The sequence below is a fragment of the Schistocerca americana genome, chromosome 10, assembly GCF_021461395.2.
Source record: "Schistocerca americana isolate TAMUIC-IGC-003095 chromosome 10, iqSchAmer2.1, whole genome shotgun sequence".
Taxonomy (NCBI): domain Eukaryota; kingdom Metazoa; phylum Arthropoda; class Insecta; order Orthoptera; family Acrididae; genus Schistocerca; species Schistocerca americana.
In genome coordinates, this window is record NC_060128.1 from 194,207,817 (window position 1) to 194,351,995 (window position 144,179).

Consider the following 144,179-nt stretch of genomic DNA (forward strand, 5'->3'; position numbering starts at 1 on the left):
ACACACACAAACACGCGCGCACACGCGAAAGGGAAACACTGTAACACCACATCTGTAATGATATTTTGGTGTCCTCAGAATAAAATATGATAGCCACCTCCATGTACAATAGAACAGATACATCTATACATTTCAGCTTTATATTAATTAGGTCACCAGCACAGATTCTGCTGCTCAGAAAGTTTCTTCCTTCAACTGATGATTATTGACAGATTCCCTTACATAAAATGCATTTGTAGCTTAATGCTGCAATTATACATAGTTCAAATACTCATTAGAATAATGCTTCTAAATAATAAATATGTTAGAATTTATCCTACTAGTCAAACTTCCTGGACACACAAAGCATGTGACGCTCAATTCCTCCTCTGAATATGCATTATTGTTTATATATTTTTTTATAATTAGGCTTACAATCATAATAAATGTGTTTAACAGTGAAGTTTGCCTTGGATACCACTGCCTTAAATTGCTTCAAAAATGCTACTGGGTGTACAGAACCATCTGGTTTGAAATTTAAAAATTCCTTCTGGTGAGCTACAATATTGACCAAAGATCTGATGATTGTATCTATAGACACAATGTTCTTTTGTACTTTTAGTTCAAGTAATTCCTCTAGAAGCTCCTCCAAACTAACCATAGTATTTGCGATAATACTTACTTCACAACATTCTTTATTTTATTCTAGTGCCTCTACCTGATCTTATATCAATGAGATTTGGGAATGTATACTTCCAAATGTCTGTGCTGACTGTCAGTACCAGTTTGAATTACCGCAATTGACAGTTTAGCATCTGCGTGTGCTCGTAGGCTGAATAAGGGAAGTAGGCTTGAGTCAGCTTGATGTAACAGTTTATTAACGAAGCCCTGCGGCCAGAACAGACAACAATACACTGCAATCAATACCTTGTGCGAAGGCGTGAGTAAAGTTCAGTATGGTAAATTATTCCGTATCTAACACTTGGATTCGTGCATTACGTCAAGGAGTAGAACGTGGAACAGAAAACTACAATCAAAGAGTAAATCACAGAACAAATGTCGCTTGTGTATAGCGTCTCTGGTGTTCAGCGGGGAAGTTTCGTGCACTGTACTTGCAAACACCCGTGCATGTCGTGGCGCTGGAAGATGACAGAAGGCGCCACGTCAGCCCCCATGGTGGAAGCGGAGCGTCATTATAAATAGCGTGCAGGAAAATTGACATGTCACCCGTATCTTGAGGTGCGTGGTGGTGGGTCGACTGTGGCCTTCGGCTGCATCTGTGTCAGTGATGACATTGATGGAGTGATTGCTGAGTGAGGCAGAAGTTGTGGTAGGTCAGGTGTCGTTGCTTCCAGAAAGACATATGCAGGTTTCATGCAGTCTGTGGAGACTGTAGTCAGTTTCCCATTGATCAAGATGTCCACAGTCTTGCTTCCTCTGGTTACGACAAAGTGTGGGCCGGAATACGATGGTTTTAGTAAGGGTTTAATACCATCCTTTTATAACATGGCGTGTGTGCAGGAGGAGAGGTCACAATGGACAAAAGTCATGAATATGCTCTCGAATAAACCAAAAGGAGTGATTATGGCTGTCTTTGGAATGTCACATTCAGCTACAGGTATCTGTGTGTAGGCCTTTGCACAGTCTAACACAGCGAACACTACTGAACCACTCAATGTGTAATTGTAATGGTGCAACAAGGGTACAGAATAACGATTGGGTATTGTCCGGGCGTTCAGGGCTCTATAATCACCGCACGGCCTCCATGCACCTTCCTTCTTTGGCACTAGATGTAATGGTGAGGACCAAGGGCTGTTGGAATGCCAGATTACACCTTCTCGCAACATACACTCAAATTCTGCCTTTGCTATTTTGAGGCAACCTGGGGCTAAACGTCGTGGCCTGCAAGAGGTAAGGGGTCCATCAGTAGTCTGAGTGCAATGGACGGTATCATGTCTTACCTCCTTAGGTGCCCCGGGTGGTCACATCAGGGCTGGAAATCCTCACATTAGCTCCGCGTAATAGCCATCCACTACCTGGATTACCTTGGCTGTATGGACAGCAGCATCTCAATGGAATCTGAAAGTTGTTAGGCCGATGGTGTTGTCGACCAGACGAGAGTTCCTCATGTCAGGCAATAGGTTGTTGGGCAAGGAAGTTGGCGTCCGCGACCGTAAAGTCCCACGCGAAAGCACGCCGCAACCCGAGGTAGAGTTCCAAGTGCATCGTGCCATACGTCGTAATCCGGGAGTTATTAGCAGCTGTGAGGCAAATGGGTGTAGACGGTCACTTCTGATGTAGCATGGTTCGAGGGAAGATTGACAAATCTGAACCAGTGCCTACTGAGTACTTCCAGGTGGAACATCGGTCACCTACAAACAGGCGCCTGGATGTCGGACAGCAACTGGAGGAGCCGCTCACTTCTGATCGCCGCTGATCGCAGAGCGTCATCCACTTACATGCTTGCTCGCCAAACATGCAATGGTACCAGCAGACTGTTTGTTCTGTCCCTGTCGTAGACGAGGCTGTCGATGATCGGCTGCACGAGTGACGGCGGAATCAGTGTCGGCTCCTGTTGTCCGTGTCGCGGCAGTGTAACAGCTCACTGATTTGCCGTGATAACAAGTCCACTTTGTTGGCGAGAACATAATAATTTGCGCGTGAAACAGTTGTCGCCGCGCAGGCGCACGCCGCGGTGGTGGGGCTAACTATTGACAGTGTCATTGTCTCTTGGATCTAAGTGGCTAATTCAGCCACTGCATCTAAAGATGCATCAGTCTGCAACACCACGACTGCCTTCACTGGTGGCGGTAACCGGCTGCTCCAGATTGTGCGCAGTAAGCTGTCCGGGACAGTACCTGCGTCTACCTTACTCCGCAGGTGACGTAGGTACTGTGAAGGTTTCCTGCCACCGATGTGCTCTTGGGTAAGCACCTGCCGGATTTGTTCTTCTTGCGAAGTGGACACCTGCCAAATTAGTTCTGCTTTCAATCAGTGATAGCTGTTCGTTCCCGGCAGGCCAATTATGATGTCTTGAAACTCGGCGGTGTACTGGTGATCTAGTTGCCTGACCACCAGCGCGAATTTTGTGGCGTTGACCGTGATACCCACGTATAAAAAAATTGCTTGAACTTGCGCAAACCACAGGGATGGATTGTGCGGCCAGAAGGGCGGTAGTCGCACCACTAGGTGCGCCACACAAGTATCTGTCAGCTCCGGTGGATTCGCCATCTCAGTTTCTTGCACGGACTTCTCATTAATTCAGCGGGCATGCAGGAGATCATGTCAGGGTCACCACCTTGTCGTTGCCGGTTTGAATTACCACGATCGACGGTTTAGCATCTACGTATGCTTGTAGGCTGAATAAGGGAAGTAGGCTTGACACAGCTTAATGTAACAATTTATTAACGAAGTCCTGCAGGCAGAACAGAGAATAATACACTGCAGTCAATAACTCGTGCAAAGGCATGAGAAAAGTTCAGTACAGTAAATTATTCCGTGTCTAACAAATGCATTCACACTTTACGTCAAGGAGTAGAACGTGAAACAGAAAACCACAATCAAAGAGTAAATCACAGAACAAATGTCGCTTGTGTGTAGCGTCTTTGGCGTTCAGTGGGGAAGTTTCGCGGCACTGTACTTGTAAACACCCCATGCGTGTCACGGCGCCGGACAGTGACAGAAGATGCCACACTGACGATTTCTCCTACCCAGTCTGTAATTTGTTAGGCAAATTTAATATTAGTATTTCCGTATTAGAAATTTTATCTGCTTTCATAGGTATCTCCTCTAATGTTCACCCACAGTTTGTGATACTGGTTTTCACATCTTTAATACTAATACATAATTCCTGTGTGGTTGTTTTAACACTGTCTGGCAATTCTTCTAACTTAGCAGTTAATACCACTAGATTTCCTCCCATTTTGCACATAGTGGCAGGCATACAGTAATAACAACAGCATACTCAATAAATAGCACTGAAACACAATTATGCAATTTTTGATACCAGTGCTTGACTCTAGAAGAAAGTACAGAAACAATTCCACACACTTAAAAAACAGGACAGGGCCTTTTACTGCTCACCTATTCTGGCACAAAGGAAGCTGTACTCCTCTGCCGATATGTCGCACGCTGGCACGTGTAGTTATCGCGTAGTCAGCTGACTGGCTGCCACACTGTGAAACAAAGTAGCGCAGCCGTAGCGTCGGGCAGCTGCCACAGGGATCGCCGCTGCGCTCGTAGCCCCGATATCAGCACTCGGAATAGTTCTGTATTGTCGGTGTACTGCTTCTCAACTCGCGTGCCATAAGTTTTTAGCTCGAGTCAACGAATATAGCTTCCTGTTGACCTCATTGCTGTGGTGAACAATTTCCTTTTCTGCAGTTCTGTGTGGCAATTGAAATTCCTTTGCTTTTCACCAAACGAAAATTTTTTATTCTTAAGTACTTCAGTTACTTCATTTGATTCTAAAGCATGTGCTCAAATATACTTCTTTCACTGTTTTCCTCTATTGCTCTAGACATTGTTGCATTTCCTTTCCCCACATTTCGGAAATTATTCTTATTTGTGATAAAACTCTCTTCTCTTTGTCGCTCTTATCTGTCCTCTGCGCTTGAGGTGCAAAACTTCACTGTTACCTTCCAATTGATCTGTCATCCTGATGTTGTCCTGAATAATTTTTGCCTTAATTATTTTATAGTGTGACAGCCTTTCTTGAATTATCTCGATGCAGTGGGCTTGCTGTGCGGTGCCACTAATTCTTGCTATGAGACTACTTCTCCATCTGCAGAGGGTCGAGAGCTGGAAGGGAGTTTCAAAGTATTCGACCTACTAAATTACACGAACTTCTTCAATAACTCTTCTGTATTTTGTTGCTCCAATATAACAATTACACGGTTGGGTCAACACATCTCTTATAAATCAGTACCTCACATCATCATGTCAATACAGACTCCTAGAATGAACAAAATAGAGCCTCCAAACAGTTCGAATAGGATAGAAGCTGAAGTAATGAATTAAAATTTGTGCCAAGACTAGGACTTGAACCAGGGACTCCCACTTGCTAGGCTGTTGTGTTATCCACTTTTCTTTTCTTTTTTTTAATTTTTTCGGTATTGTTATGTTCGTTTGGTCTGGGCAGACGTCACACAACATCCGTTCAAGTTGCTCGTCGATTCTTCTACTTAGTTCTTCTTTTATTACAGAGGACAATTGGCCCTCTGAAATCCACTAGACCACCCGGGCATTGTGGCTAGCAAGGCTGCACAGACTGTCCTAGTCCAGTGCCATCCCTAACACAAATTTAGTCTCACACCTGAGTCCACAGAAGGAATTTTACTAGGATAATGAGTGCAGCCTTGCTAGCCACAGTGCCTGGGCAGTCTACTGGATAACACACCTGCCGAGTGAGCAGGAAACACGTGTTAAAGTCACGACCCGGGCACAAATTTTAATTCGTCACTTCGGCATCTATCCTTATCAAAGATACAGTTGAGATTCACTATGTCTCCAGAGAGATATATATTTGAGCCAGAGTAGAATAGACTGACATTTCCCTTCAGCTTCTTTCAACTGTTCTTAGGGCACTGTCACTGACAGCAGCACCTCTCGTCCTCTGCCTTCTGAGCCGCTGCCGAGCCGCACTGCCGAAGCGTAAAAGCGGCCCTTCACGGCGGGTCGTGACACTCGATTGCAGTCACGCCCCAACTGTCGAAAGTTCTCGACATACTAACTGCTTAACAATGTTTTCACATGAACATTTTTCATCTGATTGTGAGGAAGTGGCGGAACGTGTTTTTCTGAATAATGAACATGTCACACCACAAATGCTGCAGATGTCACTGAAAACAGATGACGAGAAGTTATCTGTCGAACCTGTTAGCAGTCAGATGTCACATATAGTTCCTGTAACATTAGTGTCAAATGTGTGGGCGCGTGTCGTATTGGCAGTATTCCGTTGCTGCAACTGATTGTAATACAATACGCAATATACGTGTTCCGAGAAGAAGTACTGTCTTTTATTTTGTTCAAATTTGTAGTCATTTCAAAATTTACAGGTCTTCAGCAGAAGACTCGACTGCAGAAGAAACAAAGTCCATCTTGCGGCACGTCCACAGTTGATCGAGATGAAAAACACGTAAAATCTTAAATGTGGTTCTTGCGCTGACAAAAGAACTTACTGATTTAAAGAAAAGAATAACCAAAAAGGTACAAAAATTTGAACAACACGCAATGGAATTTGTATAAAAAATCAGAAATAAATAATAAAATATCTAAACTAACATCAGCCATTTTAACTTTAACCCTCTTGTCACACGTGACACACATGTGTGCATTCAGCTTTTTCAGTGCAATTCCACGGGACACGCTGTTATCGTGTCAGACATAATATCTGGGCCGTTTGTATGTTGGAGGTCGCTACTTCCCTACTGAATCTTTCTCTGTTGCTCTGGAAGATCAGAAGTTGCTATTTTCCTATCTAAACTTTGTCTGTTGCTCTGGATTGTGGGAGTCATGTTTTACACATTCTCAAGTTTTACTGCCACTCTTACACATATACCTTCCTGCACCCGCAGTTTTGCAACTGTTTTTGCAAGCTTGTGTATGTAACCTTGCTTCAAGATGTACCAAACTCAGAAAAATTATCAGTAAGCTTGTCCTGTATGTGTGACACTGAATGCGGTTTTCACATTTCCCACACTGTGTGAGTTAAATATCAATTGAAATAGTATATAAATTCAGTTTTTGGCGTTCTTGTTACATTCCTTTATTACAGTTATAACTATTATCATTATTGTTTAAAATTGGTCTGCAATTCTCAATAGAAAAATTGGAAAATTGACCACAGTTGGAGATGGGGATGTAACGGGCCTACTGTTGTTCAAGCAGTTTGGGAGTGGACTGAGGAGGCTAAAAGTTTTTGTGGTTGCCGTTACCTCTATACGCTGTTTCACTGGATCGTTCTATCTTGAGACCACAGACTTCGTTCTCGAAGGTGTCGAGTCAGTGCCAGATGGAAATCTCAAACACCAGTCACTATGAAATAAATTCAAATGCTGCTCCTTTATCATGTACCGTATTTACGCAAATCTGGTGCACACTTTTTTTTTACCGTATGAAGTACTCAAAATTGGGTGCACATAAGATTCAATGGCGCATTAGATTCGAGTAGAAACTTGAATCGTTCACAGATATTACTTACCTATGTGATCTGAAGTAGCAAAATATTTATGAAACTCCAGAAAGAAAATATAGGTATGGTATCTGTGAATTAAAGAAAGGAAGACGTAAATCGGGTAAGAGGGTAAGAGGTTATCGAGTTAAAAAAGCTGGTATATATTTCCAGTTCTGAATTCTGTCCGCAGGCAGCGGAACAAAATCCATTACTGCCATGAGAGGAAATTTTCTTCAGTAGTCGGTTCAAATAGAACCTGTCTTTTCTTCCTCCGTTGAAATTTATGTACTTGAATCGTATCATCTTCATCTTTTCCTAGGTGTGGTGTGTAGTCTTCTGGAGCCTTGGCTTGGCTCTGCCGCGATTGGTCCGTTTGCTTTTAAATTTCGGAGGGGGCGCTGCATTCTTAATAACTGAACCTAAAATATTATCTGTGGCTGAAATTTTATTCTGACCCAAGTGCAATAACGATCTTGTATTTTACAATTTGTTGAGTGGTATTATTATTTAGATTTAGTACTGGCCGTCACATTTACTAAGTCAAAGATTTACGAAGGCCAGTGGGCGTCATTAGCAGTTCCTGCCTAGATGGGCGTTATATTTTGAACCATGTGTTTCAATGTTTAGTAATTTTTATTTTATGTGTTATAGAGAGTTGCTGTCATGCCCTATGTGGACGATTCGCCACGTTGGTGAAGTTTCTAGTTGTTCTGCTTGTCTGTGCCATATTGCTAAAGCAGGCAGTCCTAGCACAGCTGATTGTACATTTTTCCTAACGGTGAGGAGCACGGACTGGTTTTAAGTGCTAACTCACTAACTTCAATCATTCTCAAATATTTATTACGACTGATATTCAGGCCCTTCAGACCGAGTGGCGACGTCACTACCCCTTTTTGGTTATTAATTTTATCTTGTTAGCTTTTTTCACTAAAAAAACCTTTGGTATATGAATTTGTCTTTTGGTCTTTACTGCTCCTTTGGACAAAGTAAATTAACTGTTAGTTTTGCATTCTTGTAGCATTATCAAAACAGCATTTGTGGTTATATTTGATTGGCCCTTCTGGCCGAATGAGTAAAGTAATTCCTTTCAGTAACTTATTGTATTGGTCAATAATTAATCAAAAGTGTTGGGTCCTTCAGACCGTGATTATCTCCTTATTTTGAATCTTAAGGTTGTCATTCTGAGATTACAGTTGTTGTGAATGCTCAGCGGCCCTTATACTATATAGGGAAACATTCCACGTGAGAAACAAAGATGCTGTAACTTACCAAACGAAAGCGTTGGTGTGTTGATAGAGACAATAAAAAACACACAAACACACAAATTTCAAGCTTTCGCAACCCAAGGTTGCTTTATCAGGAAAGAGGGAAGGAGAGGGAAAGACGAAAGGGTGTGGGTTTTAAGGGAGAGGGTAAGGAGCCATTCCAATCCCGGGAGCGGAAAGACTTACACTAGGGGGGAAAAAAAGGACAGGTATACACTCGCACACACGCGTATCCGTCCACACATATACAGACACAGGCAGACATATGTAAATGCCAACTGTGTGATGAAGTGCGAAATAAAAGGTGCAGACATAGGATTCTGGATCCAAACACATCAAGAAAGAAAGCCGGACAGGGAACTGAAAGTGATCTGACCAATTATTGTGGCAGTTTGACAATGGCGAACGGTTTGGGCATGATGATGAGCACTCTGATTGGAAGAAACCATCTCCAACGCGTCAAGTGTCAACTATCAAGTAATTTTAATCAGACTATAGTCAGACACAGGCAATGAGCGTGCTGTCAGTGTCGGAATGGGGGAAGGCGTGCGATCTGTCTGAGATGGACCGAGGGTAGATTGTGATGGCCCGGTGGCTCGGCACGAGCATTATTGAAACTGCACGACTTTTTGGCTGTTCGACAAGTGATGTGAGAGTACCTTCAACACGTGGCGAAGCCGAGGGGAAACCACGTCCAATCGTCGTGGCGTTGGGCGGCCACCCCTCATTACAGATGTCGGATGTCTTGGGCTGGGCGAACTAGCAAAACTGGATAGCAGTGAACTCTGGTGGAACTAACATCAGACTATAACGCAGGGCAGAGTACAATTGTGACTGAATACACAGTGTACTGAACACTCATAACGATGGGCCTTCACAACTGACTACCGATGCACGTGCCGGCGTTAAAACCACGACATCGGTAACTGCGACTGAAATGGGCACGTGACCACTGGCATTGGACGTTGGCGCAGTGACAGAGTATTGTACGGTCTGATGGATCGTGATACCTTCTTCGTCATGCCGATGAGAGGGCACGAATCTGTCGTCTTCCAGGGGAACAACTCCTTGACACCTCTACTGCAGGATGGAGACAAGCTGGCGGTGGCTCTGTTATGCTCTGGGGAACATTCAAGAGGGCATCTATGGGTGCAGTGGAGCTCGTGCAAAGCACCATGACGGCCAAGGAGTACCATACACTGGTTTCAGACCACGTACATCCATTCATGATGATCACGTTTTCCAACAACAATGGCATTTTGCAACAAGATGATGCACTGCGTAACCAGGCCAGGAGTGTGATGCAGTGGTTCGAGGAACACAGTGGCAAGTTCCAAATGATGTGCTGGCCTCCCAGTAACCCAGTTCTGAACCCAATAGAACACATCCGCGGAATTTACGGGATTTACGTGACTTTAGTGTGCAGATATATTGCCAACTCCCTCGTGCGACCTACCAAGGCCCTACTGCTTCCATGCCACGATGCACTGCCGTTGTTATCTGTGCCCAAGGTGGACATACCGGCTATTAGATAGGTCGTCATAATGTTCTGGCTGATCATGTACATGCAATGATAACAATAACTGACACCTGTTCTATGGCTGTAAACATACAGTTATCATACTTCATTGTACAAAATTTTCTTAGGCTACTTTCCCTGGGATGGGTGTAGAAAACAACCAAAACAAGCCATCGTTCTTTAACAATATAATGAAAATTGCGCTTTATGCCTTAAAAGGTTTTTATATTAAAAAAAGTTTATTCAGTAAATTACGTTAGGACCGCCGTCTCCTCCGTGACAGTGTCAGACTTCACTGAAACTGGTCAATACTGGAAACTATGCAATCTAATAAACTGGAGTGGTAGCTTCGATGGAAGGCACGTCGGATTTAAAGCTCCTGCTAAATCTGATTCAATTACAGTTCATACCTTTGTTAAATGTTTCAGATGGAGATGGGATATTCTTATCAATTAACATTGGAGAGTGTGGCTGCAGCAGCGTTGGAAGCGTGTAAAACGAATGTCATTTCCGTAAAGCATTTGTGGGATTTCGGTAGTGGTGAGTACACGGAATAATATTCAGGTACTGTTGCCGCACATTACACACTTAACGAGCGAGGTGGAGCAGTGGTTAGCACACTGGACTCGCATTCGGGAGGACGACGGTTCAAACCCGCGTCCGGCCACCCTGATTTAGGTTTTCCGTGATTTCTCTAAATCGCTTCAGGCAAATGCCGGGATACATGGGGCACGGCCCCATCCTTACCTAATCCTCGCTGTTTGGTCCCATCCCTCGAATCAATTAACCAACCATTATACACTTTATTGATATGAATACACACACGCAGTAATAACAGCACAATAATAACAGCACAATTTGGACCATAGCACGTGATTAATTATGTCTCCACTATAAGATTCCATTGTTGCGTAAACTGAGTGGCATTCCGGTATGTTGATAATTTTTACTTGTGGACCGTCTGACAGGAACTGAATAAAACACAATTTTAGTGCCATACGCGTTTCGCTTTTATTTTCTGCAAGGCATCATCAGTGGCCTGGAATATGTACATATGTTAGCTATTTAATTTACATTTTTGTCACTGTGCCTGGTTGGTATTTCCTATTAAGTAGTAATGTTTTGAACTGTACTTACAGGTTGCGTGGACAATTTCTTACATATTACGCTCCTGTAGCATTTTTGGTGTTGTTCTTCTTCTTATGAATGCCAATTTGTGGTTTTTTTCCCATTCCACAGCACTATGAACTGAACGCTTGTTTCGATGCAATGTTTTGGTTTCTGTTGTCGACTGTCAAATGTTTTTGCCAAAGATCGAATGTTATTGCCAAACTGGCCGTAATAACGGCCTTGATACGCCAGGGCATTGAGTCAAACAGAGCTTGGATGGCGTGTGTGGGCTGACGAGAATCCGCACGCAATTGTGCAATCACGTCATCAACACAGATTTTCTGTGAACGTTTGGGCAGGCATTGTTGGTGATGTCTTGATTGGGCCCCATGTTCTTCCACCTACGCTCAATGGAGCACGTTATCATGATTTCATACGGGATACTCTACTTGTGCTGCTAGAACATGTGCCTTTACAAGTACGACGCAACATGTAGTTCATGTACGATGGAGCTCCTGCACATTTCAGTCGAAGTGTTCGTACGCTTCTCAACAACAGATTCGGTGACCGATGGATTAGTAGAGGCCGACCAATTCCGTGGCCTCCACGCTCTCCTGACCTCAACCCTCTTGACTTTCCTTTATGGGGGCGTTTGAAAGCTCTTGTCTACGCAACCCCGGTACCAAAGGTAGAGACTCTTCGTGCTCATATTGTGGACGGCTGTGATACAATACGCCATACTCCAGGGCTGCATCAGCGCATCAGGGATTCCATGCGACGGAGGGTGGATGCATGTATCCTCACTAACGGAGGACATTTTGAACATTTCTTGTAACAAAGTGTTTGAAGTCACGCTGGTACGTTCTGTTGCTGTGTGTTTCCATTCCATGATTAATGTGATTTGAAGAGAAGTAATAAAATGAGCTCTAACATGGAAAGTAAGCGTTTCCGGACACATGTCCACATAACATATTTTCTTTCATTGTGTGTGAGGAATGTTTCCTGAAAATTTGGCCGTACCTTTTTGTAACACCCTGTATATTACAGCGCTACTTGAAGGGTGTACATCCTCCGTTATTCAGATTATGCACCTGAAAGATATGACACAACAAACAATAACTAGTTACTACGGCATAAACAGACGAGCTAATTACTACAAACTACATACAGTACTTGTCATATGTTACTTACGGAAGAACACTGTATTCATTCACAAACGTATTTCATTCGGCGCATTAACGACGGAAAAATCACTACATGTATCCGCGAGGTTCGCGGCAGCCTCATGACGGAAAACAACTCTTTCCGATTGACTTCTATAAGGCTCGTGCTGGACGCCTTCACTCTTCCAGGTTCACACCTATGATATGACGAAGAGGCAACCGGGACAACATAACTCTCTCCACGTGCATTCTGTCCCATGCCTCGCTGTAAACAAACGTCGCGCAGTTGGCTATCTGTGATCCCTCGTGAGGAATTCGCAGCACTCTTACTCGGAGTTGTTTTCATGTGACAAGGCTTAAAAGTTTAATACTTTACTAACTCACGGCGTCTGATGATGAAAAATGCTCTATTTACAATTACCTATCGATCCCTCCAATTTTGAGTCGATTGCTCGTCATAACCTTTAGGGGTGATTTTCTCAAAATTGCGGCGTGTTGACCCAAAATATCTTAGAGTTCTTCGTTTTAGGTTGTACACAAGCGCCCTGCCAAATTTGAGCCGAATCGATTGGCCGTGTCTGAGGCCTTCCCGTTGTGAGTCAGTTTTGCTTTTTGAAGAAAAGCTCCGCATACTAACTACCTGTATGTCAACAGTGTTAGAGGCTTTAAGAGACCTGGTGGTCACCAGATCTTAAGCACACGATGAAAGATTTGTGAACTTCCCATTATTGAGCTTAATAAGAAGCTTGTGGCTCTTCATTTAAGATTAGACCCGACATCTAAACTGTGCAGTTATCCTAGCCTTATTGCACAACAGGAATTGGTTACATCACAAGCTGAAAGTCTGGCTCACTGCTTACATTTCGTGCACGGGAATCATTCCCCTGTTAAAGACGCGCGTGAGTTCTGTGGAAAAAGATTTGAAATGGCGCACATCGTTATGCAGTCCATGTTTCATTCCGTTGCTAACTTTAATCTTGTCAAATCAGTGCAGCAGAAGCTGTTTCTGATTAATAAGACACATGCAAAAGAAAGATTTCACCCTTCGCACTTGTAAAAATGTGGGAGGTGTTATCAAGAATAAACGCAAATCCGTTTACTTTATGGTTTTATTATTGTTCCGACCGTCTCACTCCACTGGGTAGAGGGTCACATAAAAACTACGGAGCTTTCCAAAAACATTACAATAGTTGTACAACCTCTCAAATTATTTACTGCTAAGACGCAATTTGGTAGATATTAACCTTTAACTCACGAGGTGTATTATCTTAGTCCGCGTAAAAAATTTCTGACTCCGAGGTCAGTTCTGGCTGAACGTTTCTGCACCGCCCTCCCCCTGTCCTCCTCAAATCGGCAACCCTACAATGATTCCTTGTCGCTTGCAGCATCGCCTTCTTTGTCGCTGACACTTGTTGGGGCCTCCTAGACCGCACCTCATAAACCACGTACTTGTTTACAAAATGTGTTCGCAGGATCGCGTCACTGTCAATGGTCCTAAGTTTGATTCAACTGTCAGTCGGTAGATAGAGAAAGATGCCAGTATTAGATCAAGGAGCAGACGAAAAAGACGATGAGTTTACAAGACCAAGTGATCACAGTTCTGCTAACGGAGCCTCATTCAGCAGAAGAACTTAAGGACGATTCTAATGGGGACCTTTCTGTTCCTCCAGTAATGTACATAAAGGTGTTAGTTAAAGCCAAATGTGTTCTGAGTGGTGACAAAGAAGAATGTAGACTCCTGCACTGAATGGCAATTTTGCAGACTTTCTTTCTGAACCTATGGAGGCTAGTTTTTACGAACAAGTTTAAATCCTGGCAGTTAGTTTTACGTGAAAATGTACTTGCTACAGAAATACCATAATTTTTTAGAACGTAAAATTCAGTTCTCTGACGTTTCGTTTACAAGCACTATTCAAAAAATTGTAAAAAATTATGTGATTTTGTGCGATAAAAAGGAAAATACTATAGGCTTTGTTTAGTGCAATAAATTCAAAAAGGAGTATTTAAGCAACTCTTAAATAATTGTAGAAATAAATGTTATATAAGTTAAATTACAAATTTCAAGTGACTGGGGCATTTAATCTCACTTTAAACTGTAGTGTCTGAGACCCCACCTCGTAATATACGTTACAGAAAAGTTACCTCGTGAGTTAAGGGTTAAACTGTCACAATATTTACACTGTTTATAGAATGCGGTTTTTGGTGAAGCTGGAGGGAAGTTGGCCAGTGAGGAAGGCGGGAGAGGGGGCGGGGGGTAACAAACCATCTCTCAAGGGGTGGAGAGGGGAGGGGAGGCTGCAGCGGATTTTACAGGACAGATGCAGACGGTGGGCACGGGAGGGGTTTTTCTTTTTTTACGTAAGCCGTGGGGGTTGTGGCGGGGAGGGGGGGGGGGGGAGGAAAAGAGGGAAGGCACCGTGGTCCATGAGTCGCCTCTTCCATGCCGCTCCCGAGACCACAGATATTCGATAACTAATCGAGGACCGTTTTAACAAAACTCAACAAACGCCATTTACAGAATTTTACAAAAGATGTATTCTTTAGCTGTACTCAGTTTGACTGATTCGAACAATTTGAAAAATTTAATACTGGTCATCCATGTAGATAGGGGTCGATAGGGAAAAACCGAAGTTCATCTTTAACCTTCTTCATTGAGGAAAAACAAGTTATAAATTACAAATTTTTACAAAACCCAACGTATTCATGTTTGCACGCGCGTTTCTTTTCTTAGCTCTACTATTACTTTCACATTCTTATTCGTACCTTTGCCAAGGAGTGAGTGAATTTTAAAACATAGAAGCTCTTTTTATGCAGAGACTGATGACCTACACCTCTTGTGTAAGACACTTCGCATTTGGAGAAGCCCTTTTTGAGTTATAGGCGTAGGACCACGAGCATAACTCACTTTCCCGCAAAACTGATAAAAATTGGAGATTTTTGACAATCGATTGTGGCTAAACAGGTGAACCGCTAATAGATCTTGGGTAGAGAACTCTATGCGAAATTTTATGCTCTTTCATTCCGATTTTGGAAATTTTTGGTGGGATGTATCGTTATCGAGTTAATAAAAGAAAAAGCGTAGGAGTTCAAAATTATCGTGGCTTTTCGGCCCTGAAAAGTTTAGCACAAGCAAGAAATCGTGGCAGACTCATTTATTTTGGATGCCTAACTTCCATTAGAATTATTTCCATCTTGCGCATATTTATTGACCAGGAAAAGTCTAATGTACTTATACTAAGCGTAGTAAGAAATCATCCTGTAAAATCTTTGTTTTGTTTACATACAGGCTAGCTCTAAAACGAATAAGATTATTGAAACACAAATATCCTGCTTCAGATGTTGTTTCACTACAGTTACATATTGAGATCTTCATTTGATGGTGCAACTGCGCACTTCTCTCTCTTTTGACGTTGACGACTCATGCTTTATCTTTTACTTTTCACCTCGTGAACTGTTTCAGAATCTCCCGAATGTTCTAACATCTTATTAATGATGTCTGAACAGGGGTATATTGCAGTAGCTACTTGTCTCGTAGTAAAACAGTGACTCAACACGGGAGATAATTAAGTGGGACAATACGTATTGTTGCCCAAGAGACACTTAGCAAAGAGTCCGTTTTTCTCGCAGGATGTTGTGCGGTTGCGTGACAATTAGCATGTGCGAGTGTAAAGGCTATTAAACTTAACATCTAAATTTTGTGTTCTAAATTTCAAGGAGTTTTGCTATTTGGGGAGCAAACTAACTGATGATGGTCGAAGTAGAGAGGGTATAAAATGTAGACTGTCAATGGCAAGGAAAGCGTTTCTGAAGAAGAGGAATTTGTTAACGTCGAGTATAGATTTAAGTGTGAGGAAGTCGTTTTTGAAAGTATTTGTGTGGAGTGTAGGCATGTATAGAAGTGAAACGTGGACGATAAATAGTTTGGACAAGAAGAGAATAGCTGCTTTCGAAATGTGGTGCTACAGAAGAATGCTGAAGATAAGGTGGGTAGATCACATAACTAATGAGGAGGTATTGAATAGAATTGGGGAGAAGAGGAGTTTGTGGCACAACTTGACTAGAAGAAGGGATCGGCTGGTAGGACATGTTCTGAGGCATCAAGGGATCACCAATTTAGTGTTGGAGGGCAGCGTGGAGGGTAAAAATCGTAGAGGGAGACCAAGAGGTGAATACACTAAGCAGATTCAGAAGGGTGTAGGTTGCAGTAGGTACTGGGAGATGGAGCTTGCACAGTGTAAGGTAGCAGATTTTGTACCTTACATGATGCTAAATCAGTATTAATACACCGAATAATAATTGATAATTGGTCCACCGGTAGGAGAGAATGGACACAGAAAAGGAAGTTGTGTGTGTCATGTCGACTAAAGAGATGGCCGCGGCCGGACCCCTTTGTCGGCTGGCACTTCAGACCACCAAAGACGTTCGGAGAGGCTGGGCCATCACAACAAGAAGTGAGAAGGAGCTATATGCGAAAGAGAGAAAGACGATTTCGCGCCACAGTGGAAAATTTGTGGGATACTGTGACGGGATTGGCGCAGAGCGCGTAGAGATACGTGTTAAAAGTTTGGCGGCAACAGTAACCGCGGGAGAATTCCGTGTCGTGGTTGGGTACAAACGCGCACGGATCCATGCGGCGTAGAACGGCCGATTTGCAAAAACTCTGATGGACGACTCTGGGGTCGGCTGTGGAAGAGAGCAGTCGCGGTGTCTGGCTGCCCTGCTTGGAGAGCGTGGAGAGAAGTAGGTTGGAGAAGTTACCGGCATTGAGTCCAGTGGTTACTCTCCAAGGCTGGATAGTTTAGAGCATACGACTCCACACACGTAGCATTTTCTGTTCCTCTGAGGAGAGAAACAGATTTGAACTAACTTGTGGTGTTCATATGCAATCTGAAGGGTACCTTTGCTGCTGCGCACTTGAGTCGACCAACTACTCTTGGCATATGTGCAAGTAAGTAGCTTGAGTATTGATTAGTGACGGGCTGCGCAATTGAACACTTACGTACAGGAGTTTACGGGCGCAAACCACGTCCACGTTGGAGATTAAAGCCAAGCTCGCTCACGGGAAAGACGGCATCACGACGTTGGCTGGGCCGACCGTCGTAATCATCACGGAGAATTACGGTGATATTAGCAATCATCAACCAAAGTAGGGCACTGTAATTCTAAATGAGTTCGTATTCCGCTAGCTCTTTGACTGGCGCTCTCTGAGTCCGTGTCCGTTCAGGCAGAACTTCAATAGAGTCACTTGCGGGTTCAGTGTTGACTTAAGTAGTTAGGAAAAGAGGATGCATTGTACCAATGATAAGCTAATTAGGTTAGCGAGTGTACTGGATTGTCATGTTAGGCTAGAAATATTGCTCATCCTGTTCTGAATAAATCTTAATTTGGTATCATATGCTAATCGCCGCATTATTGATTTCGTAGCTAGCAATCACAATATTTTTGTTTAGTAATTAGAGTGTAATGATAATTTCGATGCAAATGATACTGGGGTCATAACCGCGCGTTTAAACAGAGCCAACGTAAGTCTGATAGCAACTCGAGGTCTTCTAAGACTACCAATAGATATTTTTCAATATATCGATGATTATACGTTGCAACAGGGTAGAGTAGCATGGAGAGATACATCAAACCAGTCTCAGGACTGAAGACCACAACAACAACAACAACAAGTTTCAACAATGGAGTATAGAACAAGATTGGTGGAGTTTTAAGAAAAATGGTCGAGTTTTATCAAAATTTACTACATTCGGGAGCATTTTACAAGAGCGAATATTCAGTTTTGTCGTATATTCTTTTAAACCATTGTGTGAGTCTTCTATAGAAGTACCAAAATCCGTTAACGTGCTGGCGTAAGCTGTCGCCAGTACACCGGTCGGAAAAGCTGAAGCGTAAAGATCGATAGTGGGCGCTAGATCGAGCGCGCCTATCGCGAGAGTTTGCGACCGACGTGTGGTCTGTTGTGCGTGTGTGTCTGGCCTCTCCCCTGACAGTCGAGCTCGATGCAGCTCCTACTACCGATCTTTGCGCTTCAGCTTTGACGACCGGTGTGCTGGCGAGAGTTTACGCCAGCACAGTTAAGGAACGAAAAAAAGTGGCGTCTGCCGAGTTTTGTTGAAACGGTCCCCAACTGCGGCGACGCCTGTCTCGAAGTGACGTGGGACGGTGCCTGCAGACGGCTCCGCAGCGCTCAGTCCTTCTTCTCGGTCTTCTTTCCGCGCACAGGTGCGGCACCGGCTGTGCCGGAGAGTTTCCGCACGAGGAAGCGGACTGCGAGGGCGGCGGCCAGGGCGGCGGCCGCGGCGCACAGCAGCAGGAAGGCGGCGACGTCGAGCAGCAGCAGGCGGTACCAGGGCAGGTCGAGCGCCGCGGACCGCATGTGGCGCGCGCCCCCGTGGCGCAGCACGTACTCGACGGAGCGCGCCGCCAGCTGCAGCGGCGGCTCCGGCCGGTCGTGGAACAGCCGCGAGCACTGGCGCGCCCTCTCCGCGTACCTGCCGGCAGTCGCAGGGCGGGTGAGCGCGGCCGGGGGAGTGCCGTCTGATACGGGGCGCTCGCGTTCTATCGAGCTGGGAAACCGCCTCAGACTGGCCTACAAAAACCACACTCGCCACAGCATTTCGGTCTACCAGGTGTACCCAATGAAATGAGCGTTTTTCTTTGTCAAAATGAAACACTAATTTTGAATTGAAATCTCTGCCGATGACCAACTCCTCCGCCTCACTCATCTCCTCTCCTTCCAGCTTAACTCCCGTCGTTCCGCCATTTTTGTCTCCGTCGACCGCGAAAAGGCCTACGACCGTGTCTGGCATCCCGGTCTCCTGTTTAAACTCCAAACCTACGCCCTTCCTGTCGACTACATCCGTCTGATGGCCGTCTTCCTCTCCCGCCGCCTCTCCTATGTTACCAATTCCCACACCATCTACCCTTCTGCAGGTGTGCCCCAGGGCTCTGTCCTCTCCCCTCTCCTCTACCTCCCGTACACGGCAGATATGCCCCAACCCCCGCCCCCCTCCGTACACCTCTCGCAATATGCCAATGACACCGCATTCCTCGCCCTCGCTCCTACCCTCCGACGGTCCCGACGCCTTCCCCAGAATCACCTTCACCTTTTTGCCGCACGGTGTAACCGGTGGCTCCTGAAAATCAATCCTTCCGAGACCTGGACAATCCTCGTAGGTCGTACCACTCGCTCCTTCCGGCTCCTGGATTTCTCCCTTACCGTCTGTGCCCGTCCTGTCCGGCACACCCCCACACTCACCCACCTTGGCCTCACCATTGACCGTCACCTCACCTGAATCCCTCATCTCCGCTCCATCCAATCCGAAGCCCACAAGCGCCTCTGACTCCTCAAACTCCTCTCTGGCCAGACATGGGGGTTGCACCCCTCTACCGTCCTCCACACCTACAAATCCTTAATCCGTCCCATCCTCTGTTATGCCAGTCCCGCCTGGATTTCTGCCCCCCCCCCCAAATTCTATAAGTCCCTCCAGATCCTTGAGCGTCATGCACTCCGCCTCACCTTCTGTATACGCCTCCCGTCCCCCACGCGGATCCTCTATGACCTCATTCCTTTCCCCCATCTGCTCCTATTCCTCGAACATATCTGCATACTCTACACCTGCCTTGATCCCCCTCACCCCCTGGTTGCTCCTCTCCTCTCCCATCCCCACCCCCTGCCACGTCTTCACTGTTGTCTCCCCCCTACCCTCCATCTCTACACCCTCCATCTCCTTTCCCAAGGTGGCTTCCAGATGATGCCCTCTCTCCCTCCATTTATCCCTCCTATCAACTCTGATCCTCACCCCCCCCCCCTCCTTTCCTCCATCCTTTTCTTGGGCTCCCTCTCCCCCCTTCCATCCTCTTTTTTCCCCACCTACCCTCTCTCTGCCCCCCTTCTCTCCCTCGAGTCCTTTTGCATTTCTCTCCTCTGCTTTTCCCCATTCCCTCTCGCGTCTGCCCTGCCCCTCACCCCCCCCCCCCCCTTATGAGTCTACTCCCTCCTGTGGTTCCCCCCCCTTTCGTTTTTCCTCTTCTCCTTCCCTGTTTTCCCCCCCTCATCTGTCCAGGTCCACCCCCCGCCCACCCATCTGCCCTAGGCTGTGTCCTCTTTGTGCCGACATTTTAGTGCAGTGTTCACAGTGAGTGTTCAGTGTTGTGTGTATTTTCTGAAGTGTTGCGAACGGCCATCATACTGTCACTGGGTGTGCTTTTATATCTCTTGCGAACAGAAACCAGACTGTCACCATGTTTTTTAATTGTGTGTCTACTATGTTACCTGTCTGCATCCTGTGTATTTTATTCGCTTTGCCAACCCTTTGCTTTATGTTTTAACTTTCCACAATTTTCCACCGTTTTACAATTTAAGTCTCCGTTTTATCGCCTGCTTTTATTGTTTCTTAACTTCTTCTTACGTTTTAAAAAGGTCTGTAGGCTGCAGAGCAGCGTAATAAGCTGCTGCCAGCCCGCCCCCTTCGGGGGGAATCGAAATACAATAAAGGAAAAAAGAAGAATTGAATTGAAAAGTAAAAACATTTTATTCAAAGTACTGACCATTGCTTTCTATACATTTTGACCACCTTTGTGGCAATTTGTGAACAGCACGCCAACAGAAATGTTCGTCTCTTCAAGCAAACCAATCAGACACCCAATTTTCGACTTCTTCGTAGCAATCGAAGTGTTCCTCAGCCAATGCCTGTCCCATTGATGAAAAGAAATGGTACTCGGAAGGGGCCAAGTCTGGTGAATACGGCGGGTTGGATAGCAGCTCCCAGCCAAGTGTTTTGATCGTATCCCGAAATAGTTTTGCGTTGTGTGCGGGTGCATTGTCGTGTAAAAATTTTCCATGTCTTCTGGCCCATTCTGGTCTTTTTTCGAGCAATGCGTAGTTAAAATTGATCATTCGTTGTAAGTAGCGATTAGTGTTCACAGTTTCACCGGGTTTTAGAAGCTCGCGATACACCACAACTTTCTGATCCCACCAAACACAGAGCACTGTCTTCTTGCCGAATCGATCTGGTTTTGCAGTCGATGTTGATGGTTGTCCCGGATTAACCCATGATTTTTACCGTTTAGGATTTTTTAATAAATCCATTTTTCATCGCCAGTAACAATTCGATGCAAAATTGATTTTCTTTCATGCCTTTGAAGCAAAATTTGGCAAATGGTTTTTCGGTTTTCCATTTGTCTTTCATTCAATTCATGTGGCACCCATTTTCCACACTTTTGGATCTTTCCCATAGCTTTCAAACGGTCAGAAATTGTTTGTTGTGCAACATTTAGCATTCCTGCCATTTGCTTCTGACTCAAAGTATCATCTTCATCCAATATTGCTTGCAATTCGGCGTCTTCCAACTTTTTTGGTGGTCTTCTACGTTCTTCATTTCTCAACCGTTGAAACCATCTTTTGCATGTTGCTTCTGATAGAGCATGATCACCATATGCCTCGACAAGCATTCGATGCTACTCTGCAGCACTTTTTTTTCAAATGAAAACAAAAAATTAATGCTTTCCGCAAATCATCACTTTATGGTACAGAATTGGACATTGTTAACAAGAGGAAAACATATGATGTTGGTTCCATGACTTGATGTATACTAAATATCTTTGACAGATGTCATACGAACCAAACAAAAAAAATTATGGCTCGTTCACAACAGATGATCCCTATCGACACATTTGTATCTTAACGCTCATTTCATACCGGTACACCTGGTAATCCTACACGAGGGCGGAGTGGCGTCACTTTTAAGCCTCCTCACGACCCCCTTCCGAAAACCTCTCTCTCGGGCACGGTGACCCGCTTGCTACAGCCCCATCCCAGTCAGGGTCTAGCCGCCGCAACAGTATGCGTCCTCTAGGGCTTCGTCCGTCCGTTTTTGCCTCTACGATTGTTCTTTCCGTTGCCTCTTGCCTTCTGATTATGTGGCCAGAATACATACTTAAGTAAAAAGAATAATAATAATAATAATAATAAACCTCGTAAAAAAACCTGGGTCCATCTGGCTCCGGATGGTAGCACCCTGTGAGGGCCCCTGCCTAGGGTTACGGGTGAAAACCGGTCAACGGTCTCATAGGCGGATGAGGAATTTTTAACTCCCAACGGCTGAGAGAGCGGACGAACCAAAAATCTATAACTGCAAGCGTCTGTACCCAGATTGGGCGGCTTGTGGGCAGCGTCTGTTCCTCATGTTAGAGGCGGATGTTTCAAGAAAACCTTCTAACGCTAACAACGTTAGTCGTATTCCTGGTAGGTTACGCAAGTAATCTCCCCAACTTTGAAGAATTTCAACAGTTAACGCATGATGGAAATGTCTTTCAATAACGAAACTACCCCAGGTGGCCAATCCACCATCGGCAACGACGCAAGCAGACCCATGGATTCTGGGGAGTCTGCAACACCATGCAAATCCAACAAGATTAAACCCAGAAAAATCTTCAACATAGCAACTCTCAACATAAACTCCCTTCTCAAAGTGGGAAAACTTAAGCACCTTACAGACCAGTTACACACGGAAGACATACAAATTGTGGCGCTAGAAGAAACTCGCTTCACTGATGAAAACACATTTGAATCAAACAAATTCAGAATATTTAAAGGAAAACGTGGAAAAACTGTAATGAAGAAATGCCCTCAGCTTGGCACAGCTTTTGCTGTAAACACAAAAATTCTGAACTCTGTCGAACATTTTTGGTCAACATCATAGAGAACATCTTTCCTCACTTTTCGATGTGCAAATAAAAAATATACATTAATCAATGTTCACGCTCCCACAAATGACAAAAATAACGCTAAAAATAGGGAAGAAACAGATGAATTCTGGGAAAACCTTAAGGATCATATATCAGAAATCCCAGAAAACAATGCAAAAAATACTTCTAGGAGATTTTAACGCTCAGATTGGAAAAGAAAAGAAATTCCGCGATATTGTCGGCAACTTTCCCGCACACAAACGAACCAACAAAAATGGAGAAAGGTTAAAGCAGTTTAAACTCAAGCTAATGTCAACACGTTTTAAACATTTTCCCAGAAAACAAAAAACCTGGGTATCTCCGATAAAGAGTATCGGAGAATTTCAAATAGATCACGTTGCCATCTCCTCCAAATGTGAAAATGAAATATTGAACACACATTGAACCGGGTGCTCACCCAGCCCAGGCCGAAAGCACTTCGGTGATCTGAAGGGAAGCCGTGTTACCACTGCGAGTGGCGGAGCGGTTCTAGGCGCTACAGTCTGGAACCGTGCGACCGCTACGGTCGCAGGTTCGAATCCTGCCTCGGGCATGTATGTGTGTGATGTTCTTAGGTTAGTTAGGTTTAAGTAGTTCTAGGGGACTGATGTCCTCAGATGTTAAGTCCCATAGTGCTCAGAGCCATTTTTACCATTTTTTGTTCCGCGCGCGCGCTTCACTAGGCAGCAGGAAGCGTCGCCGTCCCTTTTGACAGTACGTACTAACACCGCGACAGCCAGAGCACAAGTAGCGCTTGCAGGGACTGCGACAGTATACGAGTTTTCGAATAAAAACTTCGCTGCTAATGTACGATTAAGAAAACGCTGATGGCTCTTAATACGTTGGAATATCTTAAAGTTTCACCCACAGTCACATAGGTACCTAGCACGTAAGATGGACGTACTTCAAAGAGCGTAACAATACGAGTGTACTTGTGCTGCGGCTACTGCCCAATCGTGGCGTTTGTGTCTGTTTACATCCATTTTATTGGTATGACGAAGCAAGCGCAGCGGCTTTGCCCCACCTATTGCATCCGTCTCCCCTCACCCACGAGGATCCTGTACGACCTTATTCCGTCCCCCACCTCCTCCTTTTCCTCGAACGGATGCGGATCCTCGACACCTCCCGTAAACTCGATCCTCCTCACCCGCTGGTCTCTCCCATCCTCTCCCGCCCCCGCCCGCTGCCGCGCCTGTACTCCCACATCCCACCTGATCTCCATCTCTCCACTCTCCACACCCTCTCCCAAGGTGGCTTCCGCCAGTTCCCCCTCCCTGATGGTGCCCTCCTCCCCTCCATCTACCCCTCCTACCAACTTTGATCCTCCCTCCCTCTACCTCTGTTTGTTCCTTTGGGCACCCTCTCTCCCTTCTCTCCCCATTCCCTCCCTCCTCCCTTTCTCCCTACTCATCCCCCGGGCTTCCCCTACCCCCACACCTCCATTCCTCCTCCCATCTCCTCTGCCATTGGCATCTTTGCTCTCCCTCCCCCTCCCCCTTCTTCCCCTCTTGACAGGTCCGCGGACTCGCACACGTTACGTGGACATTCGCGCGCCGGAAATCATCGCCATGTGTGCCATCGTGTTGGTGTTTAGTGTTCACCGTCGCGCTCCTACGTTCACCTGTGCCGTCGAAGTCGTCAGTGTTTGTGCGCCCTGCCGACAGTTTTAGTGTGTTTTTCGTCGAGTGTGAACGGCTTCGTGTTTTTTTTGTATTCTGTGTCAACTGTCTTTTGCCCGTCAATTTTTCAGTCTTTTCTGTGTCATCTTTATATTTTTTCACTGTCGACCTGTGGCTGAAGAGCGGCGTAGGATGCTGCTGACAGCCCACCTTTTGGGCTCAAATGGCTCTGAGCACTATGCGACTTAACTTCTGAGGTCATCAGTCGCCTAGAACTTAGAACTAATTAAACCTAACTAACCTAAGGACATCACACACATCCATGCTCGAGGCAGGATTCGAACCTGCGACCGTAGCGGTCGCGCAGTTCCAAACTGTAGCGCCTAGAACCGCACGGCCACTCCGGCCGGCCGGCAGCCCACCTTTTGTAAAGGTGTTCAGACCACAATAAAGGGAAAAAAAAAGCGCAGCGGGTAGCCGGCGTCCTCGGTGCCCCTGCCGGCCTGCTCGCGCTGCCTACCTGGGGTCGCCGAGCAGCTGGTCGAGGGCCCAGCCGAGCGACTGCTCGGTGATGTTGTTGATGTGGAGCAGCAGGCCGAAGCCGGCGTCGCGCGCCCGCACCAGGTTGGCCTCCTGGTCGCCGAAGATGGGGAAGCCGAGCAGCGGCACGCCGGCGTACAGCGCCTCCTGCAGGCTCATCATGCCGCCGTGCGTCACGAACAGCCGCACGTTGCGGTGCACTGCAACAGGTCAGGAGCCGCCGGCCGTCAACCTCACCGCTACAGCTGGGTCCACTCAGTGGCGAGCTGCCAAAAATCTAACTTCTATCGTTCTATTTGCATTTCTATTTACACTGAAGAGCCAAAGAAACTGGTGCTCCTGCCTAATATCACGTAGGGCCCCTGCGAGCACCAAAAGTGCCTGAACACGACGTGGCATGGACTCGACTAATCTCTAAAGTCTTCGTTGATCCTTTATGGATAGTGGGACGACGGCTCGCATGAATTCCTTGATGCAATAATTTACCAACAGCCGTATGTATTGTAGAAATTTATTTTATTTTATGAACTTCTATGTGCTACCAGTTTCGGCATTGTATTGATGCCATCTTCAGGCCCCACTCGTCGTAGTCGTAAAATCACTATATACAGAAGGAGCCATATAACTGGATCCGTGAATCAATTCGTCCTGCAACAGCTTTTGGTGGCCAGGCGCTTGCAGGACGAATTGATTCACGGATCCAGTTATATGGCTCCTTCTGTATATAGTGATTTTACGACTATGACGAGTGGGGCCTGAAGATGGCATCAATATAATGCCGAAACTGGTAGCACATAGGTCATAAAATAAAATAAATTTCTACAATACACACGGCTGTTGGTAAATTATTGCATCAAGAATCTCTGAGGTAGTGCTGGAGGGAACTGACACCACGAATCCTGCAGGAATGTCCATAAATCCGTACGAGGGGGTGGAGATCTCTTCCGAACAGTACGTTGTAAGGCATCCCACATAAGCCCAATAATGTTCGTGTCTGGAGAGTTCGGTGGCCAGCGGAAGTGTTTAAACTCAGAAGAGTTTCACTGGAACCACTCTGTAGCAATTCTGGACCTGTGGCGCGACGCATTGTCCTGCTGGAATTGCCCTAGTCCGTCGGAATGCACAATGGACGCGAATGGATGCAGGTGACCAGACAGGATCCTTACGTACGTATCACCTGTCAGAGTCGTACCTAGAGGTATCAGGCGTCCCATATCACGCCAACTGCACGTGGACCACACCATTACACAGCTTCCTCCAGCTTGAACAGTGCGCTGCTGACATGTAGGATCCACGGATTCATCAGGTTGTCTCCATACCCGTACAGGTCCATCCACTCTATACAATTTGAAACAAGATTCATCCGACCAGGCAACATGTTTCCAGCCATCAACAGCCCAATATCAGTGTTGACTGGCCCAGGCGAGACGTAAAGCTTTGCGTTGTGCAGTCATCAATCGTACGCGAGTTGGCCTTCGGTTCCGAAAACCCATATCGATGGTGTTTCGTTGAATGGTTCTGACGCTGACACTTGTTGATGGCCCAGTACTGAAATCTGCGGCAATCTGCGGAAGAGTTGCACTTCTGTCACACTGAACGAGTCTCTTCAGTCGTCATTGCTCCCGTTCTTGCAGGGTCTTTTTCCGACCGCAGCGATGTCGGAGATTTGATGTTTTACCGGATTCCTGATATTCACGGGAGGCTAGTGAAATGGTCGTACGGGAAAATCCCCACTTCATCGCTACCTCGGAGATGCTGTGTCCCATCGATCGTGCGCCGGCTATAACACCACGTTCAAACTCACTTAAATCTTGTTAACCTGCCATTGTAGCAGCAGTAACCGATCTAACGACTGCGCCAGACACTTGTTGTCTTATATAGACCGCAGCGCCGTATTCTGCCTGTTTCCATATCTCTGTATTTGAATATGCAAGCATATTCCTGTTTCTTTGACACTTCAGTATAATTACACTGTGCGAAAATAATTTCGTAATGACAGAACGTGTAGCAGCTGCACGTAAAGATTGTCACACTCGAGGGCCGTGAGGATGCGGAGGGGCAAAGTGTTGTTTCCTTTTAGTGCTCACCATGTGAAAATATGAATGCCGGTGTGTTTGAGCTAGCAGCAGAAAGATTAACCAAAGGTACAGTGAGTGTGGTGGTCTGGAAAGAGGAAAGAGTAGGGACGACTGGGCAAAGAGGCTGGCGGGCGCCAAGGCCAGCGTGGCGAGTGTCGGTGGGCAGAGGGGCAGGCAGGCAGTGTTCCAGGCCGGCTGACGAGGAAGACGCCTCCGTGGTCGACGTCACGGTCGTAACAAAATTGTCCAAAAAATGAGTCACAGAATCGTTTATGTTGCGAGAAATGCATGCTTTATAGTCAATGTCGGCGGGGAAAAGGGTGATAATACGATTATTTTGGCAATTTTTGATTATTTCACTGGTGGTAAGATGGGGACTTGGGTTTCTGAGATGGAGTACTAGCCGTCCGTTTGGTACTCAGGTAAGTCAACAATTAATAAGTAAAAGGCCTTTTAGTGCAAAGCTCAAGTGAAATGGTGCGATCTCGTGTGCGGTTTGTAATGCTTTAATGATAATTTTACATACTTTTCTTTGTATCATAGTAGGGAATACATCTGGCATTGAGCCATGAAAATTCTCAAATTTCTTCCACCGTTCTGCAAGAAACGTTTTACATATTTGTGTAATTAAGTATCGTTGGTTAAAAACAGCGAAGTTGAGATTTTTGCAGAATTTCTTTGTTTTGTGTACTGGTGTATCTGTTTTTTTTTTCACATTGTGATAATGAACAGTACCTTCGGGCCTTATGTGTGAAATAACTGAATAGTTAGCGGAGATAGCTGCGAATTCGAGCTCAACCTAATGTGGGATAATTTTCGGTGTTTTGGGCCGTTCTCTTTGTACTTAACTTATGGGAGCACACTTTGCACCAAATCCGTTAGTGTTTTTGAGTTCGCTCAAATCCTCCAGTTTGTTTATAAGTTTAGGTGTTCTTTCAAGGCAAATACAGCCCCGTGATTGCGTTTAAATGATTTCATAATTCCTACCTTGTGTGATTTCTTTATGAAGAGTTGAAGTCGACGTGCCTCGCCCCCCCCCCTCCCCCCCCCCCCCCCCCCCCACACACACACACACATCAGCTTGAATTACGTGCCCTGCGCGAAGGCTTTCGCTATGAGAACGTAAGGGAGATAAATCGATGTGGCTATGCAACTGACGTCGCGTGGAAAATCCACTGGTAGATTTTGACCATTGATGTTTGTCAGTTCTAAGAAGCGTGATGGACATCAGTCGCTTGTAATGTTTCAGTGATTCAAAATAATAATAATAAAAGAATAATTTTCAATCCAAGGTAATTTATCGTGCTTGGTGACGTTCCCGAAAGCGTTCGCATAACCAGTCAGATGTAATTAGAGAGTACAAATCGTAGGATAATCAAAGTTTCTTTCCATTATATTAAAATAACTTGAGTTTTGCCGTGATAACTTTACTGAGCGGTAAAACAGTTTATTAGGCGTTATTCTGCTAGGTTCAACTTGCTTGATCAACCCCTGCACAATCTTTATAGAATTGCACTAGCTTAGATTACCCTGCGGTTTGCAGGCCTGTGTCTTCAGTCCGAAACAGTTTCCGCCACATGATTATGTATTCCCCTTGATTCTTTTATTGTCTGACGCCCTTAATTAAAGATTAGTGGGCCCATTGACAGTACACTTAAAGTAATGAACCATTAATTTTGCGTATATAGAAAGTGAATTAAACACAAGAAATGTTTTTAAAATAGTAAATAAATTGTGTGTGTGTCCTAATCTCCCACAGTAGTCACGATTTTAAATTAAGCCCAGCCATTACATGAGATCTGAGTTAAAATAGTTCATTAAAGCAGGAAACAGACTGGCAAATGCAAAAACCTCACCCCCCCCCCCCCCCCCCACCAGTTGCTCGCTCTGTATGTAGACGAGAGCGAGGAGCGTTGTCCATTGAGTACTCTCGTTCCAGCCTCAACGAGGGACAAAGTTGTCATTTTGCCTTTTGAGCCGTTAATAAAGAAATACCATGCTGCCTAACGTTCACAACGTGCGAGGAGAGGTAGCCTCCAGAATCAGATCAAATAGTATCACGGTCAAACATAACGAATTTAAAAGGGGCGTGACAATAACGATCAGTTCGAAGGTAGGTCTGTAACAGGATGAACATGTCCACTCCAGTACTGGTATGTTCCGAGGAACAACAATAAGTAGTGATTGATTTCTTTTGTTGGTAAGGGTGAAACTGGCAGAAATTCATTATGGACTTTCAGCACAATATGGGGACAATGCCGTGTCACATAAAAGTCCTTATTTGTGGATCTAGATGTTCGAAAGTGATTGGGCAAGTGTGACACACGAACAGCCCATCTGTGTCCATTGCTGACCAAGAGATTCAGCAAGCTCAGCAGATGGTTTTAGCGGATGGCGAGTTCCCATCAATGTGGTAGCTTCTTCTTTGGACACGAGGCACAGTTCTGCCCATCAGATCATCCGCAATGATCTTGGCTTGCATAAAGTTTCTTTATGATGGGTACTGGAACAGCTTACTTAAGAACTCTAGGACAAACCTGTTGGCATCTGCCAGCTCTTAATTATCTGTTTCAACAGGGAAGGCGACTCGTTTTTGACAAAGATAGTCACTGCTGATGAATCATAGGTTTGCCACAATGAAGCAGAATCAAAACGCCAGAGTATGGAGTGAGAAAACTCTGGATCGGTGGGAAAGAGACGCAAATGGGCTTGAAATTATTATAGTACATGATAAAGGGATCAATCATCAAGAAAGAGTCTGTGAATCGGTGGCCAACGAGCTAAGGTCACCAAATCACATCAGACAAGGTGGTCTGATGTCACAGAAAGTGCTGCTGTTGCATGACAACACCTGCCCCAGCCCCACGCTGTTGAAACCATCGAGAAGCTGGATACTAAGTTGCTGGAACACCCACACTACGTCCCAGATCTGGCCGCCTCCAACTTTCAGTTGTTGGCCCGCGCAAGGCTGCTAAGGGAGGTATTAGATTTCCCTCAGTTGTGGAGTTACAGGAAGCTGTGCAAAAATGGCTTCACGACCAGCCAAAAACCTTCTTTTCGGCAGGAACAGACAAGCTTGTCGACCTCTGGACCAATTGCATTGAAAAGGAAGGAGAATATGTTGCAAAATAATATATAAGTCGACCCATCATTTTTCTTGTAAAGTAATTGTGGAGCTAAAGGTGTAGGTAAATTTTAATTCTCTCACGTATTTAATTCATATACCGTTTTGGAATGTGTTGTAAGAATTGTGGGTAAGATGTTGTTCAATTCTGGGCACTGCAGTTGGTAGATGGCGCTCCCGCAGAGGGTATTGTTAGATTGTTCTGGGCCAGGATGTAGTTTAATTCTTCTTTTTTTTTTCAAAACATTTATTTACTAAGTCCCCCCACCCTCAAAATCTCTCGGTCCACTGCAGTAAACTTACCGAGCAGGTCGCTCTGTGGAAACCACTTGCTGATCCTCAGGTTGGGCGGCTGGTTCGGCAGTGAGTCGTCCTCGAACTTCCAGAGCACCTTCTGCTTCAGCTTGGCGAACGTCTTCAGGAAGACCGCCCGCAACTCCTCGGACAGGTCGGCGCTCTTGATGTTGCTACCCATGCTGAAGTAGACCACACCCTCGGTGGCGGCGTCCATGAACTCCTGCAGGTCCTGGACAGGGAAAACCCAGCTGCTAGTTCATCGTATGATTGATTTTATAAGGGCTCCGTGCGCAGATTAATAAATTTGTGGCACGAAGTCAGTATATATTTCTTGGATATGTAATATTCAGCAACTCAGAAAATTGAATTGGTTAACTTGTTTGGAGTTGCTGGTTCTCCATTTTAGCTTGATCGATCCAGTAGGGATCCTGTTGAGGGATGTAACTTTGGTCTTAGGTGGAAAGATTGTGAAATTATAGATCCAAAATCATTGTTCATGAAATTCTCATTGCTTCCTGATACGATATGACAGTAGCTCTCATGTCCAACTGTGATAAAGGAAATAAAGCAATTATGTATGAAAATGAAAAAAAAGTAAGTTGTCTTCAGTTCTCTTATGGAATTTAAGGCATTAAAATGGAATTCTTGTATAAAATATTAAGGTACAAATTAAAAGAAGTAGACAAACGCCTCTTGTACCATACGCTGGCTTCTTTTGTTAATGCAGTTCCACGCCAACACTGTACATATTGCTGTAGCCCAAAGATCACCCCCAGTCACTTCATCAAAAGCAGTAGGATGTGCCTCATCTGAATCATTTCATATTTTGTTCCGTCCATACTGTGAACCAACACTGTTTAATTTATGAACAGAAAAAACGTGTGGTTATTAAACTCGTCATCTTTTGACTTCTCTTACAATAAAAATGTTGTTGATACATTACTGTCTTGCTCCTAAGATTCTGACTCTTCTAAAAAGAGTGAGGCTACCACAAAAAAATTTGTTGCAGAGCTAAACTATAAAAACCAGAATATGCAGTCATTAAAAAACAAAGTTCATGAAATAAACATACTTCTTTGCAGTCAACAGAAGGATGTCTCAGTTTTACGTTTTTGTAAAACACGGTCACAAAATTTCTATTTTCAACACTTAAAATATTAGCTTTTAACATTACAAACTGTTTACTTAGAACAGAATCTAAATATTGGGGAACTTGCATTTATGCAAAGAACATTTAAATTATAAGAGTGTAGCAGCCCTGTGTAATTTTTGTTGTGAAAGTGGTTTTGAACCCGATTGAGTAGGTGGCAGAAAAAAACTGTTACTTTATGTGTGTACAGATTTTCTGATAGCAATATGGGTGACTTTTTGTTTCAAACAACAGGCCTGGGTCTAGGCTATCTAAAGATTATTGCGAAAATAACGGTAATCTGTGCAGATTTTAAGACTGATTTTCTGAGCCAAAGCGCTCACAGAGAAAAATTCTTTGATACAGTAAAAGCCTAAAATCTGTGTTTGGCTGTTAGCTGTCTTACTCACATAACAAAAACTGGTGCCACTCGTATGTGTAAAGTGAATGCCAGAGACCTCTGATACCAGCTACAGCGACCGCTTCTCGCAGTTAACCAAATGTAAATCACATTTTAACCTGTGCAGAAAATGTCTTGCATAAAAGGAGCTACAGTCAGAGAAATAGTGACCATTTCCGGAAGCTAGATAATGGAACAGGCTTGGCTACAAGTGCAGTATATGGTAGCTCTGTTAACAATGAAAAGATTGTACATTTTTTGAACATTTTCAAGGCTAACTTAGAAAATACTATTCCAAAAATAAAGTAGTTTTCAGAAAGACAGATTAAAATATGGATAACTCGAGGTGTTAGGGCCTCTTGTAAAATGAAGTGCGAACTTTTTTTACTCTAAAAAACAAACAGACGCTTAGAGTTTCTATGTTACTTACAGAAATACAAGTTACTTCTGAATGTGTCATAGAAAAGAGAAAAATGAAGGAAAATGATAAATATATTACAAAACTAAGTACAGGTGAAAAATTATGCAGTCTTATAAGGAAGAAGACAGCTCCCAAAAATATATTCTTATCACAGGATAGAAGAAATGTCACTGATTCTAGGCCAACTGAGAACAATTTCAGTTCTTGTTACAAAATCTTTGTTGACAAATTAGTGAAGGAAAAATGTGCAAATTTACCGAACACAACACTAAAGAACTTTAATGTATTCAAAGAAACAATATATCCTAGTTTTTTTTCTCTTCAGTCCAGCGGGCTGTGATGAACTTGTAAATACTATTAATTCGCTAGGAGTAAATATTCAGTTGGTATCTATGACATCCCGGATAATTTTGTGAAAAAGTCAGCAAGGCACACGAGACCTCCTTTGTCAAATATCTGCAATTCGTCACTCTCAAGTGGCGTTTTCCCAAAGCAGCTAAAAACGGCAAGGGTAATACTATCACATAAAAAAGCTGACCAGCAGTGTAAAGCTTACTGTAGGTCTGTGTCACTCTCGCCAGGGGTTTTAAAAATTGTTGAAAAAGTCTTCCTTTCACAACTGACTACATTCTTCATAAAAAATAATATTATTTCTGGACGTCCAGGAGGCTGCGGTCCAGAGCAGGCTGGCGTCAGTAATGCTGGCCAACACTATCCCAACACAACATGATGCCATGCCAGGCAGCCTGCATCTCAGGGGCTGAAAAACAGTTTTTTGCCCCTACCTCTGGTCCTGTTTACTATGGGGCAAGTGATAAGTGTGCCAAATTCGGTTGCAAACGATCCAGTAATTTTAATGAAGGTGCTGGACATTCACACATACTTCCTACTTTTTATATATATTGCTTATTGTCTAGCTTTGTGTCTCGTATGCACAGCACATACCTTTGGGAGGGCCTTAGGAGGCTTGATGTGCATCCCAGCGACCTGCACAGCATTGGGCACCAACGGCCTCGCGTAGTCGAAGCTGAAGTGATTGTTGAGCAGTAGCAGGGACATGTTGCGCTCCATCTCCGCCAGGGGGGGCATGCTCGGGTCACCGAAGGCCTTGCGCACGATCTCGTCTAGGGCCGGGAAGTAGACCAGATCCCGGTAGAGGTTGAGTGCGAGGGAGAGCAGAGAGTTGTAGGTCTTCTGGAAGAGGCTCATGCGGGTCGTGTAGGCCACACCGCCCTCGGGCAGGTACGACAGCGGGTACGGGTTCCCGACCGCGTAGTTGATCCAGGTGTTGCCGCCGCCGAAGGCGCACGCGAGCACAGTCGGCGCCCGGTACTTGTGCGAGAAGGCGAAGAAGCAGTCGTGGAAGAACGTCTCCATGATGAGCAGGTCGTACGTCCGCTCCTGGGAGTCGATCAGCTCGCGAACGACCGGGTCGTCCATCAGGCGCTGGCAGAAGTCCGTGCCCATGTGGAACAGGATCACGAACTGTGTGAACGTCGAGAGCGACCCGTACCCCAGGAAGTCGAACTCTGTCGAGGAGATAGAACACTGTCCCTTCGTCTACATACATATAAATTTATGTGAATGTGTGTGTGTGGCAGGGGATTCTGTAATGAGGATAATGGACAAGGAGCACTACATTAGTTGTGTGTGAAAAAGTTCAGAATTTGGATCTGATGGGAAGAGTGCTAGGGTAGTTCGTGCAATTGTGATGACCTCTGTGTCTGGATGGCATGGTGGTCAGAGCATCTGCCTACTAAGCAGGCAACCGAGGTTCGAGTCCTAGTCTGGCACCAATTTTCAACTTCCTTCATTGGTGTCAATCAATACCCATTTGCAGCCAGTGTCTTAAGTCTTATTTGTCCTTGTCGTCTGTCATACACTGAATGACCTTTGCTTTTTACAATGTCACTTCCTAGCGTCGATCACTGGAATACACTGATCTTCCCTTTTTATGATATTCTCTTCTAGAGTCGATGGAAAGGGTGGGGGGGGGGGATGAAAGGCAGTTGCAGGATCAATCTTCCACCCCATCTCTCATTCTGGGGGGAGCTCTACCCACGGCACTTCCTCCCACTGCCTTGTCTGTGCATTTTCTTCATCTTCTTTTATCGACACTCCGCGTTCCATGTTCTCCGCAAGTCACTTATTGTGGCAGTGTCACAGCTCTTCCCCAAGCTCTATCCGTAATACTCCCAGAACTCTCCTTTTAGCTCGCCGACTATTATGGGGATAAAGGAACTAATAACCACGCAGGTAAGCTCCTCTTAAACCCTATCGAGCGTCATAATCGTCGTCAGATGGGCGGCATTCGAATCTGATCGGGAAGTGGCATCTGCCTCTCCACTAAGGCACAGTCCGCCTTTGTACCTGGTCTGGAGTGTGGAATGAATGCTGCACCTTCCCAAGCAACCAATTTGCTAATCTGAACCACGAATGCCGAACTCTGTCGTGGTTCTCAAACAGAGCGGGTTGGTTGTTGCGGCCCACTCACCTGCCTCGCAGTTGAGCTGCGACCGGAAACGGCCAGTCGAGTGGAACTCGTCGACGACGTCCCACTGGTATCTGAAGGGAAAAACTTGCGAATAAATTCATTTTGAAACGAATCTCGCAGACAGGACACTGTCTAATCAATGGCAAAATGAACTCTTGGTCAGACATAGAAAAATTTAACTATTTGACTGGAGCCAGAAGAAAGCCATTGATTAGGAAATCTGCTGAATGGTAGACCTTGCACGAAATTAAAATAAGGAAATAAGATGCCTTACCGGTATTCCTAGCCCCATTCAGCTACCGAGAAGAAAACGTACTAATCTGTGCCAGTATCGTAAAATATGAAGTTTCTGCAAATCTGAAGGCTGAAATGAAGACTTTGCTCAATCGGTATGCGTGCGACAGATATGAATGTAATATGTTGCAAAACGCCGCTCATAAAAACTGGGTTTTCCGGTGCTCATACCTCGGGTTCTGTTGGTGATAAAATGGTAGGGTCAGGTGTTTCGGGTAGCCCTTCGGCTAGGGACCATTGCATGTTCAACAGGAGGATCGTTCTTAGTGTCACTACCCTACAGTATACGGTCAAACTATGAGTATTACACACTTCCTACTGTTTAAGCAAATGGAGCAAATCGGTTCGTTCTTTTTTAATTTTGATGTGGTCTCCTGTGGGCTTGACGAGGCTTGTGGAGGTTACATTAGTTCATGGGCGCTACCCCGGAAAACCCCACAAAAAACGTGTCTTTACTATATTTCCAAGGGACTAAAGACCCTGTAGTTTGGTCCCTTTCTCTCCAAACCAACCAGATAACTATATTTCCGCCGTCACCTGCGGACCAAAACCTAGCCGAGGATTCCAAGAAAACGTCTGAAATTTTTTCTATATATTCCTAAGATCCCGATCTCGAACAGCCTTCAAAATTTTCTGGATATTTTCATCCGTTTCCAAGACACGGAGGTTCAAAGTTACCCTACTTCTATGCGAAACATCCGGTATGAGGCGAAATCTACATTATAAAAAACCGCAGCAATTTGTCATATTTTAAAGGTATATTCTCTGGGGGTCTATCTAGGAGAGCCATCTCCCTGTTTTCAAAAATCATTATCCGTTATCGAGAAACACCCCAAAAACTTCAAACTTACTGGCAGTTTCAAACTGTGTGCCGGACCGAGACTCGAAATCGGGACCTTTGCCTTTCGCGGGCAAGTGCTCTACCAACTGAGCTACCCAAGCACGACTCACGCCCCGTCCTCACAGCTTTACTTCTGCCAGTATCTCGTCTCCTACCTTCCAAAGGCTGTGAGGACGGGGCGTGAGTCGTGCTTGGGTAGCTCAGATGGTAGAGCACTTGCCCGCAAAAGGCAAAGGTCCCGAGTTCGAGTCTCGGTCCGGCACACAGTTTGAAACTGCTAGGAAGTTTCATATCAGCGCACACTCCGCTGCAGAGTGAAAATCTCATTCTGGAAACAGCCCAAAAACTTATTTTTTGGGTACCAAAACCAGTCGCGAATTTCGAGATGGCTATGCACAGCAAATGACGATATATTCCTAAGATGCCCTTCTCGAACTAAATTTCAAATTTTTTTCATATCTTCATCCATTTCCGAGATACAGGGGTTCAAAGTTATCCTACTATTATTACACGTAAAATACGCACGTAAAATCCGATGTGAGGCGGAAACGTAATTTAAAAAGTGACGTAGCACTGTGAAATATACTGTTAAGTGGCTCCGTTATCATCTGGGAACCCCATGTTGTAGCACTGAAGCACATGCAAATTTTTTTTGCGCGTAAAATCCGGTCTGGGGAGTAAAATTAGTTTTGCGTTATTCCAGTTTGACATAAGTAAACTATCTAAATTTTAATGAAAAACGCGTTTCTTTTCATATGAGTCACAGGGGAAAGAAGGGAACAAACGGAAAAATTCTTCTCTCACAGCAGAAAAATAGCGAATACGTTCCTGTTTCTTTAAAAGAATCTGACTAAAAAGTGGGATACCAGCTGCGTCATTCTACATTCCTCAGCATCTTTAAATTTTTACCAAAAATTTTGGCATACAAACATATTCCCGCTTTTTTATGCTGAGAAAGAAGGAGACGGTGCAAGTGGCAAAGAGACGGAAAAGTAATAAACACGGGAAGATAGTAGACAGTGGTTGAGTCATACAAAGTGCGAAGCAGACAATGGCAGTGTGAGAGAAAGACAGGGAACAGTGGCAGTGGAACGAAGTTGATAGTAACGGAACAGCACTAGGAAAAGAGTGAAGGAGACAGTGCCAGCGGAACAGGAATAAAGAGAAAGTGGAGGTGGGTGAGAGCAAGTGATAATGAGAGACAGTCTGTGGCAATGACAACGACGAAGAGAGATATAGCAGCAGTGAGAAGAGACAGCAGCAGAGGGAAGGAAGGAAAGCGGTAGTAGAAGAAAGAGAGAGCAAGAGGGGGATAGGAGACTGTAGTAGTAGGACAGAACGGATGAGCAGGAACAATGACAGAGACACGAAAAGATAATGACAATGAGTCGGGCCGAATGAGTGAGTGAGAAAGGGCAACTAGGGGTAGATGGGTGTGAGCGACGTAGAGCGATGGACTACTGGGGGTGAGTGAGCCACAGTTAGGGGAGTGAGATGCATGTTAAAAAGAGTGCGAATATGTCGCCAGCGAAAACTTTTTGAAAAAAAAACTTTAAAGGTGCTAAAGAAAGTAGAATGAAGTAGCTTTTATCCCACTTTTCGGTCAGCCTCCTTTAAATGAACAGGAACATATTCGCATTTTTTTGTGCTCCGATAGGAGCATTTTTCCGCTGGTTCTATTATCTTGAATTCGACGAAGATTTATACGGATCGAACGGAGAACATAGACGGCGACAATGTAGAATGAGCGGGATACAACACAACGGAAAGTTATCAACTGTTTGCCTAAGGAGGCAGCAGTCTATTACACGTAAGCCATCCCAGTTTAGAGAAGCAGTAAAGTACGGCAGATCTCGCACGCGAGGGAGGCTGGTGGTATTAACCGTTTCCATAAGTGTACTAAAGAGTCTTATGAAACCAAAATGGAACGGAAGTGAATCGTCTATAATTATGAACACTATTAAAGAAATCGTTATAAATAAGCAATTAGGAATAGTTGCAAATATCTTGTGGATTAGAGGGCACAGTGGTATCTATCATAATTATATAATAGACAGCTTAGCCAAGTGAACAATGAACTGAGGTGAAATCCTAAATAATAGACTTCCTTATCAAGAAAAGCAGGGCACAGTCAGTGAGAAAGCGAGAAACGACTGGTAGGCGCATTGGGATTCGACCAAGACAGCAAAAAGAGTACAGTACGACCAGCTGCCACTAAAAGTAGCGTTATCCCCTCGGTTTAGTGATTGGAAAGGAGCAAATGAATCACAGCAACTAATACAGTCGTGCCCTTAAATCTTGCCAAATTCCCAACCCGTCTGTTCTGCAAAGGACGGAAGGAATCTCTGTCATGTGATTTTTTCAATGAAGACGGAATGTGAATCATGTACTATTCTCGTGTACCAGATACAAGGCACAACAAGGCTGTGGCGCCACCAGCGTAGACGTTGACACCATCTCAGACAGTATGACGCAACTGCTACCAATCGGAAGCCGTCCTTGGGCTATATAAGGCCACCACAGCAGCAGCTTTGACAGTCCGCACTCTACACGCGCAGTATGAGCGATCAGCTGATGCGCAGCCGCCTGCGACGAGATCGGAGCGTGGGCTACCAAATGGCGGCTCGAGTTCAATCCTGGGACGAGCCTGGCTGTGGTGTTTACGCGCAGCCGCATTCCCGGTGCGCTGCAGCAAGTGCGGATCGTGGGGGCCCCTACTCCGTGGCCTCGCACTGGAAAATACCTCGGCGTCACCTCGGACCGGCGCCTCACCTGGGGACCACACATCCAGGGGCTGAGAGGCCGAGCGCTCGGAAAGATCCTCTGCTCGGCCCCACAAATACTCTGCCCACCCTGAGCGGCATCTCGCTGTACGGAGCACTCGTCTGGCCGGTGCTCGAGTAAGAGGCCGTGGTGTGGGGAAACGCGGCAGAAACCCGTCCGCAGACACTGCAGAGAGTGCAGAATAAAGCCTTCCGGCTGGCGCTCCATCTGCCGAGAGACTTTGACACGAGGCAGCTCCAAGACATTGCGGGAAAAAAATGGTTCAAAAGGCTCTGAGCACTATGGGACTTAACTGCTGCGGTCATCAGTCCCCTAGAACTTAGAACTACTTAAACCTAACTAACCTAAGGACATCACACACATCCATACCCGAGGCAGGATTCGAACCTGCGACCGTAGCAGTCGCGCGGTTCCCGACTGAAGCGCCTAGAACCGCTCTGCCACTTCCTAATAGGAGTTTCATATCAGCGCACACTCCGCTGCAGAGTGAAAATCTCATTCTGAAAACATCCCCCAGGCTGTGGCTAAGCCATGTCTCCGCAATATCCTTTCTTTCAGGAGTGCTAGTTCTGCAAGGTTCGCAGGAGAGGTTCTGTAAAGTTTGGAAGGTACGAGACGAGGTACTGGCAGAAGTAAAGCTGTGAGTACCGGGCGTGAGTCGTGCTTCGGTAGGTCAGTTGGTAGAGCACTTGCCCGCGAAAGGCAAAGGTCCCGAGTTCGAGTCTCGGTCGGGCACACAGTTTTAATCTGCCAGGAAGTTTCATCTAGAAACTTGCTGGTCAGTGGACTGGGAAACCAACTTCATTATCGCCCGGCTACCTGATGGCCGGACCTACTCCCGGAATGATAACCCGGCAGCGAGAGGAGAAGAATACAACCGACTGACAACCGAGAAGACGGGCCGAAAAGAGAAGAAAACGAATACACTACGATTCACCGAAACAGGAACAGCTGGCTCTGCTTAACCTGCATCGACCGTACATGGCCTGCACGTGTGTCACGTCTGCCAGTCTGTTGCTCCTGACGAAGACAATGGTGGAAATCGTCAGAAGCTCCAGTTTAAAACCCTGAACTGATGCGGCAGAAGGCCGTATACAACATCGTGACCGGGACAAACGTCTCACGAAATAAGCGTCAAACGAAATAAAAATAAAGGGAACGAAACTTGTCTAGCTTGAAGGGGGGAAACCAGATGGCGCTATGGTTGGCCCACTAGATAGTGCTGCCCTAGGTCAAACGGATGTCAACTGCGTTTTTTAAAATAGTAACCCACATTTTTTATTACATATTCTTGTACTACGTAAAGAAATGTGAATGTTTTAGTTGGACCACTTATTTCGCTCTGTGATAAATGGCGCTGTAATAGTCACAAACATATGGCTCACAATTTTAGACGAACAGTTGGTAAGAGGTAGGTTTCTTAAATTAAAATACTGATAGTAGGTACGTTTGAACATTTTATTTCGGTTGTTCCAATGTGATACATGTAGCTTTCTGAACTTGTCATTTCTGACAACGCATGCTGTTACACCGTGATTACGTGTAAATACCACATAAATGCAATAAATGCTCAAAATGATGTCCGTCAACCTCAGTGCATTTGGCAGTACGTGTAACGACATTCCTCTCAACTGCGAGTAGTTCGCCTTCCGTATTGTTCGCACATGCATTGACAATGCGCTGACGAATGTCACCCGTTGTCGATGGGTCACGATAGCAAATGTCCTTCAACTTTCCCCACAGAAAGAAATCCGGGGACGTCAGATCCGGTGAACGGGATGGTGCTTCGACGACCAATCCACCTGTCATGAAATACGCTACTACAGTGGTTCCCAACAGGTGGTCCGCGGACCCCCAGAGGTCCGCGAGCTATGCCAGAGGGGTCCGCAAGATGCTATTAGAATGAAAAATATATTAAATATATTTCGTATGATAAGAGATTTTTTGTTTTGGCTGCTTCCTGCATGAGCAGAGCTTTAGTGAACGCTAACTTTTGCGTCTAGCGTCTTCCTAGAGCCAACTGACACTAGCACACTCTAGTGAAAAACTAGAATTAGATAGAGGCAAATAGTTTTGCTGTATGCCGTTAAACTGCACGCGATGTCTCTTTGCAGCTGACAACTGACAGTCACTTTACACAGAAACTCGCATTTCAGACGACAATCGGCCATTGTTAATTTATTGCCACTGCATTCACAGACCGTCTTGTTTACATATTCAATATTCTGTATTAAAACAGTAGTGTTTGTAAAGCGTTGTTTTTCGCGGGAGCTACAGTTCGGGTAGTTAAAAATGGACCGTTGGTTAAAAAGGTACCAATCATGCTCGATGAGGGGTCCTCGAAAAAATATTGTTGGGAACCCCCGTGCTATTCAGTACCGCTCCAATCGCACGCGAGCTATGTGCCGGACATCCATCATGTTGGAAGTACATCGCCATTCTGTCATAGGGTGAAACATCTTGTAGTAACATCGGTAGAACATTACGTAGGAAATCAGCATACATTGCACCATTTAGATTGCCGTCGATAAAATGGGGGCCAATTGTCCTTCCTCTCATAATGCCGCACCATACTTTAACCCGCCAAGGTCACTGATGTACCACTTGCCGCAGCCATCGTGCCCAGTAGTGCATATTATGCCGGTTTATGTTACCGCTGTTGGTGAATGACGCTTCGTCGCTAAATACGACGCGTGCAAAATATGTGTCATCGTCCCGTAATATCTCTTGCGCCCAGTGGCAGAACTGTACACGACTTTCAAAGTCGTTGCCATGCAATTCCTGGTGCATATAAATATGGTACGGGTACAATCGATGTTGATCTAGCATTCTCAACACCGACGTTTTTGAGATTCCCGATTCTCGCGCAATATGTCTGCTACTGATCTGTGGATTAGCCGTGTCAGCAGCTAAAACACCTACCTGGGCATCATCATTTGTTGCAGGTCGTGGTTGACGTTTCACATGTGTCTGAACACTTCCTGTTTCCTTAAATAACGTAACTGTCCGGCGAACGGTCCAAACACTTGGATGATGTCGTCCAGGATACCGAGCAGCATACATAGCACAGGCCCGTTGGGCATTTTGATCACAATAGCCATACATCAACACGATATCGACCTTTTCCGCACAGGGTTATTTGGTAACCGTGATAGCGTTACGGAGATGTTTAACGAACTCAAATGGCAGACTCTGCAAGAGAGGCGCTCTGTATCGCGGTGTAGATTGATCGCCAGGTTTCGAGAGGGTGCGTTTCTGGATGAGGTATGGAATATATTGCTTCCCCCTACTTATACCTCCCGAGGAGGTCACGAATGTAAAATTAGAGAGATTAGAGCGCGCACGGAGGCTTTCGGACAGTCGTTCTCCCCGCGAACCATACGCGACTGAAACAGGAAAGGGAGGTAATGACAGTGGCACGTAAAGTGCCCTCCGCCACACACCGTTGGGTGGCTTGCGGAGTATAAATGTAGATGTAGATGTAGAATTGGTAAACGGTCCATTTTAACACGGGTAATGTATCACGAAGCAAATACCGTCCGCACTGACGGAATGTTACATATACGTTTGTCACTATTACGGTGCCATCTATTACAAAGTGAAAAAAGTGGTCCAACTAAAACTATCATATTTCTTTACGTACTACACGAATATGTAATATAAATTGGGGGTTCCTATTTAAAAAAAACGCAGTTGATATCCGTTTGACCTATGGCAGCGCCTTGTAGCGGGCCAACCATAGCGCCATCTGGTTTCCCCCTTAAAGCTAGACGAGTTTCGTTGTTTGTAGTTTTTTCGTGTTCTCGTGTGACACATCGTAGCTGAAAATCCCAGTTAGCGAAAAGTAAGGTTAACAGAAAGGACAGGGAGCAGACTCACTGGTGCTGCCCGCCAGCTGCGCGGTGGGCTTGACAAGCTCCCAGGGGTCGCCCGGCTCGTGGAAGGGCGTCAGCACGGTCAGGTTGTGGCCGCGGCGCGCCAGCTCCACCAGCAGCTCGCGGTTCACGATCCAGTGGCTGCGGCCCTCCATCGGGAACACGGCCAGGATGTTGGCACCCCTGGCGGCGGGGAGCCACCCGCAGCACCACGCCGCCGCCGCCCACACCGCCAGCGCCACAGCCGACGTCTGCAACACCGACCACGCGTCAACACTACTCGGTCAGCAACTCGGTACAAGAAACAACAAAAAAAGAAAAAAAAATCAGCCTAAGTGCAAGAAGGACTCGCGCATCGTGGGTTCTATACTAACTTGCCATCTTAACGATTATGCGTTATACACTGGAGAGCCAAAGAAATTGGTACACCTACCTAATATCGTGTAGCGGCTCCGCGGGCACGCAGAAGTCCCACAACATGACATGGTATGGACTCGACTAATGTCTGAAGTAGTGCTGGAGGGAATCGACACCATAAATCCTGCAGGGCTGCCCATAAATCCGTAAGAGGGGGTGGAGATCTCTTCTGAAGAGCACGTTGCAAGACATCCCAGATGTGCTCAATAATGTCCCTGTTTGGAGTGTTTGGTGGCCATCGGAAGTGTTTAAACTCAGAATAGTGTTCGTGCAGCCACTGTATAGCACTTCTGGACTTGTGGCGCATCGCGTTATCCTGCTGGAATTGCCCGAGTCCGTCGGAATGCACAGTGGACATGAACGGACGCATGTGATCAGACAGGACGCTTACATACGTGTCACCTGTCAGAGTCGTATCTAGAGGTATCATGGGTCCCATATCACTCCAACTGAACACTCACCACTCCGTTACAGAGCCTCCACCAATTTGAACAGTCCCCTGCTGACATGCAGGATTCGTGAAGTAGTCTGCATACTCGTACACGCCTTATCCGCTCAATACAATTTGAAACGAGACTCGTCCGACCAGGCAACATGTTTCCCGTCATCAGCAGCCAAATGTCGGTGTTGACGGGCCCAGGCGAGGAGCAAAACTGTGCGCCGTGCAGTCATCGAAGGCTCCAAGAGGCCATATCAATGATTTTCCGTCGAATGGTTCGCACGCTGACACTTGTTAATGGCCCAGCATTGTAATCTGCAGCGATCTGCGGAAAGGTTGCACACCTGTAACGTTTAACGATTCTCTTCAGCCGTCGTTGGTCGCTTTCTTGCAGGATCTTTTTCCAGCCGTAGCGATGTCGGAGATTTGATGTTTTACCGGATCCCTGATATTCGCAGAAAACTCGTGATATGGTCGTACGGGAGAATTCACACTTGATCGCTACCTCGGAGATCTGTGTTCTATCGCTCGTGAACCGACTATAAGATCACTTTCAAACTCACTTGAATCTAAGGTGACCAGATGCAACTGTTTAAAAAGGAGGACAAACACCTTCAAAAAGGACGGCAAAAGAAGAAAAAAAGAGGACACACCAAACGGGTCAGCTGCAGGTGAGGATACCACCCGTCAGCTTTGGACAAGTCACAAGACTGCCGGGAATTACCAGTAAAACTAGTAGTTAATTGTTACTGATGGTCAGGTGGTGGTTAACTGAACAATATAAAAAAAATTAAAACAATGATTGTGGTGACAGTGTGGCGTCAATTGTTTTGTTACGTCAACAACACGGAATTGTTTACAAAGCGAAAAACGTAAGACCATTCACCTCCCTTCATTCGACGCACCGCTACCAACATCTACAATTCAAGCAGCAGCTGACGACATGTAAACTGCGCTTTAACCTTCTGAATACAAATAAATTGAATGACTATGAAACGATGAAATAAACCCATGACAGTTAACCTGTCGAGTTATTTCTTACCTTTATTGGCCACTGAGACGTAGGCTACGTTCCAGCTCCACATATCTTACATTCCGTTTCAAATTCATTTCTCCCTTTCTTCAAGCCGGATATTTGCCGGAAAGGACATTAGAAAATGTACACTTTCGTTTAGGCATAGCCAAATATTTTACGTAACTCACTCGGTTAAAAATTACACTCACAAATCACAAATGCACTACAGGAAGCCAAGCCACTACAAAGTGAAGATACGAAACGAAAATTTTAAATAATCGATATTTGCATTCGCTTGTAAGTAGATCGACGATAACATCTTCGATGCTGGTGCCACCTACTAACACCGCTATCGTGCGAGTTTATCACGAAGGCTGTGCCAATAGTTAAAGTACTTAAGAAAAGAACGGGACGAATTGTAAATTTAACTGTATTACGCTCAACTTTGCGAAAAACCCGGACACTGGAAAAATCCGCGCGGACCCCGGACAAAGAACTAAAAAGGAGGACATGTCCAGATTAATCTGGACGTCCGGTCACCCTACTTGAATCTTGATAACCTGCCATTGTAGCAGCACTTACCTATCTAACAACTGCGCCAGACACTTCTTGTCTTATACAGGTGTTGCCTACCGCAACGCCGTATTCCGCCTGTTTCCATATCTCTGTATTTCAATACGCATACTATACCAGTTTCTTTGGCGCTTCAGTGTACACAGGTAGAACACCCACCCCGCGAATCGATAATCTCGACGATTTTTGTCTGTCACCGACATCGATTCCCGATAAAAACAGATCTTAACTCTTTGAGGAGCAGGTAAACGCCATAAAAATAAACCCTACAGATGCATGAAGAGTAATTTACATATTTCAAATTTGATCCACTTGTTATATTTCAGTTTTATTATCGTGAAACGTTTTCTACAGTGGGTTTGTAAAAATTCGCCTTAACAACAGAAAAGGTCTAAGCATTAGATGTAGCCACCGCAGCTAAACATCACCTCATTACAGCATACGATAGTTGGTACTTGAACTGTGGTAGAACTTTCTTTTAATTTTCGCGGTATCTCTTGAAACTGTTCTTATCTGCTCTCAGGCAGAAAGGTGCACTGCGCACTGAAAATGTTCACATAGTTCACACAAGGGTCTTTCTTGAACAGGAAATTACATATCTTCTAGATGGTGAGATAATAGCCTGATGTTTACTGCTTTCGTGACGAATACTTTCGTCTACGTATGGTTTGTGTGCATCGATCTGAGATGATAAATTATTTTTGTATACAGAGGATGAACCACCAGCCACTGAAACTATTTTCGGGACCTACAAACTTTTTTACACCTCTCGACGGAAGTGAATGTCGGTCACTGTCATGACTTGCATCACGGTCAACACTGTTGTCACTAGAAGGAATTTCATCAGATCATATTGGATAACATTCTTCCTCTGTTGTTGTTTTTCGGCGAGACATACTGGTTGGAGAAGAAGGTCGTTGGTCAGCGCCACTTGTAAGGTGTCAGGCAAATCCAACACCTTCCATGAAAACCCTGACACGATAAGCAAATCCAGTAGTATGTCACATAGCTCCGAATAAATCGTGACATTAAATTAACCAAAGTAATACGAGTAACGAGTGAGCAAATGGAATACCACAGACTAACACAAGAATGCCTAAATGCATGTCATACCTTCCCACCGTGAGACAGACGCAGTTCCGAGGGGAGAAACGAGAACAGAATCCGAGAGCAGAGCCGTGTTAAGCTGGAAGGCCCTACGATAAGGGACGGACTCCCACGTCGCCAGCTAACCGCTAGGACCACCCCCCAGCCCATGTTAAAAGCTAAAGCCCTGCAGAAGAACAGTACAGATCTTACGACAACACTAAAAGGACCACACCAGCTGCAAGTTTTAGCGTGAGACTTTTTTGCGTCTCTGTTACGTTGCAAACTTTAAAAACATTGCCCCACCACGAAAAGTATAACGTTTCTCATTGGATAGACAGAAATTTTGTAGGCGCAGCTTAAGGTTAACATTGAGACCCTGATTGGTCAGATGAAAACACAGCCACATAGTTTTTTTAAACCAACTTCGGTAAATTGTAGTAAGGAGAAGTTAGGAGAGAGTTGCTTCCGAGACGGCGAGGTGAGCGGAGCTGTGCTGCCCGCTGCCCCCTGACGAACACCGACAAGGTAATGAACGCACGCGATGCCGCATAACAGCGCATAAAGCTTCACTCAGAACTGCAGAAGTCTCATCTGTTACACCCCCTTTTTGCGTAATACTATTGTCGATCGTCAATTAAAGCTCATGGTGTTCACATTTGCCACTTTAAGTAAAAATCTGAAACGCGATGATTTTTCTGTTATATAGTTATTGAGAAGCCATATCAGCGACTGTAATTTACGACAAGTTAGATAAGTAATTAAACATAATTGAGGGTCACTGTAGACCACTTTGATAGTTTTCTCTTTTGTGAAACTTAATTTAAACCTAGATTATAGATGTGATATGGCATAGGTCATCCTTCGATCCATTGTAGAACTTTGAAACCCATTCAAGGAATATTCGTTCACATTTTTGTTGAACGCAGTTGGTTTTTACCATCCTGTATTAAAAAATTTCCTTTTATCAATAGTGCAATTTATAAACAATGTTTTGTGTCTAGAATAAAATTTCCAATGGTAAACTTAACTGCTTTTTCGACGTTATTTTACCAGCTAACTAAAAATAGGAAAGCCTTGAACCCCTTCCACTAAATTTAGTTAGTATTAAGATTCTTTTACAGGGAGTGCAGTGGAGCTGACGCTGAAATCATTAAGTATTTGGTTATATCATCGCTAGTCTCACTGAACTCTTCTGAACTCTACATGTCATGTGTGGTCTGGCGTCTCCTTACCAGCAAGAGGTCCCAGGTTCAAACTAGTCAGTTCCCTAAAAAACACGCTCAGAGCGTCGTTGCGCGAAAGTGGTAGGGAGACACGATATAGAACAAACAGACACCACGCAGAATGTTAGACACTGACCACACAGAAATCCGATATCGCAGTGCCTGTGTTATTCCGATTACGACGCAAAGTTGCATGTGCAAAGGAACAGGTACTACGGCGACCACAGACTTTACGAAACACATCAAATGAATTCTCCACCGCGAATAAGGACTATCATAAGCTGTAGAATGCAATGGCGAAAATGAAAATTTGTGGCGGATCGGGACATGAACCTGTATTTCCCGCTTATCGCGTGCGGTCGCCTTACCATGTGTGTATCCGTGCACGCCTCACAGCTGCACGCAAACTTCCATATGTCGTCAACCGTGCGCCTACGACCTGTACTTGTACATCCGTTATGTATGTTCCCGTACACGTCAGACGTATTTCAAACTCGCTTGCCCGTCATCGGCAGATACATACGATTTTGCAGTGCCTGTGTTATTCTGATCACGAAGTGTAGTTCCTTTCGACATGTATGCATGCATGCAGGTCCAAAGGACGCATGGTTGACGACATATGGAAGTTTGGCTCTGGCCGTGAATTGTGCTCTGATAGCCAACATGGTAGCCTGCACGGTAGCTCAGCGTGTTCGGTCAGAGGGCTGCTCGCTCTCTGTAATAAAAGAACTGAGTAAAGGAATCAACGATCAACTTGAACAAATATCCTGTGACGTCCGCCCAGACCAAACACAGCGAACAATACCAGACTAAATGAGAAGAAAAAAAAGGTGGTAAGGCGACCGCTCGCGATAAGCGGGAAATACTCGTTCGAGTCCCGGTCCGGCACAAATTTTCGTTGTTCCAACGTTCCTGGAAAGGAAGAAGTTCAAATTTTTATGCATTCAATGTGAGCACCATGTGTTACATGACAAATATCGAAACGATGGCTCATTTCCTACCGCACACGAAGTGGCTGGTATCTCGTTATCGAATTCACAGCTTCAACAATACGATGTCGCAGACGTTGAGTAGTGTCGGCTATAAGGGGGATAAAAACGCGGTCTTGTACGTAACCCCACAGACAAAAGTCGCAGGGTGTAACGTCTGGGACGTTGGATTAGAAGAGGAGCAGAGGATGAACTTCGTCGCCGGTTGCCTCCTAGGTCTCCACACTCCACATCTACATCTACATTGATACTCCGCAAGCCACCCAACGGTGTGTGGCGGAGGCCACTTTACGTGCCACTGTCATTACCTCCCTTTCCTGTTCCAGTCGCGTATGGTTCGCGGGAAGAACTACTTACGCGCTCGAATCTCTCTAATTTTACATTCGTGATCTCCTCGGGAGGTATAAGTAAGGGGAAGCAATATATTCGATACCTCATCCAGAAACGCACCCTCTCGAAACCTGGACAGCAAGCTACACCGCGATGCAGAGCGCCTCTCTTGCAGAGCCTGCGACTTGAGTTTATTAAACATCTCCGTAACGCTATCACGCGTACCAAATAACCCTGTGAAGAAACGGGCCGCTCTTCTTTCGACCTTCTCCTTTGTCAACCCGATCTGGTACGGATCCCACACTGATGAGCAATACTCAAGTATAGGTCGAACGAGTGTTTAGTAAGCCACCTCCTTTGTTGATGGACTACATTTTTTAAGGACTCTCCCAATGACTCTCAACCTGGTACCCGCCTTGTGACTTTTGTCTGTGGGGTTGCGTAAAAGACAGCGTTTCTTATCCCTGCTATGCCTGACACTCTTCAAAGTCTTCGACGTCGCGTTGCTGGCGCTGTGGACTCGGTAAGGAGAGACAAGCTGCCTCCGGTGTGACAGGAAATGTGCCACCGTTTTGATATTTATCGTGTAACATACGATGCTCACATTGAATGCATAAAAATTTGAGCTACTCTCTTTCCAGAAACGTTGGAATTGTATTTCTATCTTTTGTAGTTTGGAAGCAATAAATGCTTCAAATCTGTTCATTCTTTTTTAACAGCCCTGTACATATAAATGGCAGAGTGCCAGGTGAACGAAAATTTAAGGGTAGAGTTTCTGGAGAAATTTGTAGACTGTACAGCTTCGTGAGACACGACGTTCGAGGAGTATAGCAATATAGATGCGAGGAATGAAGCACTTTTTTCATTTTTTAAGGACTCCATATTGGTTTCTACATCCCTGTTTGTAGGTTTTATTTCCGATACTTATAGGAAATGAAATCTAAAAACCTAAAATCAACATTTCATCGACTATTATTCATAAAATATACTTCCACCGTTGTTATGTGTTAAAAAGTCCATCCTGTAACCAAGCCCTCTGCTATGAAGAGTTAAGTGTGGAAGTGTTTTTCAGAGTTCTGACAGTTGCCAAATGCTTCATTTCTTATGCGTCTATTGTTGTATTTATTATATGAGTGCGCCACTACCATAGTCTTCGAATTTGAAATAATTTCTTTAAACTTACAGGAACATAAACAAAATAATTGAGTTCACACTAACTTTTTTTGCTTTATTCGTTTTGCTTTACCATGAGGTATTTCCTCAGTCAACTACCAATCACGTTGCAGCTTTCAGGAATCATTTTAGTTAATAATTGTGAGGATACCACTACAGCGAATCTGATGTCCACTTAACTTCTGCCAGTGATTAGAAATGCTAATGAAGCTAACAGTTCCTCATTGCAGCTTAGAGACTCTCTCATGACTATTTTAATCATTAAATATAACACGATGATGAGCAACAGCTCCGAAGCGCATGATTCACCCATTCTTAGGTAATTACGAAAATTATCGGGTCCCAGCCGCTTAACTAACACAATGTGGGTGAATTTCTTTCCTTGCATTAACCACTTCTTTGCCCACAGTTTTTTTCGTTTTGTTTGTCCTTGTTGCTTCTAAAACAGCCAAGGCAAACCTCTGTGTTTGTTTCTGTGTAAAACCAAGTGGGATCTCTTAGAACGAACCCAGTGAATCGGTCGGTAAGTGTACAGGCTGCCACAAGTTGGTTGGTTGGTCCGTCAGTTGATCGGTCTGTTGGTTGATCGGGCTGTCGGGTGGTCGGCCTCTCAGTTGATCGGTCTGTTGGTTGGTCGGTTGGGCCGTCTGCGTATTGTCGGTTGATCGGTCTGTCTGTCGGATGGTCGGTGTGTCGGTTTGTCTGTCGGCTGGCCGGCAAATTAATGCCTTTAACCTCACACGTGAACACGTGAGGCAATACTGACCTTACGACTTATCTTACAAGGGAACCTCCCCATCGCACCCCCCTCAGATTTGGTTATAAGTTGGCACAGTGGATAGGCCTTGAAAACCTGAACACAGACCAATTGAGAAAACAGGAAGAAGTTGTGTGGAACTATGAAAAAAATAAGCAAAATATACAAACTGAGATGTCCATGCGCAACATAAGCAACATCAAGGCGTGTGTGTGTGAGTTCAGCAGCGCCGTGGTCCCGTGGTTAGCGTGAGCAGCTGCGAAACGAAAGGTCCTTAGTTCAAATCTTCTCTGGGGTGAAAAGTTTAATTTTTTATTTTCAGACAATTATCAAAGTTCAGGTACTCACACATAATCAACTTCGCTCTCCAAAATTCCAGGACATGTTCAGATTTGCTTGGACATATGCAAGATTTGACAGTCTACACACGGAAAAATTTGAAAACGTTAAAAACATACGTTTTGACAGAGCACAGGGAAAACTGTGCGACTGTGAAACAGTTGCATTCACTTGTTGCAGTTTATGTGACAAACTATTATCTTTTCATCACTTTTTTGGGAGTGATTATGACATCCACAAGAAAACCTAAATCAGGCAAGATAGAAGAATCTTTTCACCCATTCGCCAAGTGTACAAGTTGGGTGGGTCGACAACATATACCTGTCATGTGACGTACATGCCGTCACCAGTGTCTATAGAATATACGAGACGTGTTTTCCTGAGGAGGAATCGGTTGACCTATGACTTGCGATCAAATGTCTTCGGTTCCCATTGGAGAGGCTCGTCCTTTCGTCTACTAATCGCACGGTTTTGCGGTGTGGTCGCAAAACACGGACACTAAACTTATTACAGTGAACAGAGACGTCAATGAACGAACGGACAGATCATAACTTTGCGTAAATAAAGAAATTAAATTTTTCACTCGAGGGAAGAATTGAGCCAAGGACCTTTCGTTCCGCAACTGCTTACGCTAACCACTTTTTTATCTCATTTTGTTCGCTTCTGTTCGTTGCATCTGCTCGGGGCGGACGTCGTAAGACATCCTTTTATGTTCGTTGTTGGTCGATTGACTCAGTTTTTTTATTACAGAGGGCAGCTAACCCCCTGATCGAACACGCTGAGCAACCGTGCCGGCTATCACTGGACGACGGCGCTACTGAGCCTAACGTTATCCTTGATGTTGCCTATCTTGCGCATGGACTACTCAGTTTGTATATTTTGCTTATTTTTTTCATAGTTCCACACAACTTCTTCCTGTTTTCTTGATTGATCTGTGTTCAGTTTCTCAAGGCCTATCCACTGTGCCAACTTATAACTAAATCTGAGGGGGGTGCGATGGGGAGGTTCCCTTGTTAGAAGCATTTGCAGACTTAGAGAAAGCTTTTGACAATGTTGACTGGAATACTCTGTTTCAAATTCTAAAGGTGGCTGGGGTAAAATACAGGGAGGGAAAGGCTATTTACAATTTGTACTGAAACCAGATGGCAGTTATAACAGTCGAGGGGCATGAAAGGGAAGCAGTGGTTGGGAAGGGAGTGATACAGGGCTGTAGCCTCTCCCCGATGTTATTCAATCTGTATATTGAGCAAGCAGTAAAGGAAACAAAAGAAAAAATTCGGAGTAGGTATTAAAATCAATGGAGATTTAGTTATAAGTTGGCACAGTGGATAGGCCTTGAGAAACTGAACACAGATCAATCAAGAAAACAGGAAGAAGTTGTGTGGAACTATGTAAAAAAATAAGCAATGGAGAAGATATAAGAACTTTGAGGTTCGCCGATGACATTGTAATTCTGTCAGAGACAGCAAAGGACTTGGAAGAGCAGTTGAACGCAATAGACAGTGTCTTGAAAGGAGGATATAACATGAACATCAACAAAAGCAAAACAAGGATAATGGAATGTAGTAGAATTAAGTCGGGTGATGCTGAGGGAATTAGGAGTTTTGCTATTTGGGGAGCAAAATAACTGATGATGGTCGAAGTAGAGGGGATATAAAATGTAGACTGGCAACGGCAAGGAAAGCGTTTCTGAAGAAGAGAAATATGTTAACATCGAGTATTGATTTAAGTGTCAGGAAGTCGTTTCTGAAAGTCTTTGTATGGAGTGTAGCCATGTATGTAAGTGAAACATGGACGATAAATAGTTTGAACAAGAAGAGAATAGAAGCTTTCGAAATGTGGTGCTACAGAAGAATACTGAAGATTAGATGGGTAGATCACATAACTAATGAGGAGGTATTGAATAGGATTGCGGAGAAGAGAAGTTGGTGGCACAAATTGACTAGAGGAAGGGATCGGTTGGTAGGACACGTTCTGAGGCGACAAGGGATCACAAATTTAGCATTGGACGGCAGCGTGGAGGGTAAAAATCGTAGAGGGAGACCAAGAGATGAATACATTAAGCAGATTCAGAAGGATGTAGGTTGCAGTAAGTACTGGGAGATGAAGAACCTGGCAGAGGATAGAGTAGCATGGAGATCTGCATCAAACCGGTTTCAGGACTGAAGACCACAACAACAACAATAACAACCTAATTTATATAGGTGCCCTAGCATCAAGGATATGTTATAAAAGGACGCAAAAAGATTTATGACGAAAAGGCTCAACTGGAAGTGTCAATATACACTTTAAGTTAATGGGATAACAAAAGCCTGGTGTAGAATTTTTATTTATTAAAAAATTGATAATGGCGCAATGGGCCGATAGTGTGGTAGCAGTTCATCGTACTTTCCAATTTCCTGGAGACGTAGCTGGTAGCTGCTGTGCGGAGGACAGGGGCTCGGTTCCCGGTATTGCCATGGTTCTCCATGGTGGGGGGGGAGGGGGCGGGGGAGTTCGGCCCATGGTGCACTGTGTCTCGTGAGGCCAGATTAAGAGCTACGTGGTGGAGAGGTAGCGGCTCGAAGGTCGGAGCGTCGACAACGGCCGGGAGTGACGTGTGCTTTCACTGTGCCCCTCCATACAGCAAATCTTGAGACCAAGACTATAAAATGATACATACGGTGTACAGAGTATGGGTAAAACACAAGGCACTAGCGCAACTTCAACTGTTGCAGTTTAACTGTGAGCAGAAGGGAGCACGTAAAAACGTGAGCACGGCACATGTACATCCTGTCCACTATCCCAAGCTTACTAACAGCAACATCAGACGCTACTTACGGGCTCTACACAGGCACCAACCAAACGACCAACCGACAAATTGGACATGTGTAGACGCTTTGGCCAACTGACCAACCAAATTTTCTTGCTGCAACGCTCCCAAAAAAGCCACCTTCCCACCACTCCACCCAACAAATTGTGGTGTGTGTAGCGCGTTGTGCCAACCGCCCTAAAAAAGTTCGTTTTTGTCTCTGCGTACAGGATTAAATGCTGCTCTAATATACATGACAGGGTGCCAAGCGGGCGAAAGTTTAAGGGCAGGCATTGCCTGCAGGGGGGAGCGACTGTTAAAACTGAGTTTCTGAAAACAACCACAAGTCGCAGTTTTTTTATTTATTTAGCGGTTTCTCTCTTCAAATGAACACGAGGATCATCAGAATACGAAGTGTAAAAGATACAAATCGAGATAATATTGAAAACCTACATTTATGTAACGTAAATAATATGTTATATTTCCAGTGCGGCGACTTGCATTTGAAGCTGACTGACAGTATTAAAGTTAAACTACTGATTGTACTACAATACTTACGTTTAAAGTACAGTAGTAAATGATGAAATTGACAACGCTAAAGACTGAACTGAGTGTACAACAGCACTTGTAACATACTTGCTATAGTGATCCAAAGGTAATTTACGAGTACAGAAAACGAAATTTATATTTTATTCGCCTCTCTTGTGAGCATCTCATATTTTTATATGTCTGCTTTATCTTTCAAAAAATATGAGTACATCTGTAAAGATTAAAATATCTTAAAACATTATAAAAATACATATAAAAATATCTTTACCAAAAGGCATTCTAAACCACCGTTTTTAAAAGTATATCTGTTAGGATAATATGGCCGGTATTATATATTTTGTTGCTTATCTATAGCACTTCATCAAATAACTGGGATGACCCATGTAAATTAAATGCGTTTTGTTCCTTTTATAAATTTTGCGAGTTTTTCTTCTTTTCTGCGAAAATTTCTAATTCTTCTAAAACAGTTTTAAAAAATGGCCCTTATCTGCGGTGTGGATAACTTTCTTAATATCTTGAATCTCATCTAATGTATCTTTAGTTGTCCTCAAATGTTCACTCAGTGTTGACGATTTGAGTTTAAATTGCAATGTCCCTAAATACATATTTTAAATGATCTTCCAGTTTGTCCATTGTACGTGCTCTGAGAATTTTGGTAGTTTATTTTATATACCCCTGAATTACTGTATCTGTTGTGTACATTCTCTTTGTCTATTAGTGCGTGTCTAAGGAAGCTGCTAGTTCAAACTGCTACTTTAACTTTTTGTCGTGGGAAGCATCTCGCAATATGATCTGTTACAGGACCTTTGTATGTGAGTATAATATACCTTTTATTTTCTACTGGCTTGCCTGTAGAGTTGGTTTTTATTTCGTTTAATATTTTCTGTATAGTGTGGTACAATTTCACTGTATCACGTTCTTGGTGATTGTTCCTTAACGTTATTTTTTTGATTGTCTGTAATTCTGTAGCTCTGTCCTGGTCTGTGAGTGGTAACTGTAACATTCTGTGTAAAGCTGAAGAAGTATGATCTTTCGTGCTGTGTTGGATGATATGAATTATTCCTAGTAATTGTATCTGAATATGTAGGCTTCCTGTAAACTCTAAAAGTACGTTCCCTGTTCGATCTACTAATTGATAAATGGAGAAAACTGACGCTGCTGTCAGTTTCATATTCAACCGCGAACTTAATTTTTGGGTGCAGTTGACTGAGTTTGTCTGCTTCTGCATTTAAATCTTCTGTGGTTCCCTTAAATATAACAATCTACTGTAGGTAACGTACCTGTTATAATACAGTATTTTCAGTTTTATATCTGGAAATTTACCAAAAAATCTAATTTCCAAGTCATTAAGAAAAGTTCTGATAAGACGCTACATAAACTATAGCTATTGCTAGACCGTCTCCCACGCGATAATTTTTTCCATTAAAGGCAAAATTGCTGAATTCAGGGCTAAATTGAAAAATGTCTAACAGCTCTAAAATCTCATCTACTATCATAATTTTATGATATAGTACATTACCGTTAATTATCTCTAATGTTTCGTCAGTTGGTATAGGGAGGAATTTAAGACTGGAGATATTTTTGGGCATGTCTTCCAAGGAGCATAGCAATATAGGTGCAAGGAATGAAGCACATGTTTCATTTTTTTAATAAATCCCTATTGGTTTCGTGTCACACATAAGAAGAATAAGTGTCTGGTGACATTCTGTATTTCCGTTTGTAGGTTTTTATTTCCGATACTTACAGGGAATAAAATATAAAAACTGAAATATCGACATTCAGTTGATGTTAATTCATAAACTATATTTCATAGTTGTTACAAGTGTTAAAAAAAGTCCAGCCCATATCCGAATCTTCTGTTATGAAGAGCAAAGTGTGAGATTGTTTTAGAATTCTAACAGTTACTAAATGCCTCATTTCTTGTGTATCTGTTATTTTATTTAATAGATGATGTGCGCCACCACCATGTGTAACGTTTCTTCTTCGAATTTGAAATGAGTTTCTTAAGTTTACCGCCAGTAGTTTATGCCACATACATAAATAGATTAATAATGTTTACGTCAACACCTTGTGTTTTATTTATTTTGCTTTGCCATGATGTATTTGCTCAGACAACTATATACTACGTTGCAGGTTTCAGAAATCATTTTAGTTAATAATTCTTCTAATGGCTGAAAATTTTAATGTAGCTATCAGCCTCTACTCGAAACTTACAGACTCTCTCATGACTGTTAAGAATAGTTTAATGATGACCAGAAACTCCTAAATACGTGATAGATTCCTTCTTAGATAACTACGGAAATTATCTTTTTTTTTTTTTTTTTCTTTATTGTATTTCAATTCCCCATCGGGGCGGGCTGGCAGCAGCATATGCGCTGCTCTTCAGCCGAAAGACATAGAACAAAACAATAGAAGACATTTAAAAACAGCAAAGGAGAGAAGAAGGCGAACATAGATATAAAACAGGGAGAACATCATGGAAGGCAATATACAAAAAAACGGGGTGACTGTAAAATGGAGATAAAAAACTGTTTAAAAGTAGCACACACAAAAAGCCACACACTGCGACGATTAAAAGAGCACAAGGCACAGTATGACTGGAGCATAAAGGTGTTGACGGATGGCAGAGCACACAACGTAACACTGACGGCGAACCTCAAGGCAGTACACAATTAAAAGCACACCTCTTGACGCACACGGGAAACAGCACGAAACACAACACTGACGTGGCACACTGATGATGATCAATACAGAGGATCTGCCAGGTTCAAGGAGATGAGGGAGACCTGAAGAAGGGAGGGAGGGGAAGAGATGGGGGAGGGGAAAGGGGGGCGCTCAGAAGAGGGCCAGGTAGGGAGGGATGTGGGAAGGAGAGAGGCAAGTAGGCGGCGCAGGGTCTCCGGGGAGGGGGGGATGGAGGAAAATCCGCTCTGGGAGAAGGAGGAAAGAGGAGAAGGGGGCCCTGGGAAGGGGGGGGGGGACAAGGCCGGGTTATAGTTGGAAGGAAGGGTATATGTCACGGCGAAGTTCGTCATCCGGGAGGGGGAGGCGTTGGAAATTGCCCTGATGAAGGAGATGGAGGGTGTGGAGGTGGAGAGAGGGAGGGATACAGCGATAGAGTCGCGGCAACGGGCGGGGGTGGAGAGGAAGGAGGAAACCAGAGGGTGGGGGGGATCAACCCTGCGAACAATGTAAAGGATGCGGAGATGTTGGAGGAACAAGAGGAGGTGGGGGAAGGGGATCAGTTCATACAGGAGCCGTGTGGGGGAAGGAAGGCCGATACGGAAGGCAAGGCGGAGCGCATAGCGTTCAAGGATTTGGAGAGCCTTGTAAAAGCGGGTGGGGGCGGAGATCCAGGCGACGCTGGCATAACAGAGGATAGGACGGATGAGGGATTTGTAGGTGTGGAGGATGGTAGAAGGATGCAATCCCCATGTCCGGCCGGACAGGAGTTTCAGCAGGTGGAGGCGGGAATGGGCTTTCTGCTGGATGGTCAGGAGATGAGGGGTCCAGGTGAGGTGTTGGTCAAGGGTGAGGCCAAGGTATTTCAGGGTGGGGGTGAGTTGGATAGGACGACCATAAAGGGTGAGGTAGAAATCTTGGAGGCGAAAGGAGCGAGTGGTACGGCCTATGATGATTGCCTGGGTTTTGGAGGGGTTGAGACGGAGGAGCCACTGGTTACACCAAGTGGTGAACTGGTTAAGGTGGGTTTGGAGGGTACGTTGAGACCGTTGAAGGGTAGGATAGAGAGCCAGGAAGGCGGTGTCATCAGCATATTGGAGAAGGTGAACTGGTGGGGGTGGCTTGGGCATATCAGCTGTATACAAGAGATAAAGGAGAGGGGAGAGGACAGAACCCTGGGGGACGCCAGCCGTGGGATAAAAGATACGGGAGTTGGTGTTGTGGAGGGTGACATAGGAAGGACGATGCGAGAGGAAGGAAGCGACCAGACGGACAAAATTGATAGGCAGGGCGTAGGTTTGGAGTTTAAAGAGGAGACCGGGATGCCATACACGGTCATAGGCATTTTGGAGGTCAAGGGAAACAAAAATGGCGGAGCGACGGGAGTTGAGCTGGAGCGGAAATTATCGGCTTCCATCTGCTTAAGTAACAGAACGGAACATGGTTGAATTTCTTTCCTTGTACAGTCCACTTCTTTGCCCACAGCTTTATTTAATTTTTTGCCCTTGTTACCTCTGAAACAGCAGAGGCAAACCCCTGTTTTTGTTTCTGTGTTAAACCAAACGGGCTCTCGTAAAACTTAGTGGATTTATGATAAACAAATCACAACAACATGACGGCGCTGTAATCGCCGAGTGCAGTCGGTCGGTACGCGTGTGGGCTGGCACGAAATTGGTCAGTCGTCCGATAAACTGGTGCGTGTTAAGGGGAATTTAGTAGTATGCGATGAGTGGAGAATTCGGGTCGGATAGAAAGCGTGCTCGGATATCCGAAGCGGTTAAAAGCGACCGCTGGCATAATTTTCAACTTTCGCCCCTGAATTATTTCAACGCCCAACTGCGGCTGACGCCGGAACCTCCGTCGGAATAAATTGCGAAGTAATTTAGCAATTGAAATGCGAAGTGCAATAAAGGAACGTCGTGCCGGCAAACAGTCTGTTGCACGTCAGAAAATCAGGGAACAACAAATGAGATGCAGAGTACGCCAGGGCAAGGAGGGAACGCGGCGCCCGCGATGACCTCGCCGCAGCCACCAGGGGCCGCTTTCCGCGCCTCCGCGGTCAGTCGCCGTGTGAGTGCAGGGGGGGCAGCGCCGAAGCAGCCGCGCCGGCTTCACACAGGGCGGTAAGCGGCGGAATTTTGTTCCGGAAATTATTTCGTAATTTACTAATGATCAATGAACTTTCTGGCTGTATAACATTCCTTTCCTGCACCTCGCATTATATTTGTTGAATTACTTTGTAATTTACTAACGGCAAGTGCCCCATGCTGATAACCAAACATCTTCGCTCAGTGAAAGACGGGTGAAAATAAGCGAACACGTGCCTCGGACTATCCATAGATATCCGACCGCATCTGAGAAAAACGACGGTCAAAATTTTCGAGGTAATTTGTGCACTTTTTAGCGAGTGTACAGAACAAACGAAGCGGTAGCATAGTGGCTAGCTGTGCATAACAGTTTTGTGCCCCGCGTTCGAAACACGATTTCTATTTCTATTTTTATTTGTATACTGATGTCCGTAGAAGATAAATACGCGAATGCTTTCCGATGTATATTGAAATAATGTTTTTCCTCTACTAATTGTACATCCGGTGAATGACTTTAAAAGAAAGAACAACATAAAGAAATGTAAACATTATTTGAAAGTGTTTTCGGTGAAATTCCTGTAGTGTATCTTCATTCATAACAACTGTAAGCGCCAGTTTACGGAGAGAGAGAGATCCATTATGCGTGGTTTGCCTCGAAATTATTGCCAACGCCTGCAAGTTTTCAGCAACGTTGACGTCGTTTCTTTCTCGAGTGACAGTCAAGCGAAGGAACGTCGCTCTGGCAAAACTGCCTTCGTGCGATGCTCCTAATGTCGGAAATTCTGTTTAGAGTGTTTCTACGATCGGTATCATCCAAGGAAATGCACCAAATATCCCTGAATAATAAATGTAAGAATTTATAATGAAGAATTTAAGAATTAAGAACGAAATATAAGAATGAGAATTTAGAAAGGTTGTAACCCCTTGAAATAACATACACCTGTATATTGTACAATAAATGCAAGAAACTTATTGAGAAACCCAGTTATAATTTTACAGGTAACGTAACGACCTCGTATCCCATAACTTGACAATAAAAGTTCGTGTATTAACCTACAAACGTGGCTAGATAAGTGAAAAAATAAAACATGTAAAAACAATAGTTGGGTTTTGAACTCAGGACGCAAAGGTGAGAAGCTGTGACGCTGGCCGCTCTGCCACCAGCTGAGCTGTGCTTGCCGCCCGCTAAAAGGCATCTGAATTACGTTAAAAACTTTGATGGTCGTTTTCTCGAAAACGATCGAGTATCTATGAATGAGCCGCAAATTTTGACACCTCTTCCATTGAGCGAAGTTTCTGGGGAATCAGGTTATGGTACGTGAGTGTTCTCCTCATAAGGAGCGCCTTCCCCTGTCAATTACCAGCTAAGTCACTAAAATGGGTGTTTCATATTCACATACTCTCTGCATATTTCATTATTTTCAGTTGTCGAACTCTCTTATTACTGCGAGTTAGCCTGACAGTTTACTTTTATATACTATTCAGTTTTGTTTATGAATTGTTTCGTAGCTGTACATACAGCGCTGCCCTCTAGCTGATGCACGTTTGTTTTTTACATTATGTAGTAACATCACGATACTCACAGTATTCTTAATAACTCGGTACTTGATTGGGACTTGTTACACGTTTAACAATATTTTATGGTACCTTCTTTTGCACTTTTTATTTTTATTATACATATTGGAATAACATTTTGTGAGCATTATTTCCTCTATTTTATGATATGAAAGAAGACTGCTAGTACAATTGAAACCGTTTGTATCATCACACGTAAAATTCGCGCAATCTAGGCAAGTAAGTTGTATGGAAGTAACGGCGCAACGTATCAAACTTTTTTTTGTAGAATTATTTTGCAGCAAAGCGTACCCTGCAATAATAGTACAAGCTTTTCAGACTTTCTTACCACCCTGTGTGTACATAAGCTAAAACTCCGTCCGAATAGGACCTTGAGGGCCAAACGATACCGACCGACCGCCGTGTCATCCTCACAGTCACTGGATGCGGATATGGAGGGCATGTGTCAAAAAAAACCCACACACACACACACACACACACACACACACACACACACACACACACACACACACCTGACATACGGCCAGGAGAGCTGTGTACTGACACATGCCCTCATATCCGCATCCAGTGACGTGAGGATGACACGGCGGTCGGTCGGTACGGTTTGGCCCCTCGATGTCCTATTCGGACGGAGTTAAGTTTATATATACACAGGGTGATAAAGTTTGTAAAGCTTCTACTAGTACTGCAGGGTACATTCTGCTGAGAAATAATTGTTAAGAAAAGAATTTTGATATGTTTCGTCGTTTGAGTTAACTAGCATTGGAGTCAGCCACCTAGACTCTTGCACACACAAATTCTTTTACTTGAAGAAAGTCCTAGGGACCGAAGATGTACCCTTTGCGCCTCTAGTTGTTCTGTTATAAAATTTTATCTTACAATACATTTTAATCCAATGGTTTTCAAATTTCATTACGATTTTTAATATGCAAAATGTTCTGTGCTACATTGCACTGTTAGAGATAGGCTTACAATGTCTGTTAGTCACGCGCTATTTTATTTGCGAACTAGGAGACCTAACTTACTCAGCATTATTATTCACACCCAGTTTTTGTCAAGTCGTTTTATGTAAACCGCTCGGCACGCCGATTTGCGGATCGCATGCGCTGTACACACGTAGAACCAACCCTCTATAGAGCAGCCTACTACGATAGTCAGTCAGCAAGTTTTATCCTCGAAGTTCACGCTTGAGCCGAGGCAGCTTCTGTGAGGGGGGCGCTTGCCATCGATTCTGGCACTCATCTGTCATCTCAGCTTGGTTTTGTGTACTCTGTGGGGCTGTGTGGTGGTGAGCGGCATGTGGGGACTGACGTGCCTGACTACTCGACGTCCTGGTGATTGCGGCGAGTTGGAACAGTCGGCCACTGGGCCGACGTTTTCCTGCAGCGGCGAGATTAGCGGGCGAGGAGCGCCTCTCGCGTGCCACCCGGCTACGAAGCGTACCAGTTAATCGTGGTGTGTTAAACGCGCCGACATGTACTGTACAACTTGATAGCATTTACGATCAGGAAGCCAGTATTATCTGGTGCCTACCTGAGGCTATTGGTCTCCTAGCCATTTATTTGAAATTACGTATGAAGCCTGTTCAGTAAGTACTGAACTTAGTGTTAATTCTGCCCGGTGTGAGCTGGCCACGAATACCTTTCAGTGACCCCTTCTGGGGCTCTGTGTGCCGATCTGGAAATTTCTGTAAGCACCAAGGTAGTATTCGCAATTTCATCTGGTACTTGAAATAGTTGTTTATCACTGAGTAATTTATGCGACTGATTGTAATTTGTGTTTGTTGTGCACCTTATAGCCCTTCTCGGGGCGAGTTATTGGATTTAACCTGTAACTAAAGTTGAAAGTGCGCAGCTTAAAGGTAAGTGTGTGTGTGTGTGTGTGTGTGTGTGTGTAACCGATTTCTCGGTGTTACAGTCTCATTCTTGGGAAGATAATTGTATAATTGTCGAAACCTAGGTTAAGGGCTCTAATACATCTGTGTTACACAACTAGTTGGGTGATTGTTCCATTCTTTCCAAGACTAATGCTACACAGTGTTTACCCTCATGTTAAAGATTTTTTACCCAGGTGATATTCTTCCAGCATTTGACAATTACACCACTTAATAACTTGCAACACGCTTGACACACTATTTCATGCCGTTACGAAACATTTTCTCGCTGACAACTCACAGAAAAGACGGAAGGAAAAAGTTTCTGGCTTGCAAAGTATTCGCTCATCACGCAGACATTAGCACCAGGCATGCCATTTTATTACTCTAGTAAAAATTCTATTGACGACACTTTTGCAGACAGTACCTACATATACCGGTACCTGCAAAATTGTATTATTTCACGACACACAGAGATACGACGCCATAAGCATTGAGAAGCATGGTAACCTAACTTTTTCTTAAAACGGAGGTCGAAGTTCCCGCATTACACTCATCCAGTGCTTGAAAGTGAGAGCTCTTAGCGACTTGGAACAAACTTTAGACATAATTTCAAACCTTTTCTATACTTTTCTCTCGCTCACATGTTTAACGTCAAATATTGGGTTGCTGAATAACTTTGTTGCGCTTATTAAACTTATGGAAAAACGCTACGGATCCACACAAGAGACATTAGTCGTCAATAATATATTCTCCGTCCCTATTTACAAGTAATTTTTAGATTGTGGCCGGCCGGAGTGGCCGTGCGGTTCTGGGCGCTACAGTCTGGAGCCGAGCCACCGCAACGGTCGCAGCTTCGAATCCTGCCTCGGGCATGGATGTGTGTGATGTCCTTAGGTTAGTTAGGTTTAGTTAGTTCTAAGTTCTAGGCGACTGATGACCTCAGAAGTTAAGTCGCATAGTGCTCAGAGCCATTTGAACCATTTAGATTGTGCAACTCATTTTTTTTCTACATCTACGTGATTAGTCTGCAATTCACAATAAAGTGCCTGGCAGAGGGTTCAATGAAACCACCTTTAAGCTGTCTCTCTACCATTCCACTCTCGAACGGCGCGCAGAAAAAACGAGCACTTAAATTTTTCTGTGCAAGCCCTGATTTCTCGTATCGTGACCCTTCCTATGTAGGTGTGGTGCCAACAGAATGTTTTCGCAATCGGAGGAGAAAACTGGTGATTGAAATTTCATGAGACGATCCCGTCGCAACGAAAAACGCCTTTGTTTTAATGATTGCCACTCCAATTCACGTATCATGCCTGTGATACGATCTCCCCTATTTCGCGATGGTACAAAACGAGCCGCCCTTCTTTGAACTTTTTTGAGACGAAGAACACGTCGAGCCACGTTCGAAGCTCATTTTCATCCGGAAAAGAAGTTCCTTGAAGATTGTTCGAAAGAGAGGAAAAGCTGAAAATCTGATGGCGCAAGATAAGGTGGGTGCGGAACTACTTCCCAATCCAGCTGCTGTGTAGCGTTTCTTGTCAGTGTAGCAGAATGCGGGCGGGCGTTACCGTGTAGTAGCGTCACTTCACACAGTCTTCCTGCTCGTTGTTCTTGGACTGCGACTGCAAGAGTGTCGGCTGTTGACAATAAATGTGATCAGTGATGCTCTCACTTCTGGAAAGGCATTCGTATGACACCACACTGACGCTGTTCCATCAGAAGCATATCGTTATCTTTTATGGGCGCACGCAGGTCTTTGTACAGGGGGAGTTACTGCTTTGTTTGGGTTCAACCAGTCCTCTCTTTTCCTTACGTTAGCATAAAAACACCACTTCTCGTCACCAGTAACGATACAGGGTATGAATGGTGGCTGTTGCTCAAGAGCCAACTGATGACGAGCAGGCAGAGATGCATATGTGGCCACCAGCAGATTTTTGTGATTTTGGCTTAGAGTATGAAGTACCCATACATTCTGTTTTCGAGCCTTCCCCCCCCCCCCCCCTTTCAAACGTCGCACAATGGTGCGATGATCGCAGTTAATCACATTTGCCTGTTCTCGAGTACACTGACGGGAATCATTGTGGATTAATGCGTTTAAACGACCTTCATCAAACCTCGAAGTTCTTCCTGAACGTAGAGACTCACTAATCTCAAAACGACCGACCTCGATACGAGGAGATTCTTTTTGCCGTGCTGTGTCCAGTGACGTTACCGCCATACACGCCGTAAATGTTTCTGGCTGCCCCCGCTGCTGTCACCCTTCTATTTATTCAAATGGCTCTGAGCACTATGGGACTTAGCATCTGAAGCCATCAGTCCCCTGGACTTAGAACTACTTAAACCTTACTAACCTAAGGATATCACACACAGCCATGCCCGAGGCAGGATTCGAACCTGCGACAGTAGCAGCAGCGCGGTTCCGGACTGAAGCGCCTAGAACCGCTCGGCCACAGCGGCTGGGCTTCTGTTGAACTCAAACAGAATAATATGTCGGAAGTGTTCAGATTTCTTCACCTGGCACTCGATTCTATAGCGTCCGCAGCTCCACGTACTGCCTCCAAATGAGAGAACGACAATACATAAACTCAGATGGCAACAATGAACTACAAATAACCCTGACAATTAATGAATAAACCCAGAGCAATATACAAACGCTACGAGCTTATCAACATGATATTTACCAGGTTAACTCATTTATAAAAGTAATCATACATCCTGAGGTGCTGTATAGATGGGATTTAGATTCTATAAAGAATCGTATGTTTACTGGTAGGATCTAATAGAAAGTGACATCGACATTGGACAAGTAATACAAGGATTACGGAGAAGTGATTGCAATAACTATTACCTAAAAACTAAAAATATGAGCGATTAGGAAATTAAAATTTAGTTTTTTTTCATGAAACTCTCTACAAAATGGCGAACAAGGAGAAAAACTTCTGCTAGTTCAAAAACGGTTTTTCTTTAAAAAGTAAAACACTATAGCTCCGATCGAGAAATGATAAACGAGAAAGTGGTAGGGCTTGGAAAGTTCTGCCAATCGTATTTATAATTATCGGTTGCGGTCTTAGGTTTTGAAATACTTCGAAAAAACCGCTAAAAGTCCCGTTGTCTATAACTCTTTAACATTCACGTTTCCGTACTTGCTATTTAGTTTTAGTCCGACTTGTTTGAAAAAAAATTTTCGAGACTCCCATTTTAGGGAAAAGGGCAGTCTCGAAATTATATACTCAGCGGATGGCCAGATAGTAACGATATTAGACTTAGTTTCTTCGTAAAGACTTGTGCTACCATGCTATTGAATACATGATTTTATTGGTTGTACGACTCACTAAATATCAAAAAACCTGCTCTTCTGTTGGGCGTGTTTTTTAACTATCTTAGTTTTTAATTTTTTAAAAATAAGTTGCTGACTTTTTCGACGTTCCGTTTGCCCTCACTCCGCCACCCGCTTGCACGTTGCAAGTTGTCACCCAGTCACCAGCATACTGCTAAAAATCACTGAAACAAATCCAACTGTTTCTTCCTGAAAACATAAATATTGAATGTTAACTTCCAACAAGGGCATCGTTGTATAATGTTGACTGCGTTCACTAGATTTTTTTAAGGAAATAAGTTTATCGGCTTTAGAAGGTCGTAGGAAAAATTTTAAAATGTGGAAAATTGTAAGCAACTTATTTCTTTAAAAATTGTTTTTATAAAGTAAAAGCTGAGGTAGGTAGTTAAAAAAAACACTCCCTAACAATAGTGCAGCTATATGAAGTCCTTTTTTATCCTTACAATTAATGTAATCGTAAAAATTATTTAATAACATGGTAGAGAAAGAAATAACCCTGAAAATGTTACTGTAGGGCCATCCGCTGAGAACAGCTAGCCAGTTATTAACAGCGCCTTTTTTAATAAATCGATGTATCTCAAAAAATACTTTTTATTTTTCAAACTACTGCTGTTTTTTTACATACTGTGGGCTGTACCTACAATAAATTAGAAGTATGGGAACGTAGATGTTCACGAGTTATAGTACACCCGATTTTTAACGACTGCCGGCCGGGGTGGCCGAGCAGTTCTAGGCGCTACAGTCTGGAACCGCGCGACCGCTACGGTCGCAGGTTCGAATCCTGCCTCGGGCATGGATGTGTGTGATGTCCTTAGGTTAGTTAGGTTTAAGTAGTTCTAAGTTCTATGGGACTGATGACCTCAGAAGTTAAGTCCCATAGTGCTCAGAGCCATTGAACCATTTTTAACGATTTTTTTTGATACACCTAGAAACGTAAGAAAGCAATCGATACTTCTAAATAAAAGGATTGGTTGATCTTCTAAGCCATATAGCTTTCTCATTTAACATTTTCCGAACGAAGCTATAGTTCTTTATTTAAGAACAACCGTTTTTTAATACTTGGCGAAATTTTTAGACCGCATGCGCCAGCTTGGATCGAGTTTCATGAAGAAGAAACTTTAATTTACTATAAGCTCAAATTTTTGCAAATTGAATAGTAGGCTGTCACAGAGCGCCTGGACTATGCCGAAGGAGGTAATTCGAACACGTATTCACTGTATAATTTAGTAATTCCGCGTTCTGTACGCTGTCTTCAGTTTTGACAGCAGACAGAGCGGGAAACTTGCGGCTGCAACAGCAACTCTGAGCAGAGAGGAAATGCGGCCATCCCACCCGCCCATGCCACACAGGCTAGGCCAGCGGTCGTCAAACTTGTCTCCTCAAAAGCCAATGCTTACATTGTGGATCGCCACCTCGGCCGCATCCGTACTGATCTTATTATTAACTGGTATAAATTATATAACTGCGTAGGCTTCCGCGGCCAGAGTCAGTTGACATAAAAGTTTTCTGGGTTTGATACCGCGTCGTAACGTAAGAACTACTGATGCTGGAGAAAAACCAACGTTTCGGCCACGATTACAACGGCGTTCTTCTGGGTCTAATGGTGCTTTCTAGTTATGCAGTGTCCTTTATATTTTGTTGTTAGTGTACACGGCGCATGCCATTACGTCATAATTTTAAGAAGGTGGTTAGTTACATTGGTCACTTAAGGAAGAAGGAGAGGGAAGTTTATTTTAATAGGCTGTTGCGGTGAAGGGAGAACGTGACCTCTGTTGTCTGTTGGCTCTTGTGTTGTGTACCATGACTGGTGGTCTACGTCGAATGAGAAGTTGGCTGCTGTTCACCAACTGCTGGACGTCGGCAGTTACTCGCCGGTAGTGCTCGTGCCTCGTGTTGACAGTGCGGTCTGTTGGGCTCTGATTTCTGGCAGCCAAGGAGGGGCAAGCCTGAGTCCATCCTCCCTGTTCGTATTATTAGTGTGTTTAAGTATTTGGATGGCCCCTCTGATTTTGCGTTTCGTCATAATTGGCTGCTTGGCCAACACACAGGCTTCGCTGAATTTTATTTCTTTTCCGGAGTCTTGGTGATGTTCTGCCACTGCGGATTTGTTGTGTTGCCCTAGACGAATACAACGCTCGTGTTCCCGAATGCGCATAGCTATTGGCCTACCAGTTTCGCCGATGTATGCCTCTCCACATAGAAGAGAAATTGAGCAAGTCAGTGACGCGTTGGTCCATCTCTGGCCCTCTTGCAAGCAGTTACTCGGTTTTGCATTGATTGATAGAGGTCTTAGATCTCCTCCTGAGGGATACCGTACCAGATTCTGTTCAGTTGGCGCGTCAGATCGTCAAACACCGGAGCTGGTGGGAGGGCCCTGCCCGTAAGGCTCCAAACGTTTGCTATTGCGGAGAGACCCGGCGACCTTGCAGGCCGATGTGGGGTTTGGCAAACACGAGGAGAAGCGGTAGAGAAACTCTCGCCTTGTGCGGCCGGGCATTATCTTGCTGAAATTTAACCTCAGGTTGGCTTCCCACATCAAACTGGGGCGAAGAATATCGTCGACGTACCGCTGTGGTGCCAAGCATGACAACCAGAGGAGTCCTGCTACCAAAGGGAGCGGCACCCAACACCGCCACTCGTGGTCCTCCGGCCGTTTGGCGGGCGACAGTCCGGCTGGAACCCCGCCGCCGTCTGGGGAGGGCGCCTCCGTCTTGGCCCCGAAATCTCATTGACTGGAGTGAAACTGACTTCGTTGTTGAGTCCCGCTCCGAACTGAGCCCCGATGACCAGAGAAGATGTGTCTGGAGGCGCTCCAGACGGCGGTGGCGTACTAGCGTCACTGACACCACCACAATAATTAGATAAATGATTAAATGCCAGTTTTCTTCTACTCATTGCGTTATATTAGAACAGCCTCAGTTGTATGTCATATTCCTTGCTAGAAATATGCACCGCGTTCGAACATAACTCTCTCTGTAACAGGCTTTCAGGAATACCAATTACTTCTTTGTCAAAATACGTACTATATGATTGATGGAAAATCTGATATAAAGATGTGAAACAAATACTAACAAAGAGATAGAGGGGCTGACCAGTACTTAGCTCAGTACAGCCGATAGATACACAAAACAAAACAGAAAATTTACTTATCCTAGCTTTCGGAAGTTTGTTCCTTCGTCAGGGAGGGGAGAGAGGGGAAAAAGGGGAAGAAGGGAAAGTGGATTCAGTTAACACAGGTTATGAAGCAACAGCGGAAAGGTAAATGGGGAGGGTAGCAAAGGTGGAGGCATGGGTGTCAGAGGCAAGCCAAAGATATTCTACTGTAAGTACTGTGCCAGCTAAAGCCATTCACTCATCTTTTCATCCTACATAGTTGTGTTTATACTATATACCTCTTTACTTCTGTATGCATCCTCTTTGGTTTGAAGCTGGCACAGTACTTAAAGAAGAATATCTTTGGCTTGCCTCTGACACCCATGCCTCCACCTTTGCTACCCTCCCCATTTACCTTTCCCAGTGTTGCTTCATAACCTGGGTTAACTGAATCCACTTTCCCTTCTTCCCCCTTTTTCGCCTCTCTCCTCCCTGATGAAGGAACAAAGATCCGAAAGTTAGGATACGTAAATTTTCTGTTCTGTTTTGTGGAGCTGAGCTGAGGTAAGCACTGGCCAGCCCCTCTCTCTTTGTTAAAATACGTACTATTGCACGTGATCGGTACGAGTTGCCCGTACTGGAGCATAGATAAGACATTGCCCCCCCACCCCACCCCCCCCTTACATCCGCTTACCCCACTGTGGCTGCCATATTGTTCCTCTGTCCTTGAGGTGGGCAGCCGACTTTACTTCGTCCACGGCGCAGTTTTCCAAATTCAGTTAAAACTGAGCACATCTTGAAAGATCACTGTCCCTGTAAATCTCTTTGCTAGTGAACAGGGGACACACACACTCTCGAGAAGCTCCTAACTTCGACATCTTGGATCCGGTAGTCAGTTGCACATGGTATTTTAATTACCGCAGTTAGGCGGCCAGTGGGCGAGCTGGGCGCCGCAGGAGGCGCTGCTGCGTTACGCCTTGCGTAAGCCTGGCCTCCAGATCTGCCAGTCACTCATCTCCTCGCCTGTTCCAAAGTCCCTTACTTTGTTTTGTGTCCGTATCTTATTCTTCCCTTTTCCCTTCACTCGCCAAAACGACCTCGAAGTGTGGTGTGTTGGGCGGTGGGCAACTGGTTTCCGTGTGACAGCGGTCGTGTGGAGCCACTGGTCTCGCAGCACTGACGCACACTCGGGACACGTCAACTTTCATACACAGGGGCCGTTCAGTACACAAGCACTATTTTCTTCAGTCGTTAGTATACAGGCTGATTCAGAAGTAGAACTTCCTGGTTGTAATTCATGCATCAAAATAAAACAGCCTCTGTGTGCTATACACGAACCACACTTAAGTGCAACGAATCCGAGACTGGTTTCGCTCGCTCGCCCGCCGGCCACGTCGGAGTGTCGGGGAATGAAGCTGCCGAGGACGCAGTCAGACTACCTAGGCCTTTTAGCTGTTCTTCACTTCAGATGATTTCGTTTTGCCGCGTGTAGGAACACTACGTGTTGCTGGTCTTCTCTAACGGGACAAACTGTAAGAAATTAAACGCTTCCCGACGGCTCGGAACACTCCCTCCCTCCTCGCGACGAGATACTTTCAACTCGGCTGCGTACTCGGCACCGTCTTTTCAGCCGCTGTCATTTAAGTGGAGAACCCGCACAACTCTGTGCTCACTTCAACCCACCTTTGACAGAGCCATTTCCTGACCCGATGCCGATTTTATAACTGTTCACACTTTAAAGTGTATTTGCCATCCGAATGACCAGATATTTTAGCACGTACAGCTAGAGCTGTAGATCGCGTTAAAAGTAAAACATCTCATCGTGGTAACATGGGGAAGGAAACTTTATTTCCAACCGTTTGAACATCTGCCTCAGAGGGGACACGATCATCTTCAGCCATCCCTCTCCGCCAGTCGATTAGATTCCGAGTATTATCGACTACAAATTCATTCGGCAATTGACCATTTTAAAGCTATGACGCGAGCGCTTATCACCTCGGTTGTTTGGCGCCGTAAAGCAACAGAAAAACCAAAGTAAACCGCTAAATTGTTTCTTTATTTCAGAGCTATGCAGCAGAGTATGGATCACAAGTGGAACGTAAACCACACAAAATTAATTCTTCTCAGAAAGCAACGACGCGAAAGGACCCGAAATTCAACTCTGCCACGCGCTGTACGTTCATTCCAGCACAGGTTCAGAACTGTGCCTGAGCAGACTTCTTACCGCTCTCGCAATGTTGCAGGCTCCGTCCATCTCATCCCTCATTCCCAATCCTAACCCCATACACGACCTCCTCGAGCCGGCCCTAAGGTAGGAGTCCACAGGTTGAGAACCGGAGATGTGGCGGACCCAGCAACTGGCCACTTATCGGGATAGGGAACACCGAGGTACGCTCTCGCCTCCCGACTGAAATGTGCAGGGGCACCGTCGACAACCCTGTACTGGTCCACGGTAATGCCTACCACAGACGACGTTACGCGTCGTAACTCGGAAATAAGTTTCAGGCAAAACACAGTTAACATTTTACTCTTACTCTGATGCGTACATTACACCCACGAAGATCGTACAGTTACTTTTGAATCGGCCTGTCTGAGTAGTGCTTAAACGAAAAGTTACAAAAAGTCGTAACAAATAAATTGGTTGAAATCTGCATCTGGCTCTTGCGATAACGTACTGAGACATCTGGCGGTGAGAATGTAATGTCCGGTGTGATAGTACGCGTATTCAGGAGAAAAGCAGGCAGCTGCGTGTTCCTTTCGTTTAAGGGTCAGCGCAAACTGAGACGCGTGTGAAGGGACGTGACATTACACCGCGACGCGCACGTCCTACAACATGCCGTGCACCTCCTGAGACGTGTAGACATTGGGTGCCCACGGCGGTTGCCAACAGAATCGAGGCGCGCCCTCTGTAATCTTTGTCAAACGATTTTACAGAAACTATTCCCTAATTCATTTATTTAAATTTACCAGACGTAGTTGAATTTTTACTTGCACATGGGATTCAAACTCGAGAAAATGGATTCCATGTAGAACGTTCACTACCGATCGCATGCGGGCGAAGACGAAAAATTTCTAACATCCCTCATATCTCATAAACCTGTCGAGACATCGAAGCGAGATTTTGGCAAATGATAGTACACAAAGAGGAGAATATTTTGGCAAACGATTCACACACAGCTTTATCAACGGCGGTATAGCAGAACCTATAGTTTTTGTTCTTTCAATCCACTATTGACACTTTTAAGTCATCAACAGCTAGTGAAAGAATTTCCCAGTATGAAAATAAGCATGAAATTTCCGCTCTTGTGTTATTGAGAAACTGTACAGGGAGGTTTTCTGTAAGCTATTATTGATCTCAGGTCGCAATTTGCTTATTTAATAGGACGCACTGATTCACGATTCTGCCGCAATAGGTGATCTTGTTTCGGCAAAGAAAGCAAAATTTAATGTGGCTTTGTGGCGCACAATGCCGTCACGAACCTCTGTTTACTAACTACAGTCAACTGTTCACTTACCAAAGTTTATACTGTCTTATTGTTTGCGCGGTGTACACATCATAGTCGCCAATGATGCTGTGTCGAACGTTGGTGCAAGATTTGTTTATAGCATTTCGCATGGCTCGCGGCTACTGTATTCCAGTATCCGTAATGTGGCTTGACACACCATCGACCATATACAACACCGACTGCGCATGGTCTATGTGACACACAAACGTTCAACGATTTTACTGCCGACAGCAACATCGTTGGTGGCTGTGATATATGCGTAACAGGATCGTACTATCTTTGATAGGTCAACACAGTTGACTTTAGATAATAAACATATCCCCGTGCGAGTTCTATGAGCCATCATGATATGTACAAGAAAGAGAATTATATGACTGACAATTCACGTTTCCTGCCTGCTTGTTTTTAACTGTGTCTAATCACATGTTAATTTCAAGGTATGTAATACTACAGGGCAGTATAGATGATTTACTTTACCCGTGTGTTGAAATATGTAGTTATGTGAAGTAATGATTTCTCTCTCCTTAGTTTACAGAATTCGATAAAGGGATAATGTAGTCCCGAAATAAGTTCTGTTACTTAATTATATCAATAGTACACAATGTAGAAAGGCTCTATTCAGTGCGTTGTAATAATTTTGGGAACAGAGAAAGGTCAGATTCCACCCATGTGCTTTGACCCAGAACGTCATATTTCGAGTAAAACCGATCGTTTACCTGCTTACTAAGACAACCCCAGATAAAATATAGTAATAGGCCGATTACAGTTTTCAACATGGCGGCTGTAAGACCATTATGGTCAAAAACAAACGTAAGGTTTTCAATTGGCTAAGAAAATAAATTAACGGGACACCATCGGAAATGAGATGTTTTGGTCGGGGACAAACTAAAAAAGGTTAATAAGCCGAAGATGTATCAAAACAACCAAAAAACTGGAAAATAACACACGAATTGATCTAGAATAAATGAAACGAAACTGTACAGAAAAATAAAAAACTACGATCGGGTAGTTTGTTTGACTTATATAGCTTAAACGAAAAAAGAAATATCACACACACACACACACACACACCATCACCAAAACGAGATAATGTAAAAATGACACACACGATTTTCTCTAGAATAAACCGAGCCAAAAATTACAAAAATCGGACATTTGCAATCGAATTCTTCTCTTGACCTGTATAGCTCAAACGAAGACAGGGATACCTCACACATTCCCAGAAAACGACTTAATAGAAAAGCAACACACACAAAAATTCATCCAGACGAACCAAAAGAAAATACATAAAAAATAATTTGGAATCGCAATAGAAACGAAAATTGAGGTCAAAAACCGAAAACAAAAAACTAATAACCAAAAACTCACTCCCATTCAACCAAATCGTTACTACAAATTACATAAAAAATAAATCTCCACCACAAAAGTGAGACGCCAATAACAAAAATAAGACTCCTTAAAGATCAGTCGAAACCATATACGCAGCTCCAGGACGACGTCACTTTCGAAAAAAACACCCAAATTTTGTGAGAAAAAATAGAACTGTAATCGCCAATAGATTCTAGATAGAAAATTTAGGCTATGCTCCCAGGTTCTACCCAAGCAATACCCACATGTAGTACGTCACGGGATAAACAACATAGTTTACAAATATGATAGATTACACAAACAACTAAGACAACCGCACATAACATTTAATAACAGGCCACTTACATCTTTCGCAGCGTAAACTGATGACATCATATAGGACGACATGGGTCAAAGCAGATGGATGGACCGTGCCCTTAATCCTGATTTTGCGTATGTATGTTTATTCTCTAGCACATAAATAGCGATGTTCTGAATTGTTTGAACGACATACTTTCTATTGCTTCAGTTACTACAGAAACTTTATCAGCATTATTAGTCATGAATTTTGCTTTGACCATTAAATAAACTTCTTCATTGCTAGATACTTAATTCTGATACTAAACGCCTACTTTTTGTATCACTGGGGACCTTACCGGTTGAGCAAAGTATACAATAAAATACGCACATTTCTGCACTCGTTTTCTTCTGTTTTTCTTCATCAGACTTCCGTCTGGTCCACCGTCAATACCTCTCCTGCTCTAATCTCTTCATGTCACACTTGCAATCTGCGTCCTTAGTTATATGCCGGATGTATTCCAATCTCTGTATTCCTCTACAGTTTTTACCCTCTACAGCGCCCTCTAGTACCAAGGAAGTTATTCCCTGATCTCTTAACTGATGTTCTCTCATCCTGTCCCTTCTTCTTGTCACAGTTTTCCATATATCCCTTTCCTCGCCGATTCTGCTGAGAACCACCTCATTCCTTATCAGTCCACCTAATTTTTAGCATTCTTCTGTATCGCCACATCTCCAGTGCTTCTGTTCTGGTTTCCTCACTACCATACAATGCTGTGCTCCAAACGTACATCCTCGGAAATTTCTTCTTCAAAATAAGATCAATGTTTGATGCCAATAGACTTCTCTTGGCCAGGAATGTCCTACGGTCTGATTTTTATGTTCTTGTTTCGTCTCTTATGTGCAGTTTTGATTCCTTCTACTTCGTGGTCCTAATTTCGATGTTAAGTTTCTCGGTATTCTCATTTCTGCTATTCCTCGTTACTTTCGTCTTTCTCAATCCATATTCTGTACTGGTTAGACTGTTCATACCGTTCAACGGGTCTGCAATTCTTCCTCACGTTTACTGAGGATAGCAATGTAGCCAACGAATATCTTGGTATCCTTTCACCGACTCTCTAATCTTTTTTTACTTCAGTCATTGCTGCTTCGATGTATAGACTGAAGGGTAGGGGCGGAAGACTGCATCTTTCACATTTCGTTCTTGGCCTAGTCTTATTGTTCCCTCTTGCTTCTTTTATATTCTGTGTATTATTCCTCCCCCCCCCCCCCCCCCTTTGCTTTTACTTTACTCCTATTTTTCTGGACCTTTCGAACATCTTGCAAGATTTTACGTTGTCGAACGCTTTTTCTAGGTTGACAAATCCTACGAGCGTGTCTTGATTTTTCTTAAGTCTCGCTTCCATTACCACGCTTAAGGTCAGAACTGCCTCTTTGGTGCCTTAACCTTTCCTAAAGCCAAACTGACCATCTAGCCTATTCTACATGTTCCTTTTCTATTCTTCTGTATATTATTCTTATCGACAGCTTGGATACACGACTATTTTGTTTTTATATCTTTATTTTACACGCCTCATTTCGTAGGATGAAATAAAGGTGCATATCTTCACCGTCATTGAACGAGTCGGTAAATGAAATTATCAGAAAAGTTACTGGAATCCTCTGCAGACGACAAACTGTTGAGTATATATTACCATTGTCGACAACATAACTGAGATATTGACTTGTTTCCAGGAAATCTTCGACGAAATGGAAGGAATGAACCTTAAGGAAATTCTTCAGCTCGGACTTGAAAGTGAGGGGCTACTGCTAATGTTTTTGAAATCCTTGTGGATGCAGCAGAATATGCGGGCGTTACTGTACAAGAGTTGAGGAGGTGCGATGCAAAAGCAGCCGGTCAGCTGATTGTGGGAAGGTCAATTAAGCGAGGTGGATTTCCGCTCAGACGAATATGGGGCAATATCCACAGCAGCAGAAAAGCATTTAATGGGAGAACTTTTCGTTGTGAATAGTAAGGCAGGGAAGAGAGTGAGCTGCTGGGAAGAGCCCGGTAACAGCGATGTCCTCGTCATGATCGACTGCAAACCAAAAACAAGAAGAATAGTTAGTGTATGTGCCAACATCGTAAGCAGAAGATGGAGTAATAGAGCGAGGTCAGTATATGAGGATACTGGGCAAGTAATTCAGGAAATAACGGGAGATGAAAATGCAGGGCACTGTGGATGGTCAGCACAGTTTCGCAATGAGTCGTCATTATAGACTTAGGTAGAGGCAGGTTGTGTGGTTTACGTGTCGCGAGCAGATAAGGCGACACAGCCTGCGGTGCGTTCTTGTTTGTTCTGCGTTTAGTGTTGGCGTTCTAAACGCCACACAGGGTTACCAGGTGTCTGTCAGTCGTGTAGTGTAGTGTAGTGTGCGGTCGCAGAGGATCTCTCAGCAAGGCTGGTATTTACGTGCCTACGTTGTGTCTTGTATGGAGTATACAGAAACCGCAGACCATCTTCTATGTAATGTGAATTACTGCTTCATGTTGAATTGAAACTGCTGGACGAATTTGGATGAAATTTGGAATGGCCATAGCTTATGCCCTGAATTAACGCATAATAACCGTGAATAAACAGATAGTACATACCTATCTATCAAAGGGGTGGGGTGAAAAATTAAGTATAGTCCACGACGCGCAAATACTAGTACTTCATTCGTTCAGTATTTGAGAACGAGAGCACTTGGTGAGTTTCAACAGACTTCACACTTAATTTCAATCCTTTACGAGACCTTGTCTCGCTGACAACTCTCACAAAATAATCATAGGAAAAAAGTTTGCCGGGCGAAGTGGCCGAGCGGTTCCAGGCGCTACAGTCTGGAACCGCGCGACCGCTACGGTCGCAGGTTCGAATCCTGCCTCGGGCATGGATGTGTGTGATGTCCATAGGTTAAGTAGTTTTAAATACTAGGGGACTGATGACCAGAGCAGTTAAGTCCCATAGTGCTCAGAGCCATTTGAACCATTTCAACCAAAAAGTTTATCACTTAGTAATTTTTCGCATGAAGCATGACGTTTTAACTTACTACTTTCTTACTAATTAGTGTATTCGTGACACATTTTGCAGGCAGTGTTCACATACATCACTGTACCACACATAGTTCAGGAGATATGACGTCAGAAACATCGGGCTGCGTGGAAGTTAAACTGCAGGGCGAAATTCGCTGCAGATATACATTTATATTCTAGATTACATATAAATGGGTAATCGATTATGTAATTACAAAAATGATTCAAATGGCTCTGAGCACTATGGGACTTAACATCGGAGGTCATCAGTCCCCTAGAACTTAGAACTGCTTAAACCTAACTAACCTAAGGACATCACACACATCCATGCCCAAGGCAGGATTCGAACCTGCGGCCGTAGCGGTCGCGCGGTTCCAGACTGTAGCGCCTAGAACCGCTCGGCCACTCCGGCCGGCATGTAATTACATGTGAATGTGATAATTGTGCAGTATTCTGTCACTCAGTCATTGTACATGTGGATACCGCTGGTGCTATTCTAACCACACACGCACACTCCAGCCGAGCGATCCAAGGCGCTGCAGTCATGGACTTTGTGGCTGGTCCCGGCCGAGGTTCGAGTCCTCCCTCGTGTGTGTGTGTGTGTGTGTGTGTGTGTGTGTGTGTGTGTGTGTGTGTTTGTCCGTTTGTCCTTAGGATAATTTAGGTTATGTAGTGTGTATGCTTAGGAACTGACGACCTTAGCAGTTAAGTCCCATAAGATTTCACACACATTTGAACATTTTTTGAACGCACACTCCGAGCTGTGCGACACGTTGCGTTGTCCTGCTGGTAGATGACATCGTGCCGAGGAAAAATTAACTGCGTGTAGGGCTGGACGTGGTCCATAAGGATAGATGCATGCTTGTCGGTTCACTGTGCCTTCGAGAATGACAAGATCATCCAGCGAACGGCACGAAAACATTCCCCAGGCCGTAACGCTCCCTCGTCCGGCCAGGACGTTTACGACCTGCCGGCAGGGAGTTGGCTTTCAGACGTTCCAAGCCGACGGAGCATAAAGCGCCATTCATGTGCAAACGCCTCGTGTCGGTACCCAGTGCACGCCCAGCCGCAGCACCGCGGCGCTAACTCCAGCTCTCGTCACCGATGAACGGCAGTCGGCACGGGTGCCTGCTGCGGCGGCGCACAGCCAGCAGCGTTCGCCGAACTGTCCTCGAGGAGCCGCTGCCGCCAGCCCCTCGGTTCACCTGGGCGGTCAGTTGTTAAACAGCTGTACGTCTGTTGGCCCGCGCACATCTCCACAGCCCTGTCTGTCACCTGTGGACCGCGGTGCTCCACAGTCGCCTCGTGCGCCGGTTTCGGGTAGCGCCATTTTGCCATGCGCTGTATACTTGAACCACGACGGCACGTGGACAGGCTACGTAGTGAGCCGCTCCGGAAATGCTTCCACTTTCCGCACGAAAGCAAGTGATCGTGCCCTTTTGGGCGCCAGACAAACTGCTCCGTCTGCGCATTACGACAACGACTGCATTTTTTTTTTCCTGCGTCCCCCCCCCCCCTCCCCGCCCTCCCTCCACTGCTAATGCTGCCACATGACGTCTGCGAGTGGTTGTTCAAAGTTGATGTCAAACATGGGGGGGAGGAGGGCCGCATACATTGTGACTGGGCCGTTTTTTAATAAATAAATTCCAGCCCACACGAACGTATGGGTGTTTGTTTCGCAAAATTAACGAAAAAAGATTTCGTGACCTAATTGTAGTCTGAAAACCAAATTAAAACGAAAAAAACCAGGGCTGAAATACCATCAGCAACTTGTCTAATAGAGATCTGGCAATCGTTCGAAATCACTTGTTTCCCTTCTGCCACGGTTTCGTCGTCAAAAGGTGTGCTGGGACGACAAGGGCTCCCTCCATCTTCAGCGACTTTACGGCCTCCTCCGAAACGCGTATACCTCTCGTAAACCCTCGTTTAGTCATACGAGTGTCACCAAAAGCAATATTTACCGTTTCTAATACTTTGCTGCCCTTCATTCCTGTCTGATACCAATATGTAATGCTAATAATCTCGCCCACATTTACACAAAATTATCACCGATACTACCAACACACATGTAACCATTCTGGCAGCTCGAAACAGACTAAACATCCGATAACGCTAACTCTGTACACACACACACTTTCCAGACATACTCACCTACGCAAGAACTAAAAATCACGCGAATCAATCTAATACAACATGCGAAATAACAAAATTCGGTTTACTTTTTGAACACACACTTGCATTTCAATGTCTAAATTTCAGGGCTAACTTTTGGCCAATAAAATAGCATGGAAGCTAAGAGTCTCAAAAATGGCAGTGGATTAAAGAACTTGCAGAATTTCATATATTTTATGGTCATTAATGTAATTGTTTTTCATTATTATTACATTAAAAATGTTTATATACGGGTATATTAGATTGGTGCAAAACTTCGTGTCGTTTTCCTTTTGCGTGTTGGTATGCCGATTGTTATGCGTTTTCTTATCCACTCTCATTTTTATTTGTAGTTCATTCTTGCTGCTTGAGTTTAAATATTGTCATGTCATTTGTAGCTACTGAGTGGAGCTGTCAACGCTACAAAATGAACTGCCAAGTGGAGAAATCGGAACATTTCCTACATATTCGTCTGTTTTGAGTTCAGTAGAGGGGTGACAGCAGCGGAGGCAGCGAGAAACATTTGCACGGTATGAGCGGATAACGGAAGTGTAGAGACCAAGCCAAGAAAATAGGTTTCTCGTTTTGAGGAGGATGGTTTGGACGTAATTGACTTCCAACGTTCAGGAGGCCTACGGCGTTCGAAGAAGATCTTTTAAACGTTTTAATCGACAATGTCTCAAGTCAATGAACTCGAGAACTGGCAAATATGAAGAACTGCGCGCTCTTTCCACCATCGTCCGACATTTGCATGCAGTGGGGAAAGTTCAAAAACAGGGTTTTATGGATACCGCATGCTCTTAGTCACGAAAATCAGCGTGTGGCCGTATGTGCATATCTGCTTACTCATCAATTGGCTCGTGAACAATACCGACCATTACCATCCCGTAGCGTTAGTGGTGACGAGAAATGGTGTATTTATGCTAACAGAAGAAAGGGAAAGGAAAGAAATGGTTGAGCCCAAACAAAGCAGCAACACCCCGCACGAAGATCTGCGCACATGCACAAAAGATCATGTTATACATCGGGTGGAAAGGTGACGGTATGGTGTACTACGAACTGCTTCCGCGGGTTGTGATCATCACTGCTGAGGTGTATTGTCAACAACTGAGACGTTCTGCAGGCGCAGTCCGAGAACAGCGACCAGGAAGACTGCGTGAGGTGAGGTGATGCAACTCCACGGTAACGCCCGCTCGCATTCTGCTAGACTGACGAAAAACGCTACACAGGATTACACCTTTTCCGCTCTGTGCCGAACAGCCTTCAAGGAACTTTATTTCCAAACCAAAATGCGCTCCGAACGTGGCTCGAAGAGTTAGTCGCCTCAAAACCACGTGATTTCTACAGTCGCGGAACCGAACATTTACCCCAGCTTTAGCAGACTGCTATGAATAGTGAACTATATATCACTGATGACTGAAGCCTCTATTATGTGTATCTGTTGTGTTTACTGAACTTGGAAGAACGCTTCGAACTTACGCACCAACCCAGTATTTGATCGTTATCAAAATTGTGCTCTCTGTAGCACATTCAAAATCATGTTGGAGGCTATTTTTGTGAGAAAGGGCGGGTGAAGGGTTTTGGGTGGGGAGCTAGGAGTGGGGGGAGGTGAAGACAGCTACAGAAACACAATACAGTTTTCCGTGACCACCTCCAGAAACGAGAGCTCAGTCCGCCTGATGCGTTCTCTGAGCTGTTCCAGTCTTCATGGCAGTGGAAGTACATAAAAGCGGTCCTTAATATACCCCCAGAGGAAAAAGTGCCCAGGTCAGGTGACCGGTGGGCGGAGGGAGGGGGAGGACAGGGAGAACCTCTGGAGGCGCGTCACGTGCCCCACTGCGCCCTGTCCCCTGTCCAGCGATGCTGGAGTTCATCATTTGGGCGTCTCGATGCTCCAGTGAGGGGGTGTGCCGTCTTGTCGGAAGATGAAATTCTCGGAATCAAGTCAGTTGTGGAAAAAACTCAGACTTCAAAATTTCGAAATACGAGGTAACAGTTGCAGTGATAAGAAAAACGGCCCTTACAGCTTCGACTGTGAAATTGCACAGAAAACATTAACTTCCGGCGAATTTCGTTCACTCGTAACAATTCGTCAGGATTTTCAATCCGTGCACCACAATTTCGTGAGGATTTTCAGTTCATGCGCTAGAAAATGGAGTGGCATGTGGAGAATTCATGAGTAGAATGAGATTTTCACTCTGCAGCGGAGTGTGCGCTGATATGAAACTGCCTGGCAGATTAAAACTGTTAGGAGACGAGGTACAGGCAGAAGTAAAGCTGTGAGGACGGGGCGTTACTCGTGCTTGGGTAGCTCCGATGGTAGAGCACTTGCCCGCGAAAGGCAAAGGCCCCAGCACACACTTTTAATCTGCCAGGAAGTTTCAAGTCATGAGTACTTTGTGTCCCAAACTCTGACATACTGGCTATCAACCTTTCCAGATAAATTGAAGGTTGCTTCGTCGCTGAACATCAGATTGTAGGCGGAATGTTCATCCTCGAGTGCCTTCTGAATTTCGCTGCGACGTTACGGTTGGAAATGTAACCGCCTCCGCAAAACCTCCCGTACGCTTTGCTGCGGTGTTCAAAGTTTGTGGCATGCACTGGCCGTTGATTAATTTGGACTGCGTACGAAATTTTCTCTCGCATTCTCCCCGATTGAACCTGGCACACTTTGTCGACCGGTATTTTCAGTTTACAGACGCACCCAGTGTTCCAAAATTGTCGACACGAACGCACGATGCTCTGTTTACATTGCTGTTCTTTTCCGTAACCCCTTCTGAATGCACGCTGCGCTGTTGTAACAGATACACATGCCGCATGTAAAAAAATTAAAAAAATAAAAAAAAATTATTACTTGTCACCATTTCGTCAACTAGTGGACTCGACGCAATCTCAGCGAGTTCCCAGTTCTGTTTAACACGTATCAAATATAGTGGCCCTGTATCACAGGCGCAGGCAATGGTTTGAAAATGAAAGTACTCGTTCGCAACTAGTTAGCGCTAAAGGTAATGTGCAACTGTGCCAGAAAACTAAATAAATAATAAAATTACAATTAAATCAGTACAATTAGCTGCTGAAGGGTGTTGATATACATCAACTGGGACAATTGAAAATGTGTGCCCCGACCGGGACTCGAACCCGGGATCTCCTACTTACATGGCAGACGCTTTATCCAATTTTTTTTTTCAATATTGTGCGTTGCGTTTGATCTGAGCGGACGTTGCAAGACATGCGTTGAAGTTGATCGTTCATTCCTTTACTCGGTTTTTTATTACAGACAGCCCTGTGGCCGAACACGGAGTATTTTGTTCGCTTTTGTTGTTTGATCTGCTCGGGGCGGACGTCGTAAGACACCCGTTTAAGTTAGTTGTTGATCGATTAACTCAGAGGGCAGCTAACCGTCTGACCGAACACACTGAGCTACCGTGCCGGCTCCATCTGAGCCACCGAGGGCACTGAGGATAGTGCGACTGCAGGGATTTATTAGTCCACACACTACATTCGTAGTGCCCCTGCCATTATACCCATTACACGCGGCAGACAATCCACCGAGTACCGTGAGAGTTCAGGAAAATCGTATGCATCCGCCCTGAAGGTCATGAGCCGGTTAGCCTTAAACGATATGAAGATGGCATCTGTTCTTTCGGACATGTCCGAAAGAACAGTTGCCATCTTCATACCTTCAAAAAAATAATACAGGAAATGTATTCGCAATTGTCAATACGAACATGACGAGAGAGATATACAATAAAAAGAATATATCCATACAGGCAAGGATAAGCCACTACAAGGCAACGGTGAGGAATGCAGTATTATATGCTGCTGAGACGATAACACTAGGAAGAAATGAAGTAGAACAACTAGAGAAAGAAGAGAGAAATCAGACTCAAAAGGGCAAGGTTTGCTGGACATGTAGTTAGGATGTGTATGGACAGAATGACGAAGAGAGTGTGGGAAACAGGGAGGAAAAGGGGAAAGAGAGGACCCAAGTGGGTTGTTGAACTTCTGAAGGACTGGTTGGAATTGGGGATCAAGGTCGAAGGAAAGGAAAATTGAAGGAACAAATATACACCGACCAATATGCCGGAGATCAATGACAGTGAAGAAGACAGGAAAAGAATAGTGTCACCAGAAGAGCCGACAGGAGAAACGGAAACTGAAGATCTCGGTAGAAGAGCGGGAGAGAAGAAGAGAGAGAATGAAGAGGTTCTGGGAGTAGAGGAGAATACAGTCCACGAAGGGGCTACCTGTGGTCCTACAGAGGCCGTAACGGAAGAAGAAGAAGAAGAAGAACCGTCAGCTGTAGAATGGAATGACCATAAAAAATTCGTGCCCGACCGGGACTCGAACCCGACTTTCCCGCTTTGGGCGAGGAGTCGCATTAACTGCTCTGGCTCTCCCTGCAGGACTCCCGGGCAGACCCAAACCTCCACACGTCGTGGGTTCTGTGTCACGACCGGTATTCGTACACACATTACGTGATTCCCGTACAGGGGAGGAAAGTCGCTGCCTGACACATACGATATCACAGTTGCTGTTTTGCAGGTTGCATGCGTGCATCTCCGAAGGACATTACATCGTTCTTCTTAACAACACAGGCACCGTAATATCGTAAATAAATGAGTTGCTGGTTTCCTATGCCAGCGAGTGTTGGAATTGTAAAAGTATTGGGTTTGGCATAGTCAGCAGGTGCGGTCACCCTGCGAAAGAATGTACCACTGCCTGAATGGGACGTTTGCTGTGGGCGGGGCTCACGCAAGTGAATAAAAAGTATCGCGTTTTAAAACGTAGCTGCCGACTTACAGAATTCTCCGCCGTGTTGAGAGTGGGTAGTAAACGCCACAGCAACGCACCCTCGGCCACTCACCTCGAAGCGGGCCTTCATGCTGGACTGCGCACAGCGAGTGTTCCCGACCTGCCACACCTTCCACGACTGAGCGACCGCCGAAGCTCACTCGTAGGTTTTGGCGCTAATCTATCTTTGCACTTGACGTCATAGGCGGAAGGCGCGCAGTGGGGGGACCGTGGCCTTGGAACCGGCCGCTGCTGATCCACGGTCAGGATTGCACCTCGGGGCCCTCAGCGTTGCGTCACCCAGACCGCACACTGCCGACTCAACGGGCAACGAGTCGAGCGAGAGGAACGGCGCTAGGTGATTAATCACCGAAGCGGGCGTGGGACTGCGGCTGGTCAAAAACTTGTGGCAGTAAGAAATACCAGCAACCGTACTTCCGTTTATAAAATACTTTAATTGCACGACCAGTTTCGACACTGGATTATTGTCATCTTCAGGCCCGTATGCAAACTGAATGCTGATATGCAACCGTCGGTGCTTCAGGACAGGCACCGTGGTGCTCTCCACTCATCTGGCAATGTTTGCTAACAAAAGTATGCGATGGATTGCAGAGCACCGTCAACGTCGCGATGTTAATGCCCTTTATTACTTGATGACGAGTTTCGAGTCTAAACTCATTATCAAATAATCGTGCAAGCTATGCAACACCACACATTGCGACACACACACATGGCTCTTCATCCACAGTATTGAAGTATCTTCCTGCCGATATCCAGTGCCGTTGTATCCCACTGGGAGACGTAAGTGTGGGCTTCGGCCGCCGTGCGACGCCAGCCTCGCGCTGGGCACCGCTTCAGTCGGCGACGCGCCGACACGTGCGGGAAGACGGCGCCAGCCAGCAAGTCCGTGTGAGGTATAAAGCGGGTTGCTGGTGTCACACTGGCACCACAGTTCTACCCAGCGCCACTGTGAGAAGGTCGTCACAGCTCTCTCACCCGCGACACCCAACGTCGAAATCGCGCGATTTTCTTACGGCAAAAACATTTCACGCACACCGCCGCTCGAAATCGACACGAAAAGGCCTCAGACGGTGGGATAAAGAGCGCCGACAAAAGCACTCCGACACTGGTTCCCACACATTTCGCAGGTCGAAAACGACAGTTTGTAGTGCGATGAGCGACGGAACACATTCTCCACGTGCTTCGACCCTGCTGACACCTCCGGCCGTTCCGACCCTTCTCTGAGAATACTGCGGGGTTGCAGCGCCATTGAACGTGGTCGCACCCTTTTGCAGGCAGCGCAACCGCAATTTTCACTCTCGTGCACAGGTCGGAACCTCTAGGGACCGTTCAAAAGCATTCGACGAAATTTCGACGTGACCCCAAGTATCAAAGGGTACTTACGATGTTTCAACGCTCGTGTTTCCTGACCTATGGCATGATCACACACTGCCTATCTAAACCATCCCCCCTGTGGGACCGGGGGTTAGAATAGGCCCGAGGTATTCCTGCCTGTCGTAAGAGGCGACTAAAAGGAGTCCCTCCCCCTCAAGGGGGTAGTTAGCGCCTGCGTCCGGAGACGGACGGTTCCACGACCTCTATTTGCGGTCATTTTGCTTTTTCACTTCTCGTTTCTTCCTTCCTTTGGTTGGTTCCTTTCTTTGTTCTCCATCTCACTGTCTTCCTTACTCTTTCCCCTGCCTTCTTCTCCTTGCCTTGCCTTCTTCTCCTTGCCTTGCCTTCTTCTCCTTGCCTTGCCTTCTTCTCCTTGCCTTGCCTTCTTCTCCTTGCCTTGCCTTGCCTTCTTCTCTTTGCCTTCTCTGGTCTCCGCCTCGGCGTTTGAGACAGTCTGTCCTCTCTCTCTCTTCTTTTTCCTCTTCTTGCTTCCTCCCTGTGCGCGCCTGAAGGCCGACCCACGCGTTCGCACGCGTAGCTGGTGGCGGGGTAACGCGTAATTCCCCGCCCTGGGTAGACAAGTAAGGCACGCACGTACCCCCTGGTAAAGGCCAGGCCCAGGGAGGGGTGATTGCCTGAGCTTGATACCTTCTGACCATGCCGATTGGTCCCTCCGTCTGTTTCTCGGGAGGTGTGACCTGAGGTGTAAACATACACCTAAGGCGGGAGTGCCCTCTAAGAGGGTCCCCACAAGGAAGGAGCGCGCCATCGGAGACGCTGGCAATAATGGGGGATTCCTCCGCAATGGATTTCTCTTCTTCTCTCTCGACTTCTGCTCACAAACGGAAACTTGACCAGCCACCAGTGACAAAAGTACTACCGCCCGCCCCACAGTTCCTCGTCGTTTCTCGATCTGAGGACGGAAAGAATTTTTCCTCTGTCAACCCTTTCGTTATCCAGAAGGGCGTAGATGCCATAGCCGGAACTGTTAAGTCTTGTACCAGGTTGCGTAATGGTACCTTGTTACTAGAAACTGAGAGCGCCTTTCTCCTGTACACGTTCCCTGTCCGGGTGGAGGCTCACTGAACTTTGAATTCGTCTCGTGGTGTGGTCTATACTAGATCACTCGACGGATTGACTGAAGAGGAGATTCAGTCTTTCCTCGCTGATCAGGGCGTGACGGCTGTCCATAGGGTCATGAAAAAGGTTAACAATGACCTTGTACCGACCCGGACACTTTTCTTGACCTTTGATAGTGTTCAGCTGCCATCGCGCATCAAGGCGGTCTACGAGGTTATTTCTGTTCGCCCCTATGTCCCGACACCTACGCGCTGCTACCAGTGTCAGCGTTTTAATCACACTCGCCAGTCCTGTTCCAATGCGGCTAAATGTGTCACTTGTGGCAGGGATGCCCATGAGGGTGACTGTCCACCTCCGTCTCCTCGTTGTGTGAACTGTCAGGGTGACCATGCAGCGTCCTCCCGCGACTGTCCCATCTATAAGGAAGAACGCTGTATCCAAGAAATTCGGGTCAAAGAGAAAGTGTCCACCTCGGCTGCTCGCAAGCTATTTGCTAGTAGGAAGCCCACGCTGCTCCCAGCGGGGAAATACAGTACTGTCCTCGCCTCTCCTCGGACTACCAGGGAGGTGGCAACCCAGACATGCGATCTGACCTTCAGCACCACGGTCGTCCGTTCGGCCAGTGCTAAGATCGCGCGGTCGACGTCTCCTCTTCCTCCCATCCCCCCACAGACACAAGCCCCTTCATCAGCTTCTGCTAAGACGAAGACCCAGAAGTCAGATGCACGGGCCTTCAAGAAGGAACCGTCCTGTGCAGACTTCCTACGTACGTCGACCTCCCAGCCATCGACCAGTACTTCCACCAAACGACCTTCCAAGAAGGCTCCTAGGAAGCACAGTTCTCCTTCTCCGCCACGGCGCATTTCTTCTCCTGCGCCACCCAGCGGTTGCCGCCCCAGGCCGTCATCCGTTTCGCCTGGCCACACCGCTGGTAGCCGAACATCTGGCCGTTCACCGGCGGAGGAAGATCCCCCTCCCGGCCATCTTACCAAGATGGCCGATGAACCTATAGTACCAATGGACGATGACTGTCCGCCTACTGATAGCGGTGGCACAGCTCGCTCGAAGCCAGGCCCTCGGCGGCCTTCGAGGTGACACTTCTTTCATCTTCCTTTTCTTCTTACGATGGCACTTATTCACTGGAATATTCGCAACATTCGCTCCAACCGAGAGGACTTGAAGTTGCTGCTCCGCTTGCACCGTCTGCTCGTCGTAGCCCTCCAGGAAACGAAGCTACGCCCATGCGATCAAATTGCCTTGGCACACTACACTTCTGTGCGTTTTGACCTACCCCCTGTGGTAGGTATTCCGGCTCATGGAGGGGTTATGTTGCTGGTCCGGGATGATATTTACTACGATCCCATCACATTGCACACCAACCTGCGCCGGCTATCTGGCACTAAGGTCCACTCACCAGTTTCTGGCTTGACGGTCGCGAATGACGTCCTTGTGGCCCCTGAGGATGTCTCCAATGCCTTCGGCCGCTTTTTCGCAGAGGTTTCGAGCTCCGCTCATTACCACACTGCCTTCCTCCCCCGAAAACAGGCAGAGGAGGCTAGGCCACCTAACTTCCGCTCCTCGAATCGTGAAAGTTATAATGCCCCATTCACCATGCGGGAACTCGAAAACGCACTTGGCCGATCACGGTCCTCCGCTCCAGGGCCTGATTCTATTCATATTCAGATGCTGAAGAACCTTTCTCCTGCGGGTAAAGGTTTCCTTCTTCGTGCTTATAACCGCATCTGGATTGAGGGACATGTTCCCACATGCTGGCGCGAGTCTATTGTTGTCCCGATTCCTAAGCCGGGGAAGGACAAGCACTTGCCTTCCAATTATCGACCCATCTCGCTTACCAGCTGTGTCTGTAAGGTGATGGAGCGAATGGTTAACTCTCGTTTGGTTTGGCTGCTCGAATCTCGACGCCTGCTTACCAATGTACAATGTGGATTTCGTAGGCGCCGCTCTGCTGTTGACCATATGGTTACCTTGTCGAGCCTCATTATGAATAACTTCTTGCGGAAGCGCCCGACCGCGGCTGTGTTCTTTGATTTGGAGAAGGCTTACGACACCTGTTGGAGGGCGGGCATTCTCCGCACCATGCATACATGGGGCCTTCGCGGTCGCCTCCCTCTTTTTATTCGTTCCTTTTTAATGGATCGATAGTTCAGAGTACGTGTGGGTTCTGTCCTGTCAGACACCTTTCGCCAGGAGAATGGGGTGCCACAGGGCTCCGTTTTGAGCGTCGCTCTCTTCGCCATAGCGATCAACCCAATAATGGATTGCCTCCCAGCTGATGTATCAGGCTCCCTTTTCGTGGACGATTTTACCATCTATTGCAGCGGGCAGCTTACATGTTTCCTGGAGCGCTGTCTTCAGCGTTCTCTTGACCGTCTTTACTCCTGGAGTGTCGCCAATGGCTTCCGTTTTTCTGCAGAGAAGACGGTCTGTATTAACTTCTGGCGCTACAAAGAGTTTATCCCACCGTCCTTACGACTCGGTCCCGTTGCTCTCCCATTCGTGGGGACGACAAGATTTTTAGGTCTTACATTTGACAGGAAACTTAGCTGGTCTCCACATGTGTCATATTTGGCTGCCCGTTGTACCCGTTCTCTAAATGTCCTCCGTGTTCTCAGTGGTATGTCGTGGGGAGCGGATCGAACCGTCCTACTTCGCCTATATCGGTCGATCGTCCGCTCCAAGCTGGATTATGGGAGCTTCGTATACTCCTCTGCACGGCCATCCATCTTACGCCGCCTCAACTCCATACAACATCGGGGTTTACGACTTGCGATCGGAGCGTTTTGTACTAGTCCCGTCGAGAGTCTTCATGCTGAAGCTGGTGAATTGCCACTCACCTACCGGCGCGATATACTGCTTTGTCGGTATGCCTGTCGGCTACTGTCAATGCCTGACCACCCGTCTTATCGTTCCTTTTTTGACGACTCTCTCGACCGTCAATACGGGTTGTATGTCTCTGCCCTGCTACCCCCTGGAGTTCGCTTTCGTCGCCTCCTTCAACACCTTAATTTTTCACTCCCTGCAACCTTTCGAGTGGGCGAGAGCCACACGCCACCTTGGCTCCAGGCTCAGGTCCGCGTTCACCTTGACCTCAGCTCGCTCCCAAAAGAGGTTACCCCCGGTTCGGTCTACCACTCCCGTTTTGTTGAACTTCGTTCAAAGTTCATTAATATGACCTTCATTTATACAGATGGCTCTAAGACCAATGACGAGGTCGGGTGTTCTTTTATTGTCGCGGCACAAAGTTTCAAATACCGGCTCCATGGCCATTGTTCGGTCTTCACAGCTGAGCTCTTTGCCCTCTACCAGGCTGTTCTTTACATCTGCCGCCACCGACATTCTGCTTACGTCATCTGCTCCGATTCCCTGAGCGCCATCCAGAGCCTCAGTGATCCGTATCCGGTTCACCCTTTCGTGCACCGGATCCAACGCTCTCTTCAGCAGCTGGTGGACGTCGGTTCTCCGGTTAGGTTTATGTGGGTTCCTGGCCATGTCGGTATCCCTGGGAACGAAGCTGCAGATGCCCCGGCCAAGGCTGCGGTCCTCCAGCCTCGGACAGCTTCTTGTTGTGTCCCTTCATCAGATTGTAGCAGGGTCATTTGTCGGCGCATTTTATCGCTGTGGCATGCCGATTGGGCTGCACTTACAGACAACAAGCTTCGGGCCTTGAAACCTCTTCCCGCGGCTTGGACGTCCTCCTCACGCCCTTCTCGGCGGGAGGAGGTCGTTTTGGCCCGGTTACGAATTGGACACTGCCGGTTCAGCCATCGCCATCTGCTGACGGCTGCGCCGGCGCCGTTCTGCCCATGTGGGCAATTGCTGACGGTCCGCCACATTTTAACGTCCTGTCCGGATTTTAATACACTGCGTCTTGATCTTGGCCTGCCATGTACTCTAGATGCCATTTTAGCGGATGACCCACGAGCAGCTGCTCGCGTTCTTCGTTTTATCAACTTGACAAACCTCTCTAAGGACATTTGATTCTGCTGTTTTTTTTTTTAATCCTATGCCTGTCAGTCTATCTTTTATCGTGTTTTCCCTTTTAGTTGCTGTTTTAACCTTGTGCCTCGCGGTGCATTCCTAACGTAGTCTGGGCGCAAATGACCATTGAAGTTGTGCGCCCTAAAACCACAAAAAAAATATCCAACCCATATTAATTTAGGCAAGTATTTGACCCATTTCTGAAAAAACCATTTGAGGGAGAACCTTTATTTTTACTGTGACACTAATAGTCAACCGCAATAAAATCTACTTAATCCATTTTATAGTTTTTAAGAAATACTTTTTTAAATATATTAACAAAAAGTATTAAGTTTTTTCTGCAGAAAATATTTTTTGTGAACTTCCTACTGGGGGAATATTAATAAATGTAGTACCAGAGGTGGCTGTTTATGTTATGCGGAGTCTCTGAAAATTTCATTCATTTATCTGATAGTTTCTGATATAATGGGGAGTATGTACTGAAAATTTTAGTTTGCGGGAAATTGACTTTAAATGAGAAACTTTTCAAATTGGTTACTAACAGTTAATTAAAACTGTCCTGCTGCATATGATGGCCCTTCTCTGGCCTCTATCAGGTCTTCCAGCTTGTTTCTTCGCCTTCCTGCATGTTTGTCTTGCTTTCTTGGCCATATTAGATGCAGACCTGTCTGCATCGGCTATCCTCATTTTATCGCAATGTTGCAGCCCAGTGATCATATTTTCACCAGGATTAATTCCCAGCTTTTCAGTATCCAACACTATCCAATATTACCACAATCGAATGTAATAACAGCATCATGAACTAGTTTCATTGTATGCATGCCTACAAGTACAGTTTTAGGAAGGCGGTTCCAAATTAAGCTGTTGAAACATTCATTTGGGTTCTGTCTGCCCATCCAGACATTTCCTTAGGTCAGGATGCGCCAAGTCTTTGAAGATAGGTTTAATTGCTGTAATAACAGCAGCAGGAAGAGAATGCTGCTGAGAATAAGATTTTCCAGTTGCCTGAGCCCTGTTACATTTTCTCCTGATGGACTCAATCCATGACATGGCTTATCAGTAGAGCACGGTAGGTATATGTTTAACTTGAAGGAGCTTCTATATAAATAGCTGTGAAAGAGGTGAGTACATTTGCAAAACAAGCACTGCAAACGTAAGTATAACAAGGACTCGCAATCACACTTCAACAAAACTAACCGCGTGTTTGAAAGCGTGTTGTTCACAAACAGCAGAAACAAAAGAATACCGGCCGTTGCATTCCAAGGATAGCCAAAACACTAGGGGGGCAAAAAAAGTCCCTAATTTGCAATGTATGGGATATAAAGATCTAAAATACATGTAGAGAAGTGGGTGACAGAAAAGTGGAAGTGGCACATAAACACACGTGGTAGGCAAATGCTCTTTAAATGCTAGAAAAAAAAATTTTTCAGCAAAATCCTTTTCGAGCACTTAAATAAAACCTTAATCTATCGAAATATGATGAAAACTGAAAACAGTTTTTTTTCGACCCGAACCACGGTGTGGTAACATGAGCGTCAATAAAACGGTTAGACGTTGTTAAGATCCCTCAGTTCGGCGATACCCTCGCTGCCACCCACACGGCATTTCCCTTGACCACATTAGAAATGTACCTGTCCAAAGTTTCGGTACCAATTCAGCCTGGCGGCTGTTAAAGCGCCTGAAGGTAGCCAAACTGCACGCGGAGGTGTCGAAGGGGATGTCTAATCCTGAGGCGCTAGAGCAGCGGCATGGCTGATTTGGTGGCGAAATCTCTCATTACTGTCAAACTAACTCAGCCGGGAAACGAAACGGGACATATCTGAGCAGTACGGAAAGCAGTCTTGATGTCGAAGAGTAATGTTTCGTCAGCAACAGGTACTGAGAGTGACTGCAATAAGTGTTCCCAAATAAAAGACGCAGTGCATACCGACCATGTTTTCAGCGTGATAAAGATATTTTGAGCGCAGTACGGACATGAAAATAATCAGAGCAAGAAATCAAACGGAATGAAATCAGCCTATAACGAGCCACCGGAGACCACGTGTCCCTACTGCTAAAATCCTCAGAAAATGCCGCTATACAGCCTTAGAAATGTTGTCGGCAAAGTACTGGTTCGTCCCAAATATACACTGCTGGCCATTAAAATTGCTACACCAAGAAGAAATGCATATGATAGACGCATATTCATTGGCAAATATATTACACTAGAATTGACATATTAATTTTTCACGCAATTTGGGTGTATAGATCCTGAGAGATAAGTACCCAGAACAAACACCTCTGGCCGTAATAACGGCCTTGATACGCCTGGGCATTGAGTCAAACAGAGCTTGGATGGCATGTACAGGTACAGCTGCCCAAGAAGCTTCAACACGATACCACAGTTCATCAAGAGTAGTGTCTGGTGTATTGTGTCGAGCCAGTTGCTCGGCCACCATTGACCAGACGTTTTCAATTGGTGAGAGATCTGGAGAATGTGCTGGCCAGGGCAGCAGTCGAACATTTCCTGTATCCAGAAAGGCCCGTACAGGACCTGCAACATGCGGTCGTGCATTATCCTGCTGAAATGTATGGTTTCGCAGGGATCGAATGAAGGGCAGAGCCACGGATCGTAACACATCTGAAATGTAACGTCCACTGTTCAAAGTGCCGTCAACGCGAATAAGAGGTGACAGAGACGTATAACCAATGGCACCCCATACCATCACGCCGGGTGATACGCGAGCATAGCGATGACGAATACACGCATCCAATGTGCGTTCACCGTGATGCCGCCAAACACAGATGCGAGCATCATGATGCTGTAAACAGAACCTGGATTCATCCGAAAAAATGACGTTTTGCCATTCTTGCAGCCAGGTTCGTCATTGAGCACGCCATCGCAGGCGCCCCTGTCTGTGATGTAGCGTCAAGGGTAGCCGCAGTCATGGTCTCAGAGCTGATAGTCCATGCTGTTGCAAACGTCGTCGAACTGTTCGTGCAGATGGTTGTTGTCTTGCAAACGTTGACTCAGGGATCGAGACGTGGCTGCACGATCCGTTACAACCATGCGGGTAAGATGCCTGTCATCTCGACTGCTAGTGATATGAGGCCGTTGGGTTCCAGCACGGCGTTACGTATTACCCTCCTGAACCCACCGATTCCACATACTGCTAACAGTCATTGGACCTCGGCCAACGCGAGCAGCAATGTCGCGATATGATAAACCGCAATCGCGATGGGCTACAATCCGACCTGTATCAAAGTCGTGATGGTACGCATTTCTTCTCCTTACACGAGGCATCACAACAACGTTTCACCAGGCAACGCTGGTCAACTGCCGTTTGTGTATGAGAAATCGGTTGGAAACTTTCCTCATGTCAGCACGTTGTAGGTGTCGCCACCGGCGCCAACCTTGTGTGAATGCTCTGAAAAGCTAATCATTTGCATATCACAGCATCTTCTTCCTGTCGGTTAAATTTCGCGTCTGTAGCACGTCGTCTTCGTGGTGTAGCAACTTTAGTGGCCAGTAGTGTATTAAAAAGTGCACTGCCTGCCAGCGTGCGGAGACGACGATGGTGTGCGGTCACACGGCACTTTTCCTGGTCACACGCGATCGGCGAAGCTAAGATGTCGTGTACTTCCGTAGGCATTTGCCTGTTAAATGTGACTACCACGTAACTGCATTCAGTTTGTGGTGGTGTGCGCCGAGACAACCAGTCAGAATGAGCGAACCACATTACTGGAGCATCCGACCACAAGGGGCGCTGTTTCGCTGCGGTCGCACTGAGGGTCGCTTTTGCCACTGGTTACAGACTTTGAACGTGCAATTCTCGGTGGGCGTCGAATACGGGGCGCGGTAGTTAGCGAATGCTTCTGTACAGAGCGACTGATACGAAAACTTATGTACGAAGAGCTTAATCGATAGGCAGCGCAATTCAGTCTTTCCGGCCTCCGACACTTTCGTAACTCGGGAACTCACGGTCACCATATGTTCTGTGAAAATACAATTAGTTGTGCGACACACCATAAGCGATTAATTGCATTGAAGCGCCAAAGAAACTGGTATAGGCATTGAGAGGTGGCATGAGCCCCCTCTCATATTTCTACCTTACTCTGAGTAATTCGATTTTCCTCTCTAACTGCATGCGGTGAAAAGTTGCTACTCCTTCACACGTGGACTTCCCACGCAGCGTCTCTCGTCACCCGGGTGGTCCGGTGACAGGCGGGCTCTGCTGAGCTTGAAAGGGTTAAGCCGACGGGTGTGAGGGAGTCGAGTGGATGCTTTCCAGACGCCGACATTGTCATAAGAGCGGGAGCGGCACGCCCACAGAGGCCAGAAGGGGCGGCTGGGCTAGAGATTCCGTTAATTCGCAGAAACTTAGTGAAAACACTTTCTGGCGGGCTACCAGCGAGGCGTGGGAATGACTTGTGTTCCCAGGCAGTCATGGCAGGCAAATTCCCTCGTTTTCTGCAAAATCGTAACTGTGATTGGCTTGCCCTGGGCTTGCTCAGGGCATAGCTCCGTGATGTAGCAAAATCGGCGCAGAAATTGGCGCCGAGAATCTCCATTGGTGGAATGGTAGCGCTTCGGCAATAGAGTGGAATTTTCCGCCGGTTTTCGAGTTGCTGATTGGAACGTTTAACCACGGCCACTGTCGTGGGGGCGGGAATGTTCTGTGTTCTGTTTGTACGGGTGCTCTTGAGAGGGTCGGCTCTAGCCTTTCGGTCGGAGTAGGTTACAAGACTGAGCTCTCGCTGCTCTGGACAGTCTGCCTTCCGTTGGCTGTCTAATATACTTTCATTTAATTGTAACTGTTTGACGAAGTTGCTGAAGTTTCGACTTAAACGTAACTTTCCGAGTAAAGTTGGCAATTGAGCGTTCTGCGTACAAGCGACCTATGTTGTCCGTCTTGAGCAGTTTTGGCTAAAGTTGACTGTTTCGGAGTTACTGTGTGACTACGCTTGTTAAAATCAATCACTGTACCGTCAGTGATTGTGTGGCGAGCCTCCTTCGTCTCCCTCAGAGGCGCATTTGTATTGTTGATAGGAAGTCTTTAGTCTGGAACAACCAGACCAGGACAATTTGTTTCGGGCTATACTTGCGACATTATCACCACCACGACGGGACGTCGAAGCAACCAGCCATCGCTTCCAGTACGCCAAATCGTGTCCTTGCAGTTAAGAAGACAGCTTGGTAATGTATGTCCGCAGCTCCGGCAGATTAGGGAATTTGCTCTGTGATAATCAGAGCTCAGCAGAGCGCGCCTGTTCCCGTCTTTTCTTACGTGGTTCTGTCTTGGATGTTCATTGCCCGAGTTCTGACTACTGTAGCAGCAATTAATATTGGGTGGCTGGGTGTTTCTCTTAGGATTTGAGTTGCAAGGGATTGGCTCCACATACTACTTGGTCATAACTGTCACAATCTAGTTTATGGACAGCCTCATTTGCACAGCATTTATTTGAGTATCCAATTTTGATGTATTGTAAATGTTTCATGTGTCTTGTTTACTATTTTGAGTTTAGTCACAATAAATCAAATTGTTATTTTGGACAGAACTTTCATTCTGTGGATCGGTAAAGCAACCCCTTCATTTCTCACTACGTTAATGAAACTTTCCTTTATCAGATAAATTTCTATAAAATTAAATTATTGCAGGTGCCAAACTTTTTTCTGCTGCACTTGCAGGGTCGATTACAGTCAGTTCGCGTTTCTTCTTAATCCATGTGCAACAGCAAAAGTCGGAGTTAGAAAAAGGGGGGCTTAGAGCATCATTTCCATATGAAGATTCTAGAAGAATTTAGTATTGAATACACTGCTAGCCCCGGCACCTCGCAGCATGCCTATTCAAATACAAAGACATGTAAACAGACAGAATACAGCGCTGCGGTCGGCAACGCCTATATAACACAACAAGTGTCTGGCGCAGTTGTTAGGTCGGTTACTGCTGCTACAGTGGCAAGTTATCAAGATTTAAGTGGGATTGAACGTGGTGTTATAGTCGACGCAAGAGCGATGGGATACAGCATCTCCGACGTAGCGATGAAGTGGGGATTTTCCCGTAAGACCATTTCACGAATGTACCGCGAATATCAGGAATCCGGTAAAACATCAAATCTCGGACATCGCTGCGGCCGGAAAAATATCCTGCAAGAACGGGACTAACGACGACTGAAGAGACGTAACAGAAGTGCAACCTTTCCGCAAATTGCTGCAGATTTCAATGCTGGGCCATCAACAAGTGTCGGCGTGCGAACCATTCAACGAAACATCGTCGATATGGGCTTTCGGAGCCGAATGTCAAATCGTGGCCCTTGATGACTGCACGACACCAAGATTTACACGTCGCCTGGCCCTGTCAACACCGGCATTGGACTGTTGATGACTGGTTGGGCTGGTGATGACTGGAAACATGTTCGAGGTATGAATTAAAAAAACGCCTCCGATCACAATTTTTCGTATTTTATTCAGTAAACGATGCATTTCGGACCCTGTGGGTGCATCTTCAGATGTAATTCGTCTTAATACATGCTTTATTTGTTGTGTTAAATATGATGAAATGCATATTCCTGTCACGAAAAGGCTTGATGTTGGGTTACCTGGATTGGAATCATTCGCTGGCCGAAATTTCATTGCGTACAAGACCTGGCATTGTGGAATAGTTGCTAAGAGCCAATCTAGACGAGGAAAATACGTGAGAAATAGTGTAAATTTACCAAATAATCCAATAAAAGCGTTTTTAACGCTTTAGCAACAGCATAAGTGAGCTGTGCGTGGCTCGCGCTCGTGCCATCTCTTAATTTACATCCTGTTTTTTTTTTTTTTTTTTCCGTGTTGCCACCTCGTTATGTTTCTGTTGTCACTGAGTTGCTGCTTTGTCTGGCCGTGATCGGCAGCAGCAGTAGCAGCAGCGCCTATCGATGTAGCCCTCACGTGTTATCTTTGCTGCACTGCTATTACTTTCCGGTTGTCGTCTGTCATCGTGGTCAGTTGGAACGCGCCAGGAGGGCAGTTCGTACCTGCCAGTCGTGCAGATGGAATGCGGCACTACTTCAGTCGGGTTGGAGCAGCAGTGAGGCCTGGATGTCCATGGCTCACCCGACTGTTGCAGCCACGCATCACTTGAGCTGGGAGCGGTCTCCGTGAATCGTCGGCCGGTCGTCCTACTGGACGACGTGAATTTGGACGACGTGAATTGGCTCGCCGATCGCTTATGGTGTGTGTGTGTGTGTGTGTGTGTGTGTGTGTGTGTGTGTGTGTGTGTGTGTGTGTGTCCTCCCGATTTGTCTTCGTGATTGCACAGCCACTGCTGAGTGTCGTTCAAGTCTTCGTGCAAGTGTTTGTCAAACTGTGTGTGTAGTTGGTGTCATTTCCACTGACAACTTGTTTTAAATGTTTGTCGGTGTACTGGCAGTGAGCCGGTCGGTTGTAGCGAATCAGCAAGTAAGTCTCCGCGCCGAGCAATCGGCCGGGCCCGCTGGCGGTCTCTATACAGTATCAGAGCGTGTGGGGGCTGTTCAAAGTGCTACGAGGTTCGTGGCTCACCGACCCAGGACATGAAAGTTAAGTGGTGATTTAATTACCGAAACCACGTCTGTTCACGTTGTCCCCTTGTTTTGTGGTTCGCTGTTGGCGGTATTCCTGGGAGCAACAGCGAGTGTTCCAGTTAGTGAAGATTTAGCCGCCATGTGGTGGAATTAACTATATTTGTCGGTCTGAAATTCAAGTGCACCAGCGGAATTTTCTGCCTTGCGGCCATTAGTGTTCCGGTTACCTGCCCTGGTCGCTGACGTAAATTCAGGCAATGTCCTTTCCTCACTTGTTGTCGCTGTCCAACATGGTGTGTAGGTTTTGACAGCTTAAAGTATTTTTGATTGTGGGCGGCTATGTCTGTAATGTTTTGGCTTTGGAATTCTCGTATAGTGGTCGGTGGTTAGCAAGTCGTCTTGTCGGTGGGTCCCTGACAGTCTCTTGGTTGTGTTGCCGGCGGATCGAGTATAGTTGGGCCAACTACCTGTCTCACCTAAGCGAACGTTAAGATTTCAAGGGCAGACCGAGCCCCCTGGAAACTTCTGAACGCCGTTGCCTATACTGCCTTCCTTGTTGGCGTTTAATTGTGTATTTTTTAATGGCTCATAGCCGATGGTTGGAATTTGTATGCTTGTAATTGTGTTTCTAAAATGAAAGGCCTTCAGCCGTTTTAAAATTAAGTTTTACTACATTGGGCAAGTCTTACGTTGTCTGAAGATAATGCTTGGGCCTTCTGCCTGTTTAAAATTTATTTTATTGTTTTAAAGCATCGGCCTTCAGCCACTTTAAGTCTTAAGGATCCTACTTATCTAGTATTAACTTTGGAGGATAAAGCTGTGGGCTTTCGGCCTGTTGGAAATTTATTGTAGTGTTGTTTTTAAAAGTATCGGCCTTCAGCTGCTTTCAGTTTTAAGGATCCTATATATCAAGCATTACCTTTTGGAAGATAAAGCTGTGGGCCTTATGCATGTTGAAAATTTACTGTAGTTGTATTGTTCTTAAAATGATGGGCCTTCAGACGCTTTAAAATTTTGGATTCTTACTTATAAAGTCTTACATCACTTGGGCTTAAATACTATTTAAAGTTAAAACCTAGAGTCTTCTGTATATATATATATATATATCAGTTGTATTTACTTCATGGGCCTTCAGCCGCTTTAGAATTAAAGCTTAGAAGTTGCGCTGTAATGTTTGGACAACTAAATAAAGTGTTATGTTTGGAGTGTAACTGACAGCCACTCATTCTGGTCCCATTCCACAATTCCTGTTACTTTTCCTGTCCTGCAGGTTTAGCAGGCCGTTTCAATAAGTTTTTTCCGCCATCGTTTTCAAATATCACTTCATTCAAGAGACACATTCGCAAACACGTTTGTAAACACTTCAGATGTTTTTGTACGTGGTGTGGTCAAAGACGAATTTTTCATAGTGCTAAAAATATAATTATTAAACAATTTACATATGTAGGAAACAACTGACATATGCATTGACTAACTTTAGATCTTTTAAAATTACTGAAAGAGCTGCGGCTTACTAAATCTGTTCACTTAAAATCGATTCATTATGTAATATAATGAAGCCATTGGTAAGACTCTAAATCTGTTAGAACTGGAGATAAACCTCCACAAAATAAAAAAAACAGAAACAATATTAAATGATCTGTGGCATGTCTGCCGAAAGAGCACAATGCTGGAGCGCGCACAAGTGCTTCGGGGCTCACCGTTCATCATACATTGCTGAATATGGAGCTTCGCAGCAGACCGCCCCTGTGTGCTCACATGTTGACCCAACGGCATCGTAAATTACGACTGCAGTGGGCACGGGACCATCTGGATTCGACCGCCGATCAATGGAAACGTGTCGGCTGTTCGGGTGAATCACAATTTTGCTACGCTAGGTCGCTGGTCGTCTCCACAAACGCCGTCATCGTGTTGAACGGCGCCTCGAAACTTGCAGCGCGCCACGGACGCACTGTTATGCTAAGGGAGACTTTCTCCTGCGCTTGCAAGGGACCTGCGGTAGTGATCGAAGGCATGCTGACAGCTGTGAAGCATGCCTTGACGCTTGATGTCACCTTCCAGCAGTATAAATGTCCGTATGTCGAGCCAGAATCGAGCTACAGCGGTTTGAGGGGGCATTATAGCAAACTCACGTTGTTGTCTCGGCGACGAAATTCGTCTTACGTAAATCCTGTAGAACCTATCTGGGACGCTATCGGGTGCAATCACCGCGTACGCAAATCAGCGGCCCGTTACTTAGGTAAATTACGTGACCTGCGCATAGACATCTATTGCCACAAACCTGCCAACAAACTGTCTGCTCCCTGATACGCAGAATCGATCTCGATTAAATTTGGTACGGAGAGAACTTGATCACTGAGGGAGTTCACTGCTTATTTTACAGTTTAGTAAAAGATTCTTACTGATCTGAAGAACATTACGCTAATCAGGGAAAAATATTCATTGTTCGAAAAACATGTTTACTCTTTGACTTTTGATCTTTACCATAATTGTGAAAAAGTGCTTTTGTCGGTTAACATGTGCTACATGATACAATTCAAAGCAATGAATGCACTACTTATGCGATCTTTAGTGTTCTCAGTCCATACTTGCACACTATTCGTTGCATAATGCACACACTGTATGCTGTAGCCTGCAGGCACTTCGGTGTCCGTCCCACTCCGTACCCACTCCTTCGCGCATCGTGCGTTAGGCCAGCTTGGGAGGGTAGGGGGAGACACACCACGACCTATGCTCACTCAGACACGGATATTTTAAGGCAGCTGACGATATCGCACTTGCAGCAGCTTAGGTACTCACCACGTCAAAACTACTGGTATACGGATGCAGACATGATAAACAGCCAGTTCAGGAACAAATCTGGTTCTTAACTTATGATATTTGTGACTGAGCCTTGCACCCTTCCCCTCTATATGTAGTACTTCTGTCATAAATTTGTGATTTTCGTTCAAGCAGTGTTCGGCAAGTGATGAATCTGGCTTCTTTGGTCTCCATCTTCCGTGGTGTTCTCAGAGCCTACTACAGGCTGACTTTCCAATACGCCCGATACGGCATGGCTGACTTTCGTCGCAGATACTCCCATAAGCACCAATTTTCATGGTGGCTGATTGTTTTGAACTGAAGTGACTAATGTCAGGGACATTTAAAACTACAGAGAAACTCGCTGCCCTTAAATGTTAATTCGTCTACATCTACAACTACACTCGTGCTCATAAATTAAGGATAATTGCAGATTGTGGTGCCACACAACGTGGCACTACACAAAATTGGCGCTAATAGCATAGGCACATAGGGAACACACGCGACACAGATCTGAAAGTCCACGGTATTGGCGATAAGTTGAGAAAACCGTCCCGAAACACATGTGCTACAAAACGCCACTGTTTCCTGCGCATGTACCCCGACATCAATATTGGATATGATCACCATGCACACGTACACAGGCTGCACAATGGGTTGGCATAGTCTGGATCAGGTGGTCGAGCAGCTGCTGGGGTATATCCTCCCATTCTCGCACCAGTGCCTGTCGGAGCTCCTGAAGAGTCCTAGGGGTTTGGAGACGTGCAGCGATACGTCGACCGAGAGCATCCCAGACGTGCTCGATGGGGTTTAGGTCTGGAGAACGGGCAGGCCACTGCATTCGCCTGATGATTTCTGTTTCAAGATACTCCTGCACGATGGCAGGTCGGTGGGTCCGTGCGTTGTCATCCATCAGGAGGAAGGTGGGGCCCACTGCACCCCTGAAAAGGCGGACATACTGGTGCAAAATAACGTCCCGTTCCTCTGTCAAAGACATGCAGGGGTGTACGTGCACCAATCATAATCCCACCCCACATCATCAAACCACGATCTCCATACAGGTCCGTTTCAAGGACATTAAGGGGACGGTATCTGGTTCCTGGTTCACGCCAGATGAAAACCCGGCGAGAATCACTGTTCAGACTATACCTGGACTCGTCCGTCAACATAACCTGGGACCACTGTTGTTGGCACCGGGCTTTACGGGCTCTCCTGTGACCAGGGGTCAATGGAATGCAGCTTACAGGTCTCCGGGCGAATAAACCGTGCCTGTTCAGTCGTCTGGAGACAACTGTTCCAGTGGCTACGGTAAGGTCCCGAGCAAGGCTACCTGCAGTACTCCGTGGCCGTCTGCGGGCATCGATGGTGAGATATCGATTTTCTTGTGGTATTGTATACCGTGGACGCCCCGTACTGTAGCGCCTGGACACGTTTTCTGTCTGCTGGAATCGTTGCCATAATCTTGAGATCACACTTTGTGGCACACGGAGGACCCGTGCTACGACCTGCTGTGTTTGACCAGCCTCCAGTCGCCCTAGTATTCTACTCCTCATAACGTCATCAACATGTGTTCTTTGAACCATTTTCAACACTCGATCACCATCAGCACGTCTGAAAACGTCTGCACACTTACTCGCTGCACCGTACTCTGACATGCACCAACACACCTCTGCGTATGTGGACAGCTGCCAGCGCCACCGTGCGACCACCTAAGGTCGAATACACCGCCTGGTCATACCCCGAGCCGACTTAAACCAGCAAACCGCCCACCAGAGCGCTGTTTCACCGTTTATCAGCATTGTCCTTAATGTATGAACATGAGTGTTTGATTAACTATGCAATTCACAATAAAGTGCCCGACAGAGGGTTCATTGAACCACCTTAAAGCTTTCTCTCTACCGTTCCACTCTCTCGAAAGTCGTGTGAGAAAAATGAGTGCCCAAGTCTTTCTTCCTATGTAGGTGGGCGTCAACAGAATACACCGTGAGGAGAAAGCTGATGATAGTTGAGCCGTGTCGGCCTTAATTTTGGCGAACATGGCACTCTACTGGTACCGCTAACTACGTGGATTGCCCATACAGCTCGTGATTTTATGTCGGGAGCGAGTGTTGTCGGTTTTTGGCGAGACCTGCTACTGGCAGCTGGAGGCTACGTGGCTGGCAAGTTGTTGGTTTTGGGCGACTCCAGTTGTCCGATACGGGTCTCGAGAAGCCGCCAGTGGTTAAATCGGTCGGAGGCAATCCTTGCCGGCAGGATTGAGGATTGATAACGGCGAGTTGCGGGAAGACCAGTGGACGCCGCAGGCAACCTGGTCGGTAAGTTGCCGGACAATTTTACGGCATCTCGAAGACGGCCTTTACGGATTGGAGACAATAATACCCCTCGGAATCCTGAAAGTCACGATTCCTTCACACCTGAGTGGAGTTGAGTGTTGTTTTTTGATTGGTACTTGTTATCGTAAGGCCACTTCCGTGCTGATGTGGAATTGGACCTGTCATATTAACACGCCTCTGAGCCATTGTGTGTATGATCATCGGTCAGTGTAACGATAATTTGTTGTTCCAGGCCACATTCTGTGCATGCTTACGAGCATTCCGTGTTACAAACTGAGTTGGTGAAATTGAAATAGTAACTGTAACATAGCCTGTGTCGAAGGCAAGGCACCCTTTTGTAGAGGAGTATGCCCTAGTCATTGGATTTGCAGGCGCTAATATGTCACCTTGTTAATTTTCAAGTAATTATAAGGAGTATATGTCTAGTCGCTTCCGGAATAAGTTAATATCGCAGAATGAAAATTTTCACTCTGCAGCGCAATGTGCGTTGATAGGAATTAATGTTGCCTCCTACATCCTAGACATTTCCCTCTGTAGCCTTATTTGGGCAGATTACTGTTCCCTTGTTATGTGTGTCGGCAGCGGACGACGCGTTCCTGTTTCCTGGGTCCGGAGCAGAGACGAGTTTTCGTCCCGTTGCGGCGACGTTTCCGTCGTCGCATGTAGTCTAGACTGTCCCGCAGTCTAGCGCCTCTGCCACTTCGTTTGGTACGTGCCACGGCGGAGTGTCGCCAATTAATCGGAACTTCTGATCTATTCAATATTGTGAATTCAGCAAGCATATAAGCTTTGAAGCGTGTTCTGCAAGCCTGAAGTACCTCTTCACTATACCTGCTCTTTAACTACTCGTTTAAACTTACACCTTACTGCTAACTCTGTACTGCGTTAAATTTAAAAGCCTTTTACTTAGGAGTATGAACTGTTTTTACTTATTATCCACAGTCATTGGCTAACTCCACTCATTGTAAAACTTGCCTGCTTGTTGCCTGTGACAACTGCGTGCTGTATTTGCCAGCTTATCTTGTATTCTGGCGGATTGTACATACATCAAAAAAGTTTTGCATCACCCCGGTTCCCAGAACTCCTGAAGATAGACGTTGACTGTGGATATTGTATCACACACACACAGACGCTTTGACTGTTCAGAGATGTCACTAAACCCGCCCAAAGAAACAATCACGCATGAGCAGCGCCTTTTAGACGGAGGGGGTCCGACAGTCGATCATTTCCAGTCATTCTACCAGGGAGGAGGTACACGGCTCGTGTTGTCTGTAGTTCAACCATGCCTAGACGGTCAATATCACGGTTCGATCGCGTCCTCATTGTTACTTTGTGCCAGGAAGGCCTCTCAACAAGGGAAGTGTCCTGGCGTCTCCGAGTGAACCAAAGCGGTGTTCTTCGGACATGGAGGATATACAGAGAGACACGAACTGTCGACGACATCCCTCGCTCAGGCCGTCCAAGGGTTACTACTGCAGTGTATGACCGCTACCTACGGATTATGGCTCGGAGGAACCCTGGCAGTAAAGCCACTATGTTGAACAATGCTTTTCATGCAGCCACAGGACGTCATGTTACGACTCAAACTGTGCGCAATAGGCTGCATGATGCGCAGCTTCACTCCCGACGTCCATGGCGAGGTCCATCTTTCCAACCACGACAGCATGCATCGCGGTACAGATGGGCCCAACAACATGCCGACTGGACCGCTCAGCATTGGCATCTCGTTCTCTTCACTGATGAATGTCTCATATGTCTTCAACCAGACAATTGTCGGAGACGTGTTTGGAGGGAACCCGGTCAGGCTCTATACCTTAGACATACTCTCCAGCTAGTGCAGCAAGGTGGAGGTTCCCTGCTGTTTTGGGGTGGCATTATGTGGGGCCGACGTACGCCGCTGGTGGTCGCGGAATGCCCCATAACGGCTGACGTGAATACTATCCTCCGACCGGTAGTGCAAGCATACCGGCAGCATATTGGCGAGGCATTCGGTTTCGTGGATAATTCGCGCCCCCCATCGTGCACATCTCGCGAATAACTTCCTTCAGGATAACGACATCGCTCGAATAGTGGCCAGCATGTTCTCCGTACATGAACCCTATCGAACATGCCTGGGATAGATTGAAAAGAGCTATTTATGGACGACGTGACCCAGCAACCGCTCTGAGGGATCTACGCTGAATCGTCGTTGAGGAGTGGGACAATCTGGACTAACAGTGCCTTGATAGTATGCCACGGCGAATACAGGCATGCATCAACGCAAGAGGACGTGCTACTGGGCATTAGAGGTACCGGTGTGTAAAGCAATCTGGACCACCGCCTCTGAAGGTCTCGCTCTATGGTGGCACAACATATAATGTGTGGTCTCCATGAGGAATAAAAAGGGCGGAAATGACGTTTATGTTGATCTCTGTTCCAATTTTCTGTACAGGTTCCGGAACTCCTGGAACCGTGGTGATGCAAAACTGTTTTTGATGCGTGTATATTTATTCCATGGTCATTTTCTATGTTTCTGTTGGTGTGTACCTGCTGGGAGTCATATTTTAAACTGCATTCCTTCTCAGCTTTGCTTGTATTTAGGGGATTGTGTATTTTATTGCCTACGGGATTTTATTAAGGCTTATAGATTGTTAAGCGCTTTCCAACAGCCACAATCAATGGCGTGATGTGTTATCCTTTCTGCATTTTCCCTGGACATTGTCTATTTGTTTAAGGTGCTATCCATGCTTTGGAATTGTTAGTACGTTTAGTGGCAGTCATTCGTGATTCATTTTACTGGTAAAACTCAGTTTGTTGAACGCGCCCGCAGCCACACCTAGTTGTTGTGACTTCTTACTTGTATTTGGGGACAGTATATTCCTGATTTCAAGTATTGATCTGGATGACTCTATTTTCACTTTCCGGAACATACAGACCTCTTTTCTAAATCATTTTGCAATTAGTTTTGATCATCTGATGACTTAACGAGACGGAAAATGACTGCGTCTCCTATGTCGCTCACGTGGATCAGGAGCAGCAGAGGGGCTGAAACACTTCGTAGGGGATCGCCAGATATTACTTCTGTTGTACTCCATGACTTACAGTCAGTTACTATGAACAGTGATTTTTCTGACAGGAAATCGCGAATTCAGTTGCACAACTGAAACCATAGTCCACAAGCACACAATTTGATTAGACGTCGCTTATGAGCTACAGTGTCGAAAGCCTCCTGGAAATCTAAAAACGCAGAATTAATTTAATATCCCCTGTCGATAACACTAATTACATCGTGAGAATGAAGAGCTGATTGTATTTTACAAGCAAGATATTTTCTGAATCCGTGTCGGCTATTTCTCAATAAATCATTTTATTAGGGTAATTCATAATGGTTGAACACAGTATATTTCCAAAATCCTACTGCATATCGGAGTTAGTGATATGGTTCTGTAATTCAAATGGTTTACCCCTACTGCCTTTCTTGGATATTGGCGTGACTTGTGCTACTTTCTAGTCTTTAGGTACATATCTTTCGTCGAGTTAACGGTTATATAAGATTGGTAATTACGGAGCTATTGTATCGGCATCGTTTGAAAGGAACCTGAATTGTACATAATCTGGACTGGCGCCCTTGACTTTATTAAGTGATTTAATCTGCTTCGCTGCGCCGCGGTATCTACTTCTCAGTAACTCATATGGCAGTTGTTGTAGATTCGAATTCTGGATTATTTACTTAGTCAACTTTGGTGATGGAATTTCGGAAAACCGTGTTTAGTAACTGCGCTTTAGTGGCACTGTCATCAGTAACATCACCGTTGTTATCGCGCAGTGAAGGTATCGATTACGTCTTGCCGCTGGTGTACTTTGCATATGACCACAATCTCTTCGGGTTTTCTGGTAGATTTCGAGAGTGTTTTTCGTTGTGGAAACTATTTAAAGCATCTCGCATTGAAGTTCGAGCTAAATTTCGAGTTTCTTTAAAACTCAGCCGGTCTTTGGTTTTGAGTTCTTTTAAATTTAGTATGCTTTCTTCACTGCTCCTGCAACAGTGCTCTGAATCGTTTGTGTACCATGAGGGCATCAGTACCATATCCTATTAATTTATACCGTCTATATCTCTCAACTGCTGTCGATACTATTTGTTTGAATTCAAACCGCAGCTGGTATATGCTTACAAAGATCGGAAGGAGTGGAGACTGCCTCTCAGAAAGGCGTCAAGCGAATTTTTCTGATTTTTTTTTAAAAAATTAATGCACTTTCTTATTCTTAGTCTTATTTCCAACATTGATTCTGGAAATGCGGTTCTAACTGACAGATTTTTACCTCCATAATAGATTTTTGCTGTCATGTAAACGCACAGCCGGTTTTCGAACCTGCATGGGCTGTCAGGTTGTTCTTAAAACATTTTCAGCTGATCTGCACGGCGTGACTTTTGTGTAACGTTGAAGTTGAAATGTAATATCTACCAGAAAGTTGTCTATCTCCGATATTTTGTTGAAGGGAAACACCCAATGTGCAGACTAAATCAGAACAGCTGATTTCCAGACGAAGTGTTTTATCGATCTAGCAGAATCACTTCAGGCCTTAAGATGTAAACACGACAGCGAAAAACGGTTTCCAAAATTCGATTTTCGTCGTCGGGAAGTTGTGTAGCATGGAAACGTAGTGCATAAGAGTGCACTGGATCGTTGAGACAACTAGGCTCAATCTATGGTGCATGCCCTAGCGCGAGAAATTTTTTGATAATGGAATCGGAAAAATATCAGTTTAGAGTAGTTTCCTAATTTGATGCCTGTAACTCAACACTGATGGTTTATTATTTAATTGTATAATTTTTCAGTACAAATTATAATTTAGCTATTTTTTGAAATTTGAAGAAAATAAACGGAACTGGAATTTTTGAGGTATTCAACGCGATTTCTTGACATCGCTATATATAATTATATTGGTAATAGTATAAGTATTATGACGAATATATGTAATGCACTTTTTCTTAAAACCTCATTTTCTTATCTGACATTTAAATTTCTTACTAAAATGTTCATGGTGATCCCGTGACCTCGTTGTGACGTCATGAGTCGCTAAGTGGGGCCAATGAGATTATAGAGGCCCAGCAGCGAAGTCCGCCGCCCAAGGGATATCACTATTTCATTGAAAGCTTGCCACCTAAACGAGTTAACTTCGTCGAGAACCTGCATGCATTTAAAGACGCGGTCAAGAATTACTGAACTCGTCAGAAGTACATAGTTGCTGTTGCTGCGTCACGTGCTCTCTTTCTCGTGGGCCTCGCTTAGCGACGAGGAGGGCGTGGCGTTTACGTCACAGCGAGTGACACTGCAGGTCTTAAGACTGCCAGTAGCCGTCTCCGACGGGAAGCCGGTCACTACGTATTTCAGACGAGTTCAGTAATGCTTGACAGTTTGTTTAAATGCATGAAAGCTCTCGATTAACACCTTCAGTGGGTACCTTTTCACTGACGTACTGATTTTCCGTGGGCCCTGCACAGAGCCGAGCGTTCGCCAAGTATGGGGGACAAGGCGCTTAGTGTTACGTCACGAGTTCGTCGCGAAACCCGTAGTTTTCGCCCCGACCCGCCAGTAAGCTGTCTGCCAGGCTCTGCGGACTTTTGGTAGATTGAACTTCGCCCGCGCTATCTCGTTAAGCGATAAACTTATCTGAATGTGGATTTCCCATGGCCGCAGAAACCACGCCTGATGATATCGCTGCATCGCTATTTTCAAGGTAATTTGTATAGTTTTAGCTCGATTGACTGATCTCTGTTCGAACACTTATCCTTGTAAGTGTAAGAGGTGGTGATAAATCGCTGACTCGAATCTGTCGCCTAGCCCTCGTTTTATCCGACGCGAGTTTACCTTCCTTCCCGTAGCCACCTCCTTACCTGAAAGTGCTAGCAGACAGGACGCAAATTTAGGCTGCTCTTGTAATCGCAGTCATTAATACATTTTCATGCTGTGGCAACCGAAGGCATCCGGCACAAGAAGTCATCCTCGATCTGCCATCGGCCTTGTCAAAGTGGGCGGAGAGCGTACAGAAGTTCGGGGCACACTCTTGCCCGAAGGATGGGAAACTGCCGCTAGTGGCGGGAGAATCAGCAGTGATCAACGGCTTGAGGATCCAGAAGGCAATGGAAACCACGGCATCAAAGACACACAGCGTGCATCCACAGAACATGAGGCTTGTAACTGAAAAAGTGTCGTGATAATCTCTTTGGCAAAAGATTCCAGACTATTCCCCATTCGGACCACTGGCAGCGGACTGTCAAGGGGAAGGTGACCATAAGAAACAGATTACATAATCAGCGGAGGGATAACATTCTAAGAATAGGGACGTCAAATGCCAGTTGTTGGAACGTGCTAGGAAAGGTAGAAAATCTGAAACGGGAAATGAAAGGCTCAGTTCAGAAGTAGTAGGAGTCAGTGAAGTGAAACGGAGAGAAGGTAAGGGTTTTTGGTCAGACGATTATAGGGCGATACTAACAGCAGCAGAAAATGTCATAGAGGAAGTAGGATTCCGGAATGAAATTTTTACTCTGCAGCGGAGTGTGCGCTGATACGAAACTTCCTGGCAGATTAAAACTGCGTGCCGGGCCGAGACTCGAACTCGGATTGAAGTAGGATTGGAAGGTAGGGCAGAGAGTGAACAGTTCAGTGACAGGGTTGTTCTCATCAAACACGTGATATCAAAGGCAGATATATGCGAGAACTATTACACAGTCAGCTTAACAGCTCATGCTTCAGTACTTCTGACAATAATAACACACACAAGGCTGGAGAAGAAATTTGTGGATCGGTTAGACGACGATCAGTGTGGGTGTATGAAAGGTTGGGAGGGGGAACCAAATTGCATCGTCAGTGGTCCCATCGGATTAGGGAATGATGTCGGCTGGGCGCTTTCAAAGGAACCATCCCGGCATTTGCCTGAAGTGATTTAGAGAGATTACGGAAAACCTAAATCAGGACGGCCGGACGCGGGTTTCAACCGTCGTCCTCCCGAATGCGAGTCCAGTTTGCTGACCTCTCCGCCACCTCGTTCGGTTTTATGAAAGGTAAAGGCACCAGAGAGGCAGGCCTGGCGTTGCCTATTGATATTTCAAGCAAGACTCGAGAAAAATCAAGACACGCCCATAGGACCGGCCGACCTAGAAAAACCGTTCGATACTGGAAAATGGTTAAAGACGTCCGAAACTCTGGGCAAAATACGGATAAGCTATAGGGAAGGACAGGTGGTATCCGATATGTGCAAGAACCAAGAATGAATAACAATACTGCAAGACCAAGAAAAAAGTGCTCGGATTAAAAAAGTTGCAAGACGGGGATGCAGCCTTTCGCCTCTTACTGTTCAATCTAGTTGTTCAAGAAGTATGACAAAAATAAAAGTTCAAGTGGGGGATTAGAATCCAGGATATCAATGATAATGTTAGCTGGTGACATAGTCATCCTCACTGAAATTTAAGAGGAATTAGAGGATGTGTTAAAACATCTGGAGGAAAATGAGTGTAGTGTTGTGTGACAAGGTGAGCACTGGGTTGGAAGGGAAAGTGTACAAGTCGGTGGTAAAGCCTGCTATGATATAAGGGGCAGAGACATGACCAATCACAGTAGCCCAGTAAAGGAAGATGGAAGTGGCGGAAATGAGGATGCTGAGGTGGATGTGTGGGGTAACAAGGAAGGACAGGATTAGAAATGAATTTGTCAGAGGAGCTGTGAAAGTGGGACCCAAGGGGAAAAAGATACAAGAGAACAGACTAAGGTGGTACGGACACTTGCAGAGAAAAGGGGAAGAGCATATCGGAAACAGAGTTGAAGATATAAAGATTGAAGGAGCGAGAAGGAGATGAAGACCGAAGATGAGGTGGAAGGATAAGATATCCGGGGACCTAAGAGAGAAAGGATGGAAGAAGGAAGAGGCAATGGATAGAGTACTATGGAGGAGAAGGATCCAGAAGAGCAACGCCAACCCTACGTGACGTGGGACAAGGCGAAGAATAAGAGGAAGAAGAAGAAGATGTGTTAAATGGAATGAATGTCTAATAACTACAGAACGTGGACTGGGAATAAATCGAAGGAGACGAAAGTAATGAGAAGTAGCAGAAATGAGAACAGCGAGAAACTTAACATCACAATTGGTTATCACGAAGTAGATGAAGTTAACAGATTCTATCTCGGAAGCAAAATTACCCATGACGGACGATGCAAAGAGAATGTCAAAAGCGGACTAGCACTGGCAAAACGGGCTTTCCTGCCCAATAGAAGTCTACCAGTATCAAACATAGCCGTTAATTCGAGGAAGAAAGTCCTGACAATGTACGTTTGGAGCATAGCACTGTATGATAGTGAAACATGGACTGCGGGAAAGCCGGAAAAGAAAAGGATTGAAGCATTTGAGATGTGGTGCTGCAGAATAATGTTGAAAATTAGGTGTTCTGATAAGGTAAAAAATGAGAAGTCGCCTCCACATGGACATACACAGACACAGAAAACAGAGCAAACGCATTGCAAATGTGGAATATGCGGATGGAGGTGACTGGATGAATACGGTGCTATACCACGCCTCCGGATCAGAAAAATAGTGAATTTGCGCTAAGTGTTGTCAGCTGTACTACATTTACAAGCAGTCAGCCGTGCGCGGCTCGTGTCCGCGCCATCTCTCATTTAACATCCTGTTTTTGCCGTACTGCCACCTCGTTATGTTAATTTTCAATTACTGGTGTCACTGAGTTGCTGCCTTGTCTGCCTGTGAGCGGCAGCAGCGGCGCTTATCGGTATAGGCCCTGCCGTATTATCATTGCTGGACTGCTATTACTTCCCGGTCGTCGTGTGTCGTCCAACGAGTTGGAACGCGCCAGTAGTGGAGGTCGGACCTGGCAGTCGGACAGAGAGGTTCGGATAGCCGTGACTCGCCCGGCCGTTGCCGGCACACGTGGCTGGAGGCGGTCTCGGCTGATCGGCGGTCGGTCGTCTAGTCGGATGACGTATATTTGGCCGGCGATCGCTTATGGGTTGGCTGTGTGTGCCAACTCGTGATTCGTCCTAGTTTCACTCAGTCACTGCCGTTAGCATTGTGTAGTCCTTCGCGCAAGTGTTCGTGAAACTGTGTGTTATTTATGTGGTTTGACTGACAAGTTATTTAAAGGTCGTCGGCGTACTGGCCATGAACTGGTCGGTTGGCGTGGAGTAGCGAGGAAGGACAGGATAGCCACCACTCGCCCGACGGTTGCCGACACACACGTTTGAGTGAGTGGCAACGACCTTGCCTGTCCATTTGGTCGGCCGCCTCATTAGACGGCGCGTCTTTGGGTCGTCCTCTGCTTATGGGTTGTCTGTGATCCGTTCTGGTTGTTGTTCCAGTCTCCGCTGTTAGTATCGTTAGTTTTGGTGCATGTGTGGAGCGGAACTGATCTTTATTATTGGTCCGTTGACTGTTTGTCGGTTGGGTTGCCATCCGATCGAGAATGGTTGGCCGACTGCCTGTCTCACCTAATTTCAGGCCGACCCTCGAACATCTGAGCGCCCTTGGGTGTGCTGCCCCAATTTTTTAAAATTTGTTCTTGTTTCTATTTGTATGGCTTCTAGCCGTTTTTTTAAAAATTAGAGTTGTCTTGCTGTTGAGGCCTTCAGTCTAAATTAAGGAACTGTTTCACGTAAGGCCTTTGGTATAAAAAAAATGGAGTGTTAGGCCTTCCGCCGATCTGAATTTAAATTGTTTACTTCAGTCTAAATAAAGAACTGTTTTAAGATACGGCTGGCCTGTCAAATTTCTGATTATGCTTACGTTTTAAGTTATTGGCCTTCAGCCGTTTTTAAATTCAAGTGGCTTTCACCCGGTAGTCAAGTCCCAAGGATTAAAGTTGTGTGTGTGTGTGTGTGTGTGTGTGTGTGTGTGTGTGTGTGTGTGTGTTTTAAGTTTTTGGGATCTTGTAACGTTTCATCAAATAATAAAGTTGTATGTTCGAGTGTAACTGACAGACCCTTATTTTGGCCACGTTCCACAATTCATATTATCTGTCCTGTCCTCCAGCTTTAGCAGGGCGCTTCAAGCAGTTTTAGAACACGGAACTAGAGGTTATGTCCCGATCGCATGGGTAAAAGTATAAAAAATCGATAGAATTGCGAAAAATGATGGGAAATACGTAATTGCGTGTCTTCTGGTTGGCGTAAAACAACTCTTGTACATGGGGGCAAGCATGCGACAACAAGAGGAATACGAGAAAACTTCGACATGGAAGTGAAGGGGGCCAGGGAAACAGTCACCTTTTTTCCGTCGAGGCAGCATTCTACTGTATGTCTATTGAGGTAACAGTTATACACGTGAGTTAACTACTGTATTTGACGCTTTTCGGGAAAACAAACCATCTGCCTCTAAACTAACTTGCATCTGCGTTAAAGGATAACTGTGTGGACTGGGTGATCGATTGAGATGGAGCTGTAACGAGGTACGATTTGATATCAGATTGATGATGCATTTTAGAGAGGGAGGGAGATGTTGGGGCAGGTCATTTGACCATTTTTTTCCACTGTTCTGTCAGGATGCGTCCGTCACGTGACATAGCCTGAGTTCGACTCGTATACAACCACATGTTGTGCATTTGACTCAGAGCACTGTCTACTTACGATCCTCAACAGCAAACCTCTCCGTCATCAGAGGACTTCCATCTCATGTGTGATGAAACGTGACCATCCTGTTTCGACACATTCGTCTAAATCGAACGAAGATTTGTGTGATGTACTCCATTCCCTTGTCGCATCTTGGGTATAAAATCGATACTTAAGTTTCATAAGTAAGATGGTTTTAAGTTAACGATAGGTGTTTGTGAGACACTGCAATCCTGTGTATACATCTGCTTGACAGATGTGCTGTTTACAGAGTTAGTGGCGGGATTACGTATAATTTCACATGTCGGACGCCGCTGCTATGCGTTTATCTGTTTCCTTGTAATAGGTATTCTCAATGACTATCATTTTATATAGGACTGATGCGAGCATACTACGCGTATAATTTCTGAACCGTGATCGGATGTGAAAGTGGACGCTACACACATGTGGAAAGCTACATTGTGCACGTATCACACGGAATCGATATTTTAAGGAAGTGTGGTTTTTTTCATTTTTACAGTTTGTTACCATAGTTTATCGTAGAGAAACCTGCAGGAAGGATGTATGTCACGCGCTGCATTCCACACGACTGACAGGTCGGAAACTGAAGCGATCTAACATTATAGCCTGCTTTAAGTGCAGAACCACGTAGCCTTACGGTTGCGTGTGTTTGCTCCCTCTTACCAATACCCTCCTGGTACTGATCCCGGACACTAGAACAATACTTTAAAATTGATAGCGTGGTTGATTTACGTAAAATGCTTCGAACTCCATCCGTCTGGAACCTCCTCATGCATAAAAATCACCCGTTTCTTGTTCTACTTATCCGTCTATTACATCACAGCACATTCAAATCTACTACTATACACCGATAACGGGTGCTAACCTGCTCGACATAGGCGCGTCTGGAGAAATCTTGTGCACTTGGGTGGGCGAGGACTCGGCAAGCTCCGTTCATTCAAGAGACGTGAAATGTGGCAGTCTACTTCTTGTCAGCTGCAGATTAAATCGGTAATGGTACTGCAAGGTGGACTGGTCAAAGGCAGTGCGAGTGTGTCTTTGTCTCTCATTTTATCCTAAGACTGCAAGAATGCTCCGTGACTCCCATCCGCATAGAGATACATCGTAAATTATGCACTATGCTCGAGGTGCTAGAAATATGTAGAGCGCTGTCTGGTATACTTTGACGGTGTATATGTTCGAGAATTAACAATGAATGGACATACCGCACAGTCATCTATCCATATTCGTAATGACACTCGCGAAGTAGAGAAGGGACAGTTTAGCGATTATACGGAAATTGGGAATGATCGTTAAAATCTCTCTTGTTGCCATCGTTGGTCATTGTTGAAATTACTATAAAATTGCTAAAATCGTTCGCACTATCAACTGTGACACGTATTATTACAGTACATTGGCGGTGTCTTTTCCACCCATCCCTCCTCTAGTACCCTGTTGGTTACCACATAATGATTGACTGTCTTTGCTTGTTTGAGATGGAGAGTGAGTTTTGGTGATGGGGCAACACTTTCTGGTGATGGCTAGCATTCAAACAGTGATCACATACATGATTTCAATATGAGGAATCTGTCGAAACGGAACGCAGAGCCATCAGCTATTCCGTCACTCTGACAAATGAGTTTAAATGTAGAGGTCGTCAATAACCTTCGGACAGCAGTTTGGAGACTCCACAACGCCACCAAACTCTTCCAGTTTCCCTGTGTTGTAACTGTCTTTTATTTAAAATCGTCCAGTGTGTGTGGTGTGTTATGGCGGCAGAAGCAGTAGCAACGATTCATACCGTGCGGGTTTTTCTGCCAGAAGCAGTGGATCAGAACGTGTTAATGTGAGTTTAGAACCTGACACAGCCCTCGAAGTCGTGGCGGCAAAAAACAAAATGTATGACAGTGTACAAAGCATGTTACAGCAGGAAAAAAAGAAATGTTTCAGACGACGACAGGGGGTCACAAGGAGCGTCTCTTGTGATACGGTCACCCTCCGACAGTACAGGCGATGCAGCTTTACACTGGTCTGTGCAGCGGATCAATACCTGTGTATTTAATAGGATCGTCACATGTGCTCGATGCTGGCACGTAGATAGTTCATAGTTTTTCTCTGCTGGATAGTACAGAATAATGATTATGGAATGTCTGGGTGATAGGTGTGAATGGATCCTGAGGGACGCGGATCTGCTTTGATGTTGAGTCATTCTAATTTTCCCAGCAAGAAACACCTTCATAACTGTTCGTATTGTCATAATGTTGCTGGAGCAGGCTTCATTTGACGCTGGCGTTACACATCGTACACGGGTGGTGGGGCTACGAGAACATGTGCCCACTTCCACCGAGTGGTCAAAACACGCTCCTATAGCATTAGCTCAGCTCACTCTGTTTCTGAACGGATTGCAGAACGTGGTGGACATTGCTCTCTGACTTCTGGGTAAAACTGATCTCGCTATCAACTGCGGTGTGTTACAGTACGTCGCTCTATATCAATGGTATCTTTCCAGTCCTGACCGTCCACTGGGTATGGTGTTGATTACCACATAATGACTGACTGACACCACTCCGTTGAGATGGAGGGAACCTTGACGGACCACTGGATATCTGCTACTTGTCGCTGTGGAACATGGGATTAAATGTAGAGGTCATCACCTTAATACAGTTGTTTGGAAGCGTTCCACATTGCTACAGACCCGTCCTATTTACATACGCTGTGATACCCTACACGTTTTTATTTTTATTTTTTTTCACCAATAAGATAACAGCACCTCTTTTTATTTGTGCTACCTCGTTTGTGTTGTAACCATCACCTTCCGGCGATGGTCAACACCGAAACAGTAATCGTGTACATGACTGAAAAATGAAGGAACAATGCTTTTCCAAACAGAGCACCGAGACATCCGCTACCCTTTCGATGGGAAGATGAGATTAACTATACAGGTTATCACCCTCGAATAGTTGTTGGAAGCGGTCTACAATACCTCAGTTTCCATATATTGCAATGTCATCCATATTTTTTCAATGAGAAACATTGCGTCTGTGTTTTTTTTGTTTTTTTTTTCTACCAACCTGTGGTGTGGTAGCCGTACAGTTTATGCCATGTGATCAGTCTTCTGTGAGAGCCAGAGGATCGAAGCGTGTTAATGTTGGTTTAGCAGCAGCTGAAACGGGTCTCTAAGTCATGGTAGAAAAAACACAGTGTATGGCTGTATATACTGATTGGATGTGTTGCAACCGAAAAAGAAACAATGTATTAAACTGCTTATGAAGGAGCAATACAGGAACCTTCTTGTATAATTGATAGTCTGTTGGATTCAGTACAGGTGATGAAACTTTACACCGGTCTGTGGAAGCGACTTCGATCATGAACCACCTGTCCAATGAACCAATACCTGTATATTTAATAGGATCACCACATATGTTCGGGTGATAGACAAGAATGCACCCTGAGACATACAGATCACCTTCAGACTACACGTATGCAGTTTAGAGATTTGTCACAAAATCTTTGTACTTCCTCCGTGCCGTGTATGGTGTGTAATCTTCCTGATTTTCCTAAGAAAAACACTACCGTTCCTACCAGAAAGCATAACACTATCAGCGGCTCCTATGTGCACCTGTAGATTCAAGACCGCTTTTTATGCAGGGTGACGGTAATGTAGTCGGAACAATCGTGTTTTTAATAGCACGGTCCTTATGCGAAATTTATGTTGCGGGCGATAGAATCCCTCTGTGGCCAACTTCAGATCTCGTTTCTCAATAGTGTTCCCCGAAGAGAAAATCATGTTCCTTCGACGGCTTCCCATTTGACCTACATGGTGAGTGTAATCTGACAACAAAAACAAAAATTACTCGCCATGGAAAATGACTCCCGTGAGCAATTTAATTTCGAAATAACGAGGACATTCTGCAGTGACTGGTAGTTTTCGCATCAAAATATTCGAAGATTATTTTCCTGATTTTACGCAGGATGGGTATGCCTTGCTGATCATTTGTGATCGTTGGCGGTACACTTTGCTGGACGTCACAAAGTAATGAGATGCGAGTGGAGGCGAACATAAACTATACCAATTTCGTTCACAAAATGGTTTTTTTTTTTTTTTTTGATAGTTCCTTTATTATAGGAGTCAAGTTGATGTTAAATAGTCCAGTGCAGAACGGCGGGCGACTTCCCTACGACACCATGGCTCTCCCTCGGTCCCATCTGGAGCGAACTACGTGACGTTAAAAATAGTATTTTCGAGCGCAGAACGAGAGTCCTATTGGAGGCGCTGGGGACCTGTCTAGTCTGTGGCAGCTCGTCGTCGCGGCTGCGCCCCCTAACCATTAGGGGCGGCTGTGTCGCTTTACTTTAGACGACTGAGATGCATTGGGGACAGCCGTCCTTGTTTAATTAACTATACCTGCTTTTGTGTTGGCGAAGGACGATCGTCTCAAGCCGGCCAGCGGCCAGCACGTGTCGCGAGGCTGCTGGTGAAGTACCTCCCACCCACCCACCCGCCCGCCCCGCAGCCACAGACAGACGCTAGAGTGGATGAGGTCGGCTTCCAGATAAGATACGGCGCTCTGCGAGATACCGCCATCATCCGAAACAAGAGCAGGTATTATTTCTCAGCTGCACACCGGTATGTGGCAATAACATTTTTCTCATTGATGCAGTAAAGTGTACTGCGGGCGGGAAGGGGGGGGGGGGGGGATAGCGATAAGATACGAAGCATTCCAAGAGAACAATGTCGGAGGAAGCACGTGGTGACGGAATAACAAGAGGGCACGCTTTGTAAATGATTGAGGACCGCCGATAAAGTCAAAAGTGGCAGCTTTACAACGGGCCACATAAATATCAGTTTGCACATTGCGTAAGCGGGAGGGAAGATGCGCACCGTCATGCTTAGAGGACGAATCTCCCAAGGCGGGCAGGCGTGCGCTGCTTTGAGAACTGTGTTCCTGACAGGAAGGACAGGGGAAGCAGAAGGCAGCAGTCTCTACATCCACGTCCACAATGATACTCCGCAAGCCACCTGACGGTATGTGGAGGAGGGTACTTCTGGTACCACCCCCCCCCTCCCCCCTCCCCCACCTGCGAATGGCGCGTGGAAAGTGTGATTGTCGGCATGCTGAGTAATTCAAACAATGTCGGGAGACGTAAAAATTTTGATGACAAGGGAGAAATCAGGGTATGCCACAGGGTTCAACATTGGGTCCATTAATATTCGTTACGTAAGTGAATGACCTTCCACTTAAATTTCATCAAGCAGAATCGGTTTTTTTTTCAGATATTACTGGTGTCTTAATTAATCCCATTACAGAGAGAAGGCAACAAGAGAGATTGTTAACGAACATTTTCAAATAATTATCAAGTGGCTCTTTAAAAATCGACTCTCTTAATTTTCACAAAACACTATCCGAGGCATGATCAGAAAGTAACGGGAGTTTTTGTTTTTCTCGAAGAATATTCATCCTAAACGACTTTGTCACATTCAGAGTAATCATCCTCAGACTTAGGTCTTCGGCCTCTGGAATAGCAAGAAGCCGCAGGGCGCCATGTCCGGCGAATACGGTGCTGAGGCAAACGTAACGGTTTTGTTTTTCGCCAAAAAATAACGAACAAGTATTTATGTGTCAGCGGGAGAATTATCATGATCCATGTGGTTTTGCCAAAATATTGGAACAAACTTTGCTCATACACGTTTCATGCCCAAAATATCCTAAAAAATGCTTGGTTTGAGCCAAAGGGTATGCCGAAATCATCAGCAACCTCTTTAACGGTTATTCAGCGATTTTTTTCAGACTCATTTTCTATACTTCTTTCGCACAATCGTCAGTCACTGATGTGCTGGGGCGTCTAGGGCGGTCGTCGTCTTTAACGTCTCCTCGACCCTCTGCAACGTTCACACGACTCGTAAACTCTTGTCTCACTCACAGTAGATTTGCCAACGGCGACAGTCAACATTGCGAATGCAGTGCTGCACTTGTTCCATTTTTCAAGCGAAATTTAAAGCAAATTCTTCGACCCTTCTTTTTCGGAAGTAAAAATTCTCCGAGCACTCGAAAACTTGTATAACCTTTCCGACTGTCAACAATGAACTAAATATTCAAAACAGCTGGAGATCAAAGCATACATAAAGAACATGTGTGACAACAAGATAAAAAAATTGAAAATCGAATGTACAAAGCCCGCGAAATTAAATTCCCGTGACGTTTTGTTTTGATCACACCTCGTGTATTAGGTGTAACGTACGGTTTCCCGGCCACCCCAGCCCTGTCCGCCGTCGTCGTCTGCTCGGCCGTTTCTGAGTTTCTGGCTGCGGGAGGGGAGCGAAGGGAGGCGAGGGGGTTTTCCTACCGCCTGGAAATGATGCGCCGGTCTTTCGTAGTCCTCCAAACTGGGCTGTGATCGGAGGCGACTACGCAGATTTTAAGGACGAGTGGTTTAGCCACCCACTGTTAGGAAATTTGTACAAGTCCTGTAGGGAAAAGCTGTTGGTGGCTGCTGGAAATGGCCAAGAAAACCCCTCCGTTCTGCTACAGGCTGCGACTGGCTGGAATGTCCAGATGACACACAGCCTCGTGGAGCGGCGTGGAACTCGCAAAATCGGAGAGTCGGTCGGCAGACCGCTCGAGGTGTAAAAGTCGCGTGCACCGTGAGGCGGAGGCGGTCTTCTCCGTTGTGTGTTTCTGAAATCGGGAGTGGCTGATCTTTCGTGATTATTAGAATTATTGGGTTGGTGCATAAGGGTTCGTAGTGTTTTCCATAAGGTTAGTGAACCCGACGGACAGACGTAACAGAGACGTTGGTCATCACTAATACACTATTGGCCATTAAAATTGCTACACAGAGAAGAAATACAGATGATAAACGGGTATTCATTGGACAAATATATTATACTAGAACTGACATGTGATTACATTTTCACGCAATTTGGGTGCATAGATCCTGATAAATCAGTACCTAGAACAACCACCTCTGGCCGTAATAACGGCCTTGATACGCCTGGGCATTGACTCGAACAGAGCTTGGATGGCGTGTACAGGTACAGCTGCCCATGCAGCTTCAACACGATACCACAGTTCATCAATAGTAGTGACTGGCGTATTGTGACGAGCCAGTTACTCGGCCACCATTGACCAGACGTTTTCAATTGGTGAGAGATCTGGAGAATGTGCTGGCCAGGGCAGCAGTCGAACATTTTTCTGTATCCACAAAGGCCCGTACAGGACCTGCAACTTGCGGTCGTGCATTATCCTGCTGGACTGTAGGGTTTCGCAGGGATCGAATGAAGGGTAGAGCCACGGGTCGTAACACATCTGAAATGTAACGTCCACTGTTCAAAGTGCCGTCAGTGCGAACAAGAGGTGACAGAGACATGTAACCAATGGCACCCCATACAATCACTCCGGGTGATACGCCAGTATGGTGGTGACGAATACACGCTTCCAACGTGCATTCACCGCGATGTCGCCAAACACGGATGCGACCATCATGACACTGTAAACAGAACCTGGATTCATCCGAAAAAATGACGTTTTGCCATTCGTGCACCCAGGTTCGTCGTTCAGTACACCATCGCAGGTGCTCCCGTCTGTGATGCAACGTCGAGGGTAACTGCAGCTGATAGTCCACGCTGCTGCAAACGTCGTCGAACTGTTGTTGCGGATGGTTGTTGTCTTGCAAACGTCCCCGTCGGTTGACTCAGGGATTGAGACGTAGCTGCACGATCCGTTATAGCCATGCGGATAAGATGCGTGTCATCTCGACTGCTGGTGATACGAAGCCGTTGGGATCCAGCACGGCGTTCCGTATTACCCTCCTAAACCCACAGATTCCATATTCTTCTAACAGTCATTGGATCTCGACCAACGCGAGCAGCAATGTCGCGATACGATAAACCGCAATTGCGATAGGCTACAATCCGACCTCGATAAAAGTCGGATACGTGATGGTACGCATTTCTCCTCCTTAGACGAAGCGTCACAATAACGTTTCACCAGGCAACGCCGGAGCGCATTTTCTTCCGGGAAGAAAATTCGTTGAATGCTCGATAGAGAGCGGAAAAGGTGAAAATCTGATGCGCAAGATCAGTGGGTGCGGAATGACTTGCCAACCCAACTTCTGTACAGTGACAGTGTTTTTTTGTCAGTCAGCTGAGTGCGGGCAGGCGTCGTCACCTCACGCAGTGTTCCTGGATGTTCTTCTCGGACTGCGTCGGGAGAACTTCTCAGTTGTTGGCAGTAAATGTCAGCAGTGATGCTCGTACCTCGTAGTACACCCCAGCGTTCCTCTCTCATCAGATGCATAAGATTATCTTTTGTGGGTGGGCGCAGGTCTTTGTACGGGTAGCTGCTGCTTTGTTGGGACTCAACCATTCTTTTCTTTTTCTTGTTCTAGGACAAAATAACACAGTTTCTCGTCGAAAGTAACGATACAGGATAGGAGTAGTCGGCGTCGTTCAGAACCAATTCACTACGAGCAAGCAGAAATACGCGTATTGTCACCTGCTGATTTTTGTGATTTCGGCTTAGAGCATGAGGTACGGCTATAGGCGATTTTTGAACCGCTCGCACAGCTTGCAAACATCACACAACGGTGGGATGATCACAGTTCGTCACATTTGCCATTTATTGAGTAGACTTCGTGGATCGTTGTGCATTAATACGTTTACACGATCTTTATGAAACCGCGAGAATCGAGTCACTGATGTCAAAACGATCCTCCTTCTAACGAGAAAACCACTTTCTTGCCGTCTTCCGTCCAGTGACATCGTTTGTTTGTTTGTTTGGTTTTGTTTTGCTTAAGGCGCAAAAACGACTGGGGTCATACGCACCCAAGTCAAGACTATAGAACACGATGTCAGAGAGGAGTTAGAAACGACTATACGTCAGTTCTAATTGACAGAACAGAAGACAGCTAAAAACAGGCACGTGGAAAAAGGGCTAAAAAAAAGACGCCATGCAGAAACGGAGGTCCAAAACTGAAAATTAAATGGCCTTCGCCATATAGCTTTGGCGGATAAAAAGTAAGACGCGATCGATATATCTCGAGTCAATTGTTAAAACGGCGTTATCCCCCCACACGGCGCAAATTTTTTTCTGGCTGCCTCCGCTGCCGTCAGTCCTGGGTTCGGCTCAAACAGAACAATTTGTCTGAAATGTTCCGATTACTCCACTTAGAATTCCATTTTCTGGAGTCTACGACTCAACTCACTACCTCCTAACGACAGTATGTAAACTCAAATAGCAGCAGTGAACTACAAATAAAAAATGACAGTCGATAAATAAATCCCCAGCAACCGCGATGTCAACATGCAGAACAAGAACTTGAGCGTCGCCCAACACCTATTACAGTACGGGACGGCGTTGGCTGCCGGCGGCACGCTGCGCTCTTCCGGCAGAGCAGACCGCCGTAACCAGAGCCCTCCACTCCGTTAAACGGGCCTCCCTGGGCCGTGTTTTGGCATGTAGTGACTCAGTGGGCAGTCTCCACGCTACCGACCGACGCTGTTCTCGCCACCCTTCTTTCTCTACCACTGGCGACGCGAGATCCCTCCTCGTTGGGGATGGAACGACGCCTGTGGCGGGCTACTGCCCCACCTGATCAACTCCACAAAAGTACAGGAGACTGCCGCACTATGGGGCCCTTCCTTCCGCTTCTGCAGGAAGGAATCCATAGTCCTGTGTCGCCTCCGCGTCAGCCGTATCGAGTTAACCCATAGTTTACGTATTACCGGCATACAGTCGGTGGAACAGCGACCAATACAATACTAAAAAAAGTTTGTTTTGCCTAGTGTCTGCCTGTTTCAATACACAGTACCGTTCTCAGGCCACCCTATGATCAAAAAATTCGTTAACATAAAACAACAATGCAACGCTAAATATTTTTCTCTATGAAAGCAAACATATGGTATAAAGCGTACCTTAAAATGTGTAAGTAGCCTCTCACCCTCTCGCTTGCCAGGTAGGTACTTTCACTTTGTGTGACGACCCACACCCACATTGTGCTTGTGGACCCTTATAGACGGTAGCTCCAATCTTGGTGGAACACCCCTTCCTCCACACTAAAAAAAAAAGTGGCTCTGAGCACTATGGGACTTAACTTCTGAGGTCATCAGTCCCCTAGAACTTAGAACTACTTAAACCTAGCTAACCTAAGGACATCACACACATCCATGCCCGAAGCAGGATTCGAACCTGCGACCTTAGCGGTCGCGTGGTTCCAGACTGTAGCGCCTAGAACCGCTCGGCCACTTCGGCCGGCTCCCAGACTCACTACCTGTAATACAGGCGAACGACTCACGCACGGTTCGATGTTTGAACTGGTTCTCAGTTTTCTCCGTCATTTTTCTGACTAGGCTGATACGGCCACCAGCCATGAATTCCTCTCCTGTGCCCACCTCTATCTCAGAGCAGCAACTGCAACCAATGTCCTTAATTATTTGAAGGGTGTATTCCAATCACTGTCTTCCTCAACAGCTCTCGCTCTCTGACCATCTTCTCATCCCCCCCCCCTCTCTCTCTCTCTCTCTCTCTCTCTCTCTCTCTCTCTCTCTCTCTCTCTCTCTCTCTCTCCCTCCCCCCCCTCCCCCCCCCACATCTTCCGACCCCCATCCCTCTGTGCATACGCTTCTCTATTCTACCTCTGTCCATCTCTTCGTCTTCGTCGTCGTCGTCGTCGTCTTCTTCGTCGTCGTCGTCGTCGTTTTCTTCTTCGTCGTCGTCGTCGTCGTTTTCTTCTTCGTCGTCGTTGTCGTTTTCTTCTTCTTCGTCGTCGTCTTCGTCTTCCCCCCTCTACCCCTCTTATTCCATTTCCGTCTAAATGTTCAATAGAGTATTGTGTGAAAACTTGAAGTAAGTCCGTTAAGATCTTCCCGAGATTTTTACTAAATGGTTCAAATGGCTCTGAGCACTATGAGACTTAACTTCTGAGGTCATCAGTCGCCTAGAACTTAAACCTAACTAACCTAAGGACATCACACACATCCATGCCCGAGACAGGATTCGAACTTGCGACCGTAGCGGTCACGCGGTTCCAGACTGAAGCGCCTTTAACCGCACGGCCACACCGAGATTTTTACTAACTTTTCCCCTTTGTATATTACGTATATACAGGGTGATTCACGAAAACACACAAATATTGTAGTATATTATTCCAGAATTAAATCTAAAGATAAAAGTTCATATAACCGTAAGTCCGCAAATGTTTAGTTACGGAGTTACGGTTAGTAAAAGATTTTGAAATTTAGCAACTTCGCTAATATGAAGCAGAACTGTGTGAGGTTAAAGTAAAGCATAATTTACATTTATTTTGTTCTTATTGGTCTGGTCAATCTAATAAAACATCTCCCAGACGTGTATCTGCAGTAGTTTCCCACAACGTCCAGAGAAGCGAAGAAGTAACTGCGTAAAATTTTTGATTTATTAAGTACTTTGTCCAATTTGTTTTTTAAATTCCAAACAACTGTATAAAGTTTTTAACAGAAGTTGTAGAGAATTTAATTTTGGAAAATGATGTTAATAACGTCAACTGAAACTGTTTGAATATGTCAGGTAATCTGCTCTTATTAATACCATAGCACACGTGAATTCATGTTAAACCGGAAAAAACAAAGCTCAGTGTTAAGGAAGTTGTGCAATGTACATACAGTTTCACAGTACATTTACAATAAATTTTCAAAAATGTTTTCACAGAGTTAAATGCACGTGTATGAACAGATTTTGTTGCTCGTTTCAGTTTCATAGGGTTGTTTTTAATTTCGTCTATTGCCTTTATAACGCAAGCAAGTAATGAATCACGTGTACTGCAGATATATATATATGTAATGCATTATGAAGTTCGTCAAAATTTTCATTAGAGTACCATGCAAAAATTGGAAGTAAGCAGGTCAAGAACTTTTCGAGATTTTCGGTAATGTTACTGTGTGTGTGTGTGTGTGTGTGTGTGTGTGTGTGTGTGTGTGTGTGTGTGTGTGTGAACATCCAAAAAAAGTCAACCACATCGGTCGAGCCTTTCTCAAGTGGTGATCTTTCACAGCTGATTTTAATTTGCGACTTTTCCGGTGGGTTCTTCAGAAATTTTCTCTCATAGAAACCGTGTCCTGACAGTAACGAACACACAACAAAAAGAAATCAGTCAAACCGATTAAGCCATTCTCAGCTGATGGTCTTTGATACGTGAGGCAATTGATTTTTATTTATGTAGACAGACGGACTGGTACATACAGCAGTTAGTTTTAAAAGTAACGATGATTTCTGTGTATTGTTACATCAGAAGCTGGCCGCATTACGGCAAGCTTCATTTCTTCGTGCTGAAATCGTGCAAGCGCTGCGTTGAGCTGTTCGGCGAAAAGTTTCCTTGCGTCCCTGTTCCAGGAAGAGCAGCAGTTTGTGGCGTTGCGAAACGTTCTCGTCAAACAGCAAGTGTCAACGAAAAGTCCCGAGGCCGTCAGCCGACGAGCTGACACCGGAGTTTACGGAACGCGATCAGCATTCCCTGCCTGCGATCACTTCACCTGTTGTCTCAGCAGTCTGGAGCATCTTGTTCAGCCTGCCGCAGGGCCAATCAACGTCTGAGGTTGCGGCCACTGGTTCAGAGGACTGCGTCCTACGCACTCAGGAAAGCGTGTCACTTAGTGTCAGTGGTTTAAGAGACTCACTTTTAACGATGGAGGTAATAAGTCGAACAACAACGGGTGATTCAGTTGGTTTATTACTGACAAACTATAAAAGATACAAAGATATTGCGCATGTCACAGAATAGAGGAACGTTCAGAGTTTGGACACAGCTGCGCAACAGGGCGACTGCACCGCAAGAGAAATCACTTTGTGTGTGTGTTGGAATTTGCGTGGAGTTAGTCCACTGTTTAAGGACACGGGGTAATTATAAACGGCGATAAAATCGAAATCTTTTTATGGTTTTATTATATTCTATATACAAAATTAAGGCTTTCCTGGCCCTTGTTGACAAACTGCCTATTGGCTTCTGTCTCGGGTTCTTCGGCTGACGTTCATCTGTTGATTTTACTGACGTTTCTCCAGCACGAGTGGCTGGCATTGTCAAAGCTTCACCCTCCATTGCCGGTGGTGAAATGGAGGCGAGCTCGCGGCCGCAGACTATATGTACAGTCGTGGCCAAAGCGAGCGAGACCCCTCGCCTTTTCGTTATGCTGATCCGCACGGCTTTAAAGTCTGCTACACAACATAACAAGCAAGGCGACGAAGTGCTACCAACATACTATGCACTGGCGTGAAATTGACAAACTATCTGAACTTTTTTAGACTGTTTTCAATCATTTGTCAGACTATATTAATGCTGATTAGTGTGTTAAATACAACACGTAAATATAAGACAGAACTGAAAGAAGAAACGCTAATTGGTATGAACTGGACCAATAAAAATGAATTTCAACTTATCCAGATAACATAACTGTTTCAGTAAGACAAAGAACCCCAGACCGTTACGAATTAGCAAAATATTATCCGCATTCGGCCCCGAAACGGTCTGTGTCAACGTTCAGACCAGTCATACTGGATTACCATTGCTGACCTACCATGAAAGTGTGCAAATTTAGCAATGCGTGAAGATTCATAACGAAATTCACTTAAAAATCATTCAGTGCCACACTTAAGTCAGTTCCATTATTGACAGAAGCGGAAAAAGGAGGCAGTAACATGCATGAAATTCTACAAGAGTGCCATATTGACATCCACAGGGCGCCAGTACAGAATAAAGCTGGCGATAAAACGTATTGGGGGCGCGGGAATTTCTTAAAATTGCTTTACTGATATTCTACCTGCCTCCATCGAGATTAGAACCGAAAACAAACCAGACCTTCCTTTCACTATGCTAGCAGACAACCCAGGCAAACAGCCCTCTATTATTACCCCAGACATGAACAAGCCGGCAATTTCGCAATGAAAATCTGCAGTTTCTGTTGCATAGAGCTTTCTGGACTCAAAAACATGAATTTTCTTCCTTTATGTCACCGCTTATGTGACAATCATTCGGGATGTTTATCGAAATAACAAAATACTGTTATCAGAGAATGAATTTTGTAGGATAATTCTGCACCACCCTAGGAAATAAACGGCTACATAGCTGCCAAACGTTTTCTGCACTGTTTCGAATTCTCCACTAGGCTCGCCACAGCCAGAAAACGTTCATTATCCGAAGTGTTTTTTAAGCTAGCTAGCAATGGGAATGTTCGCACTTCTAAAACGCGGTGGCATTAATACTGGGATGTGAATTACCACGTGTATAGGCAAATGGATTCTATTTGCATTCCTGTAAACGTGATTTGGATCGAAAGCGTAGCTAGATTAATATGCTGATGTATCGACTGCAACTAGAACATTTCGAATAAAGAGTAGCGGGTGTTATTTATGCGGCCCTCATCTTCACTAGCTGTCGTAGCTGTTTTCGTTGTTAGGATTTCGTCACCTAAACCGGTAAAAACGGAACCCTACTAGTCTCACTTTCTTGACCGTCTATCGGTCTACCCAACCCTTAAAACCCGTTTACCTCCAGAACGGGTGGACATAATAAGCGGAAATGTATCGCACTTCTTGCGGTAACCGGTCCCTTGGTGGTGTAAAAAAGTGAGCTATGTCAACGCAATCTAAAGATACGACCGTTTATGTAAAGAAAATTTACGCGAAAGGTCAAAAAATGGCTTCAAGAACTACGCGACCTAACTGCTTAGGTCATCATCCCCTAGACCTAGACCTACTTAAACCTAGCTAGCCTGAGGGCCTCACAGACATCTATGCCCGAGATAGGATTCCAACCTGCGACTGAAGCAGCCGTGCGGTTCGTGACTGAGGCGCCTGGAACCGCTCGGCCACCGCACCCGGCGAAACCCTATTCACCTCATGTATAATAATAATATATACTGTCTAGTGAGGATAGACTGTATTCGCTAGCAACTGAGATCGTTTGATCACGGAACTTTTACGAAGCTATATTCAAACTTTGTTCGAAGTCGTCTGCTATATCCATTTATAAACACCCTAGGAACGTCGTATCCGATATCCACTTCTGAGGACGCTGGCAGATACTGCAGTACTATAACAAGTAGGTGGGAATTTATTGTTATTGGTCCATGCATGACACTTTATTTCAATATCAATTTAACGCGCCCAGGTGTTCGTATATGGCTGAAACTAATGAACAAAAAGTAAATAAACAGCAAACAACTTCGATGTTCAAATCAAATGAAAGTCACATGTCGTAATTACAGTATAATTTCGTTGTTACATCTACATGACTACACTAACAGGATTTCTTTGCAATCCGGACTTACGTGGCTGGCAGAAGGTTCGGATTATTTCTCTACCGTCCCACTCATTAACAGTGTGCGGGAAAAAGGACCACTTAAATCTTTACTTGCGAGCCTTGAATTGCATTACTACTATGGTTTCTTCTTGTGTAAGTTCCATAGGAAATAATGTTTTGGCATTCAGAACAGATGGTGGTGATTGAAATTTCGTGAAAAGATCTCGTGGCAACGAAAAACGCTTATGTTTTCATGAATGTTACCCCAACTCGATTATCAAATCTGGGATCCTCTCTCCCCTATTTCGTGACATTACAAAACGTGCTACCGTTCTTTGGACGTTTTTGCGTGCACAGTCAATCACGTCTGTCAAGGATATTATAGCAGTGGACGGACAAACGTAGTGTAGGCAGTGTTTTCAGTTGGCGTGTTGCGTATTCTTAGTGTGCGGCCAATAAAACGCAGTCATTCGTTTGCCTTCCCCATAGAAGTATGTTTTCGTTCGTTCCAGTTTAAGTTTTACTGGGTACTGAAATGAACTGACAGTGCTTCGACTTGTGTTTTGTCATGTAACCGAAAGTTAATTGTTGTTATTGGACTCAGCTTTTGTGTTTAATGTATTCCTCATTCAACAGAGTACACTCCTCGTACACCACACACAACTGTTTCAAAGTATTAAATTGTTAGTGATCTTACCAAGTTGCAGCGGTCATCTTAACTTGCCGTTTTGAAAGAAAGTAAAATATTTTAGCGAAATGTAGCAACTAAGAAGCGGAGTATCCAAACAAACAAACAAACAAACTTTTTCCGGTTTAAGTAGTTGCAGTAGGTCTACTACACAGTAACGTAAATTAGGAGCAAAGTCCATAAGTAGATCGTTATCAGGAAAACCAGTCCTCGTAACGCAAAGTGCCACTACAAGAAAGTAAGTTTCCAAACATGTCAATGAGTAGTCGAGGAAAGTGGACGCATTCTGTCTACTGAATCCCAACGCACGCCACTTACGAAGTGACATGCCAAGTATCACACCCCGATCTTGCTGAAACTTCGCTCAGTGAAAGAGGGGACAAAATAAGCGAACACGTGTCTCGGCTTATCTGCTTACACTCTACCGCTTCTGAGAAAACGACGGTCAAAGTTTTCAATGCGCTGTTGCTATAGTGTAGATACCTCTTAGCGGGTAAGCATTCAACTGAAGCGGTGGCTCTGCGGCTACCATAGCGACTTCGGAACTTTGCGCTGCGAGTTCGAAACCCGGTTTTTCCTTTTTTTCTCCCTCACACTCTGAATTATCTACGAATGTTTATTCCAATTTATGTTGAAACACTGTTGTCGTTTTTCATCAGTTAATTTACTGTGTAAAGAAATAAGATAAAAAGGGAACACATAGTGCGTAGTGGGGCGATCACTCTGTTGTAGAAATAATTCAGAAGCCAATGTCACTTAAATACTGTATACTGGATAACCGGTTTCAACACACTAAAGGTGCCATCATCGGATCTGAATGTAGATTAACATTTATAAACCATTTGGATATAACGATACACGGGGCAGACCAGATGATTTTAGATCAGCTTGTCTCATTCGTTTATAATTTTTTTAATTCATTAATTACACATAAAGTTAATTGGCGAATAATGAGAACATTATTTCAACATAAATTAGAAAAAAACATTCGTAGATAATTCTGATAGAGAGGCACGAAAAAAAAAATAAAAAAAAAACAGTATGGTCTCGAATACGGGTAGCAAAGTTAAGAAGGAACGACGGTAGCCACTGAGCCACCGCTTCAATTGCGTTCTCGGCTGCAGAAGGTATCTAAACTAGAGCAACAGCGCGTTGATAACTTTGACCGTCGTTTTCTCGGAAACGGTCGAGTGTCTGCAGATAAGCCGAAACACATGTTCGCTTATTTTGTCCTCTCCTTCACTGAGCAAAGTTTCCGGACAATAAGCTTATGACACCTAGCGAGTTCCCCTCGTTAGTCGAGTCGCTTCTTACGACCGGCGAGAATTATGTATGCCTCAGAGTAAACTGCGCCACTTGGAAACACGGCGAGCGGGGATAAACACGTTTTCCGTCTTATAAGGCAAACTTTTACAGCTAAAATTCACGAAGTGTTCTTCAGGTTGCCTCAGATATTTCAGAATTTTTTTTTGCATTAGGCCTGCCGCATATGCAAAAGTAAACATTTCATTTCATGTAACATTTATCAGGAAAAGACATGACAAGAGTGGACCAGTCCCTTCTGAGAAAAATTACAGATTCTATGTTGCTCCACTGTGTAATGACACAGGTACGGGCTTGCGATCTCTCGTTTATGCCATCGATTTCCGTGTTACACATACTTGGCCACTGCGTTGTGGCTGCCATCGTGGAGGAGGTAATCTGTTTCCTGCTAGCGCTGTTTCCGCAGCCGATATTAACCGCGACGAATCATTCAGTCAACGCTAAATGGCCCATCTGGCTGAGGCAGACAAGGGCGCTATAATAGCACTCCATGCAGAGGGATCTTCAAATGGCTATATAGCAAGAACTATAGGTCTTCACAAGTCGACGGTAGCCAGGTGGATTGGACGAAAGGAAGAGAGTGGTAACCTGAATGGGAGGCCTCATGGCCGTCGCCGCAAAACAGCAGCAGCTCAGGATCAGCAGATACGCCGTTTCAGTGAGAACCACCCATTTGTCAATGCACGACAAATTCAGCAAATTCATGACGTTTGGAATGAGTTACTTGAATCTCCTAGTTATGTGGCTCGAGTTGTGGGCTCAATGCCCAACAGACTTCCAGTTGTTGTGGAAGCCGAAGGAGGCTATACGCGATACTTAGCAGCATCTGAGAGGTGTTTTTTTTAGCCCTTTTTTTCTTTTCTTTTCTTTTTACAGACGTATATTTTATACAATTTCAAGGAAACGCAGTAAGTGGAATGTGGACAAACAAATTAATTCACAGCAAGATATGTAATATTTAATTTGATAACAGAAGAAATACTCACCTTATATATTCATGCAGTCTCTATAAAATACATGACACACGTGTATATGCAAGAAGGGTACAAAACAATTTAGCACAAATTAAAAATATTGAGGAGAAGCTCGCCTATGAAGGCGTAATTGGAGAACAAAGGTTGGGCTAGAAGGAGAGGTAAGGAGGCCCGAAAAAGTAGAAAAAAATCAAATACTCAATAGACATTGAGTCGTTGTCGCAGCAAAGGGCGGTTGGTATATGCGATTCGGAGCAACAGTAGATGAATAGTTTTATTTGCTGATTTTTGAGGCTTTATTTTGTGACGGCTAAACAGTGCTGCATCATGAGACCCGCTATATGTCCACATGTGGCTAAACGTCAGAGGTGTAAAAAATTTTGAGAGGTGCCGAAGTTCTCTGGAATAGTAACGTGTTTTAGACAAGGAGATGATTTTTAGTTCATTTCATTTTAACCATTCACACCACGCTTCGACATTCTAATCTTTGATACCAATTTATTATTATGTATCTTTTCCTCAGCGAAAGTCAACGGTAGTAAGTTTCAAGATATGAAGAGTAACTGGAAGTTTTTAATTTGTGGAATAGCGTATTTAACAGTTAATATTTTCAACAAATCTGTAGTTATAGGACATATTAAGAAGCAAGTCAAATGGTTGAAATGGCTCTGAGCACTATGGGACTTAACATCTGTGGTCATCAGTCCCCTAGAACTTAGAACTACTTAAACCTAACTAACCTAAGGACATCACACACATCCATTCCCGAGGCAGGATTCGAACCTGCGACCGTAGCAGTCGCGCTAAGAAGCAAGTAAAAAATGGCATTGTGGAAAGATCAGGTTGGTCTCTAAAGGGTAACGACGGAAAAATAGCAAATACGAAACTATGGGTAACAACTATTGTTGATGGTGAGGAGCCATAATCGATATACCACTTTTCTGTAATTGTATTTCTGAAGTTTATCGTCAATCCTAGGACTGACACCGATACTCTGCTTTACGTAAAGAATGTAACCTTCAAATTTTATTTAGCAGCGCAGAATATTAAATCACAGTTTATAGATCGGGAACCTAATCCAACTGCCTTTAATTTTATTCTCACGGATGACATTGAGACGGTATATAACAAGAGAAATAACAAAACTCTCAGAATCAATATACAGAATTCAAGTGTCCATTGGATTCAAAAGTTTGTTATAATAGCGAATAATTGCTTTTACAGACTCCTTCATGCCTACGTTTTCTGTCAGACAATGTTTGAAACTAGGACTAACAAGGTAAACAATTTTTCCACAAATTGTCAAATTGGAAGTTGGAGAGCCAGTTACATAAATTACGATGACAAGAAACGTTTTTCAAGTAAACTGATCACAGGAGGCATCCAACGCATTTATTGTGTGTTACATGCACAGTATGTAAACTGGCAACTCCACCAACACACAATACCACTAACAAGGGAACATCCACATCGCACCGCCCTCAGATTTAGTTATAAAATGGCACAGTGGATAGGCCTTGAAACTGAACACAGATGAATCGAGAAAACAGGAAAAAGTTGTGTGGAACTATGAAAAAATAAGCAAAATATACAAACTGAGTAGTCCATGCGCAAGATAGGCAACATCAAGGATAGGCTGAGCTCAGGAGCGCCGTGATCCCGTAGTTAGCATGAGCAGCTGCGGAACGAGAGGTCCTTGGTTCAAGTCTTCCCTCGAGTGGAAAGTTTAATTTTTTATTTCAAGACAATTATTATCTGTCCGTCCGTCCGTCCGATGCGAGGTAACTGCGCCGTAGCATGAGGATGGTACACCTAAACAAACATCGAAACACACGACGTCAGTCGACTACAGCGCACGGAAGAGAGAGTATTCCTGCTAACGAGGCTCCCTGGCTGGCAGTTGACTGTTCGCTACTTTGGACCAGAGTGCATTAAATACGTGAGATGCATTGCGTGGGCAATATGAATCCAGCAAATATAGCTCGTGACTTCAATAACAATGTCAATGAATATTTTCCGAACTGTAAGGCATCGGAAAATTCCTTAAGGGATCGAACAATTGTCGTACGTTTTATGATTATTTCCTACATTTGTTGATAAACAGTACGTGTGGTGACGATTGTCTGAAAATAAAAAAATTAAACAACTCACTCGAGGGAAGACTTGAACCAAGGGCCTCTCGTTCGGCAGCTGTTCACTCTAACCACGGCGACCACGTCGCTCCGGAGCGCACACTGTCCTTGATGTTGCTTATCATGCGCATGGACTACTCAGTTTGTATATTTTGCTTATTTTTTTATTAGTTCCACACAACTTCTTCCTGTTTTCTCGATTGATCTGTGTTCAGTTTTTCAAGGCCTATCCACTGTGCCAACTTACAACTAAATCTGAGGAGGGTCCGATGGGGAGGTTCCCTTGTTAGCTATGAAACAACTGTAGCAAAACGGAGCATCCTTGTTATCCATGTGATGGATAAGACGACTAATTCGCAACATAAATGTCAAAGTAAGCATCAATTTCTGTTGGAACGTGCTTCCTGGACCAAATAACATTTCCTACGTCTTCAATGCGAATCATGTACCAAATGTAATTTAAAGGACATAAAAATATCGAGTGAAGTTACTAACAGAAGTATGAACCACTCACAAACATAAATCGATGGTCACGTAGTTGTCAAAAGTGTTCTACAGTATTGCCATTGTCCACTAGACTAGCAGCAGGAAGAAAACGTTCGCTCAGCTGTGCTGAGATATCTTGCACTGACGAAGCTCGCGCTTCGAAGACGCCACAGCATCGTCTGCCACCATTTCATGGGAAACGAAATATCTCAAGTGTACAGTCTTAGACATAAAAACTGACCGCCGGCCGGCCGCCACAGAGACTAAGTCCGAGTCGTTCACTTAACGTGGCCAATAAAACCGACCGCCCCTGACAACTCCAAGTCCGGCCATCTGCACAATCTGGCAACACTGTTAGATGCGGAAGTGTTAGGAGGAATTGTTGTTTACTTCCGAGATGTTCTCGGATTGTGTGAGCCCATGGTCTAGTGACAGTGCGGTCGCCCTATTTGTGAGCACATTAGTCAATCTATGGCACCGCCGTCCGGACAGTCTGACGAGTTTGTTAATAGAAGAACTAGCACCGCCCTCCCTGTTGCCACCTGTGCCGATACACCACGTCCCCTCCTCGCTCTTCTACATCGGTGTCTTTTACCTCGAACTCAGTTACGTTCGACTTGCCTTACCAGCGACCCAACTGGCGACGGCAAAGACGGTTTATCGGGTCCTGCAACGTGGACGACCCGATAACGTCGTGGAGAGGAAGCACTCGAACGTCAACTGACGAGTAGTGTGGAGGACAATTCACCACGTAACACTGGACACTGACGTCACGGCAATGTGGTGTATCACCGTCAACGGTAAGCAGGTGACCAGATCGAGGCTACGTGCGATCCACGTGGTAGACTCACCCACGTGCACGAGCTGTGGCGTTCAAGACAACGATGAACACCGTCTTAGCTGTGGTGAGTCGGCGGCAGTGTGGTATTTAGTGAGGCAAATGTCAGCATACTTCCTTCGAGTAACGCCGAATCATATCGACCCCGGATAAGACGTATTACCGACGCACTAAAACTAATGCAATGACGTGGCTTCGTGGACATGCACTGCATTATTTGTTTCAAGACGGCACCAAGGATACTTTAGACTTTTGGAACTATTTGCATGAACGACATTGATAGATCCTTCGTAACCCAAAGTATAGATAATATTTTTCCAATTATTTGTGGAGTGCGTTCCACAACCCTCCACGTAGCTGGAACATCACGGGTAAGAGAAGCTAAAATTACAAGACGATGATACAACACTACACGGTACAACTTGGGATCTACCTTGGTCATTACGAGAAGTCATACCAGGATGATACAGCAGATGTAGAGTTTCGTCGTGAACCCTCACACTCTGTAGCAGTATTTGCCACATTTCCTCTTTTTGTCCCCGATGTGATAAAGGTCTTCGCAGTTTTTGTTTCCCATGCGGTGCAAGATGTAGCACTGGTTAATGGTGGTATGGATTCCACCCTTCAGTTTTGTTTCATGGTTTCCTTAGCCCCGCACTTTGTTCTCTTTCTTTTTCTCCAACCATTAACATGTTTTTAGTTATGTGCGTCCCCAACTCGACGCAACGAGTGCACTTACTACTTTTCAGTTCCTTACTGTAAAAAAAAAGTGGTAATCTTCGTGCATTCTAAACTTATGGTCGCCTATTCGCGTCCAACTTTTTTTTTTTTTCTTTTTTACCACACTTCGGTCTAAAGTTATGAGTCTGACTGAGCATCGAAGATAATTCGCTAAACATTCTACCCACCAGCAATACCAAATATTCCAGAAACAACTCCGCAGGACAGCTCGTGGATGCGTGGCGATCATAACACCTTACGCTCGAACGTTTCCTCGCGCTGCAATGGCTACCGGCCACCGGGCAGACGCCACCCGCCACCCGCCGCCTGAAATCCGGGGCCGCCCATGTGAACGCTGCGCCACGCTGTCAGTGTATGTATCAACTGTCATTTTCGAATTTGAAGTTCTAGTTATCATGTCGCAGTTAAGCACTGGATTTTGCATACTTGACAATCATGAAATACAGTTAAGCATTGTAAAATTGAGTCGCAAGTGGAAGCAGGTGTAACATTTGCAACACAACGTTTGCTTTTGGCATAACAGAGGGGTGAATGCAGAGGAGGCAGCTAGAAAGATTTGAACTGTGTTTGGAGCGAGCGCTTTTGGGAAAAATACGCCAGAAAAAGATATTCGTGTTTTAACAAAGATTGTTCTGGCATGAATGATTTTCCACATTAAGGAAGTCTCGACTACTGATACATGTGATAGATTACCATTTTACCATCATGCGACATTTGCATTCAACAGGCAAAGTTGGGAAGTCTGGTGTAGGAGTACTGAATGCTCTAATTCGAAACAACAAAAATCAACGGAGCGACTATTATTGAACGTCATAGGGTCACTCATCGAGCATTCCTATGCGGTACTGTTACTGGTGACGTGTTATGATGCCTTTATCGTTAACTTCCTGAGAAGAAATGAAAGGCTGAGCCCCACCAAAAGACGTAAACTCGAGGAAAGAGTAGTGTGAACATAATATTTTACATCTGATAAATCCAAAAGTGTGTTTTTGGGCTACGAATTCTTCCCCCAGGGTGTGTGCAACACAGCTGTAATTTGTTGCCAAGAACTGAGACACCTTTCGGTCGCAGTGTAAGAAAATCGAGCAACAAAACTGTATCACCTGTGCTACTGCATGATAACGCACTATGTTGATTTGAGAAACAAAACTATCCAGGAGATTGATAGGAAAGTCGTCTCTCAGGCACTTGTATTGATAGCGAAGTCCTCTCTCAAGAACTTGTCCCTCTCGTCATATACTTGTAAAATTTTACCTTTCCCCCTCTTGATCGATCAACCGTCAAGGCAATTCATTTCTGGACGAAAATACTCTTAAAACTACTCCGGTTTAATGACATTGTTAGAACCAGTAGGTTTCTACAGGCGTAGAATTTGTAAACTACTTTAGCATTGTCAGATCGTTTCAGATATCGTGAAAGAAAATTCTGCTGCTGATTAATTTCTCTTTGATAATTACTGTTGCGTTTAGTAAACTAATGGAAAATGCAATTAAAATATTTACTGTACTAATACAAATTAAATTCAGCTTACTACAGAAACATCACGACGGCAGTCTATCTTAATAAAGCATTAAGTTTCTGTGAGACAATTGAGCCTATTTTAACACGAATTAGTAGGATATTACCGACTTTGGACTTCGAAAAGATCTGTATTTATTTCATTTCCTGTACCATTCGTAAGTATTATGAAAATGTGTCATTTCATAGATAAAATTATGTATTCACAACAACAAAAATGTCGGCAGAAAACAAAAGTGGCATTATGAATCTGGCAGTACCGTAAGGTTTTCACTCTGACACTAAGAGTTAACTGAAAGTAGCAAGACGAATTTTGCTCGAGCGTTGTCTTACGATTCCCTTATTAAGTTTTTATCTGCCTGCTTGTAGCTGTGCTACAAAAGAATTAAAAATCTGGCTTTCAGCAAGCCTCGAAAGGCGAACGAAAGCAGCTTGCACCTGGTTACTAAGCATGTTGCCTGGGAACTGGTTTTTTCCTAAAGTGGGAAGACATCCTTTTGTGGTTCAATTGGCAAATGTCAGTCAGACGTGTGCCGTTAGTCTAAGCGTTTCGGTGTGTTGAATTTGTACCAATGATTTTTCTACAGGTTTTTTCTGTCCCAAATAGAGAGCTGAAGTCTCCCATTAGTATTTTCACGTCATCTTGGTGAATTTTGCTCATAGTATTTTCGAGTGTGTTCCAGAATTTTTCGACATTGTCGGTGTTTTTCCTATTTTCGATGTTGGTGGGGACACGTGCATTGATGAGTGTATATTTTTTACTTGGGCTCTGAATGACCATAGTCATAAGTCGCTTGTTGATGGGCCGGCCGCGGTGGCCGAGCGGTTCTAGGCTCTTCAGTCCGGAACCGCGCGACTGCTACGGTCGCAGGTTCGAATCCAGCCTCGGGCATGGATGTGTGTGATGTCCTTACGTTAGTTAGGTTTAAGTAGTTCTAAGTTCTAGGGGACTGATGACCTCCGCTGTTAAGTCCCATAGTGCTCAGAGCCATTTGAACCTTTTGGTTGTTGATGGGTGTGATTTCTTTGACAGAGTTGATGATAGATCTGTGTTTGAGAAATGCAATGCCGAAGATTGGTACGCCTTTCGCTACCTTTTGTTGTATTTTGCTCTTGAAGATGCAATGGTTTCCCTAATGCAAGATTTCATTGTCAGTTAGTCGCGGTTCTTGAAGAGCAAGGATGAGAATTTTTTGTCGGTCAATTTCTTTTGTGAGATTATTTAGTTTTCGTGTTTGGATCAAGGTATCGATGTTTACTTTTAAATGCATGTTTTTTGCTTGTAGCGAAATTTACCAGAGATCTTCGATATTCTCTGTCGTGCTAACCTGGACTCCCCAGAATCCGAAAATCCAACTGCCCCCTGTCGACAGGTGGGTTGTGTACCACCTGGGGTAAAGTTGACTTTGCTTGCATAGTTCATGTTTGCTTGTGTTTCATTGGTTTGGCTTGGGTGACACCAGGACCGGACAGGACCAGAGGGTGTTGAAGCCTTTGAAAGCAAATATTTTCAGCCGATCTCATTGAGCTAACAGACGGTGACCAGAGTAGCGGTGATTTTCACTCAGACGTGTCTCGATTATGGGTTGAACAGATTGAGTATCCGTTCAGGATTGTGTTAGTATTTGGTTCACCCCTAGTATTTGATTTCCTCGGTACCACCCATATGGGGGAGGGTTTCCCCTATCCGCCACACGCGATTGTTATTACTATTATTATTATTATTATTATTGTCGTCATTATGTCTCAGCAAAAGCGATATGGTGTATCTTCCCACCACTGAAATAGATGTGTATTGTTCGATTCAGTATTTCCATCACATAAAAATGGTTCAAATGGCTCTGAGCACAATGGGACTTAACATCTAAGGTTATCAGTGCCCTAGATCTTAGAACTACTTAAACCTAACTAACCTAAGGCCATCACACACATCCATGCCCGAGACAGGATTCGAACCTGCGACCGTAGCAGTCGCGCGGTTCCGGACTGATAAGGTCATCAGTACCTAAGCTTACACACTACTTAACCTAAATTATCCCAAGGACAAACACATACACCCACGCCCGAGGGAGGACTCGAACCTCCGCCGGGATCAGCCACGCAGCCTATGACTGCATTGCCCCAGACCGGTCGGCTAATCCAGCGCGGCTTCTAGAAGTATACTCGTCCACAAAACCCATGTGGACAATTATCTGATAATCGGTCAAGCTTTGCTTTTTCGCAGCTCTTTATGATACAAGTCCATTTACTTTCAGGCTCCTCCTTACAATTCTTGCAATGCAAGGTAATTCAAAAAACTCATCCACTCGATGCCAACTGAGGAACTGACTGGTGTGTGTGACTGTGTGTGTGTGTGTGTGTGTGTGTGTGTGTGTGTGTGTGTGTGTGTGTGTGTGTGTTTTGGTGTTCATGCACAATCTGAATCAATACTATTAACATTAGAGAGACAACCAACAATAAATATTGCATCAAATATGACTGTAAAGTATTTTAATGCTATGGGAAGTTACAAACTGAATTTTCACCCAACCCACGTCCTGCATATTACGTTAAGTAAGATGTGTTAGCAGAGACAGTGCGCTCTTGTTGTCGAGGCTCGCGACAAGCGCAGCGATCAGCAGTGCTAAATGTCGCCGCGATTTGTTTATGTTGGCTGAGCGTGGACAATGCAGCAGACGCTTCGCCATAAACAGAAAGATATCACCTTGGCTCTGACTGCAGTGAGCGGATATCACTGCCTGCGTGTTCTTATAGTAACCAACGTGGGACTTTACTCACAGGTGCCATGGAGCAATTGCAACGGGTTTTTTTTTTGGTCATCAGTCTACTGACTGGTTTGATGCGGCCCGCCACGAATTCCTTTCCTGTGCTAACCTCTTCATCTCAGAGTAGCACTTGCAACCTACGTCCTCAATTATTTGCTTGACGTATTCCAATCTCTGTCTTCCTCTACAGTTTTTGCCCTCTACAGCTCACTCTAGTACCATGGAAGTCATTCCCTCATGTCTTAGCAGATGTCCTATCATCCAGTCCCTTCTCCTTATCAGTGTTTTCCACATATTCCTTTCCTCTCCGATTCTGCGTAGAACCTCCTCATTCCTTACCTTATCAGTCCACCTAATTTTCATCATTCGTCCATAGCACCACATCTCAAATGCTTCGGTTCTCTTCTGCTCAGATTTTCCCACAGTCCATGTTTCACTACCATACAATGCTGTACTCCAGACGTACATCCTCAGAAATTTCTTCCTCAAATTAAGTCCGGTATTTGATATTAGTAGACTTCTCTTGGCCACAAATGCCTTTTTTGCCATAGCGAGTCTGCTTTTGGTGTCCTCCTTGCTCCGTCCGTCATTGGTTATTTTACTGCCTAGGTAGCAGAATTCCTTAACTTCATTGCCTTCGTGACCATCAATCCTGATGTTAAGTTTCTCGCTGTTCTCATTTCTACTACTTCTCATTACCTTCGTCTTTCTCCGATTTACTGTCAAACCATACTGTGTACTCATTAGACTGTTCATTCCATTCAGCAGATCATTTAATTCTTCTTCACTTTCACTCAGGATAGCAATGTCATCAGAGAATCGTATCATTGATATCCTTTCACCTTGTATTTTAATTCCACTCCTGAACCTTTCTTTTATTTCCATCATTGCTTCCTCGATGTACAGATTGAAGAGTAGGGGTGAAAGGCTACAGCCTTGTCTTACACCCTTCTTAATACGAGCACTTCCTTCTTGATCGTCCACTCTTATTATTCCCTCTTGGTTGTTGTACATATTGTATATGACCCGTTTCTCCCTGTAACTTACCCCTACATTTTTCAAAATCTCTAACAGCTTGCACCATTTTATATTGTCGAACGCTTTTTCCAGGTCGACAAATCCTATGAAAGTGTCTTGATTTTTCTTTAGCCTTGCTTCCATTATTAGCCGTAACGTCAGAATTGCCTCTCTCGTCCCTTTACTTTTCCTAAAGCCAAACTGACTGTCACCTAGCGCATTCTCAATTTTCTTTTCCATTCTTCTGTATATTATTCTTGTAAGCAGCTTCGATGCATGAGCTGTTAAGCTGATTGTGCGATAATTCTCGCACTTGTCAGCTCTTGCCGTCTTCGGAATTGTGTGGATGATGCTTTCCGAAAGTCAGATGGTATATCGCCAGACTCATATATTCTACACACCGACGTGAATAGTCGTTTTGTTGCCACTTCCCCCAATGATTTTAGAAGTTCTGATGGAATGTTATCTATCCCTTCTGCCTTATTTGACCGTAAGTCCTCCAAAGCTCTTTTAAATTCCGATTCTAATACTGGATCCCCTAGCTCTTCTAAATCGACTCCTGTTTCTTCTTCTATCACATCAGACAAATCTTCACCCTCATAGAGGCTTTCAATGTATTCTTTCCACCTATCTGCTCTCTCCTCTGCATTTAACAGTGGAATTCCCGTTGCACTCTTAATGTTACCACCGTTGCTTTTAATGTCACCAAAGGTTGCTTTGACTTTCCTGTATGCTGAGTCTGTCCTTCTGACAATCATATCTTTTTCGATGTCTTCACATTTTTCCTGCAGCCATTTCGTCTTAGCTTCACTGCGCTTCCTATTTATTTCATTCCTCAGCGACTTGTATTTCTGTATTCCTGATTTTCCCGGAACATGTTTGTACTTCCTCCTTTCATCAATCAACTGAAGTATTTCTTCTGTTACCCATGGTTTCTTCGCAGCTACCTCCTTTGTACCTATGTTTTCCTTCCGAACTTCTGTGATGGTCCATTGCAGAGATGTCCATTCCTCTTCAACTGTACTGCCTACTGCGCTATTCCTCATTGCTGTATCTATAGCGTTAGAGAACTTCAAACGTATCTCGTCATTCCTTAGTACTTCTGTATCCCACTTCTTTGCGTATTGATTCTTCCTGACTAATGTCTTGAACTTCAGTCTACTGTTCATCACTACTATATTGTGATCTGAGTCTATATCTGCTCCTGGGTACGCCTTACAATCCAGTATCTGATTTCGGAATCTCTGTCTGACCATGATGTAATCTAATTGACATCTTCCCGTATCTCCCGGCCTTTTCCAAGTATACCTCCTCCTCTTGTGATTCTTGAACAGGGTATTCGCTATTACTAGCTGAAACTTGTTACAGAACTCAATTAGTCTTTCTCCTCTTTCATTCCTTGTCCCAAGCTCATATTCTCCTGTAACCTTTTCTTCTACTCCTTCCCCTACAACTGCATTCCAGTCGCCCATGATTATTAGATTTTCGTCCCCCTTTACATACTGCATTTTCCTTTCAATATCCTCATACACTTCCTCTACTGTTCATCTTCAGCTTGTGACGTCGGCATGTATACCTGAACTATCGTTGTCGGTGTTGGTCTGCTGTCGATTCTGATTAGAACAACCCGGTCACTGAACTGTTCACAGTAACACACCCTCTGCCCTACCTTCCTATTCATAACGAATCCTAGCCTGTTATACCATTTTCTGCTGCTGTTGATATTACCCGATACTCATCTGACCAGAAATCCTTGTCTTCCTTCCACTTCACTTCACTGACCCCTACTATATCTAGATTGAGCCTTTGCATTTCCCTTTTCAGATTTTCTAGTTTCCCTACCACGTTCAAGCTTCTGACATTCCACGCCCCGACTCTTAGAACGTTATCCTTTCGTTGATTATTCAATCTTTTTCTCATGGTAACCTCCCCCTTGGCAGTCCCCTCCCGGAGATCCGAATGGGGGACTATTCCGGAATCTTTTGCCAATGGAGAGATCATCATGACACTTCTTCAATTACAGGCCACATGTCCTGTGGACACACGTTACGTGTCTTTAATGCAGTGGTTTCCATTGCCTTCTGCATCCTCATGTCGTTGATCATTGCTGATTCTTCCGCCTTTAGGGGCAATTTCCCATCCCTAGGACAAGAGAGTGCCCTGAACCTCTATCTGCTCCTCCGCCCTCTTTGACAAGGCCGTTGGCAGAATGAGGCTGACTTCTTATGCCGGAAGTCTTCGGCCGCCAATGCTGATTATTTATCAAAATTTAGGCAGTGGCGGGGATCGAACCCGGGACCGAAGACGTTTTTGATTATGAATCAAAGACGATACCCCTAGAGCACGGGTACCTGAACGGGTATCTTGTCATAAGTGATCAGAATATTAACCAG

At 45.1% G+C, this 144,179-nt stretch overlaps 1 protein-coding gene across 1 annotated transcript; it reads right to left on the minus strand.

Annotated features, from left to right (window-relative positions):
* Positions 1-17,933: 17,933 nt before the first annotated feature.
* LOC124552450 (UDP-glucosyltransferase 2-like) lies at positions 17,934-84,454 on the minus strand. Its single transcript, XM_047126728.1, has 6 exons — positions 84,389-84,454; positions 42,842-43,088; positions 33,495-34,078; positions 30,606-30,828; positions 25,081-25,300; positions 17,934-18,704 (listed from the first exon to the last, which is right to left on the minus strand). The coding sequence occupies exons 1-6, from the start codon at positions 84,404-84,406 to the stop codon at positions 18,401-18,403; spliced, it is 1,596 nt and encodes a 531-aa protein (XP_046982684.1). The 5' UTR covers positions 84,407-84,454; the 3' UTR covers positions 17,934-18,400.
* Positions 84,455-144,179: the final 59,725 nt, after the last annotated feature.

Excerpts from the sequence above, each read along its gene's own strand:
- LOC124552450 (XM_047126728.1), bottom strand. Across the intron at positions 30,829-33,494 it reads CTCCTAAGGCCCTCCCAAAG|GACCTGCAGGAGTTCATGGA; the intron begins GTATGTGCTGTG and ends TTCCCTGTCCAG. Across the intron at positions 18,705-25,080 it reads CAGCTGCTCGGCGACCCCAG|GTACGCGGAGAGGGCGCGCC; the intron begins GTAGGCAGCGCG and ends GACTGCCGGCAG.